Consider the following 114,087-nt stretch of genomic DNA (forward strand, 5'->3'; position numbering starts at 1 on the left):
TGCCACCTTCACATTTTTAAATTAATAAATGGGCACCACGGAGAAGCCTAGCTGAGAAAGCAGGTGCCCACGGCACAGTCAGGTCACTCCGATGGCCACAGAAGACACTGCCAATTGCTGCTTGCTGGTCACACAAGCCCGGAGTTTCTTAAATTCTTGGTATATCAATAAATTAGGAATAATTACAGCGCCTCTCTCAAAAGGAGAGAGGGTGTGGCAGGCACTTCCACGACGCTGATTAATTACGAGCGTGCTGACTCAGGCTGCTGCAGGCTGGACGGCCTCTAAAGCACGGAGACTCGTTCCTCATGCTCTGGAGACAGGGAAGGTCAAAGTGCAAGACACTAATTTTATTTTATTTTATTTTTGCGGTACTGGGGCTTGAATTCGAGGCCTGCGCCTTGAGCCACTCCATCAGCAGTCCCCGCCTTTTTTTGTTTTTTCTCAAGATAGGATCTCATGAACTGTTTCCCCAGGGCTGGCTTCAAATCACAGTCCTCCTGATCTCTGCCTCCTGAGTATCTGGGATTACAGGCGTGAGCTGCTGGCGCCAGCAAGACATTGATTTTTATATGACCTTGGCTCTTCCCCCAAAATGGACAGTTTGGGTACTAAAAGGGTCCATGAGAGGGACCAGAGGCCTGGCTCAGCACCTACGCCAGCACTCACCAGTCATTCCACTTTCCACCTCTCCCCACCCCTTGAATGGACTCAGTAAGTCATCATCCATCTGAAGTGTCTCCTGACCCAAACAACCCTCCCACCTGCCTCATGCCTCTGCAGCTGTGATTCAGTCATTGACCTGTTTGTTTTGTCTCCTTCACTGGACAGGAAACTTCCACAGACAGGGGACTTGGGATCACGGATGGCAGGAGACATAGGCCCTGCTCTCCTCTGAGCTCTTGTTTTGCTGTCCAGCACGAGGCGAGTGGTTTTCCTCTATCACTCACTCCTGCCATGATGGGCCAACACAGGCCCTGAGCAATGTGGTCCAATTATGACTGAAACCTCCAAACTGAGCCAAAGTAAACCTTTTTACTTTATAAGTTGATTATCTCAGGTGTTTGTTATAGTGACAAAAGCCAATTAACACAGATGGAGAGAGATTTTTGCCCAAGGTTGTAGGCTCATGCCTATAATCCTAGCTACTTGTGAAGCTGAGACCAGGAGGATCACGGTTCAAGGCCAACTCCGACCAAATAGTTTATAACACCTCATCTCCAAAATAACCAGAACAAAATGGACTGGAGCCTTGGCTCAAACGTCTTTGTGCCTGCTTTACAAGTGCCAAACTCTGAGTTCAAACCCCACCGAGAACAAGACAATATTGCAGAACCAAAGACTCTAGATTCAAAAGTGGGTGAGTGTGTGAACACGTGTGTGTGTGTGTGTGTGTGTGTGTGTAGTAGAATCTTTTTACATAAAGTTCTAGAACAGGAAAAACTATTACAAAGGAACAGAAAGCAGACTGCTGGTTGCATGGCACGGGGAAGGGTAGGATTGACTGCGAAGGAGTCTGAGGGAGTTTTTTGGTGATGGAAATGTTTTGTTTTTATTTTGCAGATGTTGTGTATCTTACTTGTGATGAACACATAGGTGTGAAAATTCAAAGGACTTAAAATTGGTATTTTGTTATGCCTACCTCTGCATCAACAAACACTGTGTGGGAGGCACACATAGGAGGATGGTGGTCCAGGCAAAACTTGAGAAATATTCAAAAATTAACTAAGCAAGAGGGTTGGAGGCATGGCTGAAGGGCAGAGCACCTGCATAGCAAGCATGAGGCCTGGTGTTCAAATCCCAGTATTGCAAAAAAGAAAATGATTGTGCAGGTGTCTCTCTTTAAGCAGTAGAATAGCTTTACTTGAATCAGTTTGCTGAATGCAAGAAATACATAGAAAGTACTAGTGTAGCCAAATGATTTTACAAGTGCCGAAAAACTTGTTTATGTTAAACTTAAAGTGATTTTTCAGCCAGGAGCTAGTGGCTTACGCCTGTAATCCTAGCTAGCCAAGGGCCAGAGATCAGGAGGGTCATGATTTGAAGGCAGCCTGGCTTCAAACATAGTTCATAGTTTGTGAGACCTATCTTGAAAAAAACCCATCACAAAAAAAGGGCTCAAGTGGTAGAGGGCCTCTCTAGCAAGTGTGCGGCCGGGATTGGCTTCCGACTGCAGGCATCGTGACTTTCTATTGGGGTGACGCCCTCGGCCTCCAGTCTTGCCTGTTTTGACTACAGACATGACAGCAGCTCTGTTGGCTGGTCATCTACTTTGCCCCTGCACACACGGTTCTTTTAGCCATGCTGGTTCTACATGTCCCTGTGGGTCAGTCTCCATGGGCTGTCCCTCAGCCTTGTTGATTTTGATGCCAAAGACAGCCCCTGCCTTGTCACGTTAAGCACTGCCACCTGCCCTCTGTCACACTCACTAGGGCCCCCGTCATCCCCCTCACTCACAAAGAGCCCAGCTTGTGACCGCCTGTCCACCCTCACCCTGGACGTACCGCAGAGCCCACTGAACCCCTGCTGGCTGTGCTGCACTGTAGACGCCCCCGGCCTTGCCAAGGAGCAGCGCGCTTTAGTAAGTCTTCCTGCGTCCTGCGTCCTCATCCCCTCCTCATCCCCTCCTCATCCCCTCCTCATCCCCTCCTCTGCCTTCGCCAAAAATGAAACTCGGGATTTCTGCTGTGGTTATTGGGCGTTGCTTCCTCCAGGCCACTGTCACCCCCAGCTTCCTTGAGTATTGAATCCTGTGCCCCTGGAGTGGATCCCCGAGTCGAGGAACCTCGCTCATCCAGTTTTATATCCTGGACTTCTTGATCGACAACCCTGAAGGCGCTGAGGGTGGGGCTCAAGTGGTAGAGAACGTGCCTAGAAGCTAGGCACTGGGTTCAGTTTTCAGTACCATAAAACAAACAGCCCTGAAGATTTAACCCTAGGTATGCTCCCCCGGTACCTGCTGCTAATTCTGTTTTTAAAATGTTCAGGCAGGCACTGGTGGCTCACTCCTGGAATCCCAGCTACTCAGGAGAAAGAGATCAGGAGGATCATGGTTTGAAGCCAGCCAGGGCAAGCAGTTCATAAGACCCTATTTCAAAAAATGCCCAACACAAAACAGGACTGGCAGAGTGGCTCAAGTGGTAAGAGCACCTGCCTAGCAAGTGTGAGGACCCGAGTTCAAAACTCAGCACCACAAATAAATAAATAAATAAAATGTTTAATCATGATGGTATGTATTTGTGGGGCACAGTGTGACATCAATATGTGTATACAATGCATAAGGATCAGATCAGGGTAACTGGGCCACCCATCGCCTCAGAAATTTATCAATGTTTTGTATAGGGAGCATTCAGAAGGCTCTCTACTAGCTATTTGGGACTAGCCACAGTTACTGGACTGTGCTATAGAACGGTGATTGTTCCTACCCAACTGCACCCTGTACCCTTCAACCACCCTCGCTCCCCTTCCCTGCCCCACCCCCTCCCTGGCTTTGTTACCAGTATTCTATTCTCTACTAGGTCAGCTTTTTAGCTCCCGCATGTAAGTGAAAATATATGGCATTTGGTTTTTGTATCTGACATTTCACTTAACATAATACCCATGCTAGGTAATTGGTTTTTTGAGACAGAGTCTCACTATGTAGCTCAAGCTGGCCTCAAACTTGTAATCCTTCCTCCTCTTAGGCTCCTGCATGCTGGGATTACAGGTGTGTGGTAATTTTGAAGCCCCAGGAAGCCAGGAAGGTGTACTATCTTTCTTTTTCTTTTTTTTTTTTTTTTTTTTTTTGGGCAGGACAGGAGTTTGAACTTAGGACTTCATGCTTGCAAAGCAGGCACTCTACCACTTAAGCCACAGTTCCAGCTCATTTTGCTCTGGTTATTTTGGAGATGGATTCTTGCAAACTATTTGTCTGGGCTTGCTTTGAACCATGATCCTCCCAAGTAGCCAGGATTACAGGCATGAGTGTTGGCAATAATGGCACCGATAGGTTTCAGTTCTTACTGTACCCTTAAACTTCTGTTTCCCAGGGTCACGGTCCTGCCTCAAGTCTAGCTTGAATCCTCCTTCTGCCCCAACCTCCAATCAGCATGAACCATAAGATCCTAACCAATCAGACCATGTTGAGTCCCACTGAGGGGTATTTAAGCCCCTGCCCTTCTCTCTCTCTCTCTCTCTCTCTCTCTCTCTCTCTCTCTCCCTCCCTCCCTCCCTCTCTCGACTCTCTCTGCTCTCTCCCTCCTCCCACCTGGCAATAAAGAATCTCTTGGCCAGATCACTCCTCTCCACATGGTCATTTTGGGGCCTATATTTCCTTACATTTGGTGCCATGACTCGGATGGTGGCTCCCCACTAATCCTGGTGGGACCCCCATTCCGACTCACCCCACGACCACCCTGAGGACGTGACTGGCCAGGACTCATCCTCCCAATCACCCTCACTCGCATCCAACACCGGACATTCTTTGGTGAGTCCACATACCCTTCTGGACTCCCTTTGCGGTCTCTCCCTTCAGTGTCTCTGGGTTTTAGAACACTTCCCCTGCTTTGGGCTATCTCTGGGCGGCTCAGACAGTAGAGGGATCCCCTTCTCCGCAGGGTTTGGATTTTACAGGGTCCAGGACCCTACAAAACCTAGGCCTAGGTAATCCAAGCCACCGGCCTCTGGCCTGCAAACCACCTGAACTCAGTGACGGCTGATTCTCGTGCACTTTGCATTTTCTCGGATATTTGTGCTGCGGGAGGATGCTCCACAGTACATAATATCCTCCTCTCCCATTCTGGGACCAGGTCCCTCGTAATGGGTGCCTCTACATCTTCTCTGCTGTCTGACTCCCCATTGAGATGCCGCCTCAATGATTTGGACACCTTGGGTTTGACCCCAGATACAAAACCAGAAATTTAATCCGCTTTTGCACTCAAATCTGGCCCATTTATCCTTCAGACAACCAAAGCCCCTTTTTGGGTCTTTAGATCCCAACCTTTTATGGGACATATAACTACTGTGAGTGACCAGGACGATGGGGAGAGATTCCACATATCCAAGCCTTTTCATACCTCCGTCTAAATCTGGTTCTCTGCACCACTTGCAAGCCATCTCAAACCCTCCCTCTGTACTTTCTGTTCCCCTGCTCAGATTCTATTAGCCTGTAAACCGGTTTCTAAATCAGCCAAATACTCTCCAAACCTCCTCCTTCCCCATGTAAACAGACTTCTTGCACTGCTTACCATACCTATCTCCTCCCATGTGTCCTCTGTCTCTGTCTGCCTTCCCCTCCCTGGGACCCGGCCTCCCATGAAAATCTGTAGCATGGTACCTTATGACTTAAGCTATTCCAACTAGTTTGCCAGGCCTCTCAGTCTAACGTAACTTTAAATCAGCTGCTTTACAAAAGCGCTTGCAAAAACCTGCAGCTGCCACGTTTATGCTCTAACTCTGCCCCCACAAGGGGAAGAGGGAAAGCAAACAGGCGCACCTGTGCACAGGATGCCGGCTCCTAGACACAGCAAAAACGCCTGCCATAGCTAAGAAAATCCATAGAGAGGACCCAGCACATCCTGGGCCACCAGCCACACATGGCGATGGCTGTGGCCCGCCATCACTTCCCCTAGAATAAACACGCGCAGAGTACACAGGAAGGGGGGAGGGGCGAAAGGCCGCAGGGTCAGGCCTAGGCAGTCAGGGCCATTTGTCCCAGGTGTGTGGAGGGAGTGGTGCCTTGCACAAGTCCTGCTCCTAGCCCCACCTCACACCTCAGGGCATCAGACCCTTGTAAGTCAACTGTTAGCTCAAGGTTATAGTTCCAGAAATAACTAAGTAGACATTACTGTGGTCTCTAAATTTCTCATTTAGAATTTTCTATACCTTTGGCCTCAGCATAAATTTTCCCCTCCAAATATTAACACTAATTGTCCCGTATGGCCCTGTTATTGTCCTGAAATGCCCTCTGAATGCCCTTCTCTAACTTTGCAAATGATTTCTTTGTTAAAAAGGTAGCCTTTATTAAAGAGACTGCCTGCTGTTAGCTAAAAGACAGGATCTTTAACGTTTTGTTCTTTCCAGATGGGACCTGCATCTTCCAGTCTTTGGCTGGTAGATGTTAGAAGCTTTGTACTGAGGTCGGCCTCAGTATGCCTTGGGTGACCAAGAGAAGTGGCCTTCACAGGGCTCCCTAAATTACAATAGACCTTTTCTATAAAAGTAAAAAAGTAAACTGAGGTCCCCTATACAAATTTGTCTCATTAGAGAAGCAATGGGTTCTGGCCCAGGCCACTCAGGTTGGAAATGATCATATGGCTCAAGCAGTAGAGTGCCGCTTACAATCATAAAGTCCAGAGTTCAAGCCCAGTACAGCCAAAGTAAGAAATAATAATAATATTTGGGGCTGAGGAAGTAGCTCAATGGGAGAATGTCTGCCCAGCATGTGCAAAGCCCTGGGTTCAATTCCCCAGCATTACTAAAAAAAAAAAAAAAAAAAAAAAAGGTAAAGAAGATAAGTGGCATTAATGTCACTTCAGCTCAGCCATCTCATAGAGGAAAAACATAGTTTAACCTAGACCAGATCCCTCATTCTTCAAGCGAGGAAACTGAGGCCCAGAACAGTTCAGAGACCTGCTCTCCAGAGTGTCAGGTGTCAATGTAAAATAAGAACTTTACTTTACAGCAACAACCTATCAGAAAGCATATCACGGTGGACTCAGTCACAGGTGAGAGAGGTTCTCCTCCAAGATAAATTTCTAACATTTCGTAATTTCGTAAAAACTCAGACTGTGGCTGAAGGGAGAAGTCATTGAACCAAGTAATACAGCTAGCCATGTCTGTATTTATGGCTATGTCTGTATGTCCGGGACCTTACTAACAGGAGAGAAAAAGATAAGAGACACCATGGCCTCATGCTGCTCTCAGAGAGGGCCCCACCCAACTGGGGGCCTGTATCCTGAACTTGCTACCATGGTGGACAGGAGGGGCACTTCTGCAGAGAATGCTTAAGGGGGGACATCCTGGGAGACAGCCCCGCCCCCAACCAGGACCCTGCCCTCTGCAAGGGTAACCACTGGAGGTCTAAGTGCCCCCGTCACCAGATGGAAGGCGAGGTGCCACCTCTTATGTATTGATGGGTCCCAGCCTCCTGGCCACACTCCACTTCTTGGCATCAATGTTGAGGAGCCATAATGGCAGAAAAACAAAAGTCCATTTTCCTCCTAGACAGTGGAGCCTGTTTCTCTGTTTTACCTTTTTCTCCTGGTCCCCAGTCCAATGACAAAAGTTATCGTTCGGGGCAAATCTGGCCAGCCCCTAGAGCGCTAGTTTACCTGGCCTCTGGCCTGCTCTTGAGGAGACCTCCTCTTCTGTCACTCTTTCCTCATAGTACCTAAAACTCCAGTGTCCCTGCTGGGACAGGATTTACTATCTCAATTAAAAGCTCAAATTCTCCTCCCCCCAGGCAGCTATCTCTGCTGCCCCCTCCTTCAGGAACAAAGAAGATTCCACAGTGTGGACTGATGAGATGAGTGTAGGGTGAGCCAGGACGGCCCTCCCTATTCAAATAAAACTCAAAAATCCCTCACAGTTTCCACACCTAAAACAATGTCCCCTCAAGCCTTATGCCTATTCCTAAAAACAATAAGGGCTACTAGTCAGTTGCTCCAGCCCCTACAATAAATTTAAAATTCTTATAAAAGCTAATTTTAAAATACAAGTTACAAAGTAAACAACTGGAAAGGATATAGATAGATAATAAATGTATTTTTTGAGAAGTTAAAGGAAAAAGGAATGGTTTTTTGGATGAGAAGGGATTTTGCAAAGAAGGCATTTGTCCTAAAGATTGTTTCATTTAGGAGAGATGAGGACAAACCATCAAAGAGTTTAGTATGTTGTATGAAGGTCTGAGTAAGTTTGAAAAGTGTATAATAAAAGCTTCAGTGTGTGATAAAGTTAAAGTTGAATATAATCTAAGAGTTGCCTAAAAGATTTTTAGGGTCATGTCAAACTAAAATCAAATCCTCTGTCTATGAAATAACAAGGTTATCTTAATATTGTTCTGCTCTGAGTAACAGCTACAAAAAACATTACAGAGAAAGATTTTATCAAAGAAACTCTTTGTGTTTTCTGCTGATCTTGTCAAGCTTTTAAGTACTACTAAATCAGAGTTCATTTACATATTTGCTTATGTGTCTTAAATAACCACCTTGTAACAGTGTTATACTTTATCTAAATATGGTACAAACATTTAAAAGGTTAAAAGTGTCAATTTACATAAAATAATGAGCTAAAGCTTTCTTTTACCCAAGAGTGTTACATTTAAATCCTGACAGTCCCTACCTCCCACAGGTCACCTACCTAGGTGTGGCCTTAAAGGGACAGACTCACTCCCTGAGTCATAAATGCATCAACCCAATCTTCCGTTTCCAAACCCCCATACCATAAAGCAGCTTACAGTGAAAGGAATAGGAGGTCTCAGCGGGCCCCAACCCCCTTGTTGGAGAAACCAGTACCAAACACCCCATGTAGATAAGATAAGCAATGCGGCAGGGCTCAGTTAGGGCATATAGAATGTGAGGAATGTGAGCAGGAGGTACGTGCAAGATGTGAAGTACGTGCAAGATGTGAGTTACGCGCAAGATGTGCTCTGCCTGCTTGCCCAATGTTGATAACGAAAATATGCACGCCACCGCGGTCTATATAAGATTTCCCCTAAAGAGGCTCAGGGTCGTGTTTTTCCTAACCGGTCCTGCGTGTCCGTGTGGGAGCTCGACCCTGGCTAGCCAGCCCAATAAACTCTGCTTTGTTGATTGCATTCACGCCTGGCTCTCTGTCTCTCGGGGGAATAGGATTCTGGGTCCTAACATTTGGAGGTTCCACCGAGATTTTATTTTCTCGAGAGACAGAACCTGCCTGCGAGAAAGCAGGGGCGATCTCAAGTCCTAGGTGTTGGGAGGGGATCCCAGACCCTCATTTGGAGGAACTTGAGTGTTCCATTTGGGCCGCGGCGGGGATTCGGCCAATCCCCAGGGAGATTCATTCTGGGAATCTCGCAAGGAGGACCACAGGGTCCTATTGGGAGAGGCTTTCCTCTCATTTGGGCTCGAGCATTTTAGGAACCCTGGCGCCAGGTGAAGAACTAATTGAACTAGTCGACCGACCACCCGTCAAGTGGACGCCTTTCGGCCTGATATCCCAGTTGGACGGTGAGGAGGTTGAATGGGGTGTGCACCAGTGTGAGAGAAGGACCGGTCCGAGCAAGTGCTGGAGAGTGTTTTGTGTGTGTGGAATTATTGTTGTCTTCACCCTTTTTGTTCTCTCTCTCTTGGTGTTTGATTCTCCTTCCACAATGGGACAGGGACAAACAACCCCAAAGTCTTTGATCCTTTCTCACTTTTCAGAAGTTAAAGAAAGGGCCTTAAATGCGGGTCTGGTCATCAAGAAAGGTAAGTTCGACACCTTTTGTTCTACAGAGTGGCCCACCTTTGGAGTCGGGTGGCCCATTCAAGGTTCCCTCTCCCTAGACCTGATCACTAAGGTTAAAGCAGTCATTTTTCAGCCAGACAATCGAGGCCATCCAGACCAAGTTCCTTACATTTTGGTTTGGGAGGATCTGGTGAGGAACCCTCCCCCTTGGTTAACAGTTTTTCTGACTCACCCCTCCAGTTCGGCCCTTGGGGCTAAAACCCCAGTCACACCCGCCTTGGTCATAAAGGAGGAGGAAAAACTTCCTCTTCCCACCTTGACCGGTCCTCAAATTAGGGCATCTCCTTCACCATCTCCGGTCTTACCAGAGAGTTCCCCCCTTTACCCATCCCTCGCAGGGGCAGAGGAAGATCGGCCGCCTCCATATATGACTCCCCCTAGCCAAGCCAGTGCCCCGGAGGAGGAAATTTCCTCATCCTCCTCAACAGGACTGGCAGCAGGAGGAGGAATGGGTCGAAGACTTCGCCCCCGAGGGATCCGGGAAAGGGAGGGGGAAGACGGGCCCCCCTCATCAACACAGGGGGAGGAAACTGTCCCCACATTTCCAGTCCGGATGGTGGGCCAAGGGGGACCGGGAGGAGGGCAACAGTTTCAGTACTGGCCCTTCTCCTCCAGTGATCTATATAACTGGAGGACGCAGAACCCGCCCTTTTCAGAAGACCCCAAGTGTCTCATAGATCTCCTGGAGTCCATCATGCATACACACCGTCCCACTTGGGATGACTGTCATCAGCTGCTCAATACTCTTTTTACAACAGAGGAACGAGAGCGCATCCTCAACGAAGCGAGGAAGAACGTCTTGGGGGATAATGGGAGACCCACAACTCTCCAACCGGCCATAGACGAGGCTTTTCCCCTACGCCACCCTGATTGGGATTTCGGGACCACAGAAGGTAGGGAGCGTCTTCGGATCTACCGCCAGACTCTTATGGCCGGTCTCCAAGCGGGCCGCCAGAAGGCCCACCAATTTTGCAAAAGTGAAAGCAGTCGTTCAAAGGGAAAACGAAAGCCCAGCCGGTTTCTTAGAGCGCCTCTATGAGGCATACCGTCAGTACACCCCTATTGACCCTGAGGCGGACCTCCACCGGTCTGCTGTGGTACTCTCATTCATTAATCAGGCAGCTCCAGACATTAGGAGAAAACTCAATAAACAGGAAAACTTAGGGGAGATGACTATAAGGGAAATGCTACAGGTAGCGGAAAAGGTCTTTACCGCTAGGGAAACTCCAGAAGAAAGGGAGGAAAGACGGAGAAAGGAAGATAGGGAGGCCCAGGAGAAATTGAGAAAGGAGGACCGGGAGTTCCAGGCTAAGGAAAACCGAAAGCAACAGAGAGAAATGGCCCGTATTTTCCTAGCGGGTGTCCAGGACCAACCCAGGGGAGGGGGCCACGCCAGGACCCCGGATAAGGAACACTGTTTTTACTGTAAGGAAACTGGGCATTGGAAGAGAGAATGTCCTAAGTTAAAGGGAAGAAGAGGGTTTGGAAGGAGACCGGGGGAAAACAGGGAAAGGGAACGAGCAGTAGAGCAGGCCAGAGTCCTCCTAGCCGGAGAAGAGGACTGAAGGAGATGGGGCTCGGACCCCCTCCCCGAGTCCTGGGTAACAATACATGTGGAGGGGAAGCCGATGGGGTTCATGGTGGATACCGGCGCCCAATATTCGGTTTTAAACAAGGCACATGGACCTTTGAACAAGGCACGAACAAGTGTTGTTCAGGGGGCCACCGGTACGCAGTTATGTACATGGACTACCAAAAGAAAGGTGAACTTAGGAAAACACCAGGTCACACACTCCTTCCTGGTTGTCCCTGAGAGCCCCGCTCCCCTGCTCGGACGGGACCTGCTCACCAAAGTAGGGGCCCATATCCATTTTGAACCAGATGGAATAATTGTGACTGATCGAGAAGGGAGCCCGATTCATGTCTTGTCCCTATCATTGGCTGACGAGCATCGTCTGTTTGAGAGTCAACAGGAACCAGGAGGGGACATGACTCATTGGGTAAAAAGATTTCCCACAGCCTGGGCAGAGACTGCGGGAACCGGTCTCGCCAAACACCTCCCACCCGTAGTTATACAATTGAAGGCTTCCGCTCTTCCCATTCGGGTGAAACAGTATCCTATGCCCAAAGAGGCTCGAAGAGGCATAGCCCCTCATATCCACAGGCTAATAAAGGAAGGAGTACTGCGGCCTTGTCAGTCTGCCTGGAATACTCCTCTGCTCCCCGTCCGAAAGCCGGGAAGCGGGGACTATAGGCCTGTGCAAGACCTACGAAAGGTAAACGAGCGGACGGAGGACATTCATCCCACCATTCCGAATCCCTATACCTTGCTCAGCCACCTACCCCCCTCGCAAGTATGGTATACAACCCTTGATTTGAAAGATGCTTTCTTCAGCATTCCATTGTCAGAAATCAGCCAGCCACTATTTGCTTTCGAATGGCAAGAAGATGGGGGCCAATCCGGACAGCTCACTTGGACCAGACTGCCGCAAGGATTTAAAAACTCTCCCACCCTGTTTAATGAGGCCCTGAGCCAGGACCTGGAACCTTTTCGTCGGAGCCACCCACGAGTCACTCTAGTACAGTATGTTGATGACTTACTGTTAGCGGCAGAAACCCGAGAGGAGTGCATCAAGGCTACTGAACACCTGCTAACGGAATTAGGTGAGCTGGGGTATCGGGTAAGTGCCAAGAAAACTCACATCTGTAAAAGGTCAGTGACATATTTGGGTTATCGGATTGCAGATGGGGCAAGATGGCTGACTGATGCCATGAAACAGACTATTCTGGCTATCCCATCCCCGACATCCACTAGGGGGGTGAGAGAATTCCTGGGCTCCACAGGGTTCTGTAGACTCTGGATTCCAGGATTTGCGGAAATAGCCAGACCCCTATATGAGGCCACCAAAGAAGCTCCAGATTGGAGTTGGGGAGAGAGAGAACAACAGGCCTTTGATCAGCTAAAAGACGCTCTTTTGCAGGCCCCTGCCTTAGCCTTGCCAGATCCTACAAGACCATTCACTCTGTTTGTAGATGAGAAAAAGGGGGTAGCCAAAGGAGTCTTGACCCAACAGCTAGGTCCCTGGAAGAGACCAGTGGCATACTTTTCCAAGAAATTAGACGCAGTAGCAGCAGGATGGCCCCCCTGCCTCCGCATCATAGCGGCCATTGCCGTGCTGGTGAGAGAAGCCGATAAACTAACCTTTGGACAGGCCCTCTGGGTAACGGCCCCTCACCCGGTGGAGGGAATCCTTAAACAACCCCCTGGGAAATGGATGACAAATGCCAGGCTCACCCACTACCAGGGGCTCTTGTTGGATTCCCCTCGGATCACATTCACAGATCCCGTAATCCTGAACCCTGCCACCTTGTTGCCTAACCCGGAACTGCAGACACCTGTCCATAACTGCAAAGAATTCCTCTCCGAAGTTACACAGGTACGGGCTGACCTAAAGGATACCCCCCTGTCCGGCTGCAAATTAAACTGGTACACGGATGGAAGCAGTTTTTTCCAAGATGGAGCCCGAAGGGCAGGGGCAGCTGTAGTCGACCAAGAAGGAAATACGGTATGGAGCAGCGCCCTCCCACCCGGAACATCAGCCCAAAAAGCGGAATTAATTGCCTTGGCAGAGGCCCTGGAGAGGGCAAAAGGAAAGCGAGTCAATATCTACACCAATAGCCGCTATGCTTTCGGTACCATCCATGTCCACGGGGCCATCTATCACGAAAGAGGATTCCGCACAGCAGAAGGAAAACATCTAAAGAACCTAGCCGAAGTCCAGCGTCTATTAATGGCAGTGGAAAAACCGAAGGCAGTGGCAGTGATGTATGTCCCAGGCCACCAGTCTGCCAAGACGCCGGAAGCTGTCGGTAACAACAGAGCAGATCAAGAAGCAAAGAGAGTAGCAATGGTGAGTCCTCCCATGGAGACAGGGCAACCTTCCACGGTTGCGGCGATAGACGTGCCGGTCCCAGAGCTCCCTCCGCTACCCCCCCGACCAGAATACTCCACAGAGGATTTCACTTGGATGAGAGCCCACTCCCCCTTTAGAGAAGGGGAAGACGGATGGAAAAGCGACTTGGAAGGCAAGTTAATTCTGCCTGAAAAACTCAGACGATTCCTGTTGGCTAACTTACATAAGTCCACCCATTTGGGGCGGAGAAAATTACTAGACTTGTTGACATCTGCGCAGCTCCGATTTCCGAACCAGACCATAGCAGTCCGCCAAATTGTGGAAGATTGTGCCAGCTGCACAATCATGAAACCAGGACGAAGGGAGGGGCACCATACAGGTACTCGGGAACGGGGGAGGGCTCCGGGAAGAAGTTGGGAAGTGGATTTTACTGAGGTAAAACCGGGAAAGTTTGGGTACAAATATTTGCTGGTATTCATAGATACCTTTTCAGGATGGGTGGAGGCTTTTCCTACAAAGAAGGAGACGAGTCAGGTAGTGGCAAAGGCTTTGCTAGAGGAAATCATACCCAGATATGGGGTGCCCGAGGCAATTGGGTCAGATAACGGTCCGGCTTTTGTTAGTAAAGTCCTGCAGGGACTAGCCCAGACTATGAGGGCCAATTGGAAACTACAGTGTGAATATAACCCCCAGAGCTCAGGGCAAGTAGAAAGGATGAATAGGACACTAAAGGAGACCTTAGCCAAATTGGCCCTGGAGACTGGCGGTGATTGGGTGACGCTCCTTCCCTTGGCCATCTTCCGGGTCCGGAACTCTCCATATGTCCACGGGCTAACTCCCTTTGAGATCCTGTATGGGGCTCCACCCCCCATCATTCAGAGGACCTTAAGCCCGAGACTAGGTGATCTGGCCCCAAATTATCGTGTTACTCTACAGACTTTAGCTAAAGTACAACAACAAATATGGCCCCTAATTCAAGCGTACCATACTGCAGAGAGGACCCCGAACACGGAGCATGGCATAGTCCCGGGGGATATGGTATGGGTTAAAAGACATCAGTCCAAAACCCTAGAGCCTAGATGGAAAGGACCTTATGTTGTACTGTTTACTACCCCTACCGCCCTCAAGGTCGACGGGATTGCAGCATGGGTACACCATTCCCATGTAAGACGGGCTCACCCTCCGGAGAAAAAACAGGAAAATTGGTCTGCATGGAAGCATACAACAAACCCACTCAAGCTCCAGCTGATACGGGATGCTCCGAAAAACGAGAACACTCCAGATGCTCCGCAGCCCTCCTAGAATGGGATTATCACCTGGGTCCACTACACCCACATCAGACCGGCAGATCTGGTAGCTATGAAGAAAGGCTTCCTGCCAACAAGAAGGATGTCCCACCACAAGGAAAATTTTTTCAAACTCAAACTTCATACTGGACCTCGGTAACTTTATTCCTTTTTCTAACCCTGTCCACCACTTGCTGGGGGCATACAAATCCACATCAACCTTTTAACCTGACCTGGATGATTGTAGATGTATCCACAGGAGACATTCTTAACCAGACCTCCAAGGTGACCCCTCCCAGCACCTGGTTCCCAGAATTATACTTTGACTTAAGGGCCTTATTCACTGGCAGGGGACAATGGGATTTGCGCCAAAGTTACTTCTATGTCTGCCCCGCTCCCCAACCCAACCACAGAAAAAAATGTGGAGGAATCGCAGACTATTATTGTAAGTCATGGGGTTGTGAGAGCTCAGGGGACATATGGTGGCCACCCCCCAAACAGGGGGACCTTATTCAGTTAAGTAGAGTCTCTCAATCTGGCATTACATACCACCAACCTAGACCTATAAATAAGGGATGCCCAACTCCCCCCAATTGTAATCCCATTATGATAAATTTCACTGATTTAGGAAAAAAGGCAACGAATTGGGAATTGGGTAAATCCTGGGGAGTCAGACTCTACAAAACAAATCATCCAGGAGCCCTTTTTACTTTGCGGCGTGTGCGACAACCAGTCTCTACTCTAACAATAGGCCCTAATAAGGTACTTAGGCCACCCTATGTAAAGCCACCTCCCCGACCTTCCACAGCTCATCACCTTCCCTCAACCATAGCCCGGGCTAATGTTACAACTCCAAGACCATCAGAAACCAGCCCTCCCCTGGTGAGGCCCAGTCTCATGACCGCATCTAAAGACCCCCTCTGGGAGCTAGTGGGTGCTGCCTTCCTGACGTTAAACCACACCAACCCTAACATGACTAACTCCTGTTGGTTATGTTATGATGTGAGGCCCCCATTCTATGAGGCAATAGGGCTAAACACCACTCACGATATCTCATCTGAGGAAAACCCTACTCAATGTTCCTGGGGAGACCGTAAGAGAGGTCTGACCATACAGCAGGTAAGCGGCCAAGAAACCTGCTTAGGAAAAGTGCCAAAGAACAGACGGGACTTATGTACTGTTATTAACGCCAGTTCTACCTGGGGAAATGCTATTAAATGGGTAATTCCAAAGGACAATGGGTGGTGGCTATGCTCGCGGTCTGGACTCACCCCGTGCCTATCAACTAAGGTGTTTAACAGCTCTAAAGAATTCTGTGTTATAGTGACTGTGCTGCCCCGCATCCTCTATCATTCGGAAGAGAGTCTATATTCATACTGGAATACAAAAATGGTTGAAAAAAGGAAAAAGAGAGAACCTATTTCCACAGTAACTATTGCTACCCTACTCGGCCTAGGGTTAGTGGGAGCAGAAACCGGCATAGCTTCTTTGGCCACCCAGCAGAAAGGGATGTCTTCGCTGCGCGCAGCCATAGACGAAGATATAGAGAGAATAGAAACCTCCATTAGCCACCTAGAAAAATCCCTCACTTCTCTGTCAGAGGTAGTACTTCAAAACCGACGAGGTCTGGACTTGTTGTTCCTCCAAAAAGGGGGACTATGTGTTGCTCTAGGGGAAGAATGTTGTTTTTACGCTGACCATACCGGAGTTGTTCGTGACTCCATGTCTAAACTTCGAAAGAGCCTGGAACAAAGAAAACGAGAAAAAGAGGCCGGGGAAAGCTGGTTCGAGTCTTGGTTTAACCAGTCCCCATGGTTGGCTACCCTTTTATCTGCATTGGCAGGGCCAATAATAATCATCCTATTACTTGTTACCATAGGACCCTGGATTCTAAACCGACTTATGACTTTTGTCAAAAGTCGAATTAATACTATCCAACTTCTGGTCCTCTGCCAACAATATCAGGCTCTTCATCCCCTTGAGAATGATTCCTCAATTTAGGCCGTAAGAAAAGGGGGGAATGAAAGGAATAGGAGGTCTCAGCGGGCCCCAACCCCCTTGTTGGAGAAACCAGTACCAAACACCCCATGTAGATAAGATAAGCAATGCGGCAGGGCTCAGTTAGGGCATATAGAATGTGGGGAATGTGAGCGGGGGGTACATGCAAGATGTGAAGTACGTGCAAGATGTGAGGTACGCGCAAGATGTGCTCTGCCTGCTTGCCCAATGTTGATAACGAAAATATGCACGCCACTGCGGTCTATATAAGATTTTCCCTAAAGAGGCTCAGGGTCGTGTTTTTCCTAACCGTCCTGCGTGTCCGTGTGGGAGCTCGACCCTGGCTAGCCAGCCCAATAAACTCTGCTTTGTAGATTGCATTCACGCCTGGCTCTCTGTCTCTCGGGGGAATAGGATTCTGGGTCCTAACAACAGCTTTCCTGGCAGTTATAGGATTTTGCAGAATTTAGGTTCCTAGGTATGCAGTCCCTGAACAGACACCTTTTTATGCTCCTCCTAATATTCTTATTTGGGTCTTAGCTAATGTGTGGCCACCTGTTTCTCTCTCTGTAATTGGAGGACCCTTGATTATCTAGGGAACGACATTTCACAGTGGTTCTCCTGGCCAATGCCCATCCTGATGCCTGTGTTCTTGCTCTCCTATTCTTAAGCTTCTTCCCTTGTATCATACTGCATGTCTGCTACTGCTAATCAAAAGTTTAACCAGTTGTACCTCCAGGGACACCAGCTTCTCCAAATCACGAGGATAGTTGGCTGACACCCACCATGCGGAGGTCGGAGGATTGGCTCGAGACTCTTAATGACCTATGGCTACAAGGGACCTTCCTCAACTTCAGGGAAGAGGAAATCTTCATTTTCAGAGCCTGGGTGTATGCCATCAGGAGGCTCAGCACCCCAACATTGTTTGCCACTAACCCTCCCTTCCTTACGCCACCCCTTGCCAGCTCGAAGAAGCCAAAGCGAACACAACACAACGCCTCCCTTCCTTAACAAACAAAAAAGGGAGGAATGTTGGCAATAATGGCACCGATAGGTTTCGGTTCTTACTGCATCCTTAAGCTTCTGTTTTCCAAGGTCACAGTCCTGCCTCAAGTCTACCTCCAATCAGCATGAACCATAAGATCCTAACCAATCAATCTCTCTCTCTCTCTCTCTCTCTCTCTCTCTCTCTCTCTCTCTCTCTCGCTCTCGGCTGGGCTCTCTGCTCTCTCCCTCTCCCACCCGGCAATAAGAATCTCTTGGCCAGATCACTCCTCTCCACGTGGTCATTTTGGGGCCCATATTTCCTTACAATGAGTATCTTTCCTTATTTGTCAGGCACAACATGTCCTCAGGCAAGTGTGTTGGCATTTAACCCTGGTTATCAGTCTGGCAGCCCACAGGGGAGGAGGAAACTGCTTGCGAGGGGAGACCTGCTGTCTGTCAGAGGCCCACTCTGCAGGCCTCCCTGTGCTTACACCTCCCTAACCTGAGTCTACAGAGCCAAACCTTTAGGGACATCCCCCAGGTGCCCCCTTCTTGCAGGTCAGGGTCTCAGGTCTTCTCAGGTCTTGGCATAATTATCCCGCTTTGCCTGAGCACCGAAATGTCTCTGCAGCTCAGTGACAGTCACCACAAAGCCCTGAGTTAGCTGCTTCCTGGAGGCAGCAAGAGCCTCTGTGGGAGCTATGGAAGAGCCCCTAGTGCTCCTCTTAGCTTTCAGGTTTTAACTCCTCTCTTCTTTATTCCTACACAGGGCATTAGTACAACTTGCGAGGACCAGCCAGCTCCACTGCCCTCTCAAGATCGTCTCCCTCCTGTCCTGCAAAGTCCAAGTCATCTTACCATGCCTCTGCACTGGAACATTTGCCACAGGCCACGTGGTCTTCGGCCAGAGTGTGCCAGGCATTCTCGGTGCCCCATAACCCACCTAGGCTTGCACTACTTGCTGAGTACCAGCTCTACCATGGAGCTGTACTTCCAGCCCCCAGGAGAACATACTTGTTTTCCTCCCCACCCACCCTAGCTACTATGACATGCTATCCTCAGCTCCTGCAATTGTTTGGGGTGTCTGTATCTCCATGAGATATTTCATGGAGACAGATATTTCACATTAGATTTTTGGAACCCTAGTACCTGCTACAGAGCAGGTGCTTAATAAGTATTTGCTGACCAGCTATTGGGAGATTTGCATGGTATTAAATTGCCTAGAATACTGGCATTGTACCAGAAAGCTGGGTCCCCTGGCCTCACAACCAGTTCACAAGGAGCAGGGTTTTGAGGAAAGGAAATAAGGCTTACTATTGTTAGACGAAGAGCAGGACAGGCAGAGTCAACCTCTCAAAGCTCTGTTGTCCTACTTCTGAAAGAAAATGTCCATTTTTTAAAAAAAAGTTTGGTTTTTGCAATAAAAGAAATGCAAATTAAAACCACACTAAGATTCCACCTCACCCCTATTACAATAGCCATCATCAGCAACACCACCAACAGCAGGTGTTGGCGAGGATGCGGGGGAAAAAGGAACCCTCTTACACTGCTGGTGGGAATGTAGACTAGTACAACCACTCTGGAAAAAAATTTGGAGGCTACTTAAAAAGCTGGACATCGATCTACCATACCACTCTTGGGGATATACCCACTCTTGGGGATATACCCAAAAGACTGTTACTCCAGAGGCACCTGCACATCCATGTTTATTGCGGCACTATTCACAATAGTCAAGTTATGGAAACAGCCAAGATGCCCCAGCACTGACGAATGGATTAAGAAAATGTGGTGTCTATACACAATGGAATTTTATGCAGCCATGAAGAAGAACGAAATGTTATCATTCGCTGGTAAATGGATGGAATTGGAGAACATCATTCTGAGTGAGGTTAGCCTGGCCCAAAAGACCAAAAATCATATGTTCTCCCTCATATGTGGACATTAGATCAAGGGCAAACACAACAAGGGGATTGGACTTTGATCACATGATAAAAGCGAGAGCACACAAGGGAGGGGTGAGGATAGGTAAGACACCTAAAAAATTAGTTAGCATTTGTTGCCCTTAACGCAGAGAAACTAAAGCAGATACCTTAAAAGCAACTGAGGCCAATAGGAAGAGGGGACCAGGAACTAGAGAAAAGGTTAGATCAAAAAGAATTAACCTAGAAGGTAACACCCACGCACAGGAAATCAATGTGAGTCAACTCCCTGTACAGCTATCCTTATCTCAACCAGCAATAACCCTTGTTCCTTCCTATTATTGCTTATACTCTCTCTACAACAAAATTAGAAATAAGGGCAAAATAGTTTCTGCTGGGTATCGAGGGGGTAGGGGGGGAGAGGGAGGGGGTGGAGCGGGTGGTAAGGGAGGGGGTGGGGGCAGGGGGGAGAAATGACCCCAGTGTTGTATGCACATATGAATAATAAAACAATTAAAAAAATAAAATAAATGAAAAAATTAAAAAGTTTGGTTTTTACTCCTGTTGTTTGAGTGGGACTGGGGTTTGAACTCAGGGCTTCACATTTGGAAAGCAGGCAGTCTACTGCTTGAGCCACACCTCTAGTCCAAAAATGTCCACTTTTTAAAGGGGGGTTCAGTGGCTCAGTAAAGTACATAATAAAATGCATGTCCCATAATGGATGCCAGCCTTGGTTCTTCAGGTTTGCTGGTGCCACTTCTCCAAAGCTGTACGTCTTTGCTGACAGGTTTACTGCTCTGGTGATCACAGAGAGAACAGGGCAGACGACTGCCTGGTTTAGTTGCAGAGTAAAGGGAGTTAACCCTGGGCTCTCCAGCATGTAGCACATTTCAGTCAAAACGTCAGTTTGACTGAAAAGCAGAGTGAACTGGCCAGCACACAAGTCAGCTACACCAAGAGTGTCTTCCTTTTGTAGTCCTGGTTACATTTCCCTTGCTGTCAATTTGTTCCTTCGATTTCTGTGGAAAAGGGGCATACTTGTCTAGCTGAGCTTTTATTTAGCTCACAGGCCCAAAGAAGGAGTCAGCACTCCTCAGCAAAAGCAGCTTAAGCTCCAGTTACAAATTAAGAGAGTAAAATTAAAGACTATCCAAGCCTTAGGTTTTTTCTCACATCCCATGGACATCTCTCTGGATGGCGGTGTGGCTAAAGCAGTAGAGGTGCCTGCTTTGTGTGAATCCCTGAGTTCAAACTCCAGTTCTACCACCACCACCACCAATGAAAACAATCAGCAAGCAGGGACATCCCTCACATTCCAGTGGGAAACTTTCTGGGTTCAAACTCACTGATCCTCTCTGCATGGAAGGGTCCATTCTCTCTTGTTTGGACCCCCAATTCAATTTGGAAGCTCTGGACAACAGTTGAGTGTGTTTGACTGAGAGTGCCCCTCTACCCTTTCTCCAATGGAATCATGTATGATAACTTTTTCATAGTTCGTTATTTTTCAGTCTGCTGCTATTCCTTTAAGGACACCTTGTTCTTATCTTGGCTCCATGATGAAGACTAAAAAACAGAAAGGCCTCCATAAATAACCTGGGACACACCGATACGTTTTGCCAAGAACAATGGCTTTGGAGACCGTGTCTTGGAAAACACCTACCAGCATTAGTCCTTTCTGGGCACAGCTTAGGGAAGCAGGACACAGGAAAGTGTGGTAGGAAGCTGATATTTAAGGGCTGGCATGTGAGCCAGGTGTTTTACATAAGCGACCTCATTTAATTCTCACTACAGCCCCTCGGAGACGGGTTTAAAGACCTCTCTCTCTCTCACCAAGTGATACTTCTATCTGGGTCTCAGGAGAAACAGGTATTTGATGACCCTCCTAGGAGTCATACTAGAGAAACGGAGTCTGTTAGGATTTCAGTTTTCCTCTTCTTGCAGCCACTTGGGCCCAACAGGAAAAGCAGCTTCTTTTTCTAGCCTGGTTTGCAGGCTAGTGAGTAGGATGTTGGCAGAAGAGAGAGTGGGGGCAGACAAGTTCAATGTCGGGCTTTTGTCTGCACCTATCACGTCCATTGCACAGCAGAGCCCTCTCTGCCATTTCATGAATTGGCTTAGAAAGGGATCTGGGACAAGCTGACTAGCCAAGATTCTAGATTGAGACCAACCTTAAGGTCTGTGCTGAGGTTTGGGTCAACAGTGCCCCTCCCAAGGGCACTTAAAGACCTGGTCCTCAGGGTGACGCTGTAGGGAGGTGGTGGAACCTTTAAGAGGTGGGGCCTAGTGGGAGGCCTTCAGGTTATGGGGGGGTTGTGGGACCCTGGCTGCTCCTTGTTCTCTTTTCCTGCCCAGCCATGAAGTGAATGCTTTTGCTCCACCTCGATGTGCTGCCTCACCACGGGACCAAGCAGTCATGGACTAGAACCCGCAAACTGAAGCAAATAAGCCTTTTCTCTTGGTAAGTTGATGCCTCAGCTATTTGTTACAGTGGTGAAAACTGACTGACAGTTTGAAAATGAGATTTTCTCCCCACAGCTTTAGGATGATTTAATTCACATACCACACAAAATTCGCCTATTTAAAATTTCCACGTCAATGGTCTTAGCACATGTACTGAGCTGTGGCACCCATCTCCACAATGAACCTTAGAAACTCCGACCACCCCACAAGGAAACCCTGTGCACCTCCCTCTCCATTTCCCAAACCCACAGGCCCTGGCAACTTCTAATCCTCTTTCTGTCTTGATTTGCCTATCCTGGACATTTCCCGTAAATGGAATCCCACAATGTGTGGTTTTCTAAAATTGGCCTCTTTCACTTGCATGTTTTCAAGATTCATCCGTGTTATCGTTTTATCAGTATTCCATGGCATAGATACACTACTTTTTCAATGGCTATTATGATTAAAATGATACAAATTTTTACTGTAGAAAAGTTACAAACACTTTATATATAAAATATATTAAGCTGGATGCTGGTGGCTCATGGGTCTAATCCTAGCTACTGGGGAGGCTGAGATCAGGGGAATTGCAGCGTGAGGCTAGCCTGGTCACACAGTTCAGGAGACCTGACCTTGAAAATGCCCAACACAAAACAAAACAGGGCTGGTGGAGTAGCTCAAGTAGTAGAGTGCCTGCCTAGCTGAGGCTCTGAGTTCAACTCCCAGCGCCCCTCCCACCACAATGCTGCTCTTAATAAACAAATAAGTATGTTTGTGCAGCCCTTGCTTTCAGTTCTTTGGGGCATACTGCAGATATGGAATTCTGGATCGTACTGCATCCCTGTGTGCAATTTTCTGAGAACAACCACACTGTTTCCACAGCAGCTGCACACCTTGCCCTCCAACAGCACAGGAGGCCTCCAAATTCCCCGAATCCTTGCCAACACTTGTCACTATCTGTTTTTTGTAACTCTCTGGGTGAGGCTTGCTATCTTGGTGTGATTTGCTTTTATCTCCTAGGTGACAAGGACCTTCTGCACCCTCCATGAGCTCACTGTCTATTCAGATGGGGTTTCTTGCCCATTTTTTCCACATTGAGGACTGAACTGTAGGCCTTGCTCATGCTCTGCCCTGAGCCCTGCTTAATTGTTACTACTTTATTTTGTGGTACTGGGATTTGAACTCAGGGTTTTCACCTTGAGCCACTCCACCAACCCTATTTTTGTGGAAGGTTTTTCGAGATAGGGTCTCACAAACTATTTGCCCACAGTTGGCTTTGAACTGCGATCCTCCTGATCTCTGCCTCCTGAGTAGCGAGGATTACAGGCATGAGCCACCAGTGCCCGGCCATCATTACTTTTTTTTTGATGCTTGCTAATAGGTGCAGTACCTTTTGAGCCCTGGCCCTTTTTTGTTTTAGTTACTTTTTAGGTAGGGTCTCAGACCAGGACCCTATTACTTCCTACTTCCGTCCCCAGCATAGCTGGGATCACAGAGCTGCCTCACCATGCCCAGTTCACTGATCAAGGTGGGGGTCTTACTAACTTTTTGCCTGGGCTGACCTTGATCCTCAATCTTCCTGCCTTCAACCTGAGTAACTAGGATTACAAGCATTCACCCAGCCTGTGATTTTTTTTATGGTTGATTTTTATCTAGTGCTTTTTGTTTTATGTTTGTTTCTGAGGCACTGAGACTGAACCCAGAGTCTCTGACAATACTAGGCACATGCTCTACCACTGAGCCACTTCCCCAGCCCCGTCTGGGTTGTTTTTATTTTTTTTTATGAGTTAGTATCTTTATCCAAATTTTAGGTTTTTTTTTAAGCCAACAAGATCATTTAGACAATTACATCATTTCAGTTAGGAACACACAACTGGAGAACATCTATGCTATAAATTGGGAACGTTCACATGCTCTAGTTGGAATGATGGTGTCTCCTCCAAAACTCAAGTGAAATTTCATCCCCACTTTGACAGTGGTACATGCCTGTAATCCTAGCTACTCAGGAGGCTGAGATCTGGATGATTGTGCCAGCTCAGGCAAATAGCTCTCAAGACATGGTTAGCATGTGTGAGGCCCTGGGTTCGATTCTCCTTTCCAAAATTAATTTTGTTGAGGTGTAATTTACCTATAACAAACTGCATGTATTTAAAACATGCAACTCAGCTGAGCGCTCACAACTGTAATCCTAGCTTCTTGGGAGGCTAAGATTGGGATGATTGCTACTTGAGACCAGCCTGGGCAAATAGTTCAAAAGACCCTATCTCCAAAATAACCAGAGCTCACACCTTTAATCCTAATCCTAGCTACTGAGGAGGCAGAAATCAGGAGGATTGCAATTGAAAGACAGCCTGCACAAAATAGTTTGGGAGACTCTGTCTCGAGAAAAACCCATCACAAAAAAGGGCTAGTGGAGTGCCTCAAGGTGTAGGCCCTGAATTCAAACCCCAGTACCACAAAAAAAAAAAAAAAATTCCCAGTGCAAAATTGACTGGATGTGTGGCTCAAGTGGTAGAGTGCCTGTTTTGCAAGCATGAAGCTGAGGTCAAACCCCAGTCCCACCAAAAAAAAAAAAGGTGTGGCCTGTGGAGGGGATCAGGTCTTGAGAGCTCTGCCCCATGGACGGGCTTAGCACTCATACAAAAGAGCTGAAGGTTGAGGGAGCGTTCTGCTGCCCTCTGCCCGTGAAGACAACGTGCTCACTCTCTGAGCAGAAACGAGACTCCACCTTAGAAGCCAAGGGCAGCCCTTGCCAGATGCCAACACAGGCACATCAGAACCATGAGAACTAAATCTGCTGTTTCTAAATTGCCCAGTCACAAGGAATTTTGTTGAAGCAGTACAAACGGACTAAGACTCATGTTGTCTTCACATCATGAGGGAGAAACTGAGGCACAAGATTAGGCAGGATTCCTGAGTCTGCCACCTGGTCACCATTGTCCTTGGAGAAATGGCTATGTTATTGGGAGAATCGAGTAAGCCAATGATTGTGACGCCTCTCATAAACACTCACTAACGAGCCTTACTGAAAGTAAGAACCTTGGCTTTGGCACCAAAGTAAGTGGCCTAGGACACAGCTTCAGACTCCAGACCACTGGGAGAATCACGCAGATTGCTGGGGGAAGGGCCTGAAATACTGACTTAAACAGCAGCCCTGCTGTCTGCATGAGAACTGCCTCAGAGTAAAAGCTGGTTTGCCTTGGTCTTAAAGATGCCCTGGCCAGCACAATCCTCTCAAAACTCCTGCTCCTCTCCCACTGCGACCTCCTTCAGGCTTGTTTTTTCATCCTCAGAGGAGTGCCTTTCCAGGTAGCTCAAGTCCAAGTTGAGGGGGTGAGCAAGCTCTTTTGCTACCCAGGTGCTGAACGCAGGGATGGTGGACAGGAAGAGGACTGACTGGTGGAGTGCTGGTAGGCAGCACAGGCAGGGTATGCTCACTAAGGAGGGGTCATGCTGGAGCCCTCCTGCCTCAGCATGGTGGCACCTTCACCCAAGGCACGAGCTGGCATCTTCAGCAATGCAGCCTCCTCCTCACACCCTGGCGGGCTCCCACGCCTCCCGAGATGTGGAGTGTCTGCCCCATGGTGGTGGTAGTGGCCGCTGACTGCTATGTACTAAGAGTCATTGTAAGGTCTCTGAAGTCATTCATCCTCAAAACAACTCCGCAATTACTTGTATTTTACAGAGGAGAAACCAAGGTGCAAAGAATTAAGTCAAGAAACAAACTTGCTTGAGACTACACAGCTAGCAGCCAGAATCTTGTGCAGGACACAGGCCAGATGTTCCAGGGCTGCCTGCAGCCAGCGGTGCTGCAGCCATCTCTGCTGTCCTCTGCCTGGCTGGTCCTCAGACTCAATGACATTTGTTAAATTCATACTTGAAAAGCAACAGTGGAGCTACGCACGGTGACTCACGCCTGTATCCCAAAACTCAGAAGGCTGAGGCAGGAGGACTTAGGGTCCAGGGCCCACCTGGGCTGCACAGTGAGTTTAAAAAAAGGTAAGAAAAGAAAAAAGCACCAGTGGTTTATTCCTGGAGAGCGTTACAGACGGGGACTGAAATCTCTCCCCGAGCTTCTTTCCCCATAGGATGGATTTTTATCCAGTGTCGCCTCTGCACTCGGATGCGGGCACCCAGGCCTGCAGCGTCGCTGTCGGTTTGGTCTGCGTCCCCACGAAGCTCCTGTGACTCCCCGCTCGGTCAGGTGTGGATGCACGGAGCGCCCAGGCCGCGAGGATCAACCTGATGACCCCTCGGGTCTGCCCCGCCCGCGACAGGCGCGGCACCGAAGCTGGCCCCGCTCGCGGGGTGCCGGGGAAACGCGGCTTGCAGACGTGAGTTCTCCGCTTCGGCCGAGCCCATCGCAACGCGCCGGGACCCGCGGGCTTCCTCCCCGCGCCGCCCTCTCCCGTCACCCAGCTCGCACATCCCGCAGCGGCTGCGCGCGCCGCGGCCCGCGCGGGGTGGGCGGGGCCTGCGGGGCGGGGCCAGCGAGGAGCGGGGCGGGGCTGGCGGCAGCGGCGCGGGCTGCGGCTCCGCATTCGAACCTCCCTCGCAGGCGGCCTCCGCCCCACAATGCACCGCGGCGGGCAGCCTTTGAAAAAGCGGCGCGGCTCGTTCAAGATGGCGGAGCTCGACCAGTTGCCTGACGAGAGTAAGTAGCGCCCGGGTGCCCCTGTCCCTGTCGTCCGCCGGGCCCGCGGCCGCTCTGGCCCGCACAAGCGGTCGCGTCCCTCCCTGGGGAAGGCGGGCAGGCTGCCAGGCCCCGCGGGCCGGTCCTCCCCCCCCCCGCGCTGGGGCCGCCGCCGCGTCGCCGCCTTTGTTATGGTGTCCGTGTCCGTTTCTCCGGCTGTGCGAGCGCCGGGGCCGGAAGCCGAAAGCCGAAAGCCCGGGGTCCGGCCCGTCCCGGAGAAGGCGGTCCGCGGCCCGGGCGGAGATGGGCGAGGGCGGCCCCGCGCCGTCCCCGCGTTGGGTTACGTAAGCTGCCGGCCGGGGGTTCGGCTCGGCTCGGCTCGGCTGGCGCGGCGGCCGCGGCCCCTCTTCCCGCCGGCCTGCGTCCCGTCCTGGGACAGCCGCGGTGCGGGCGCCCCGCAAGCCTTTCCGGCGCGTCGCAGGCTGGCCCCTTCCCCCGCCCCTGCCGCGGACCACAGGTGGCCGCGGACCTGGGCGGAGGCGACCCAGCCGGGATGCGTCCGGGCACACGGGCGGGCGTGACCCGCGTGACCCCCGGGTCGGGATGCCCCGGTGCGCGCTCGGCGGGACCCGGGCTCAGCCTGCGGTGCCAGCGGGGCATGGCTCGCGCGGCGGTCCTGCCGCCGTGGAGTCCGTGTGCTTGTGTCACTTGGCCAGAGTTTTCGTGTCTCGCCGACAGGCCCGTCGCTGTTAGGCGTGTCTGTGCACAAGGCCAGGAGACCCTGTTGTGATGAGAGCCGCCGACACTGCCAGTGCTGTGTTCTTGTGATGCCCTGTGTTGTTAGCATGCAGTCCAACGATCAAGGTGCCAAGCTGGTTAAAAGTTGTATGCAAAGTGTTTTAAATTTGATACGGACCAGCGCCGAGTCCCAAAAGAACTTGGCGACGTGGTGGCAATGTTTGCTTCTGTATGGCCAGCCATTATGCCCCATAGCCAAGCCACTAGCCATATGTGGCTATGGGGCACTTCGGACGGGGCTAGCTAGAATGAATGAGGAACTGAATTTTAGGTTTTATTTCTTCTTAACTTAAATTTACGTAGCTTGTGGCTACTGTTTTGGATAGGGCACAGCGTAGACCATCTGTGGGTTTTAGGGTTTGTTTAGTTGATGGTGCTAGCACAAAGTGCTTGTCACCTGAAAAAGTAGAGCCTTGGGATTCATACCGAGGTCCAAATTCCAACTGCGCCCGCGGACTGTACAAGCCAGTCATTTCTGTCACCTCTGGGACTTAGGGTTGTGCTTGTGTCACCTCTGGTTCGGAGGGTTGTGCTTGTGTAGTCTTGTCTGGCAACATGCGGCTTCGTTGAAAGCGGGGTTTGTTCCACAGTGCCACAGCTCAAGTAGATACATACCTGACTTACTTGGAATTGAGTGTAGAGGAGTAGGCACTATTAATTAGAATGGAGAGCAGGATCATGAAAAGGAAGTGATTTTAATTTGATACCAGAAATAGCAAGTATGAGTTTTGTTAAGTTTAGTCAAGGAAGTTAGCTATCGGCCACAGTAACGTGATCAGTAGTAAAAGCTGTCATGTATGAATGCTTACCATGAACCACGTGCCGCCCAAAGCATGACATATACATTTGCTCATTTAATCTTGTAAGCACTCGATTTTGTACATGAGTGAGACTATCTCTAGCTCAGATCTTTCCTTTGAGCCCATTCTTGAAGTGGCTTCACTATTTCATATCTCCTCTTAGATGCTCCAGAGGCTCTTCACACTTCACAGGTTCAACATCCACTTTGTAATTCCACCCCTTCCCACCCACACTTCCAGTGTTTCCTGTTTTAACAAATGCGTTCAGCTGGCAAAGCAGAAGCTAGAGATTACCTTTGGCACAGCCCTCTTGATACTTCTCATGTTTAAGTCTTTACTAAATCTTGGGACTTCTGTCTTCTATAAATCTCTCAATTTTACCTACTTCTTACCATCACCCAGCCCAAGTTTTCACTATCTCTACACTTCAGACTCCCATTGATCCATTCCCTACCCGCATAGCAGGCCAGGAGGACCCTTTCAAAGTATACAAGGTTGTCTTCCTGTTTAAAACCTTTTAGTAGCTATAGGTGGTCTGCTCCCCTCCTCTCCAGGTTCTTTTCTTCTGCTGCTGCTTCTTGGCAGTGCTGGGGTTTGAACTTGCTAGGTAGGCGCTCTACCACTTGAGTCACTCTGCCAGCTCTTTTCTGTGTTGGGTAATTTTGAGAACTATTTACCCAGGCTAGCTTTGAACCTTGATCTTCCTGATCTCAGCCTTCAGAGTCGCTAGGATTGCTGGTATGAGCGCTAGGCTTCCAGCTTCATTTCGTACCTCTCCTCTCATTCTGCCTCTTCATCTTTACACCACCAGGCTTCCTTTTCTTGGGGCCTTTGCACATGCTGTACTCTAACTAGGGAGCTCTCCTCTTTCCTCCCTTCAGTTAACCTCTGCCTATCCTTTAGATCGCTTTTAAGCCTTGCAAAGGGTTGTTTTTTGTCCTTCCTACTAGATTATGCAATCTTTCAGTCTTTCAGTACCACCGAGTAATGTCTTAGAGCCTCTTTCTCAGTTGGTTTTTTGTTTGTTTATGTGACTACCTGGTCCATTTCTGATTATCTCCATGCCTGACTCCCCAAGTCCATGCACAACCCCTGCTTACTTACGATGTTTTCCCTCACTACTCTCCTGTTCCACTCCACAAGCACCGTGACCTTTTTCTTGAGTATTCTAATACTTCTCAGGACTTTCTTCTGCCCATACTACATGCTGTGACCTCCTGCTTTCATGGCTAGTTGGTTTTTTAGTTTGTTTTGTTTTTGACTCAGGGTCTCACTGTATAGCCCAGGCTGGCCTAGAATTTGATTCTCCTGCCCCTCTGCCTCTCTAGTACTTGGATTACAGACATGTGCCACCATACCTGGCTTCGTGGCTTATTCTTTTCAAACATTAGGAAAAGCCTTCCCTCACTATCTTATGTAAAGTAACTCTTCCTTTATAGCAATTGCCACAAACCGTAATTATTATTTTGTGTACTTGTTTATTGTGTGTCTTTTTCTACTAGAACACAAGTTCCTGAGAGTAGAGGCTTTGCCTGGCTTGTTCATTGGGTAAACTCAGCTCCTAAAACAGTGCTCACGGCAAGTGTTCAGTGGATTCTGATTGAATGATGAGTGAACAGACGTGGTTAGAGCAGGATTCTAGCTTAATGTATTCACCTGCCTGTAAAATTCATGTTCTTAACTGTATAGGCTTTTTGATTAATCAATATAATACTAACAGTAAGCTCTGTATGAAAATTATGTATGGTGTACTTTGTTCTAAGTACTTTTATGTTAACTCATTTACTTCCCATTTTACAAATGAAGAAACAGCACAGAGAGGCTAAGTAGCTTGCAGAAGATAACATAACAAGAAATTGGCAGAGCCAGGTTCAAATACAGCCAGCCTTAATCTAGCACTTGACTGGGTGCCAGTGGCTCACACCTGTAATTCTAGCTACTTGAGAGGCTGAGATCTGGAGGATTGAGGTTTGAGGCCAGCCCGAGGAAAGTTTGCATGACCCCATCTCCAAAATAAACAGAGCAGAGTGGACTGGAGGCATGGCTCAAGTGGTAAAGAGCCTGCTTTGCAAGTGCAGAGCCCTGAGTTCAAACCCCATTCCCACCAAAAAAAATAAATACATATTCACATGTGGAAGGAAGCTGTATTGCCTCTCAACAGGAAAGAAAGGTTGAGGTCACAGTCCCCAAGATGTGGTTCATGGCACATGGAACAGGAACGGGTGCCTGTGTGGTTTATCCTCTACCTTCAGATCTCTGCTCAAATATCTCCTTCCAGAGAAGCTAATCATGAACACTCGCTCCCACAGTCATGTTCCATAGTGCTCATCCCACCTGGCTGCATTTGTGTGTGTCTCCCCAGCTCCAGGAGAACAGGGACTTTGGCTGTTTTGCTCCTGGCTCGCTGGAGCAGGAACTGGCTTGTGGTCAGCACCATTAGACTCACTGAATGAATGAATGGATGGTTATTGCATTTTCCTCAGACGGACTGCGTTTCTCTTTGACAGCTACATGAATTTGTGCACTGTTTACTTCGCTGCTTCGCAGTTGTGTTGTCTGAAGCTTTCTAGTAGATTTTAAAGCATTTTCTCCCTACCACCCTCAACCATGACTTACTGTGTTTAGGCATTAATCGTCAAAAGCCTGTTGATTCTCTTACTCTCCTCTCCCACAGAGCCTATCCTCTCTTCACTACAGAACCCGTAGCCCAGTGTTTCTCAAAGAGGGTTATTGCCACAGCTCCCCAAAGATCTTTTTTTTTTTTAATTAAATTTTATTCGTATATACATACAATGTTTGGGTCATTTCTCTCCCCTCCCCCCCCGCCCCCTCCCTTAACCACCCCACCCCTTCCCTCTCCCCCTTTACCCCCTCGCTTCCCGAAGATCTTTATTAATACAGCGATTCTGCATGCAGGGAGAGCTTCCTATTACTCTAGTATGCACTCAGGTTCCTCCATTTCTGCTCGCCCTGCTTGGCTGTGCTTCCAGCATGGATCTTCAGTGATGTGCAGACCTGTGTTCTAGACTTTCAAGGCACTTACAGGCTCAGAAGTAATTTTTGATCCTCACTTAAAGGCACTCTTGCTCACCTGTAATCCTAGCTACTCAGGAGACAGAGATCAGGAGGATCGAGGTTCAAAGCCAGGCTGGGCAAATAGCTCAAGAGACTCTTATCTCGAAAAAAACCCATCATTGGCTCAAGGTACAGACCCTGAGTTCAAACCCCAATACCACAAAAAAAAAAAAAAAAAAAAAAAAAAAATCTGTCTTTATCTCATTTTCTCTCTCTTTCTACATTTTCCTTTCTTGCATGGCTTCCAGTTCTCACAACAGTCCCAACGTCTCTGCCCAGTTCTACCTTACCCTATCTGAGGGCTGTAGTTTAAATTCCTATTATTTCTAGTTGAATATGCAACCATCATTTCAATGTTGCTCAAACTAAATGGATCATCTTTACCACTAAATCAAGGGGTTTTTTCTTCTCACTTTGATTATGAAGTAATTATTGATTTGTTTTATTTTTCATTACAGGCTCCTCAGCAAAAGCCCTTGTCAGCTTAAAAGGTAAGAATTGTACCATTTTTTTGTTGTTGTTGTTGTTTTGGGGGATACTGGGGTTTGAACTCAGGGTCCACACCTTGAACTACTCCACCAGCTCCTTTTTTGTGATGGGTTTTTTCCAGATAGGGTCTCAGGAACTATTTGGGATTTGCCTTGAACCTCGATCCTCTTGATCTCTGCCTCCTGAGTAGCTAGGATTACAGGTGTTAACCAACCACTAGCCTGGAAGAATTACTCCATTTTTAGGTATATCATAAGCTAGAAATTTAATTCATTAAAAAAATTTGGATATCTTGTTTCTCTTTTCCTTTTAAGTTATGACTCATGGCTTTTAAGTATTTATTTTCATTGATAATTTTAAATTCTTATATTTTTAAAGGAGAATTGATCTGCAGTTGTTAGAAATTAAGGACATTTTTTTCTAGTTTGGTATCATGGTGCATACTGACAATCCCAGCACTCAGGAGACTAAGGCAGGAGGATATTGAGTTTGAGACTAGCTTGGGTTGCACAGCAAGAGCCTGTCTTGAAAAGAAAAGCACAGCAAGATCCTAAGCTGGACGCTCACCAGTGCTCACACCTGTAATCCTAGCTACTTTGGAGACAGAGATCAGGAGAATGGCATTTCAAAGCCAGCCCTGGGCAGATGGTTTGAGAGACCCTGTCTTCAAAATACCCAACACAAAGTGCCTTAAGTGGTAGAGTGTCTGCCTACCAAGCATGGGGCCCTGAGTTCAAACCCCAGTACCCTTCCCTCCCAAAAGAATTCCTAAAAGTACTGATTAAAGAGTTTTAATAATTTAAGTATGTTTTTGTGGTACTGGCATTTGAACTCAGAACCTTGCACTTGCCAGGCAGGTGCTCTACCAATCCTCATAGTTACGCCTCTTATGGCTAGAATTATAGGTATGAGTCACCACATCTAGCTTTTGATTGGTTAAGATGGAGTCTTGTGAACTTTGTTGCCCAAACTGGCTTCCAACCTCTATCCTCCTAGTCTCTGCCTCCTTACTAGCTGGGATTATAGTGCCCTGCTAAAGAATTTAACAGAACATTCAGGAAAGATCTCATTTAAAGTATTTGTTAAAGCTTTGCTGAGCTATATTTTTGCATAGTTATTTATTTTTAAGGATTTCGTCTTCTAAGAAATAATGCGAGTTGCCTAAAATAAAATAATAGTGCTTTTCTAGGAAAAAAACCTAAATATGTTCCTTGGTGTTTTTTTATAAGTACATTAGAATAACCCTTTTAAGATAGTTTATTTTATTTCTTTTGTTATTTACTTTTTGGTGGGACTGGGGTTTGAACTCAAGACTTTACACTTGCAAAGCAGGTACTGTTGCCATTGAGCCACACCTCCAACCCCTTTGCTCTGGTTATTTTGGAGATGGGTTTTTGCGAACTGTTTGCTTGGGCTGGCCTCAAATCTCAATCCTCCAGATCTCAGCCTCTCAGGTAGCTAGGATTACAAGTGTGAGCCACTGGCACCCCACTAAATTTTATTTCTTAAGATTCTACTGAGTAGAACTCAGGGTTTTGCACTTGCTAGGCAGGTTGTCACTTGAGCCATTCTACCAACCCCTTCTTTTTAAAAATTTATTTTGTGTGTGTGTGTGTGTTAGTTATGCTAGAGATCAAACCCAGGGCCTTAGGTGTGCTAGGTAAGCATGCTACCATTACGCTATACCCATCAGCCCCGTTTCTCTCTTTTAGAAACAGTTATATACTTCGTATAATTTTGTCATAGGAAAAATTAGAGAATGTTGCTAAGCAGCTAGGACAGAATAAAAGCAATCACCCTGTGTCTGTCTGTTCCAGTCTTCTGTATCTCTCTCTGTAGTAACATGCCTTTTTACAAAAATGAAACCATGTCCAATCAATCAATTAATTGATTGGGCTTTTCCTGACTGAGTACAACTCTAAACGCATTCTTTGAATTAAGGAAAACTGAAACACTACACTAGTTTCATTTACATGTATCAAGAGTTTCACATCTGGAAACAAAAACATTAGAGCTGTGCTGCAAATTCAAAATTAGAAGGGACCTTTCCATTTTCCAATGTCCTGCTTTCAGTCAGAATTGTATGAGAAGCTATGAGATCTTTGCAGTTGTAGCGGAAGAATTAGTAAAAGCCAAAAAGAAAGAAAGAAAAAAGCTCTGTGTTTTAGTGTAGAAATTTAATACTTTTAAGTTGCTTTGATTTGTTATGGGATCTGGACATAAAAATATAGGTGAGGTTTTTTCATTTGTAATGAACTGAAATTATGATCTGTATATTCTTTCTAACTTGGTACATAATCCAGATGTGTTGTTATTAAAGAGGTAGTGTCTGTAATGTGAAGTCCCTTGAATTAAACATCATCAGTGTTAACTGTCCATTGCAGAGGGGAGCCTATCTAATACGTGGAATGAGAAATTCAGTGCTTTACAGAAAACTCCCGTGTGGAAAGGCCGGAGTGCAGGCCCTGCCGTAGAAATGGTAAGGACTAAGTTTACACTTAGATAATTGTTGCCGACTTGAATAATTGTTGTGTGTAAATTCTTATAGCATGATACAAGTTTTCCAAAGTACTTTTATTAGATATACAAAAGGTTTTATGTGACTCTGGTCTCTGCAAAAAACATAAATAAGTGACAAGGTATTAACATCTTACAGATCAAGGATAAGTGCATTTAGAAGTAGGAAGTCAAGATGAGCATGTAATTGCTTGACTAACAATTAGAGGACCTCTCTCTCCCCTCTCAGCCAGGTAGTCAGGAGGTTTTAGGGTCAATCATGAAACAGGCCCGGAGCTGCCATGGACAATGAACAGCCTGTACCGCTGGCTGAATGAAGGACTTAGGCTCTCTGTTGGCTCTGTCACTATTAGTCCCTTGCTCTTCTCTACCCAAATCGGGGAAGGGAACAGAAGGCACTTAATTGTCAGTGCTGTGCAGAATCTAGTCTTGACCCACTTGCATGCTGCGCATATATTGATAGTCCCTGTGCACCTGTCTCCTTTCCAAATAGGCATGAAAGATCTGTCTTGAGTGGTGGGAGGACCTTTGGAAAAAGATGTGAGTTTTACTTGGGTTGTTTTTCTCTATTCATGAAACCTCTGAATCTAAGATGGACTACAGACATTTTTTTTCATATTACAGATCCTTCAGTGTATTCTGTGTTTCTAAGTGCTAAAGATAGTTACCAAGTATCTATCATACCTATCTTGTATTTTTACTTACAAATGGAAATTTGGTTAACAATTTCCGACAGCAGATTCTGCTGTAATATTGTATATATTTAGGCTTACTCTTCTAGAGTGATCTAATGTCCTTGCCCAGCCCAGCCCAGCCCTCTGCAGCAGTCATCATGAAACACACCCAAGTGATATTAGCAACACACTTTGAACTAGAATTTCCAGAACGTGCTCTCCTGTCTTGACTGTCCATGGCTGCCGTTGTGCTACAGACATGTTGAGTTCTGGTTTAGTTTAATCATCAGTTAGGTGTTTCATTTGTAAACAAATTGCAGAAGTGTGTATTTTAATGCCTTCTGAATATAAGATTATTTATATTTCGCTTTGTGTGCTTTGTACTGCTTATACTTAGTTCTTCCATACTGCTGAGAATCTGAGTAGCTGCATTTTCCAAATACAGAATTGTATTTTGGAACAAAAATGAGAAGTTTTCATTCAATTAAAAATTTCTATCATAGCCTTTCAGAAATTCAAAGCGAAGTCGACTCTTTTCTGATGAAGATGATAGACAAATAAATACAAAGTCTCCCAAAAGAAACCAGAGGGTTGCAATGGTTCCACAGGTACGTGTGCTAAAATTTGGTTTCACGTGAAAGGAATAAGCAGTCCCTCAACATGATAAAATGTATTTTATTCTGTTACATTTTGAGTAACAAATTTTTTTCTCTAAGTCAGTGTGCTGCTCAGCTCCTACTTTACTTCGAGGATGCCCTGGTTTGTGGGTCGACTTTAAAGCAGAGTCAAAGCCAGTCATGGTTGCGCAAGTGTGAGTGAAGCCTGTGGGCATTAAGCAAATGGGCTTGGAGCTCTGCAGAATAAGAGAGGCGTCTGCCTTGGCCACTAGGGAGCTGTGCTGAGGCTCTCATCCAGCAGAGGAACACAGACGTCAGACTTCCACCTTATGTGCTTGTTTGGGGAGGGGAGGTGCCGTGGATTAAGCCCAGCTTGTTGCACATGCTTGGCAAGAACTCTGCTACCAAGCTGCAGCCCTACCCACCTTTTTGGTTTTTGGCATTTGAAAAAAAATTGTAGTGGACATGTAAGAATCAAAAGAAATGAAGATTGAATAAGAGATCTCAACTTTGATGAGGACCTGAGTTCAAATCCCAGTGCTGCCAAAACAATTAAGAATGATTGGACTGAAGGTGTGGCTTAAGCTGTAGAGTTCCTGTAGAGTTCAAACCCCAGAACTACCAAAAAAACAATTTTTGTCCTATCAGATTTATAACTTCTAATATAATTATTCCCATTTTCCATTCATTATTTTTCCAAAAGTGTTTATGAAAGATTTTTCAATACAGTAAGTCACAACAGAGGTGATTTTTCTCATCAAATAAAGACATGACCAGCTATATGCCCTACTGGAAAAACTGTTAGATACCTTTATGGTCATTTTCTTTTTTTAAATTTTATTTTATAATTTATATTAAATTATTTATAAATAATAAGTTAATTTTTATATGGCCAGATGATAGGGAAGTTCTATTTTTTTTTAGGACCTTCCATACTGATTTCCTTAGTGGCTACACTAATTTACATTCTCACCAGTAGTGAATAAGGCTTTCTCTTTTCCCCATGTCCATGCCAGTGTCTGTGGTTTGTTTTTTGGTTGTTTGCTTTTTGCGGTACTGGGGTTTGAACTTGGGGTTCAAACACCTTGAGCCACTCCACCAGCCCTCTTTTGTTTGTGTTGATGGGTTTTTTTCGAGATGAGGTCTCATGAACAATTTGCCCAGGCTGTCTTTGAACTGTGATCCTCCTGATCTCTGCCTCCTGAATAGCTAGGATTACAGGCGTGAGCCACTGGCATTGGCCTTTATGGTAATTTTAAACAAGAAAATGTGTTTGCGTTCTGTAGAATGAACAAAATGCTTCGTGAACTTTTTTTTTAAATGTCAAGGATATATGTACATAAATACCTGGCATGCAGTTTAAAAATTTTGATCTCATCTGGTATGATAGGTATAAGATACAAAGTCAATCAATATGGGTCATTGTTAGACTTTGGAAAAGCCATGTACTAAAATAGTCTGGATGACTCAGAAATATACAGAGAACTTTGGTCTTTATGACTGTGAAATTGTCCTGTCCCAACTTTATCCACTGCCCTCCTTCCCAGGGACATCACTCTTTTGCCGAGTCCTTTCTGCTTCTGGGCAATATGGAACAAATATAACATAAGCAAATAAAATAATGAGACTTCTTCAGATAGGTGAAGTTTTCCTGAGTTTTTTCTTTACTAGTCTTAATCTCCTTTCATCGTTCATTTGTCGTAATGAGGCTTCTTCTCTTACCCTTGTGGTCATATCCTATTGCACTTTGTCTGTGTGGGTTTTTTGTTGTTGTTGAGGTGGTGGTGTTAGTGGTGGTTTTTGTTTTGGTGATGCTAGGAACTGAATCCAGGGCCCTGCATATGCTAGGCAAGTGTCCTACCAACTGAGCTACGTTCTCAGATTGTTTGTATGTTTATTTAAAGAATACCATCTGGCCTGGTGCCTGTGGCTCATACCTGTAATCCTAGTTACTCAAGAGGCAAAGATCAGGAGGCTCGTGGTTTGAAGTCAGCCTGGGCAAACAGTTCATGAGATCCTATCTCAAAAAAACCTATCACAAAAAAAGGCTGGCAGAGTGGCTCAAGTGGTAGAGCACCTGCCTAGCAAGCATGAGGCCTTGAGTTCAAACTCCAGTACAAGCAAAAAAAAAAGAATACCATTCACAACTGAAAAATTATAAAAAAAAAAAAAAAAAAAACCAAACCAACCAAACTGTATTGAGTACTTACTTTGAGCCAGGTCTTGTTCTAAGCATTTCATATATTTGATTTAATTGTCAATAACTGCCCTGGTATATCATATTACTATGATATTACTTCCTGGTTTGTAGATGAAATAAACAGATAATGGAGAAGTTAAATGTCTTGTTCAAGGTGACATAACTAGGAAGTGAAGGCTGATACTAAAATGGTAGGCAGCTTGTCTCCAGCATCTTGTGTTTTATTTTTTATAGCCTTATTGAAGTATAATTCACATATCATATAAGTCATCTATTTAAAGTCTCCACTTTAATGGTTGGTGCTTGTTCATTCATCACCAGAATTTTAGAACATTTTTATTACCCCCCAAAAGAGACCTTGATACTAGTAGCGCTCCCCATTTTTCATTCTTTGAGTAAACCTTTAGAAGTGTAATCACTACAGCAAGGGTACTTAGATTTAAAATTTAGAAGATGCTATCAAATAGTCTGAAAGATTTATAATTTACATATTATGTAACTTGTATTCCCACTGTCAGTTTGAATATATTTCCTCACACCCAGCTCCAACTCCTTATAGAGTTTGTGTGTCTATGTGTGTAATTACACGGTCCAATGAGCTGCCAATATTGTACTTAAAATATGTGTCACTAACTTCATAGAGAGAAACATAGTATTTTTTGTGATAAGAATATTTTATGATAACTTGATTGTTACCTATGCTAAATTTATATTAAAATCTTAACTTTGTAACCAGATCTGGTTGCTTATGCCTGTTATCCTAGCTACTTAGAAGACAGAGATCAGGATGATCATAGTTTGAAGCCACCTTGGGTAAATAGATTGTGAGACCCTATCTTGAAAATACCTAATGTAAAATAGGGCTGACAGAGTGGCTCAAGTGGTAGAGTGCCTGCCTAGTAAGTATGAGGCCCTGAGTTTAAACCCCAGTACTGCCAAAATATATATATATATTTATTCAGGATAATATAATACATATATATTATCCTGAATAAATTCTGGCACAGAAAAAGGAAAATAGTGAAAAAAACTGGTGAAATTCAATGAAGACTTTAGCTTAATAGTGTTGTACCAGTTTTGACAAATACATCTTGGTTAATGTAAGATACTAGCCTTAGGGAAGGTTGGGTGAAGGGCATATGGGAACTGTGTTCTATCTTTATAATTTTCTGTAAGTATACAGGTTTTCCAAAATAAAAAGTTTATAATAAGAAATGCAACTCTATTTTGACTTGAATTCACTATTCTCTCATCTTCTACTTTCTTCAGCCAGTGGTAGCTACTGTAATTAATTTGACTATTCTCTTGAGACCCTTTAAATAGTTTTAAAACTTTGTACATGTATTCACAGGAAACACATAATAGTATTTAACATACATAGGTTTTTTCCTTTTTAAAAAAATACATATATATGGGTTCTGTTTTCTTTTTGGTTAGTACTGTTTTGTTTCTTTGGGGCCTTTGTGGATAGTACTGGGGTTTGAACTCAGGGCCTCACACTTTTAGGCAGGCACTTTACCACTTGAGCCATTCCTCCAGCCCTAGTACCAGGGTTTGAACTTAGGACCTTGCCCTTGCCAGTCAGACGCTCTGCCACTTTAGCCACATCTCTTTGGTTATTTTTCTCTTTGGTTATTTTTGAGATAGGGTCTTGCATTTATGCTCCGACAGGCATAGATTGTGATTCTCCTATTTATGCTTCTCGTGTAGCTGGGTACATGCCACCATGTCCGGCTTCTTGGCATCACTGGGGCTTGAACTCAGGAATTTATGCTTGCTAAGCAGGCACTCTTGCCACTTGAACCACTCTGCCAGCCCCATGTCCAGCTTCTTAATGGTTGAGATGGGGTCTTGTGAACTTTTTTGCCCAAGCTGGTCTCAAACCAGTATCCTCCGATCTCTGCCTCCTAAGTAGCTAGGATTACAGGTGTGCATCACTGCACCTGACCCTAAAGGTATATATTTTAAAAATTACACATTAGTATCATTTTGTGATATTGTACCATGTATGCATCATTCTGTTTTTGGTTTTCACTCAAAAATATTTTTTTCAACATCTGATTTTGTTGATTGATTAATAGGCAACCAGAATTCAGTGTTTCATTTCTTTTGGGGGGCGGGGCAGGGTCGGCGACTAGGGTTTGAACTCAGGGCTTTGAGCTTGCAAAGCAGGTGCTCTGTCACTTGAGCCACACCTCTAGCCCATTTTGTTCTGGGTTTTTTGTTTTTTTGTGTGTGTGGTACTGGAGTTTGAACTCAAGGCCTACACCTTGAGCCACTCCACCAGCCCTTTTCTGTAAAGGATTTTTTTGAGATAGGGTCTTGTGAACTATTTGCCTGAGTTGGCTTTAAACTGAGCTCTTCCTGATCTCTGCATCCTGAGTAGCTAGAATTACAGGCGTGAGCCACTAACGCCCAGCTTGCTCTGGTTATTTTGGAGCTAGCACCTCTCGAACTATTTGTTTAGGTTGGCCTTGAACCCAGATCCTCCTGATCTAAGCCTCCCAAGTAGCTAGGGTTACAGGCATGAGCCACTGGTGCCTGGCTCCTTTGTTTCTATATTTTTCCACAGGCAGGATTTTTTTTTTTTTCATTTTTCTTTTATTACTCATATGTGCATACAAGGCTTGGTTTATTTCTCCCCCCTGCCCCCACCCCCTCCCTTACCACCCACTCCACCCCCTCCCGCTCCCCCCCTCAATACCCAGCAGAAACTATTTTGCCCTTATCTCTAATTTTGTTGTAGAGAGAGTATAAGCAATAATAGGAAGGAACAAGGGGTTTTTTTTTTTTAAGGGTTAAATAAACTTTCTTTGCTTTTGTAACTTAGTGTTTTAGTGTTGAGCGTAGTACTAGTTTTTTGTTTTGCTTTATTTTTGTTTTGTGGTTCTAGTGATCCAACCCAGGGTGTCTTCCATGCTCAGCAAGTGCAGTACCACGGCGCTACATCCCCAGCCCAGGAAGAGTTTCTGGGTTGGATTTTATCAGTTTGCTACAGCAGATTGCTAACAATTGGTTCACAAAGAAAAGAGGTGTGTTGTGGCTCATGGTTGGAGGTCTGAGAGCATGAGCTTGATGCCAGCATCTGCCCACCATCTGGAGAGGGCCTTCAGCTGGGTCAGGGCATGGCAGACGTCCTGTATCCAGAAAAAGGGCAAAGGTGCCTAAGGGAACTGGCCTTGATAACCCATTCATTCATTCATGAGGGATGGCCCTATCACCTCTTCAAGGCCCACCTCTCAAAATACCATTACCATGTGGGATTTACTTTAATCATCCAGTAATTTCTTTTCTTTTGTGGTACTGGGGTTTGAACTCAGGGCCTACACCTTGAGTCACTCCATCAGTCCTTTTTTGTGAAGGGTTCTTTCAAGATAGGGTCTTATGAACTGTTTGCCCAGGCTGGCTTCAAATCATGATCCTCTTGATCTCTGCCTCCTGAGTAGCTAGGATTACAGGTGTGAGCAGCCAGTACCGGCTTCTTTTTTTTTTTTGTTGATTCTGGGTTTGAACTCAGGTTCTTATGCTTGCTAAGGAGGCGCGCTATCATTTGAGTCACTCTGGCTGCCACCATTTTACTTATTTCTGCTGAAATCTTAACTTCCATCCTTCAGCTTGCTTTGAGTTTCCTTTCGTTTTTCTAGTTTCTTAAGGTGGGAGGGTAGTTCTAGGGTTTGGATTGGTTTGAGTGTCCCCCAAAGGGTTCATATGTTAAAAGTTAAGCCCTAGTGAAGATACCTTGAGAGTGGCAGCTTAATCTGGCTGTTGCGTTAGATGTGGAGTCTCTGGGATGGGTTAGGTTTAGATAGAATCATTGGGGTACAGTCCCATAATTGAATCCTGGTGGCTTTATAAGAAGAGGGAGAAAGACTGAGCTGATGCTCAGACACACACTCAAGTGCTCCCTGTCTGTGGCCACCTCATACCCTGTGTTGTCTCAGGACTCTCTCACAAGTATGCCATCACCCAGTGTGCCCCTTGACCTCCAGAGCTGTGAGCCCAAATAAACTTATTTTCTTTATAACACACACTCTCTGGTATTGTACTGGCAAGAGAAAAGGGACTAAGTAGTTACTTAGTTAACATCTTTCTTCTATTGTAATGTAGATTAGACTAAAATGAAAGTATAGGGCCAGTGGCGTGGCTTAAGTGGTAGAGCAACCACCTAGCAAGCAAAAGGTCCTGAGTTCAATCCCCAGTATCACAAAGGCAAAAAAAGAAAAAGAAGAAAGAAAAGTCTGTAAGTTAAAATTTCCTGTAAGCACTACATTAGCTCTTACCGTTTCTTTGATTTTTTTGTTTATTTGTTTCAGTCATCTCATCTGTTTTTAGTAAGAGGGTTTTTTTTGTTTTGTTTTGTTTTCCGTACTGGGGATTTTACCCAGGACCTTGCGAATACCAGCCAAGTGCTCTATCACTTGAACTAGGCCCCCAGCATTGAGGTTTTGGTTTTGGTTTTTGTGTTTTGCAGTACTGGGGTTTGAACTCAGGGCCTCACTCTTGCTAGGCAGGCGCTCTTACTGCTTGAGCCACTCCGCCTGCTCAGCCTTGAGTTTTTTTAATAAACATTGTTCACATGTCTTTAGCATTAGTGGAAGTAATCGTGTAACTTTTTTGCTTTGATTTATTAATAGTGGCAAATTATATTAAGTTTCCTACTGCTGGACTATCCTTACATTTTAGCTAGGAATGCCACCATATTGTGTTGTATTCTTCAGATGTTGTAGTTCTAGTGTTGATTCTTTTTTTTTTTGGATGGTGCTTGGGTTTGAACTCAGGGTATCACATTTGCTAGGCAGGTGTTAGCACTTGAACTATTCCCTCAGCCCTTTTGTTTTTGAGATAGGGTCTCACTAACTTTGTCTGGGCTGGCCTGGAACTCGCAGTCCTCCTGTTTTCTCCCAAGTAGCTGTGTTTACAGTTGTGTGCTACCACACCAGCATTTGAAATTTTCTTTTACTCTGGTTTAGTAGGTTTTGTTATGTACTGGGGTTTGAACTCAGGGTCTTGCACTTGTAAGGCAGGTGCTTTACTACTTCAGCCACGTTCTCAGAAGTCCTTTTTTATTTTTAATTATTTTTCGAGTAGGATCTTGCATTTATCTCTGGGGCCAGCCTCAGATTATGATCCTCCTACCTATGACCTCCCATATAACTGGAATCACAGGCACCCATCACCATACCTGGCTTATTGGTTGAGATAGGTTCTCAACTTTTTGCCCAGGCTGGCCTCGAACTGTGATCCTCCTGATCTCTACCTCCCAAGTAGATGGTATTACAGGAGTGGGCCATGTTGCTCAGGAAGCTTTTTTTCCTCCAATGATCTAAAACATTTGGATAACATTAGAGTTCTTGGTTTGGCATAGAATTTACTTCTGGGTCTATTCACTTGTACACACATTCTCTTTCTCAGTCTCCTCAGCAGAGTTCTTTTCCTGACATCCCCCACACTATTGCTGGGCATTGAACTCAGGCAGACACTGTACCACAGAGCTCCACCCTTGCCAAGCAGAGTCTCGCTTGTCTTTTCTGACCCACAGAGCCTAAGAGTGTTAAGAAAAAATTCCATGTTGAATATTATTGAATCTTTTTTGAGTACTTACATATAGCTTACATGTTTACAAATGTATTCAAGGTCATTAATGTTCATTTTTACCTAATGAAGCTGTATAATTAATCTATTTTTTTTAATCTTGCAGAAATTTACAGCAACAATGTCAACACCAGATAAGAAAGCTTCACAGAAGATTGGTTTTCGATTACGGAACCTGTTGAAGCTTCCCAAAGCACATAAATGGTGCATATATGAGTGGTTCTATTCCAACATAGACAAGTACGTACTGTGGCTCACATGGAATAGCACTTCCATTGAAAATTTGAGTTTGTCAAATGTTGTAAGCTACCATTTTCTATAGGCTTTTAAAAATTTTTTGGCAGTTCTGGCGACTGAACTCAGGTCCTTGAGCTTGCTATACTCCTTGAACCATAACCTTAACTCTTTCTCTGTAGGTCTATTTTCATCTTATTTTTTCTTGGGTTTTTTTTTTTTGTTGTTGTTTTGTTTTTTGTTTGTTTTTTTTTTGAGATGGGTTCTTGCTATGTTGCCAAGCTGGTCTTCAACTTCTGGCCTCCTTTTTTTGGGGGGTGGTGGGGGGCAGGGAGGCAGTAAGTACTGGGGCTTGAACTCAGGGCCTCTCACTTGCTAGGCAGGTGCTCTACCACTTGAACCGCTCCACCAGCCCTCTTCTGGCCTCACTTGGGTCAGCATCTCAATGGGAGACCAGTCAGCTAGGACTGCAAGTGTGTACCGCTGTGGCCAGTATGAAATCCATTTTTCTGTTCTTCATTATAGTTAAATTCATTTTGCTTTTTCATAGTTTTCTACCTCCAACCCCTTGGGGAAGAAGTTATACATTTTTATGAAGTATAATTTCTGCATTTTAATTAACAAGGGCTATAAAGTAGAGATACCCTTAAAGACACCATTATTTGTGATGAATGGGATTTGTTTTATAAATCTTGAGATTTTAAGTGCTAGTGTAATGAAAAGGAAACTGTTACTAAGGGTAAAAATGACTCAGAAATTTTAGGCAAGTCATCTTTATATTTGGGAGGATGGTACTTTAAATGTTTTAATACACAGAAATGTGAAGGTAGAACAGAGACTTGACTGAAATCCAGTCTTAGCCAGTAGAATTATTGAGGAAAATCCTGATTTCTTAGAGCCAGCAAAGTTGACTGCTATTTATCTGTGACCCCCTTCTGTTTTCCAAACTAATTGTCAACTCTGAAGCTTATGATCTCCTGGGCATCCATATTTGAGCCCAAGGCATTTATGTGTCACTGTAAGCACTGGGCTCCTGATTTTGTAGACTCAGGCATAGACTCTTATTTTTCTCCACAGTTTCCATAGGCTTGAAAGAGCTTTCATGGTATCCTAGTGTGATCCGAGTTCTGGGATTCCCAAAACCTGATCTCAACCCCTGGAGTCCTCCCATGCTGTTAAGACTGGCTCAGTCCCAAAGTGGACTCCTTGGTGATGGCCTTACTCTTGGGACAAAGACAGCTTGTAGCTAATAGTATTTGTTTTCATCAGGGCTAGGATGGCCTCCTGGAGGACAGACTCAGGTAGGAGTTTGAGCAAAAATCAGTGACTCTGGGAATTCTATACATTAGGTATTTCACTTATGCTAAGGATTCAGCTTTAGCACTTTGACTTTGTGCCTCTTTGCCTGTATATGGGGTAGAAGAAACAGCTTGGTGTTTGTGATTATTACTGTGATAATGGAAATTGTAATACATGTTTTGGATTTTATGTCTTAAGAAAGTAACACAGTCTATATTAACAACAAAATTCCATTTCTGTTTTACAGACCACTTTTCGAAGGTGATAATGACTTCTGTGTATGTCTAAAGGAGTCTTTTCCTAATTTGAAAACAAGAAAGTTGACAAGAGTAGAATGGGGAAAAATTAGGCGGCTAATGGGAAAACCACGGAGGTAAAAACAATGTTTTTTAAAATTGGTAAATGGTAGTATTATTGCTTCTTTGATTTTTTTTTTAACTTCAAAAGGACTAATACCAAAGCATTACTTTTTCAGAATACTTGAGTATATGATAAATAGACCCTGTTAACCAACTTTAATATAGGTGATTTTATACTTTTTAAAAAAATTCTTATTTGTTTTTTTTCCTTCCTTATTACTGTCTTTTTATACTTATTATATTTAAATATACAATTTCATTTTTGTGTAGACCACAGATTTTAAACATAATTTTGCAGTTTTAAATTACCTGTGTCCCTCTCTGTTTAAAAAAAAAAAAGAATGTCCTAACAAGTATCAAAGGAAGCTATAAGGCTGTTTGTATGTCATTATTGTCTTTTGTGAAACCCTTGATCACCCAAGAGCCTTTCCTCAAGTGTCTGTCTTTCTTTATAGGAAAATAGAAAGTAAGTTGGTCTATTCTGTGTTACTTTTTGAGAATTACTTTTCATGTGAATGACTCTTTCCTTTCCAGTGTTATCTGGGAAATGGCTTACTACTTTTGAATTAGAATTTGAAATAATGTTGAAGAAGAATTAGATCATCATTTCTCACATGACGTCTGTCTGTCTGTCTAGTAAAAGCATATGCAAGACATTTTCATTTTAAATGGTGGGAAAGTTCCAGAAGGGCTGGAAACATAAAGCGACTTGAACAAGTAGGAGCAGAAGTTGTTTTAATAATCTGTAGAGGGTGATAAAATGAAATGCCAGGAGAACTTTTAATTGAACTGCTAAGGTTTTATTCTATCCTCTATTGAAAGATGGTCTTGATGACATGTTTTATATTTCTCCATTTATATAAACAAATTAACATTTTGTTTATTACTCACGTATGTGAGTAATGAGGCCTTGAACTCAAGGCCTCATTCTTGCCAGGCAAGCGCTCTGCCTCTTGAGCCACTTAGCCAGCCCATCTTTTGTTCTCTTACCATAATGTAACTTAATCTCCATAGTCAGTTAACTTTGATTAATCAAAGATATTTGAAGTCTTCTTATTTAGGGGGCAGTACTAGGGGTTAAACTGAGGGCCTCACATTTGCTAAACAAGTACTCTACCACTTGAGCCACACCCCTTTGTCATTTTGCTTTTAGTTTGTTTTTCAGATAGTGTCTTAAGCTTTTGTCTAGGGCTGGCCTCGGAAGTTGATCTTCCTACCTCTCCACCTCTCTCCCAAGTAGCTGGGATTACATGCATGAACCATTATACCTGACTTTTTTTTTTTTTTTTTTTTTTTCTTTTTTTGGTAATAGGGTTTGAACCCTGCCTCATCCTTGCGAGGCAGGCACTCTACTATTTGAACCACTTTGCCAGCCCTCCTGGCTTGTTTTTGAGATAGGGTCTGACTAACTTTTTGCCCAGGCTGGCCTTGAATCCAGTCTTTCTGTCTCTGCCTCCTGAGGACACTTGAAGTTCAATAAAAGTTTGAAAAAAAAAAAAAAAAACAAAGTTTTTCTTTCTCTGAAGAAGTCGAGGTATAGGGCTAGGGACAGCTCAAGTGGTAGAGCGCCTATTCAGCAAGCAAGAGGCCCTGAGTTCAAACTATAGTACTGCCAAAAAGAGGGAGGGAGGGAGGAAGAGAGAGAAGGAAGAAAAGAAAGAGTTAGTTGTATTAAGAAAATAAAGAAGTCAAGGCATAGTGCAAATTACTAATAAAATAAACTTCAAAAATACCTTAATTTTAAAAATCAATTGATGATACCATATCCAGTTTCAAGATAAAAAAGGAAGAAGCCAAAAAAAATAGTTAAACTACCAGAAGGAACTTAACAGTAAATATCCAAGATCCATATGAAGACATGGGATGGCATACAGGATCTTGGGAAGAACATTCAGCACCCTCACTAATCTGTAAATTAAAATCAGTCCCATGTCCTGCTGCTACAGATCAAATGCAGGGCCTCCACAGCTAGCCTGCATGCCCTGCTCTGTTTTTTAACTAAATGAGTTAAGTCTAAAGTTCTTTTTTTTTTTTTTTTCTGTGCTGTACTAGAGCTTGAACTTGGGGCCTACACCTTGAGTCACTCTACCAGCCCTTTTTTTGTGGTGGGCTTTTTCAAGATAGGGTCTCAAGAACTATTTGTCCAGGCTGGCTTAGAACTGCAATCCTCCTGATCTCTGTCTCCTGAGTAGCTAGGATTATAGCCGTGAGCCACCACTGCCCAGCTTAAAATTCACTTTTGAGATGGGGGAAATCAAGCAGGGAAACTCTGAAAAAGCAAAGTAGTGAAGAGAGCTAATATCAGGTGTTAGCTGAAGTATTGAAATAATCATTAGGAGAAGGATTGAAAGTACAAGTGACCGTAATTAGGACCGTATGGTAGTGGTGCAGTGAATGGACAGAGGAATGAAAAAGACCAGACACAATCACAAGTGTCTCTGAGATTTGGTGTATCGTTGCGTTGCCTGATGGATTAAGGTGTAAGCCACCAGCGCCCAGCTCTAGTCAAATTATTATTTCTTTTTTTTTTTTTCTAATGTAAGATATGAGACCAACTGGTTTTTGTCTCTAGATTGTTACATGATGTTTAATGGAGATTGAAACCACCATGTAACAATCTAGAGACAAAAACCAAGTAGGTCTCATATCTTACATTAGAAAAAAAAATAAAAATCCGACTAGAGCTGGGTGCTGGTGGCTCACACCTTAATCCTAGCTACTCAGGAGGCAGCGAATCAGGAGGACCGTGCTTCCAGGTCAGCGGGCAAATAGTTCACGAGAGCCTATCTCAAAAGTAACCAACCCCAAAAAGGGCTGGCAGAGTGTATCAAACGGTGGAGTGCCTGCCCAGTAGGTGTGAGGCCCTGAGTTCAAACTCCAGTACTGCCAAAAAAAAAAAAAAAGAAACTACTGAAGAAAAATATAAGTTTTGTATAACTGAATTGAATGCTTTCTAGTAGGCTCCAAAGCTACAAGCCATAAAAGAAAATATGAATCAAGCTGGGAGTAGTGGCACATGCCTGTGGTCTCAGCACTTGGGAGGCAGAGGCAGGTTATCAATAAATTTGACTCCAAAAAAACAAAAAGAAAATTTTGCATGATCAAAAGACAAAAAAAAAGTTAAAAGACAATGACAGATAATGAAAGTATTTTCAGAGGGTTAACTCCCTAATATGTAAAGAACTGTATAAATCAGTATAAGATAAGCCAAGGATTGGGAGTGTGTCTCAAGTAGTAGAGGCCCTGAGTTCAAATCTCAGTACCGTACACACAAAAGGAAAACATCAAATAACCCACAGTGAAACCCATTTCCTTCAGAGGAAGGAAAGAGATTGCTCTTCTAACTTCAGAGATCAGACTGGATCTGGCATATTAGAGGTGGTAATGTAGACAAAATTGTTCTACTAAACATGAGGAGTTCAGTTTTACCCAGTGACTGGTTTTTTAACTCTGAGGTTGACCATGTTCACAAAGCTTTAATGGCAATGATTTGATGAAATTGTCACTCTTTTACATATTGTGGGTGAGAGAGAAATTTTACACTGTCTCTGTGGAGACAATTTGGTAATAACAGATTTATGAATCTATACTCCTTTTTTGTATGTGCATTGTTGGGGGGTTGCTGAAGATTAAACTCAAGGCCGGGTGCTTGCTAGGCAGGCGCTCTTCCACTTGAGCCCCTCCACCAGCCCAGTACTCTTTGAACTAGCACATGTAACAGTTTATGTCACAAAAGCACTTGCACAAAGGGAAAAGGGCCTGTGTAGAGGCTGCAGTGTTATTTGTAGTAGCAGAAGATTGGCAACAGCCTAAATGTTCATAAATACAGGAATAATTAAAGAATGATATGTAGAATAAAAGGCTCCAGAGCTACCTACCATAAAACAAGAACCTGTGCAGGGCCCTAGGTTCAATCCTTGGCACAAAAAGGAAAGAAAAAAAAAAAAAAGCAACTCTTCATGTATTGATAATATAAATGATTGGTAAGATAACAAGAAAACAAAGTAGGTAATTGTGCATACTGTAGCATTTGAGAAAATAGGATGGAAACAAGCATTTTTGTTTGTGTTTGCCCATGCATGAAGTACGCACTAATAATCATCTGGGAGTCAAGTAGATGAATGAGGGAATACAGGTATCAGAGGTTTTGGGTTCTTTTAACTTTTTAAATCAGAAGCCATATGAATGTACTAACTACTCAAAAAAACCTAAGTAAAATTTGACTGGTGGAGAATGCAGGAAGAACTCTTTAAAATTCAGCAAGAGGAGTCAAAATAGACCAGTTAATAGAAAGGCAAAGGATTTTAATAGACGCTTCACAGTAGGTACAAGAATATCAGATAAGCTCACAGAAAGACATGAAACATCATTAGTCCTTAAGGAAATGCAAATTAAATCACAGTGTCCAAAGCTAACAAGACTGAGCATACCAGATGTTGGTGAGGATGTGGGACAATTGAATCCCACACTGATGGTGGGATTGTAGAATGGTATTGCCATTTTGGAAAACAATTTGACACTCCTAGGTGGAGTGGAATAAAAGAAATGTTTGTTAAAAAAAAAAAAAAAACCTGATACACTAATGTTCATAGAAACTTTGTAATAGCCCAAACTGGATGCAGCCTAATTTTCCAAGAGATGAAAGACTAAACAAATTGTGTTTACCGATAGAGAATAAACCAGCCAGACACCAGTGGCTCACTTCTGTAATCCTATCTACTCAGGAGGTAGAGATCAGGAGGATTGCGGTTCACAGCCAGCCCTGGCAAATAGTTTGCGAGACCCTATCTCAAAAAAACATCACAAAATTAGGACTGGTGGAGTAGCTCAAGGTGAAGGCCCTGAGTTCAAGCACCAGTATGCACATAAATAAATAAACAAACCATTGATGCCTATAACAGCATGGGTAAAACTCAGAATACTACACTGAGTGAAAAAGCCTCACAACAGAATATACATTAGATGATTCCATTTATTTAAAATTTTAGAAGATAGAAAAAAACTAACGCATATTGATAGGAAGCATTAGTGATTGCTCAAAAGTGAGGATATGAGAATGGAGCAATGCAAAGGAGGGATGATAGGCACAAGGAGACTTGAGGGTGTGTTCGTTATCGTGACTGATGAGTTTTAATACATTACATATAAAATGTCAAAATGTATCTACATGTACGTTTTAAACATTTTGATTTACTATGTTAATCTAACTCAATAAAGCATTAGTAATTAAATAAAAATTTTATTGGAAAAGTGGATACAAGAGAGGAGAGGGGAATTACATACAAAGAAGAAAACAATTCTTTAGAGGGATAGTGAGTCCCAGGAAGATGTCTAAATGGTGTCGTACAGAGCAGAAGAAAGTCTTTTTATGCTACTTAACTTACTCATGACCCAGCATCCTTTGCTTGGTCTCACATTCTTCCCGTGTACGTGCTGTGAATAAATAGTCAAGAACTTCAGAAATGGTAGTGTGTAAGAAGGCATTGTCGACTGGGTTTTCTGTGTATTTCTCTAGTTCTTATTTGCTATTGTTCATAGTGATCCACTTTGAAAAGTATGCTGATCTCCATTTCCTTATTTTGCTCATTGTTTTTATTCAATTTTTGAGACTATTTAATGAAAATAAGCTCATTATACAGGTGGTAGCCATACATGAAATAAAAGTTATGTTTAAATACCTTGATTGATCCTAGAATTTGAAAATGGAAACAAGACAGGCCCTAGAGAAAAGAGCAAATTCATACTTCAAGGCAGGAAGTATGATTGAAAGTTTTCACAGTGGCAACTCTTACCTTTATGCTGATATTTGTGTGTGTACTGGATCACAGAGAAAACAACATATTCTCCTAAGTAGCTTTGAACCTAAGAGGAGATCTGGACTCCAGACACAGTTTAATCAAAGGAAAGTGAACAGATTTCTACTTTGTAGTAAGGAGTAACCTAGACCTGCTTATTTATCTTTGTCTTGCAAGGTCCTGTCTTTTTACAAAAGATGGAAGAATATTTAGAGATGATCCCATTTTTAATATAATACTGAAAAGAACAAAAAGAAATAAGGGATCAGTGAGGTAGATGGTCAGAGTTTAAGTTTCTGTATAGAATAGTTATCAGTTTATGTGATTTTTGTAATTTATTCTAGATGTTCTTCTGCATTTTTTGAGGAAGAGAGATCAGCATTAAAACAGAAACGGCAGAAAATAAGGCTCTTACAACAAAGGAAAGTTGCAGATGTTTCACAGTTCAAAGATCTCCCAGATGAGATTCCTCTGCCCCTGGTTATTGGAACCAAAGTGACAGGTAAGTAAAGACAAGCTTATTTCTCTTTGTGACTTATAATTTTTAGCCAAGATAGTGCCTATTAAAGACTTAGAAAGTTTTATTATAGTTCTATAGTAATTTATTATAGTTGTTACTCTGTTCCTATATGAAACATTTTTTTGAGTAATTAGAAAAAACCATACTGGTTTGAAGTAACATCTATAATATAAACTGAAGCAGACTGCTACGAAAAAGCAAACTGCTGTGAAGTTTAAAATACATTGCAGTAAGTATAGTTAAGTATGTTTTTTTAGGGGGGTGGGACTGCAGTTTGAACTCAGGGCTTTGCCAGGCGCTCTGCTGCTTGAGCCACACCCCCATTCCATTTGCTTTGGTAATTTTGGAGATGAGATCTCGAAAACTGTTTGCCCAGGCTTGCCTCCAACTGTGATCCTCCTGATCTCAGCCTCCCAAGTAGCTATGATTACAAGCCACTTGTATCCAGCTAGCTCTGTGTTGTTAAATTAAACTTTTAATTCTGTCTTCTACATCGTTTGTTTTTTGGCAGCACTGGTTTGAAGTCAGCCTCACATTTGCTAGATAGATGCTCTTACCACTTGAACCACTCCACTAACCCTGTTTCGTGTTGGGTATTTTTGAGATAGGGTCTCAAGGACCATTAGCTTGGGCTGGCTTCGAGCCGTGATCCTCCTGAGTAGCTAGGCCGCTGGCACCTGACCATCATTTGTTTTCCGTTTTTTTTGTTTTGTTTTTTTTGTTAGTAACAGTAAACTATTAGGAGAGGAATAGTTGGGAGAAAGAGAAAGAAGCATTTCCTATTTCCCATACAGGAAATGGGAGCAAAGACTCCTGTTTCCCTTTCTTAGCCAGCATTGTCTAGCTGGTTCACAAACATCACTGTTCTTAGTGCATTAATGATTGAGTAAAACTAAATTCTTTATTAGGTAACTTGCTCAAAATTTTCTAAGGTTAACCTGGGCACAATGGCATACACCTATAGTCCCAGATACTTGGGAGATAGGAAGGTTACAAGTTCATTGCCTCCCTGGGCTGTAAAAGAAGACCTTGTCTCAAAAAAATGGTTTTTGTAAGGTATAAAATCTATTTTCTTTATAGATATGATTCTGTACACCCCTTCAGTTATAACGAAGAGGGAATGTGCAACCAAAGCCTCAAGTTTAAGCTGATTCTCAGTGGGTGGAGTAAGGTTACAATTTATGTCCGACAAATCACAGCAGGGCTTTTTTTGTTTTGTTTTATTGGTTGTTGGGGGTTTGAACCCAGGGCTTTACACTTGTAAAACAGCTGTTCTATCACTTAAGCCAAAACCCTAGCCCATTTTGCTCTGGTTATTTTGGAGAGCTGACCTTGAACCATGATCCTCCCAATCTTAGCCTCCCAAGTAGCTAAGATTGCAGGCGTAAGCCACCAGCACCCAGCTCATAACAAGGTTTTCAATGTTTTAAGATTAATAATTGGTGCTGGAGATGTGGTAGGGTATGTGCCTAGCAAGTACAAGGTCCCAAACTCAAACCCCAGTACCACCAAAAAAAATTTAAAAAGTTAAAAGGATTAGTAATTGTACTGATAAGTTTTTTTAAATGGCTGGATAAATTGGAATGTTTTCTGGAGGAAAGGAGATCTGGATTTACATATTTATATCATTTTTTTCTTGGCTATACAAATTTATTGTTATTTTTTAAATTAGAGCTGTCACAGACCCGGTGGTATGCGACAGTAGTCCCAGCTACTCTGAGACTGAGGTGGGGAATCAATAGATGTCATGACAAGTAGTAATGTCAGAGGAGGATACTTCATAAAGATAATAAAACCAGTTCATCAAAAAGGCGTAACTGTCCTAATATGTATGCACCACTATGTACCTGATAACAGAGCTTCAAAATTTGTGAAAGCAGCAATTGACCCACTAAGGAAAGAAGAAATGCACAAAACCACAGTCACAACTTCACAACTGTAGATTTTAACACCTCTTTTGTAGTAATTGACATGACAAGAAGAAGACAAAAAAAAAAAAAATCAGTACTAGTGTAACGGGAGATCTGATTAGTAGTCTCAGTCATCTTGGCCAAGTTGATACTTTTAGAACACTGAACCCAACAGTGTAGAATGCACACTTTACATATGTTCATTGCATGTTTATCCAGAAAGGCCATACATTGGCCCATTAACAAATGTCAATAAATTTTGAAAAGTTGAAATCATGCAGAGAATTTCTGTAAGTGTCTCTGACCACAGCAGAATTTAATTACAAATTGAAAGAATAGAATCTCTGAAAATGCACTGATGTTCAGGAGTCGCCATGGTAAGTCAAAGAAGAAATCTCAAGGGAAATTTTTAAATATTTCCAATTGAAAAATAAAATTTGTGGGTTGCAGCTAAAGTAGTGCTTAGAAGAAAATTAACAGTTTTAAATGCTAACTTTAAAAAAAAAAAAGATTAAAATCCCACCTTAAGAAGTTAGAGAAAGATCAAAGTAGGTAGAAAGAAGAATTAAAGAGCAGTAGTCAGTGGTGTGGAAAATAAAACTGACAATGGCAAATTCAGATCTTTGAGATGATAGTTACCACACGGATAAATGCCTAGAAAGCAACACAGTGAAAAAGATTCTGAGGCATTAAAAATTAATAAAGCAGCATCATGAACAACTTTATGTCAAATTTAGCAGCTTAGATGGCAGGAGCAAGTTTCTTGAAAACGGCATTTTTCCAAAACTAACACAAGAAACTGAAAATCAGAATAGTTCTGTATTAAAAAAATTTAATCATTATCACAAATCTTCCCGTGAAGAAAACGCCATGTCCACATGGTAACATTAGTGAGATCTAGCTTAGCATGAAGTTACAATACCAGTTCTGTGTGACTCCTTTGGGAAAGTAGAGAAGGACAGAGCACATTCCAGGTGGCTTGAGGTCCCATAACCTTGGTGCCAGAGTCTGCAAGAAAGTATTACAGACCTACATCCCTCAGGATGGATAGGTACTAAGCTCCTCAGCAGAGCACTACAAAATTGGGCTCAGCAATATAAAAAAAAGGATAAGACATCTTGACTATGGGAGTTTATTATAGGAGAACAAGATTGGATTAACTCAAAAATAAATAAAATCAATGTCGAGTATCATAAAACAAGTTACAGATTGTCCAAAATATACAAAGTATTCTTCAAACTCAACAAGAAAACAGTCCAGTTACACAGTCAGCCAACAGGCTGGCCATGGTGATCACGTCTGTGGTGATCACTGGGAAGCATAGGAAGCAGAATTGCAGTCCGAGACTGGCTCTCAAAAATGTTGAGACCCTCCCTATCCAATAAATAAAGCAAAAAGGGTTGAGCATGGCTCAGGTGCCTGCAAAGTGTGAGGCCCTGAGTTCAAACCCCAGTACCACCAAAAAATTTTTAAAATGAGCCAGTAGACACTACCAGGAAGATACACAGATGGCAAATAAACAGTTGAAAAGATCCACAGTGTCCTGTGTCATTAAGTAAATGCAGCTTAACAATGAAGCACCAATACATGTTTAGTAGAAGGACAAAAATCTGAAACACTGACGTACAACAGTGCTGAAGAAGTGGAACCACAAGAACCCTTAATCATTGCTTGTGGGAATGCAAAGTAGGACAGCCACTTTGGAAGACATTTGGCAGTTTCATACAAAACACTGCTGGGCCTTGTGGTGCATGCCTATAATCCTGGTGCTGGGGAGGCTGAGGCGGGAAATTACCTGTTTGGGCTGCATAGTGAATTCAAGACCAGCCCCAACCCACCACCAGTCAAAAACAAAAGCAAAAACCTACGCATGCTCTTCCCATTCAGTCCAGCAGTGGGGCACCTTGGTGTTTTCCTAAAGAAATTGAAAGCTACATACACAGAACTGTTTATGGCAGTTTCATTCATAATTGCCCAAACCTGGAAGCAACTGTCTACTGTCTGCTGTCTTTCAGTAGCTAGAGCGGGTAGAATACTATGGCACGTCCAGACAATGGGATATTATTCAGTACTTAAAAAAAGGAGCTATCAAGCCATGAGAAGGTATCAGGAAACTTAAATGCATGTTAGGAAATAAATCAAAATAAAAAGGTAAAACTGTGGGAATAGGGAGGAGAAAGGGATGAAAAGCTGTAGGGTAGTGAAGCTACTATGGTGGTGTAATGATAGAGTCGGGTCATACATTTGTGAAAGCCCACAGACGGAGTGCTCAGTGCTCAACAGGTGAGCTAGCTAAACTAAACTGCTTAATGATGTATCTGTGAAGGAGCGCTGACTGTAAGAAATGTACCCAACTTGGGACGTTGCTAGGGAGAGACTGGCAGGACAGAGGGCATAGCGTGGGGGAGGTGGGATTACATGGGATTGCTGTACTTTCCACTTAGTTTTGCTTTGAAACCAACTGCACTAAAATATATCCACAGATACGTGTGTGTGTGTGTGTGTGTGTGTGTGTGTGTAAATTTTTGTGAGACTGGGGTTTGAACTCAGGGCTTTGCGCTTGCAAAACAGGCGCTCTCCACTAGAATCACACCTCCAGCACTAAATCATATATTTTAGAAATCTATAAGGTAGCCAGTGCGGTGACTCACACCTATAGTCTTAGCTACTGGGGAGGCTGAGATCAGGAGAATTGAGGTTTGAAGCCAACCAATTCATGAGACCCTATCTTGAAAAACCCATCACAAAAAAGGGCTGGTGAAGGGGCTTGAGTGGCAGAGCACCTGCCTAATAACCATGAAGCCCTGAGTTAAAAAAAAAAAAAACCTGGTACTGGGGGGAAAAAAAATCAGTAAGAGGCTGGGAAAATTTGTTATCTACATAGAAAACTGAAACTAGATTGTGATCGCTCACCCTGTACAAAAGTCAATTCAAAATTGGATCAAAAATCTTAATATAAGACCTGAAACTTTGAAACTACTACAGGAAATACAAAGAAAACACTGAAAGATGTAGGTGTCGACAGTTATTTTCTGAATAGGATTCCAGTTGCCCAGAAGTAAGAGCAAGAATAAACAAATAGGATTACATCAAATCAAAAAACTTCTGCACATCAGAGGAAACAATTACCTGAACCAAAAGACACCCAACAGAATGGGAGAAAATCTCTGCCAACTATCCAGCAGATAAAAGGTTAATATACAGAATATACAAAGCTCAAAAACATAAAAAGAACAAATAATCCAATTAATGAGCAAAGGAGTAACAACAAAGACAGTTCTCAGAAGTAAAAATGGCCAATGAATACTTGAAGAAATGTCCAGTTCCTTAGCCATAAAGGAAATGCAAATGAAAACTACACTGGGAGTCCATCTCACCCCAGTCAGAATGGCAAACATTGGGAAAACCAACAACAGTGCTGGCAAGGATTCAGGGAGGACCCCAATACACTGCTGAAGGGATGTGAACTAGTGCGACCGCTATGGATGGTATGGAGGTGCATCACAAAACTAAAAACAGGCCTACCTCATAACCCTGCTATGGCACTCTTGGGCCTGTGTCCTAAGGAGTGTAAGCCAATAAACAAGAGAGAGACCTGCACAGCCATGCTTCCAGCAGCTCTTCACTGTAGCCAAGCTGTGGAATCAGCCAAGGTGCCCAACAACTGACAGAGATGTATAGAGAATATATGGTACATATACACGATGGAGTATTATTCATCCACAACGAATGAAATTATGTCATGTGCAGAAAAATGGATGGAGCTGATGATTATTTAGTAGAGATAAGCAGTACTCACAAAGTCAAATGTTACATGCTTTTGCTTATACAAGGAATCTAGCCCTAAAATGATGACAATGACAATGATAATAATGGGATTTTAGTGTAAAAAGGGGACTATCGGTGGGGGGAGATCAGTGGGAGGAGGAGGGGCACTGGGAGGTGAAGAAGATCCAAGTACTTTACATATGTATATGAAGATAGCTACACACTGTAAAAGGGGGAGGGAACTAGGGAAATACAATAGAGGGAGCTTTATCATAATGAAACCCCCTTTTAATCATAATAAAACCCCCTTTTACTAATGTATGCTTTACATATTTAACAACATAAAGAAAAGGTCACATGGTCCCATCAATAGATACAAAAAAATCAGTTGACACTCATTTATGATAAAACTCTTCACAGACTAGAAAAAGAGCTTCCTACCAGCACCGGTGGCTCATGCCTGTAACCCTAGCTACTCAGGAGGCAGAGATTTTGAAGCCAGCCTGGACAAATGGTTAGTGAAACCCTATCTCGAAAAACCCTTCACAGAGATGGGGCTAGTGGAGTGGCTCAAGGTGAAGGCCCTAGTTTAAGCCCCAGTACCGCAAAAAAAAAAAAAAAAGAAAAAGTTTGCTTGCTAGGCAAATGCTGTTCCCCTTTAAGCCAGTCCACCAGCCTAGTGGTGAAAGTTTTAATGTTCTGCAGTAAGACTGGGAATGCTGCTACGATTCCTGTTCAGCATTCTGGTGGGATGCAATAAGGCAAGGTTAAGGTTCAGCAGTTGGCTTCATAGCAGCAGCAGAGCATTTCGGTGGAAAGGGAGGGCTTTTCCACAAGTAATGCTGGAAGAACTGGGGATGCATACGGAAGTAAATCTCAGTCCTCTTCATGTAGTAGGAACAGTTCATCTAAGACGAACCCAAGGACTAGACATAAAAGCTAAAACTGAAGATTCTAGAAACTTGTTGTCTGCACCGAGGTAAAGATATCTTGCAGTGGGCAAAGAAAATATTGGTCAAAAAAAGCAAAAGTTCTCTTAGTTCAATCTCCACTACTGTAAACAAAAAAAAAAAAAAAAAAAAAAAAAGATTATTTTAGTTTTTTCACTTAAAAACTTCTGTGTATTAAAAAGCTGGTGCCTACTTATTTTCCACAAGTGAGCAACCCACAGACTGGGAAAAAAATACCTCCAAAGTCTAAAAAAAGGGACTGATACCTAGAAAATATGAAGAACTTTACAAATTAGTAATAAAAAAAATCCAAAAACATAGACAAAACGCTTGAATAGACATTTAATATTTACCAAAAGAAGGTCTTTACTGGCACATGAAAAAGTCCTCCATATCATTTAGTCATTAAGCTGACATTGGAACTCCTGGTTCCACTACTGGTGGGACTGTAAAATGGTACACCACCCAGCAAATGTGGCAGAGTTTTGTTTTGTTTTTATAAAATTAAGCATACGCCTGTTCTATGATCAGCAGTTCTGCTCCAAGGTATTTACCTAGGAGAATGAAATAAAGTGTTCATGTAATAAAGTGTACAAGAAAGTTCATTGCATCTGTGTTTATAGTTTTATGACCAAAATCTGAAATCACCCATTAATAGGAGACCAAATATACAGAATATTTTCTTGGAATATAACTTAACAATAAGAAAAAAGATTTACTGGCATTCATCTGAGCAAAAGTGAATACTAAGAAATGCCTGTTGCGGCTCTGTTGTGTGATGTTAGAAATAGGCAAAACAGTTGTGGTGAACGAAGTAACCAGCAGAGTGCATGTTCCTCAAGAGAGACTGGACCTCTCTCCTGGGATGAGCACCATCTGTGACATGGCAGTGTATATTTTTCATGGATGTTTTCATTTGTCCAAACTTACAGAATTTAACACATTTTCATTTCACCATATATAAATTCTACTTAGAAAAAAAATGTTACAAAGAAACAATTCCACATTCTTTCCTAGGGACTTTTTTTTTTTTTGAGTTACTGGAGCTTGAACTCAGGGCCTTCACCTTGAGCCACTCCACTAGCCCTTTTTTGTGATAGGTTTTTTTCGAGATAGGGTCTCACAAACTATTTGCCCAGGCTGGCTTCGAACCGAGATCCTCCTGATTTCTGCCTCCTGGGTACCTAGGACTACTAACCACCAGCACCTGGTTGGAAATTTAAAAAAATAAAAATAAACTAAGAAGTATAGTAGACTGATTCTCCCTCAAAACAACAAAAATAACATAAAAGGCAACTCTATTAGAGAATTTGCAGTAGGGTCACAGGCAGATAAAAAGTGAACAGATTATAAATGACTTCTATACAGAGTTAAAAGCACAAGAATGTCAAGATTCTCAAAGTGCTGGGAAATTTGTATAGTGGAGAAGTTCTGGAGCTGTTCTGGGACTCCAAAGTGGGAGAGCCAGGGGTGAGAAGAAATAGTAAGGATCTGAACTTCCCTAAAATGTAAAAGTATCAGTGGTCCCAAATTTACTTAGGTGATCCAAGTCAAAGGGTAAGTGGAAAGAAAGTAATTGCAGTGATGTGAAAGGTGTGTTACAGGCATAAATGTAGAGTCAAGAGTTGACAAGACAGGAGTGGTGGTGCATGTAGTTGAGAGGCTAAGCAAGAGAATCAAAGATTTCAAGGCCAGCCTAAGCTACATAGCGAGACCTCATCTTTTTATAAAAGAAAAATTAACTGAGCTGGGTGCCAGTGGCTCATACCTGTAATCCTAGCTACTCAAGAGGCAGAGATCAGGAGGATCATGGTTTGAAGCCAGCCCAGGCAAGTAGATTGTGAGTCCCTGTCTTGAAATACCCATCACAAAAAAGGGCTGGTGGAGAGGTTCAAGGTATAGGCCCTGAGTTTAAGCCCCAGTACTGAAAATAATTAATTAATTAATTAATTAATTAATAGAAACTGGTGGCTCACGCCTGTAATCCTAGCTACTTTGAAGGCTGAGATCGGTTGGATGGCAGTTTTAGGCCAGACCAGGCAAATACTTCAAGAGACCCTCTCAATAAAAATAATCAGAGTAAAATGGACTGGAGGTGTGGCTGAAGTGCTAGAATGCCTGCTTTGTAAGTGTGAAGCCCTGAGTTCAAACCCCAATCTCACCAAAAAAAAAAAGCAACTAGCAAGTGGTTAGCTTAAACTCAACTGATAGCCAAAGGCTATCTACTAATAATCTTCAAAGCAGTCCCAGTTTACAATGGAGGTCACTAAATTGCTCTCTAGAATGGAGCCCTCAGCAGTTCATCTGTTGTGCATGAAGTGTGCCCTTTTTTTGCACTGCGTGATTGACTTTACAAGACATTTAGAGGAGGGTTAACCATGTAATTTAATGTTGGAACAGCATTCTTCTGAGAGTAAACAGGGATGATGTCAATCATTGATGACAGTTGCAGGTGTGAATGGGCTTTGTCCTCGCTGATCAGTATATATGGTCAGCCTATGTACTGGATGTTAATAAAATAATCTCAGATAACCACAATACTAAGAATTCAATATAGAAGTGGCTAATTAGAAGGCTATGTTAGAGACAAAGAAGTTTAAGCTAAAACATTTTTAGCTTCTGGATTGGCAAAGAAAAATTTCATTATCACTTGAAAAATAGATATTCCATATTGATAAGGGAACCTGACCCGTACTTCAGATATGTATGTGGAAGAGAAATAGATGTCATCCACAGGGAATGTGGAATTTCTTTTCTTGATTTGTAAAAATGATTAACATCCCCCCCCCAAAAAAAATGTGTGTATCTTTCCTTCACTGATGTGGAGAAAGCATTCCCTAAAGTTTGTATTTTAGCATAGTTTGGTACATCTTATGCACAGCATGTATCAGAATACAAAATGAGCCATCCCCCTAAGTTTGCCCTCAGAAATATGTTGAGTTGCTTTTTGTTCAAAGTCTTACCTTCATGCTGCAGTTATTTTCTCAATTAGTCTATCTTGCACAACCAAGAACTGTTTGGTGAAGATGCACTGATTTCTAATTTTGTTATGGTTGGAAAATGTACTTTGTACATCCAAACCAGAGTGGATCCGTAAGTTAATTTTTTTTATCAAGTATGGGATATTTTCTTTTATATGAGGCGGGGCATCACTGGGGAATGAACTCAGGGCCTCCTACTTGCTAAGCAGGAGCTCTACCACTTGAGCCACTTTGCCAGCTAAATATGGGATATTTTCAGCCATTATTTCTTCAGATACTTTTTTCTGCTCTTTTCTTTCCTTCCTTTTGGGAATCTAAGTATATTGGTATACTTAATGTATTCCAGCAAGTCTCAGAGATTCTGTTCATTTTTTTTCATCTTTTTTTTTTTTTTTTTTTTTTGTCCTTGTTCTGGGAGTTGAACTCAGGGCCTCATGCTTGCTAGGCAGGTGCTCTACCACTTGAGCCATGCCCCTAGCTCAGTCTTTTGCCTCTCTGTCCTTTCAATTTCTGCTTGTCTGTTGGTAATATAGCAGAATACAAGCTTGCCCCGCTCCAAAGCAAAAGTAGACAAATGAGATTGCATCAAACTAGCATAGCAAAGGATTGATCAGCAGAGTGAATGGATGATCTATAGAATGAGAGAAAATATTTGCAAACCATAATCTGATTAACAGCTAATATCTAAAATACACAGATAACTCAAACAGTTTACATCAAGAACTCAAATAGCCTGAGTAAAAAATGGGCAAAGAATCTGAAGAGACATTTTTCAAAAGAAGAAATATAAATGACTAATATATATATATATGAAAAAATGCTCAGCATCACTAAACATTAGGAAATGCAAATTAAAACTAAAATGAGACATCACTTCATACATTTTAGAATGGCTGTTGTAAAAGAGACTAAAGTGTTGGCAAGGATGTAAAGAAAAGGCAGCCCTTGCACACTGTTGTTAGAAATGTAAGTTAGCCATTATGAAAAACAGTATGGAGGTTCCTCAAGAAAATAATAGAGCTGCCATGTGATCCAGCCATGCCACTGCTGGGTATGTGTCCAAAGGAAACAATGTCAGTATGTCACAGAGACATCCGCACTCCCATATCCGTTGCAGTTTTATTCCCCAGTGCTAGATATGGAATCAATCTCAATTCTGTAGTGGGTGAACGGATAAGAAACATGGTGCACATGCAAATGGAATACCACTCGGCCTTAAGAAAGAGGAAATCCTGTCATTTGCAGTGGCCCAGATGAACAAGGAGGATGTAAGTGAAATAAGCTAATGTGACATTAGGAAATAAGTATTTGGCCTTTATCCTTTTCTTTGCATTAAACTCCAGAAATTCTTGGAATCTCTGAAGTACGCTAATGTGTGACTGAGGGCTGACAGCCCCTGGTATTCGAATACAGGACAGGTGCTGGTCACCCAGAAGACCTAGGCAGGATTAGAGGGCTGGGTCTCTTGTCCCCACCCAAACCTCTGGGGAGGGGAGATGGGTGAAAAATGAAGTTGACCACTGACAGCAAGTGATTTAATCAATCATGCCTATGCAGTGAAGCCCCCATAAAACCCAGAAGGACAGGACTTCCAGATAGGTGAGCACACAGAGGTTCCTGGAGACTGGAGTGCCTGGAGCAGGTGTGAGAGCTGTACATACCTCCCACAGGTGTCACCCTGTGCATCTCTTCATCTGTGTTCTTTGTAAGGTCCTTTACAACAAACCAGGAAACTTAAGGAAGCATTTCCAAGAGTTCCACAAGCTGCTCTGGCAAATTAGTGGAAACCAAGAAGGGGATTATGTGAACCCCGATTTAGAAGCTCAGATAAACAACCTGGGTTGGTTTGTGACTGCATCCGAGGTAGGGGGTGGTCTTGTGGGCCCCAGCCTTGGCTTGTGGGATTCAACACTATTTGCAAGTGAACAGCGTTGAAACTAAATTGCACTTGAGGACACTCAGTGCCCACTGCTACAGGCATTGCTTGCTCAGGTGTGGAAAAAACCATGCACACCTATAATCCCAGCACTCAGGAGGCTGATCCAGGACCATTAAGAGTTCAAGGACAAGTTGAGTTACATAGCAAGTTTCCGGCTACCGTGGGCTATAGAGAGAGACAGGATGAAAGAAGTGATCTGTGCTTTGTGAGTGTAGGAGGAGAGACTGAGTCACAGTTTGATTGTCCTCTGTATTGACATGAGGCACAGAAAGACAAATATACCATCACACCCATGCTGGTGTTGTAGAATAGAGAGGAGAATGGTGGTTACCAGTGGCTGGATCCTTGGTCGGGAGGGAGGCTAGAGAGTTGTTGGTTGAAGGACACAAAATTTCAACCAGAAGAGATAAGTTCAGGGGATCTATTGAATAATGCAGTGACTGCGGTTAATCAGAAATGCTAAAGTGTATATAAAGTGCTCACCACAAAAATGATAATTTTAAGGTAATACAGGTACTAATTAGCTAGATTTAGTCATTCTGTAATGTTTGTTTTCAAAGCATGTGTAGGGTAAATACAATTTCATCTGTGGTTTTTTTTTTTTTTTTTAAGAAAGGAGTATTGATTTGCTACAGTATGTCATCTGAAATCCTCACTGTTTCCTCTTCTGGCTCAACCCTGTTTATGAGCCCCTCTAGTCAGTTTTCCATTTCTGACAATATACTCTCTAACTCTAGATTCCCTTGGTTCTTCTGTATAGTTTCTCTACTGAGATTTCCTATCACATCATTGTCATCACTTTTCCTTTAATTCTCTTTATAACGACTGCTTTTTAAAGTCTTCGCAAAAGTTATCATCTCTGTGAATTTGTCCTTACTATACTTTTCTCCTGAAGAGTCAAGTTTTCTTATGCATGTACAGAAATATCACAGTGAAATTCCTTTGTACAATTAATATATGCTAATAAAAACGAGAGGGAGGGATAACAAAAAGAACCAAGTTTTCCTGTTTATATATCAAGAACTTTTGGATGAAAACTTGATAATGCAACAACTCTGTATTATAACTGTTTTGGAGTTGTTGGATTTGCTTTAGAAACTTACCTGTGCAACCACTGAGATATCTTCATTTTTTGTGTTGGTTTTTAAGCCTGCCTTCTAGAGGTGGCCTCTGTGTTTGTGCAACTCGGTGGTCAGCCGGTGATTTAGGCAGAGGTTATGTCCAGAGGTTATGAGCCTGAAAAGCGTCAGATTGATCTGAGGAATGCATACCAAGTCACTGCCAACTTCAGTGGTCCTTAGCATCTACTTTCTGGTCTTTCCTGCTCATGTACGTAGGTTTCTAATTAGCCACAGCTCAGTGGAGAACTCACTTCAGCCTTTTTGTGGCTCTCTGCTTTCCAGTTGGCCCTGTCACATTTCTGATAAGCCATGACCACACTGTGGACTCAAAGCTGTAGGGATTTTCCTGTTCTTTTCTGATCCAGACTCAGGTTTTTACCCACTGGTTCACATCATATTGATAGTAATAGTGAGGGTGTGAATTAACCTCATGCAAAAATGCTACTGACCCCTGTCATAAGCTAAAGCCCTAGAAGTTGTTTCAACAAAATACTTCTTTTGTTTGTTGAGATAGCATCTCTCTATGTAGCTTGAGGCGGCCTGGAACTTGCTCTGACCCAGTCTGGCCTCAAACTCAAAATCTTCCTTCCTCGGCCTCTCAAGTGTTGGGATTATAGAAGTGCACCACCATGCCTGGCTTGCTTCCAGAAAACATTTGTTTTTCCAGAAAACATTTGTTTTCTGCATGTGGTTCATTTCCAGGGTCCTGGAATGATTGTTTTTGCCAGAGGGGACAGGATCATTTGGGGTTTTTGTTTTTGTTTTGGGGGAGATGGTTGGTGGCACTGGAGTTTGAACTCAGGGCCTCTGCTTGCTAGGCTGGCACTCTACCATTTGAGCCACTCTACCAGCCCTATTTTATGCTGGGTATTTTTTTAAGATAGGGTCTCCTGAACTATTTGCCTGGGCTTGCTTCCAACCATGATCCTCCTGATCTCTTATCTCCTGCATAGTTAGGATTACAGGGGTGAGCACCTGGTTTGTTTTGCTTTTTGTTTAAAAAAAAAAAACTTGTTTCTCCAATAAGTCTCAAATACAGGGTGTGCTTGTTTTAAAATTAGTAGACAACAGGGTATTTTTTATGGTTTAAATTACATGCTTAGAATGGTTTTACATTTGACAGTTCTTTGTATCTCCCAAACATAGTAATGCCTTTGTTTCTTTTCTTAGCACGATTGCGTGGTGTTCATGATGGTCTGTTCACGGGACAGATAGATGCTGTGGATACTCTTAATGCTACTTACAGAGTAACCTTTGATAGGACAGGGCTTGGGACTCATACTATCCCTGACTATGAAGTTCTTGTAAGTACGATTTTATAATACACTTGTGTTTTGTGCATGTTAACTATGTTGTGTGGAGTTTTCTTAGAAATTATATTTTATGATAGAGTAAAGACTTGCATTCAAAGAGGAAGACATCCTTAGGGGTTCCCACCCTGTCTGCCTAACCCCTGCAGCAGAACTGTCCTTAAATCTTTACTTTCCAGAAGCTGAGAACCCCCTATTGTACTTAACCCACGCAGTACTTCAGTGTAACAGAAGTGGTCACTCCCATCTGGTATAGTATCAGGAAGAAACTTACCACTTTTCCATCCCAGCTCTTTGATTAAGATACAGTCCTTTTATAAAGTCTGAAAAACCTCTTTCACTTGAAGTTTTGTTCTCCTGTTATACCCTCCCAGCTATACAGGGCTGCTATTAATATCTTCACTTCTGCAGCATGAGATTAAGAATGAGTACATTAGTTAATTTATTCAGTGCTCTAGAGCTGGTTTCCTGTTATGCTGAGAGCAGAATCCAGATAATTGAGTCTCTGGTGTACTCCACTAAACTACTGGACCATTATCTTGTGGTCATTTGTAATTTAGCAATGTCAAGGAAATCCACACCTTTTTCTGCATGTGGTGCTGGACTTGAACCCAGGGCTTCGCGCTTGCAAAGCAGGTTCTCTGCCTCTTAAGAAACACCTTCAATCTGTTTTGCTCTGCTTATTTTGGAGATTGGGGTCTCCTGCTCACTTTGCCCAGGCTGGCCTTGAACCTGTATCCTCCAATCTCAGCCTCCTAAGTAGCTAGCGTGGCAGGTGTGAGCCACTGGCACGCTGGCAGCAGTTGACTTTGATGATAGTAGCATTTATTCAGATGGTCAAATGCAAATAAAGGTGGCCATAGAACACTTTAATGTTGATGTCTAGTTCTTTGAACTTTCGGCACTCTTTGATGTTTTCCTTCTCTTAAGTCTTCTTTTTAGGGGGTTCAACCTTTTGACAGCAAAAGTAGTGTTTCCATTTTCTTTTCTTCTGTTTTGTTTCTGTTTGTTTTGCTTTTGGCATTTGAGATGGTTGGGCACAGGGCCTGCCACTTGCTAAGTGAGTGCTCTTAGCAGCTCAGTAAGTCTTCAAGCCAGGGCCTCATTCCTGGCCAGAGCCCCACCTCCAGTGCTGCAGAGCGATCCACCTCACAAGCAGACCTGAATGTGCTCTATGAGCTGTCATAGCTCACACACTGATTATATGTATCTCAAGTTGACATATTTAAAAGCTCAAGTGATCGGTAAATTTACCTAAGCTTTGTGTGTGATTCTCTTTCCTCAAAGAGTAATGAGCCTCATGAGACGATGCCGATTGCTGCCTTTGGACAAAAACAGCGTCCTTCTCGGTTTTTTATGACCCCCCCGCGGTTACATTATGCTCCTCCTCTCCAATCACCAATTACGGTAAGTAGTTGTATAGAAAGCCACCTGCAGTTTAGTTGCTCTTACGCCTGTGAACCATGTTCTTATGGAAATATGCATCTATTGCAAGAGCTTTTCATGTTATTTTGAGTTGCTTTGCCAGGCACCAGTGGCTCATGCCTGTAATCCTAGCTACTCAGGAGGCAGAGATCAGGAAGATAGTAGTTCAAAGCTAGCCCAGGCAAATAGTTCACAAGACCCTATCTCGAAAAACCATTCACAAAGATAGGGCTGGTGGAGTGGCTCAATATGAATGTCCTGAGTTCAAACCCCAGTACCGCAAAAAAAAAAAAGTCATTTCAACTCTGGAGATACTTTCCTTCTTATTGGGTTTTAATATAATGTAATACAATTTTCATTTTATCTAAAAGTAAGATAGTTTGTTTTGAGCAGTCACTAATGAGATGATTCCCTTCTATTCCTGTAGGATAATGACCCTTTGTTAGGACAGTCACCTTGGAGAAGTAAAATTTCTGGCTCTGATACTGAAACATTAGGAGGTTTTCCGGTGGAATTCCTTATCCAAGTGGTAAGACTTACTCTGAATCTTTTGTGCTCTACCTTTTCATCATTTCCCCCTACCCTTTGAAACCATTGGTCTTTTTACTTGCTCCCTATTCTCACCTCTTCCAAAACGTCATGTAGTTGTGATCATGAGGTATATTTCCTTTTCAGATTGGCTTCTTTCTTGTACTGATATGCATTTGAATTCCCCATGTCTTTTCATAGCCGTTTAGCACTGAATAATTCTACTGTGTGTCCAGCCATTTCTGGGTCCATTCACCTACCAGAAGATGTCTTGATTATTTCCAAGTTTGCGCAGTTATGAAGGGCTCTCCCATAAACATTTTGTGCAGGTTTTTGGGTAGAACTCAGTCTTCATCTTTTGTATCTTATGCAAACCGGTAATGATATATAGAAGTTTGGTTCGATTTAGGTCCCTCCCCCCTTTGATTGTTTTATTGCTTTTAGGTGAATGATTAACTTTTATAGGTGGTTTTGTGTTCTGACCGTGATATTTTATCTTTTTAAATGTTGGCATTTCTTCCTGGCTTATGGCTGAAACAGTTCTATAAAGGAAAACCTAATCTATTACTTGGTAACCTAATCGTATAGTCTGTATTGGAGAGATGGAATAAATATTTGATGCCTTCTCTTTGCTTCCCAGTTTACAAAATAATGAGTTTGATCACTAGCATTCTCTAACACAGGTGAACTTTTTAAAGTATCACTGTGATTTTATGGATTTTAACATTTGCATTCAGTTCTTTCCAGTTACTGTTCTTTTGGTTAACGGATTATCCTGTCTTGAACTAGAAAGCTTGTTCAGGTTGATGTGTTAGTCCTTTCAGCATACTCTACTTACAGTGGATTTTAAAGTATTTTCACGTCAGTTATCAAATACAAAAACAAAAGGCTTTGTTCTATTTACATTGAAATACTAAAATGTGTTGCTGCTAAAACATCTATAAAAAATTGAAAGCCCAAAAAAAAAATTTGAAAGGCCAGATATGGTGGCTTACACCTATAATCCCAGGCCTTAGGATGTTCAAGCCAGCTTGGGCTACATTAAGTGAGACCTGTCTCAGAAAAGAAAAAAAAAAAGGAAATTTGATATTTCACTGAGATGCCTAAATTCTCTATGTATTCTAAAAACATTTTTTCTTTGTCTATAGACCAGATTATCAAAAATTCTCATGATTAAAAAGGAACATATCAAGAAACTAAGGGAAATGAACACAGAAGCAGAAAAACTGGTAAGGATTTCTCTTTTTCCCTTTGCTTGTCTAATTTTAAGATGGTGAGCCTTCTATGTCTAATGATTTTCAAAATCTTACAGAAGAAAATATTGCTGTAATTTTTTTTTTTTTTTTTTTTTTTGGCAGTACTAGGGCTTGGATTCAATGGCCTCATAATTGCTAGGCAGGCACTTTTTTTTTTGGTACTGGGGTTTGAACTCAGCGCCTATACCTTGAGCCGCTCCACCAGCCCTATTTTTGTGAGGGGTTTTTCGAGATAGGGTCTCACAAACTATTTTCCTGGGCTGGCTTTGAACCGCAATCCTCCTGATATCTGCCTCCTGAGTAGCTAGGGTTACAGGCGTGATCCACCGGCGCCCGGCTAGGCAGGCCCTTTTCCCACTTGAGCCATTCTTTCAGTAATCGTGCGATAAATGTTATTTTAAAATCATCATTTGTAGTCACGCTGTCTTGTTATATTGAACACATGCTAATAAATCAGTAGTGCAGTGCACCCCTGACAAGTGAACAGGATTACTGGATGCATTTGGTTCCTTGGCGGTTTACGTGATACACGACTGGTGTGTCTGACTAAGGATAAGCAGAGGTTGTAAAAGTGCTTCAGGCCATACATGGTTGCACGTGTGTGTGCGTCCCTGGGATTTGAACTCAGGGCAGGCGCTTGGTTGCATACATCTTTAATCCCAGGGAGACTGAGCTACATAGGAAGGCCCTGGCTCCAAAAAATAAAACAAAGTACTTCAGAATAAGTAAATCAGAAAGTATGTAAGTTATCATTTCAAGTCATCTTGATTGACAAAGTTTATAGTCTATTTCATTAATCTGTAAGTCCAAAATATGGAGTCAGAGCCAAGCGCCAAAGACTTATGTCTGTAATCCTAGCTATTTGGGAGGCAGAAATCAGGAGGATCAAGGTCCAAGGCCAGCCCAGGCAAATAGTTCACAAGACCCTCGTCTCCAAAAATAACCAGAGCAAAATAGACCAGAGGTGTGACTCAAGCAGTAGGTAGAGGTCCTGCTTTGTAAACATGAAGCCAAGTTTGAATTCTAATCCCTCCCCAAAAAAAATTGAGTTAGTTTTATTCATAAGAGAATTATCAGAGGTGTTTTTTTACCTATTTATATAGAAAATATTAATGTTTTTGAGTTGGACTGGGATGGAGCTCAGTGGTAGAATGCTTACCTAGTATGTAAAGGCCCTGGATTCCATCCCCAGCACCATAATAAAAGAGCCTTTGAATTGTAATGAAATTCACAACTATTTAAGGATTTGTAGGATAGCTCATAGGTTTCACCTCAAGTTCTGTCTCTGATTGATTGGAAATATCTGAGGGAGATGTGGAAATAAGGAGGTTCGGTGACAGCTGAGGGAGCCAAGTGCTGTCATGAGTGCAGATGTGGGGAACAGAGTGTGTCACATATCTGGGGCTGAAGGTTGTAAGGGATAGATGGTGGACAAGCAGCTGCACGGGTGGCTCCAACCCAGTGAAGACCAGTGCTCCTAGGAATCTGAAAATGACCAAATTATCTGACTTGACCTCCTCATTTTGTGGAAGTAGAAACTGAAGACTGAGAGATATCAAGTGATTCTGTCCATGATCCACTTCTGCTGGGTAGTACAGATGCTGAACTGAGACTTGGCCCAGTTTAACTCATTGACGCGCAGTGAAATCAGTGCTCTCCCCATTTCTGTTTCCTCTAGTCACTTAATCATCTCTTCCATCTTGAAATAATTATTTCCCTTTAATATGACTATCTCGACTTCTTCCTGCACCTGAGTTCCAGGTCTTAAAGTAATGAACTTGCCTTTGCCCAGTGAGTCTTACCTACCTTCACGTAAGACCTGTTGCTGGCTTGGCTTGTTGGTATGTGAGAACTCTGTAGAACAGGTCTGGTTTCTTTGATAGCTTTTATTACTAGTTTTATTTTATTATGATTAAAATAATTCCTATATAAAAATTCAAACATGAAACTAGTGAGGAAAACCGTGGCTCTTTATAATTCCTCCTCCATAAAGAAAATACTGTTCATGATTTGGGAGTTTCTAGTAAGAGTTTTTGAAAATCTCATCAAACTCAATAAGTTTTCTTCAAAACCATTTGGAATTATTCCTAATAAAATGATGGAATATATACAAAAATTCAGTTTATATGTATGTTTATATGTTTACCATATGGATTTTTTTTTCCTTGCACATACTACCATATGTAGTTCAAAGAGCAAGTGCGGACATGAGCTGGTGACTCACGTCTATAATCCCTGCTACTCAGGAGGCAGAGATGAGGAGGAATTCGGCTCAAAGCCAGCCCTGGCAAATAGGTCTTGATACCCTATCTCAAAAAAACCATCACAAAACTCGGCTGGTGGAGTGGCTCAAGCAGTAAGAGCACTTGCCTAGCCAGTGTGAGGCCCTGAGCCTCAAACCCCAGTGCCGCAAAAAAAAAAAAAAAAAAAAAAAAAGAGCAAGTACAATGAATACTTGTGCCAATTGTGCTGATTTTTAAATAGGTCCTTACTTCTAGTAGTGTTAAGGGTTTGTTGAGGTTTGATTTGATACCTGTATTTAATAAAAACAAGTGTAGAGCAGGATGGCTTTCTGTTCAGCATAGCTCCTTTGTAGTAGAGCTTGGTAACATTTATAGCTTACCCAGATCATATGGCTAAGTTTAACTGGGACCATCAAAAAGAAAACAGATGTATGATATGTGACTTTAAGACTAGTCTTAAAATGCAAGAGTGGAAACTATTCTCAGAGACTACCATTTCTGCTTTGATTTAGTATGTACACAGTACCTTACAGAGGCACTAAAAATTAAATAAGTTCATTCACATTCATAGCTTTAAGACACCTTTTTTGTAACACCTAAACTTATTTTGATATAATTACATGCTGATTTCAAAGTAATTATATAAAATGCCTATTACTTATGTATTCACTTGTGAGTTGGAATTTTGCAGAGTATAACAGTGACAAATACAAATTATCCAATTAGTGTAAAGAACCCCAAATGTCATAATAGGAGATTTTATTTTCAGTATCCCCAGGGCTTTTACTTAAGGAGACCTTAAGGGATATAGAAATTTACCCAGAATTATGGATTGATTATATTGGTACACTTCCTACTTTTTAGCATCTTTATTCTTTCCTTTTCTATGATGTTTCAGGTTAAAAGCACAGAACTAATTGAACATCAACACTTTTAACCTCAACTGTTTTAGTATAACTAGGAGTGCTTTCATCTACCCTGTCCCCACCTAGCCTCTATCCTAAAAAATAATTCGTTATTTTATTACATTTAATATTTAAGTTGGAAGCTAATTTTGTTTTACCAAAATGAACTGAATAGTCCACCATTTTTCACCTCAAAGGTTTGGACATCTTACTTTGTTTAAAGTATACTTGCTCTAGATTTTATAAAGAAAGAAGAAAATCAGTCTGGTAAATCTGTTTGCCCAGATTTGGCTCCAACCGCAATCCTCCCCATCTTATCTTCTCAAATAGCTAGGATTACAGCTGTGAGCCACCAGGGTCCAGCTGAGTTGCCTTGTTTTTTTTTTGTTTGTTTGTCTGTTTTCATTATCTATTTAAATTAGTGGACAGTAGAGTGCCTGTCTAGCAAACATAAGGTCCTGAATTCAAACCCCAGTACCACCAAAAAAAATAATTAAAAAAAAATGAAAATTAGTGGACAGGTTGGAGGTATATCTCTGTGGTACAGTGCTTGCCTAGTATGGGTAAGGCCCTAGGTTTCATCCCCAGTGCTGCAAAAAAGTGCACATTCATTGATTTTTAGTTTACATTTCAGTTCACAGAGGTGTATACAGCATCTCCACAATCTGAGATTCTCATTACCAAAAATACCCCGTACCTTTTAGCAGCCAGTCTGATTTCTCCTGAACTCACTCCTCCACCTCTAGGCAAGCACTGTCTACTTTCTGTCCCTATGGACTTGTCTCTTCTGGACATAAAATGCAAATGGAATCACACTGTTTGGTGTTTTGTGACTGGGCTCTTTGACACAGCATCATGTTTTGAAAATCTACCCGTGATGTAGCCTGTAGCAGTGCTGCTGTTCTTGTCACTGTCGAATGACATTCAGCTGTGTGCATGTACATTTTACTCTCCGTTCACAGTTGATAGACATTCAGGTTGCTTCCACTTTCGTTATTGCTGCGATGACCATCTGTGCCCAAGTTTTCGTGTAGATAGGTGCCATCATTCCTCTTGGGTAGACACCTAGGGGTAGAACTGCTGGTTCAGGTGATAACTGTTATTTCTTGAAGAGTGCCACACAGTTTTACAAAAGGAAGATGGGGCTGGTGGAGTGGCTCAAGTGGTAGAGCGCCTGCCTGCCACTTAGCAAGTGTGAGGCCCTGAGTTCAAACCCCAGTGCTGCCAAAAAAAAGTCCCATCAAAAGGAAGACAGTTGTGAAGCAGTTTTTCTTGATCTGTTGTAAAGTGGTGTGGCTGTAATAGCATATTTACTGACCTTTGTACTAACTACAGAATTGTTAAGAGACTGGCAAATGAGACTTGATGATAGTCACATTTGTAGTTTTGAAAATGTAATCCATCACATTAAGAGAGTAAAGGAAACCCACAGGATCATCTTGATTGTAGAAAAATCATCTCGTAAAGTTAAACATTGTTTCAGGATGGAAAAGCAAATACTCTTACCAAACTAGGAACAGAAAGGAAATTCCTTAATCTGGTAGAGAGTATTTACCAAAAACATTATTACACATCATACTTATTAGTGACATGTTTAAAAGCTTTTTGTTGAGTGGCAGTGTGGCTCAACTGGCAGAGCATCTCCCTAGCACGCATGAGGCCCTGAGTTCAAGCCTCAGCGCTGCCAAAAAACATCTTTTTCCTTAATGTTGAGAATGAGGTAGGGATGCTATCTATCACAGTTTCTGTTCAGCAGGATTCTGGCGGTTTTAGTCAGTGTAATAAAGCCAGAAAAAGTAGTAAGAGCCCCAAAAATTGGAAAGGAAGAAATAAATGGCTTTTTTCTGAGACAGGGTCTCTATGTGGCCCAGACTGGCCTGGAGCGCCACGGCTCAAGCAGCCCTTCTGTGTTGGCCTCCAAGTACTTAGGACTACAGGCATGTACCACCATGTGGCTAGACAGTTTTGTGGTTGTGTACTTAGAAAATCTAAATTATTAGAATTAGCAAGTTTACAAGGTTGCTAGATTCAAGGCCAGCTAAGCAAAAGCCTATTGTGTTTCTCTACATTATCAACAAGCAGTTAGAAAGTGAAATTTCAAAAAAATACCATTTGAAATGACCATTTCTAGGTATAAATACATGTAAGAGTTTGGTGTAAGGACTAGAAGGTGTGCTTAATGGTAGAGACTACTTGGCAGACAAAAAATTTTTGATATAGAAAGCTAAGATGTTCTTGAGAGAAATTAAAGAAGACCTAAATGAACCATCATACTCATTAATTCAAATTCACAATATTCCAAATGTGTCTGTAGACTGAATGTGTTCTCAGTCAGATCCCACCAGGTTATGCATGTCCATAGGCTTGAAGTACATGCAACTAACAGGCTGGTTCTGAAATTAGTGTAGTTAGGGCTGGTGGAGGGACTCAGGCAGTACAGCACCTGCCTAGCAAGCGTGAGGCCCTGAGTTCAAACCCCAGTGCCACCAAAAAAAAAATCTTGTAGATGAAGAATGAGCCAAGACTCTCCATGATGTTCTTGAAGAACAAGGTATGGGGCAGTTTGCTCTTCTGGACACCATGACTTACAGCAAAGCTGGAGTAACTAAAGACCTCAGTACTGACCTGGATAGACAGGCTGTGGAACACAGTCGAGCCCAGAAACAGACCTGCATAGGCTCATAGATCTGGGTTTATGCCAAACAAAGTTTTGCAGAGCAGTGAGGGAGAGAACCTTCTTTGAAAATTAGTGCTGAGTCAACTGGATGTGAGAACAGAGGTGGGCTTCACCTTGCTTCCCACCTAGACAACATGGCTGCTGCCTTTTGGCTACAGGGGATTATATTGGTGACCTTAGAGTAAGAGCCTTTCAGACTAAATAGAATGTAGATGGCAATAACCATAAAGTAAACGACTGATAATTAAACTACATTAAAGTTAAGAACCTTTGTTCATCAAAAGACATAGCTGGAGAGAATAAAAGACAAGCCACAGAATGGCATAAAATATTTATGCCACTACAATGAACAAAAAGCTTGCATCCAGACAATATAAAGAACTTTAAATCAATAAGAGAAAGATATGCAGCCCAATGAAAATTGGACAAGCATTTTTACAAAGGAGGGTATTCAAATTTACCAAAAAAAAAAATGTTTTGAAAGATACTCAACTTTATAACCATGTATGGTGGTGCACACCTATAATCCCTGCCCTGGAGAGACTAAGGCAGAAAGATCACGAATTCAAGGCCAGCTTGGGCTACATAGCTTGACCCTGTCTCAAACAAAATAAACACCAGCCTCAACTTGGTTAGTGATGAAAGTAAACTAATAATACACAAAGAGATAACACCTCCACACTTTGGCATGGGTGATAGTAAAAGACTTAGAATGCCAAAGATTTGAAACCTGGTTTTTTTCCCTACAACTTTTTAGTGTGCTAAAACTAAATGCATTCCTTAGTACAGAATGTTCATAGCAGCAAAAACTAAAAGCAACAAGTAGAAAATAGCCAATGGCTGGCTATATCATTGTATTCCTACAAAGGAATACTGGTCAGTAATTAATGGACTAACACACATTTGCAGTGTTAAGTGGAAGAAGCCAGGAACAAAAGCATACATACTGTCCAGTTGCATTTTCTGCAACTACAAGAACAGGAGTATAGCCAGTGCCAATGGTTCACGCCTATAATTCCAGCTACTACAGAGGTAGTCAAGAGGGTTGTGGTCCAAAGCCAACCCCGGGCAAATAGTTCTGAGCCCCTATCTTGGAAATACCCAACACTGGTGGAGTGGGCTGGTGGAGTGGCTCAAGTGGTAGAGCACCTGCCTAGCAAGCTTGAAGCCTTAAGTTCAAACCCCAGTACTGCCAAAAAGAAAAAAAAAAAAAAACTTTTATGAACTGTTAGGTTTGTTATAGAGGTGTTTACTGTGTGGCAGTTCATTGAATTGTATATTAATATTTTGTGCTCTTTTCTCCATGTGTTAGTCTTTTCCATTAGAACAAAAACGTGGCCGGGCACAATGGCTTACACTGTGATGTAGCTACTCCTGAGGCAGAGATCAGGAGGATCGTGGTTTGAGGTCAGTCTAGGCAAATAGTTCAAGAGACCCCATCTCAAACAATGGTCAGCATGGTGGTGGTTACCTGTCATCCCAGCTACGTGGGGAAGCACAAGTAGGATCATGGTCCAGGCTGGTCCGGGCATAAAGTGAGATTTTACCTCAAAAATCCATTAGTCGATTAACCCAGAGCACAAAGGACTGGCACAGGGGCTCACGCAGGAGGGCAAGCACAGTGCTGTGAGTTCAAACCCCAGTACCACCAAAAAATAAATAGCAACAACCCACTAACCTTTCTAGCATGATGCTGTACCTACAAGAGAGCTCTCATTAGGAGTCCCAGCCTGACGGATACCTCCTCCCCATCACTGTAAAGCAACCTGGCAACATCATCTTACCCCTGAGAGGGCCGCGCTGCAAGACACCTCGAGATGCCTGGACCCTCTATGTACTGTGTTGTCCTTTGCACACACACTATAATATCTTATGTCTAAAATGGCACAGTAACAGATCAACTCAAGCACTAATAATAAAATACAATAACTGTAGCAGCATACTAAAGTAAAATGTATGTGAATGTGGCATCTCCTCTCAAAATGCCCCATACTAAACTCCCCCTTCTAGTGCCATGTGGGGAGGTGGAGTGAGGTGACTGGCGCGGGCTCTTGATGTAGTCAGGCTGCTGTGTAGTCGTCACAACATCGTCAGCGCTGAGCAGTCAGTCTGGTGACTGACCTCACGGATATTCTGGACAGTACAGAGTGGGGTGATGAGAGTCCATCAAGTTACTGACAGTGCACAGCTTAAAACTTAACTATTTCTGTGATACTCCACTTAATATTTTCAAACAGTGATTGGCGGCAGGTAACTGAAATCTCAGAAAGTGAAAATATAGATAAGGGGACTACCGAGCACACAGTTATGTTTGCCTCTCGCAGAACCCCAGAGGAAGAAAAACCAGAGAACCAAGAAGCTTTCCACTTTTTTTTTTCCTGGCCATACTGGGATTTGAACTCAGGGCCTTGAGCATTCTAGACAAGCACTATACCCTTTAAGCCACACCGCAGCCCTTTTTTTCAGACAGGATCACATTTTGCCTGGGGTTAGCCTCAGACTGTGGTCTTCCTACATATGCCTCCCACTAGCTGGGACCACAGGCATCCACCACCAGTTATACCTTAATAAAGCTGGGGAATCAAAAAAAAGATTTAAAGTAAATGGACAGGCACAGTGGTGTGGTGCATGCCTGTGAACCCAGCACTCAGGAGGCTGAAGCAGGAGGGTCTCACGTTCTAAGGCCAACGTGGGCTGTGTAGTTTGACCCTTCTCCCAACTCCCCCCTCACCAAAAAACAAAAGAAAAGTAAAGGCAGACAAGGCAGACATGGCATTCCTTCCGAAGAACAAGACAAGCCTCTCAGTGACAGCACCAGCCATCCCGTCACACACGAGAGCTGTGACGTGGAGGATAGGCGAGGCTGACAACCTTTATTTTTCCAGATACATGCCTCTTGTAGGTCACCAAAATTACGTAGCTAGAAAAAAATGTGATTGTGTTTCTTCTCAGAAGTCGTACTCCATACCCATCAACATTGACTTTCAGCGGAGGTATGCCACGATTGTGCTGGAGCTGGAGCAGCTGAACAAGGACCTGAACAAGGTTTTGCACAAGGTTCAGCAATACTGCTACGAGGTGGGTGAGCCACGAAAACTTCCCTCCAACCTTCACTTCACAAAGTCGAGAGTAGGTCCTTAGGCAGACCCATAGTTTGTACATATTTTCATTCTTCAAGTACTGCTTTGGTTTCTGGGGGTTTTTTGTTGTTATCATTGTTTTTGTTTTTTTGCTTTGAGAGACAGTCTTCCTGGGTAGCCCAGGCTGGCCTTGAACTCAAGATCCTTCTGCCTTAGCCTCCCAAATACTGGAATTATAGATCTATATCCCACACCTGGCAAAATAATTACTCTCAATTTCACTACCCCCAAAAGCATATTTTTGTTTATTTCCCCTGACCTTTTATATAAATACATTCACAGACATGTAACAGTGTATGCTTTTTCTCAAAAAATCATGGTCATTTTGTGCTTACGGTTTTGTTTTCTTCTCCATTGATCTGTGGATTTCAGTCACATAGGTCAAGGGGTTATTTCTGACTCACTGCTCACATATGATTGTATTTTTAAGGGTACTTCAACAGTTTCACCTAAAATTTGAGTTTTTCCTACAGAATAAGAAGTAAATTATTGTGCTGCTTTTAGATCCTTCTGTTTTTGCAATGTTTCAGGTGTGGTATAAACCACCTCTACTTGGGACATAAGATTCTTAAATACTTGACTTTTATTATCATTATTGTTGTTGTTGTTATTATTATTATTATTATTACCTCACAGGTAAGTCCCAAAAGTCTGCCATAGGTCATGCTTTCTGTCCATGTGGCCTGAACTGAGGGAAGGAGCTATATCACTCAGCACTGCACTAAGTCTGTCTTCTCCCTCCCTTTGCCATCGTCACCATTTACGTTTGCTTTCCTGATAGTCGCCTGTTACCCACCTGCCCATATGTGTTGTTCTAGTAAACAGGTTTCCTTCCCGAGTCTAGTGACTGCCCGTGAGGTGTAGACTACACAGCTCAGAATGACACGTGCAGCCAGCTGCCGCTCAGTGGCTTGTGGGAGTACCCAGGCCACTAGGGACAGGCTTCTCTCCCAGTGGAGCAAAACAGCTTCATTTTCACACAGCTCTGGTGGAATACACTACTGGCTTTAAAATAAGCACAGATGAGAGAGCATAATGAGACTGTCCTACCATGTATTTATAAGAAGACTAGAATGATCAAACGTCACTGTTCATTTTCATCCCAAGTGAGAAACTATGCAGGCATTCACCAATACTGGAATGGATTGATAAATGGTGGTGTTACTCTGGAGTGCTACCCAGCAGTGACAATGAAGGAGCCTGACTTCGGCGGCTCTGGATATCTCACAAATATCCTACAGCCAGGTGCCGAAGTGCAAATTGCATATGGTCCCACCTCTAACACATACTGACCCACGACACTGCCCATGGTGGTAGCTGCCCATGTCAAGGCAGACCCAGAGGATGGCATTAGGGGGCCTTGGCACTGACCCGCTGCTGTATGATTTGTGTACTTGTGTGTATTTATGCATGCTTCAGTTAAAACTTTTTTAAATATTAGGACAGATTTACTGCTTGCAGCATTATTGGTAATTGTAAAACATTAGAGAAAGGAGGAAAAAATTGGCTAAACAATTTATGGTACACAGTAGTCCTTCTATGCTGCTATAGGAAAGGACAGGAAGTCCTTCCTGATGTGGAGTGGTTCCAGGATAAATTCAGCCGGGCCTGGTAGTGAGTCCCAGTTGGTGGAGGCAAAGGCAGCCTGGGTAACACAACCAGACCCCATCCCACACACACAAGAAAGGCAAGATACAAATATGTGTAGGCAAGTTTTATATAATTATACAAATAATTATGAAATAATACCATCTATTACATACTATAATATACAGTAGATTATCATATGTAATACATAGTGAGCACAGCATATCTTTTATATACATATTTACATACATGTATAGTTTGTTACCATTGGAATAGGAAATAAGTAGAACTAACCATATCTGTATCTGCTTACTATCTCAAAAAGAGACACAGGAAGGATAAACCCAATACTGATTCATTTGGGCATGGATGGGATTGGTGTGCACAGAGGAACAGCTGTTCCTGGAGTGATTGTTTCCCCAAATAAAGTCAAGTAAACTCTGATAGAGCACTCACCTAGCATGTACAACATCCTGGAACTGAGCCCATGTACAAAACAAAACCAAAAGCCAAATAAACTAAAATTGAATACAAAACTGAATAAACCCAACTGTATTTCAGAGGTGTGCACAAACCCTGAAGACGACAAAAACAGTTCCACACAGCTTGAGCACAGTGTTTTGATGTGATCCCTTAGTCAAAATCAAACTATAAATAAATACTGAACTCGGTAGGGTTTTCCTCACAGTGGTGTGGATTAGCAATTTGGGAACCTTTCTGTGTATTTAGGGCTGAGTAAATGAGCAACTAAGTATAGTGAGTATAACAGGAATTGAGTTTCTCACCATTGGAGAAGGGAACTATGAAAGGGGGGCTCAATTAAAATAGGACTCAGTATGAATTCATGATTATTTTACTTAATAAGTAGGTATAAGTAAGTGTGTGTCTACTGAGAGAACCAAGGGACAGGGATACCCTAATAGCCAGGAATACACCTAGCACCCCAACCTTGGTCTAAACACCACCCTCCAATAAAAGGAAGCATAGAACTCTTTGAGAAAAATGGACTCTGGGACTGGGCATGGTGGTTACATCTATAATCCCAGCCATTCAGGAGGTAGAGAGATAGGAGGGTTGCAGTTTCAGCCCAGCCCTGGCAAAAAGTTAGCAAGACCCCACCTCAAATAAGTAAGTCAGGCATGGTAGTGTGCGTTTGTAATCCCAGCTGCACTGGAATCAAAGCTAGCAGAATTGGGCTCCAAGGCTGGCTCCAGGCAAAAGCAAGAGACTATCTGAAAAATAATTAAAGCCAAAAAGGTCTGGGGGTGTGGCTCAAATGGTAGAGCACCTGCCTAGCAATGAAAGCCCAGAGTTCAAACCCCAGTACCACCAAAAAAGAAAGAACGGACCTACTCCAGATGGGGGGGCGGGCAGAGAGGACAGAGTGTGAACTAGGGCCAAGGAAGTAAAATGTGTCACCCAACCCATGCAGACCCATGAAAAGGAGCTGGCTTGACAGTTCCTGCTGGCCACAGCTGAGACAGCTTCAGCAGCTTCAGAATAAATAGATACACTTAAGAATCTACAGTGTAGAACTCATCAGAGTCCATGACTCCACACTGAGCGAGTGTGGAGTTTAAAGTGACTGAGTCATTTTAAAGCAAAGTTCTTTGTTGAAAAATGCCAACTAAGCCAGGCAACCAGTGCTCACGCCTGTAATCCTAGTTACTCAGGAGGCAGAGATCAGGAGGATCAGTTTGAAGCCAACCCAGGCAAATAGTTCATGAGACCCTTCATGAACTATTGGTGGAGTGGCTCAAGGTGTAGACCCTGAGTTCAAACCCCAATATTGCCCAAAAAAAGAGGGAGGGAGGAAAAATGCCAACTAATGAAGGAGGAATGGCATTAGGGAGAAGAGCCTCAGGCAAAGACGGGAGTGGCCAGCAGATGCTCAGCCTGGCATGGAAGGGTCTGTTGAAGGATAGAGCTCTACCTGGCCTCGGGTGTCACCACAAACACTTATTAAATAATTGCAGAGGGGAATTTGCAGACACTAACTTCTTAACAAAGTGACAGACTCACCACCAGTAAGGGGCAGAGAGCACTGGTACCCTCCAGTAAGACACACAGGAAAGGGCTCCGCCGTGCTGTACAGTCCTGCAAAAAATGTGACCATGAGGACACAACCTACATCCAGGGATGGCACACAAAGTAATTGACTGATACACCCCCGAATTAACAGCGTTGTGAACTCCCGAGGCCTTCTCCAGAATGAAGGGATCTAAAGGCACACATGGAAATCAGCACCAGAAGAACAGTGTGTAGGATGTGACTGCACCGAGATGGCGTTGTATCACTGTCAAATCTCCTAGTGTGACGACTGCTGTGGCGAGTAAGGAGTGTCTCTGCACTTGGAAAATACAAAGTGGAGTGCTGGGTACTTACCCAGACGATTAAAGGGAAATTATAGGTACACGAACAGTGAAAGGTCAGCTAGCGTAGCAAAAGGTCTGAACAATTAGTGAATCTAAGCAAAGGGTTAGCAAGAGTTCTTTGTTCTTATACTAATGTTTTTAGAACTTTGAAATTGTGTCAAAATTAAAAATAAAAAATACAGAACACATCAGAGAAAAGATACTGGGAAAAATTGTAAGAGCATCATCTTACATATAAATTCTACATATAAATTGTTTTGTGGACATCTGCATCTGAAAGGCAGACACAAGTGCACAGAGAAATAACCATGTCCTCATCAGTTTCCATCTCACATTTCAATCTGTGTTCAGCTTGCACCAGACCAGGGGCTGCAGCCTCCCGACCAGCCGACAGACATGAGGCGCCGGTGTGAGGAGGAGGCCCAGGAAATAGTTCGGCAGGCAAACTCCTCATCAGGACAGCCCTGTGTGGAGAATCAGAACCTGACGGACCTCATCTCCAGGCTCACAGCCATTCTGTTACAAATCAAGGTGAGCAGATGGCAACACTGTGCAAGCTATATTAAAGTATTGCTAAGAAATCCTGGTCCATAAGTTCTTTTGGGTATTTTGTGTCTGGGTTTGGGTTATAATTAAATTTTAAATTGTTTTTTCCCTTTAGTGTCTAGCAGAAGGAGGAGACCTGAATTCTTTTGAATTCAAATCACTTACAGATTCATTAAATGATATCAAGAGTACAATAGATGCTTCAAATATCAGGTAATTCATGAGGTATATTCCAACAATTTATGTTAAATTCATAGTGATTTTTCAGTGTAAGTTCTATGAATTTTGCATATTTTTGAAGTAGCCATATATTTTTATCCTTTAAAATACTTTAAAAGGGCTTTTCAGTATATCATGCAGGTGGGTTTTTGCATGACGGGATCAGGATATGTGACATGTAGCTTTTGGTTTATGGAAGGAGTTCAGCTTACAGCAGCAGAGTTTTCCCGTAGTGGAGGCTCTCCTCTCCCCATGCCCTGGCTCCCTGCTGCTGTAAAGCAAGCTTTCCCAGCACCACTAAGGCAAAATCGGCCTGTTGCAGTCAGTCGACTACTGCAGAAGAGGAGATACTGATCCCTCCCCAAGGTTGCTGTCTCAACTAATTCCAGACTGAAGTTTACCTCTTCCTTTTTTTAAATACTGTTTTTCATTTTGTGAAACAATAGCCAACCACGTTTCTTCTCCTTAGCTGCTTTCAGAATAACGTGGAGATCCACGTGGCACACATTCAGAGTGGCCTGAGCCAAATGGGAAACTTGCACGCTTTCGCAGCCAACAACACCAACAGAGACTGAGCAGGAGATCCAGCAGCACGGGACCCAGGAGAAGTTCTTCTCCAGCACCGAACGACTGAACTGCTGGGAGCCAGGGAGGTGCACGGCCCCAGATAAGGCGTTCACACACCATTCTGCTGCTTAAACCAGCATTGCGGATTTAGTACCCGGATGTAGTGATACTGCTTATGTTACCATGTTTACTAGCAAGTGTTTTAAATGGAAAATGTCTGACATTCTACTTCATGGAAGAATATGTCCACCACTTTTTTAAGTGCATGAACTCAGCCCAGCAGATGCTGATAGCTACTGCGGAGGAGAAATGAAACAGTGGTGTGTGCGGAGCCCATCAGAAACCACCACTGCCGTGGGTTAGCTGATCTTCACCTCAGTCTCCAAAGGTGACAACCTGAGGTGTGGGAAGGCCGGACACCAGGAAGCCACTGGGATACAGGCTGGACAGGTGGACTTGACAAGTGTATGTGATACATACTTGCAGTGTGTCGTGCTTCTACAGATCAATTTATAATAAATATTTTAATTTATCATAATTTATAAAAGAAACCTTTGTTATTTGTTGGAAGAAAATGAAGGTGCAGTACTCAGTGTTGGCAGGTGGGTCTGGCACACCTTCCTTGTGTCCAGGCAAATGTGCACGGAGGCTTCTTAGGTTTATTTTTAGAAAGACTGATAACACACTATTTTCATACTTTTTGTTTATTTGCACAACTTTTAAACCAGATTACTGGTTAAAATCCAACAGTACACAATTTATAAAGAAAAAATATTTTGTAAGGAAAATAATGGGAATAGCCAGTGTTGTGAACTCCAAAGGAAAGGTTTGGTTTTGGTGGTTTTTTTTGATTTTCTTTTTTAAGAAAACCCTGCTTAAAATGTTAATCTTGTTTTAAAAAAAAAAAAAAAGTATATATTTCGAATTTTCTTTGTTTTAATATAGAACATTATAAAGCCAAAATATAACAAATTGTTTTCAGACTTGGAATTTAAGGTGTAGCTGTAGAGGTGGTTTTGATTCTTTTAGATGTCTCATAAAATGAGACTTTTTATATGTTAATGTATAATAAAACTGAAATAAGATTATTTTCCATTTTAAATTTTTGTATAGTTTAAAAGCTTCTGTGTTCTTTGTTGGTTTTGTGCCACTGTAAAACTTTAGTGCAGAGTTTATATTTAGCTAAACTGTTATGTTAATTAAGAAATGTATAAATCTTCTATTCTTAATATTTGTAATTCTAAATAAATTGATCTATGAAAGTTAATATTATCTACATTTTAAATACATTCTTATTTAATTGATGCAAGTTGATGGGTGTTCCTTCTATTTTAAAACTTTTGAAGAATTTCCACTAAATTTTTAGGGGAAATAATACAGATTCATTATCAAGTCTTTTCCTTGGGTTTTCTGATGGTGGTTTTTTGGTTGTTGGTTGTGTTGCCTAGGCTTGACTGATCCTGCTTCAGCCTCCTGAGTAGCTAGGACTAAAGGCACCACCTCTGTGCCCTCTCTGCCAAGTCATTTTGACTTGCATTACCATCCTCTGTTGTTTTAGTGAGACTTTTTTTCCATCTGGTTATAAATCATCACTGTTGAAACACTAAACAAGTGAATTCTTAACCTAGCTAGTATAGACCTAGGAAAAGGTAGGGTTTTTTGTTTGTTTTGCAGTACTGGGGTTTGAGCCACTCCACCAGCCCTTTTTTGTGATTGGGTTTTTCGAGATTGGGTCTCACTAAATATTTGCCCAGATTGGCTTCAAACCACAATCCTCCTATCTCTGCCTCCTGAGTAGCTAGGATTGATTATGGGCGTGAGCCACCAGCACCTGGCTAGTTTTAATATCTTCTGTCTAGAATTGGGTAAACTTTTTTTCATTTTCTTTTTTTTCTTTTTTTGGATGGTACCGGTGGTTGTTTGAACTCAGGGTCTCTCGCTTGCTAGGCAGGTGCTCTACTGCTTGAGCCACATACAGCTGCTTCCATATTGCTTAAGGCTGGCTTGTCACCCTTAAGTGACAGCTGCTAAACACAGGCTGCTTGTGCTCGCTGCTGTCATGTTCTGCCGGGACCACGTCTGACAATACGGTTGACTCGTTACTGTTGAGGGAAGGAGGGATGTATGTGATTCAGCCATGGGTCCCAGTCAGCTGCTCGTGGATTTGAATGGTACTGTCTGCTTAGCACGTTTTTGAAGCTCTAAAGGAAGTGGTCAGAACCGTATCGCACAAAGGAACAAGCCAGACCTGGCTTTTACTTACATAGGTTGGTTCTGAGTCACCTTAGGCAAGCTCCAAAACACATTCACCTATTGGCATTGAAAATCTACAAAAGATTTGCCTACTGAATCTTCTCTGATCTTCACCACCACTCAGCCCACCACTGCTAGGCTATGTGAACACTTCAGTCATCTTCCCACTCATCACCAGCTGCTGCAGGGGGTTGTTCAAAAGCAGAGTTAAGTCTGTGGCCTTCAGGACAAATTCAGAACTCTGGTAAGATCCACATGGTCAGCATCCCTGACTTGTTTCTCATCCTGCTCCTTTCGCCACAGGGCCTTTGCACATGCAGTACCTCTGCCCTCTGCCCCCAGATCTTACCTTCAGCATCACTTTCTCAAGGAAGCGCTCCTTGACATAGTGCATCCATCATTGTCTCCAGATCACAGGCCTCTCTTTCAGGCACGAGTCATATTTGCAATTTTATGTTTCTTAAGAGTGATCTTTTGTCCCATGCTGGCTTCTGCTCCATAAGGGAAAGAACAGCTTCTGGTTTTGCTCACCATTTCATTTCCGGATCCTGATAAAGTACCTGCTTGCAGGCACCAAACCAAATACTTGTGTGATGAGTTAACAAATGAGAGTGTCAGAATTGCTCCAAGCAACAGTGCTATCACTGGGATTAGAACATGGTCTTCCAGGATTGCTTTGAAAGCCAGTATTCACTTGCGTGGAGGTTGCTTTTAAAACTATCACACTGCCTGTATTGCACTGCAATGTAGGAGGCACATGGCAGAGGTCAGGCGGGTGGGCAGAAGCAGTCCTGTTTGAGTCTGGGCCATTACTAGTTACAAGCTCTGTGATTGTGAACCACTGCTTAGATTGAGTTTCTTGATCCTTACAATGAGTAGAACAGCTGGGCGTGGTGGTGCACGCTTGTAATCCCAGTATTCAGGAGTCTGAGGCTAATGGGTCAGGAGCTTGAGGCCAGCTCAGGCTACATGGCAAGACCCTGTCTGGGGGCAGGGGGGCCAGAGAACGATCCCATCTTACACAGAAGGGACAAGCACTGAAGTGTAGCACCTGTGACACATTGAGCGAGTAGGGTCTTAGAGTTTTAAGGGATGTGCAGGCTACTTCTCAGAAGATACACAGTTCTTAAATCTTCAGACTGACAACAGCAGTTAAGTATTTGTTTTTTTAATTGCTCACTTGAGAAAACAGAACGTAAGACATAGAAAGGCAGTAATACAATTAAACTTAAGATTTATTTTGAATTTGATTCTTAGTGAACCAGAGAGTGTCATGAGATCATCCTTCCATTGTGTGACTGTTGTCATCTCAGCCACATCTCAAGTTTAAGTGTAAATTTCTGTGATGCTGAGACATCCTGGCACAAGATGGCCGGCCCCAAGCACAGAAGCACAGTGCCTGGCACCTGGCAAGCACTTGAAGCCCTGGGGAATGTCTGCCACCTCATTTTTTGTGTCAGTTTTCAGAGGGTTCAGAAGTTGCCACTAAAGCCTGAGCTGTGTTCCTTGACTGCTTTCTGTGGTGCATTTGCTGCTCTGCAGAGCACAGACAGGGCTGTCAGGGCTGGAGTAGCTCAGGTGGTAGAACACCTGCCCAGCAAGACGCCCAGTCCCCAGTGCTGAGGGAGAAGCCCCTGAGCATCCCCGTAGAAGCCACCATCAACGGCTTAGTGCAGGCTCACCACTGAGGCACGGTTCTAGCCTTCACCCTGGGATCCCATGAGCCCCTCACCTGCAGTCCCCTCACGCTGCCTCCTTTGTCCCAAAGGACCTCTGATACCTTAACTGACCTTAAGCTAACTTAGAACTAGTCATTTACAAGCGCTAAGACTTACAAACTGGGGAAGGAATCTCCTGAAGCCAAATACGACTGTTGCTAAACTTGAACAAGCAAAGGTACGCCTTCAACCAAGTGAGATTTCTCAACACAGTGGCCTGCGGATACCATGTCAATTACCGGCTACAAATTACTTTTGCAGGAACTTCAAAGGAGCGAAGACTCTTCCTCAGGACGACATGTCCCTGTCGTGGAAGTCACACGTGGCCACACTGAAACACTTGGGAACAGCATTTAATAATCCACTGCAATCGCACAAGAAGTACAATAACAGGTGCTGAGGGTGAGCTGGGGCCATCGGAGGAAGTCTCCGGTGTCAGAAAGGTGAAGCTGGGGGGTGGGAAGTGGAACGACAGGAACGAGCTTGAGACTGCAACTGTGGCCTGAAGGTTCGCACGGGCTGAAGGTGATGTGGGTAAACTGAGAGCTAGAGGCACCGGGTATAAAGAAAGACAACCGGCGGATGAGAAAGAGTAGGTAGGGGCTGGGGAGCTGCCGGTCAGAGGGTGCAGAGCCTCGTGACATCTGGTACCTAACGCTTGAGTGGCTCTGAGGTGTCACTTCAAAAGATGGTGAGAAGAGGGCGTGATCTGGGGCTCGGTCAGTCACTCCACGTTGCATGACGTAAGTACATACGGTTAAAACAAAAGTACTCAGTAATAAGGAAGTAATAATCTTGGTGAAAGGACAAGGGCAGAGGAGACGGTTAGAATGACTTTAAGGTTACAGGCCTAGCAGGGACGACAGCCACGGTCAAGAGCAAGGGGAGCTGGGCGCCCGTGGCTCACGCCTGTCATCCTGGCTACTCAGGAGGCAGAGAGCAGGAGGATCACAGTTCAAGACCAGCCTGGGCAAACAGTCCACGAGACCCTATCTCAAAAAACCCATCACAAAAAAGGGCTGGTAGAGTGGCTCAAGGTATAGGACCTGAGCTCAAACCCCAGTACCACAAAAAAAAAAAAAAAAAGAGGAAACTGAGTCAAGTGAGGGGGTTCTTGGGTCTTGTGAAGAAAATGAGCTCTGAACAACCAGTCCAAACCGTAACAGTTCTGGCAAGAAGACCATGGATGCGGTCAACTCCAGTGTGCAGACTTCAGACCCACAGGCCCCTGGTGGGAAGGTGGTGGCCGGTCACGGAAAGAGCAGGCCATGAGTGAGGCTCACTGCCAAAGAGGGGCCGCTTCAAAGATAGGTGACTCAAAGCATCACTGAGGTTAACGGTGACGTGTCCTTATCCTGGAAGTCACACAGGATGACATTCTGGTGTGTGTCACCAGGCTAAGGACCTATGAGCCGCTCCAAAGTTCTCCCAGCATCCTCAAAAGCTACCGAAGGCAGAAAAGATGTGCTCCTCCCAGGAGTCCAGCCTTGCCCCAGTGTCTTCAGAGAGAGGACAAAAGGTTTCAAAAGTGTGGCCTTGGGAGCTGGCATCAGAGATGCTGGCGCCAGCCGTGCTGGGGTCGGGCAGGCAGTTCACAGCTCCCTCCGGAGGCAGCTGGGGCTTCAGACACTTGGCCTCCATCCCAGGAGCTGCACGGTGGAGGAAAGGCTCTGGGCTCCCCGAGTTCTGGAAGGACTTGCCACTCTGACGCCTGGACTTGGCGCGCCTGTTCTGGAACCACACCTGAAAGGGGAGCAAACACCAAAAACCTGCTTGGGCTGCAGTTTTGTGTACACTGTGTTCATCCTCCAGAATACTTCCAGTCCCCAGGGCACCCCAGCTCTTTCCCGTGGATGCCAAACGCGTCCTGCCTAGGAAGCTGACAGCTGTACCACCATACGGGTCCAGAGAAAGTCCCCCGCTCCAGGGTAGAATGAGGCTCCTCATTACAGCTGGCAACTCCAGGGCCCCAGCTCCCGGGTCCTGACTGAGCCGCCTGCAGGCAAGAACGCCCTTTGCACCAGGTTTTTCAAGGTGTCACTAAAGTGCCACACGTCCCCGCTTAGCCCAAGATGCTACATCCTTTCCAAGCCAAATTCAGAACTAATGCCTGCTTAAGAAGGTGGTCTAGGAGCGGGGTGCAGCGGTGTATGCTTGTAATACCAGCACTTGAGGAAGCAGGAGGATCACAAGTGTGAGGCATAGCAAGACCCTGTCAGAGAGGGGCGGGGAGAGGGGAGAGAGAGAGAGAGAGAGAGAGGTTGGGAGGGAAGGAAGGGAGTACAGGGAAAGAAAAGAGAGAGGCTCACTCACGCCTGTAATCCTAGCTACTCAGGAGGCAGAGATCAGAGGGATCACGGTTCAAAGGTCCAAAGTCCGCCTGGGCAAACAGTTCCTGAGACCCCATCTGGAAAAACCCTTCACAAACATGGGGCTGGTGGGGTGGCTCCAGGTGAAGGCCTGAGTTCAAGCCCAAGATGGGGGGGAAGAGGGGAGAAGGAAAGAGAGAGAAGGAGAGAGGGATGGAGGGGGGAAAGGGGGGAGAAGGAAAGAGAGGGATGGAGGGGGAGAGAGAGAGAGAGAGAGAGGGATGGAGGGGAAGAGAGAGAGAGAGAGAGAGGGAGAGAGGGAGAGAGGGGGAAGAGAGGGATGGAGGGAAAGAAGAGAGAGAGAGAGAAAGAGAGAGGGAGGGGGGAAGAGAGGGATGGAGGGGAAGAGAGAGAGAGAGAGGGAGGGAGGGAAGGAGAGGAGAGAGACCGGGGCTGGTGGGGGTGGCCGAGGCGCCGTGCCCTCCCCCGGCGGCGGCCTCACCTGGATCCTGGCCTCGGGGAGCAGGGTGAGCGCGGCCATGCGCTCGCGCAGGTGGATGTCGGGGTAGCGCGTGTGGCGGAACACGAGCTCCAGGAGCTGCAGCTGCTCGGGGCTGAAGGACGTGCGCTTGCGGCGCTGCGGCGCCGACGGGGCGGCCGCGCGTGCGGGGGGCGCGGGGGGCGCGGGGCGCGCGGGGCCCGGGAAGCCCGCGGCGGGGCCGGGGAGGGCCGGGGGCACCGGGGCGCCCGCGGGGAGCGCGCGGAGCCCGAGCTGCGGGGGCGGGGACGGCGCGGCGGCCATGGCTCCCGGGCCCCGGGCGGGACCCCGCTTATACCCGCGGCCGGGGCGGGCATCAAAGCCGCCGCGGGGGGCGCCGCTTCCGCCGGCGGGCGGGGCGCGAACTCGGCCTCGCCGCAATCCACATCCCGGGCCGCCCGGGTCCCCGGGGAAGGTCGCCCCACGTCACCGAGCCGCCATGGACACGGGCGGGCGCGGGGGTCGGAGCGGGAGGAAGCGCTCGGGCCCGGCTCTGTCCCCGGGGACGCGTCCCCCGGCCCCCGGGCAGCTCCGGAGGCCTCCAGGGAAGGCGGCCCTCCCGCCCCTCGTTTACTCTCAGACCCCAGGACCCGAATGGGCGGCGAGACTTCGCTCCTCTCCATGCGCCGTCGTTCTTTCTTTTTTTGGCGGACTGGGACTTGAACTCAGGGCCTTCACTTTGAGCCACTCCACCAGCCCTTTTTGGTGATGGATTTCTTCGAGATAGGGTCTCACAGACTATTTGCCCGGGCTGGCTTCGAACCACGATCCTTCTGATCTCTGCCTCCTGAGTAGCTAGGACTATAGACGTGAGCCACCGCACCTGGCTCCTTCATTCTTCAATTCATTACTTCAAACAAAAGTGATAAAGCGTCACTGTTAGGCGGTGCTTCTCGGGCATTTCTGAGTCAATTGCACAGGTCAGGAAATGACCACGGTCCACACTGATTCCCGCTGGGAAGCCAGCGTGCCAAGCTGACCTCGACCCAGGACTCCCTAGGGAGGAGAGGGAGGCCCAGCCTCTCTCCAGGCTTCAGTTCCTGTGTCCCAGGCTCAGGGCTCCTCAGAATCCTGGTCCCAGCCCCTGGTGTGGCTTCAGGGAGGGACCTGGGAAAGCAGGTGACATTTCATCTAGAATACCAAACTCAACCGCAGGCAGAGGGCCCTGGGTTTGGTCCCTGGCACAAAAAAAAAAAAAGAAAAGAAAAAATAAAGCCAAAACTGGAGTGAGGAATGCAATGAGATGTGGCTGGAGATGCCAGCTCATGGTGGGGACTGGGGACAGGTTTCCCAGTTCACCTGTGATCTTCCTGCACTAGGGCTGGGAGACAGAAGTTGCAGGAAGGTCTCTGCAAATGCTGGCAGTGCGCAGTCACTGGAAATTAAAGAGATCCATTTGCCTTTGGTTCAGTAGTTTTCCTGAGATCCAAGTTCTAGGTTCCTTACCCAACTATTTGCTGCAAACGTGCAATGAATATTTGGTACCTCTTCAAACCCATTCCCCACCTGAAAAATGGAAAGGGCCCCCTTCTTGGATATATCTTTAAAAATGTTTTTTGTATAAGTTATTTTCCCAAAGTAGATAAACTGTAAAATTTAAGGCACCGTAAAGGACTTGTTCTACAACAGCAGGTCGGTTTCCTAGTGTCCAAAGAGCAAACTGAAATTCAAGGCTTGCTGCAGACAGCCATCAGGAGGTTAGGGTCTGGTTCTGCCACACGGGGGCCAGCTCCCCACTGCTGTGCTGAGCGCTGCCGGCCTGGGATTTAGTCTGAAAGATGCTCAGCAGACCCAGGCGAGGCTAAGGCAAAATGTCTGCAGCAGCCCAGGATGGGGCCCTGGGCCACTGTCCCTTGTGCATCCCCCACATTTCCCGCCACGGTTCCTGTGCCCCGACACCCAAATATCACAGAGGCCTGTCTTTCCTCCCCAAGTGCTAAGTGCTCTCTTCCCAGGCTCTCTTTGTTGTTCAGGCCGGGCCATCTCCACCCTGCCCAAGACCTGGTGGAGGAGCCCAGGAGCCCGGGTGTATATTAAAGGGGAAACCAGGAAAAGGCAGCCGAGGGGAGTCCATGGCTCTACTTCCTGCTTGAGATCCGCAGGGATGTCAGCCCCTTTGATCCGGCCTCCTTTGATTTCTCTCCTCTGCTGCGTCCTGGAGTTTATCTTAGAGCCAGCGGTTTTGAGATACTGACAGACAGCTCCCTCCCAAAGGCAGTACTGTGCCAGGGAGGTGACGATGTTAGAAGCCTTTTTTTCTTTTTCAATGCTGTGGGTTAAGCCAGGGTCTTCCCCATAACAGGCCAGGGCTCTGCCATGCACTACACCCCAAAACCCATTATCTGAGTTTTTTAATTTTTATTTCATTTTAATTGATTTAGATTTAAATCTTCTGTGGCTCTTGCCTCCCATATGCACAGCACGGATTTGTGCCCTTTTCTGATGAGTTTATGCAGATGCACAGGCTTCGTTTGAATCCTAGAGTCCCTTTTTACCGTTTTAACAGAACACTGGGTCATAGACTTAATCACCCCATTTTACACCAGTCTCCTGTAGCATTGGCTGAGTGGTGTGTTAGATATCACTGTAGTGTCCTTCAACACTGGTGGTTTGGGATCACTGTCTGGTTGAAGGTTTTTGGTACTGCAGGGTATCATTTTTAACATTGTCATCTAACTTTTTTTTTTAGCAGTACTGGGATTTGAACTCAAGGCTTCACGCTCCCTAGGCAGGCTGTCTACCACTTGGGCCCCACCACCAGCCCTGTCATTCAACTTAAATCTCATCTTGTTTTTGCTTTTGCTTGTAGCACTGGGATGAACCCGGGGCCTCAGGCATGCAAGCGCTCTCACTTAGGAACGACCACTCTGTTCTCTTCGAGCCACGCGGGGGACTCGCGGCAGTTCCCGGACTGCACCACTGCACGGGGCGCGTGATGCGTGTTGGATTAGGGTGTAGTGTATACCCTGCGTGAAGACACTCTGCTAAGGACATGTTAGACAGAGGCTCGGGGGAACCCGAGCCCTGCCATGACCTGTCCTGTCTGCTCGCAGGTGTGTCAGCATGACCTAAGGTCAGCCTGGACTCTGTCCCCACCTGCATGTATTGGGCGTGTACTTCCACACATCCATAATTTGGTAGACTGTATTATAGCAGGGAGACCTCTGTGCAGGCAAGATACCACCCCAAGGTGATCTCATCAAACCTCAGACTCTGGTTTTTTTTGGTGGGGGGGAATGGGGTTTGATCTCAGGGCTTCCCACTTACAAAGCAGTCTATCTACTGCTTGAGCCATTTTGCTCATTATTTTGGAGATGGGGTCTTGAGAACTATTTGCCCAGGCTGGCCTTTATCCTCCCCATCTCAGCCTCCCACATAGCTAGGATTACAGGAGACAGCCACTGCTGCCTGGCCAAACAAGGACTCTTAATAATCTAGGATATGGGACACTTTCAAGTAGATTCTAATCCTTTTTTTGTTTGGGTTTGGGTTTGGGTGCTGGAGATGGAACCCTGGCTCGTGAGTGCTAGGCATGAGGCTTGCACTCCACCACTGAGCTACACCTCAGGCCCTAAGGAATTGCTCACTGGAGCCCACAGGCCCATGTGCGCTAGACGAGCCGCACCCCAGCCCTTCACCCCCTTCAGTGGGCACTGGGAAGGGGAAGGGGTGGCTTTCAATTGACAGTTCCACTCTCTCAGGCAACTTTGGCTCCCCTTGTCTCTGATTGACCTCCTGCGCTCTGCTCACTGGCTCCAGGGCAGGCAGGACCTGGGCTGCAGCTCGGGGACAGTTCTCACAGCCTGGCTTGAGCGGGTGGCCTTCCCACCATGAGGAAGCCCGCCCAGCTCAGCAGACTTAGGCCCCTCGGGGGTCTCCGTTAGCCCACTCCTGTATGGTGCCTGTAATACACTTCCACTCTGCTTTGTAACTTCCATGGACAGTGCCCACGGGAGCCCCGGTTTTAACGTGGCTTTTATTCTAGGGTCAGTTAACTCATTACCACTGAGACTTGGTCTCTGCTACATTTCCCGCTAAGAAGGAGAGCACGCCTTTCCTCAAGTAGCCCATTCGAGGCTTGGGTCAGCAACCACTCAAGCCTGGAATATTTAGGCGTGGCTGAAATTGAGAAAACGCTAGGAAGCTACTGAAGAGGCTCCCACGCCAGACACGGGACATCGCGAGCATTTGGTACCAATAGCAAGGGCTGAGGTGGAGCTCATGGGTAGAGTTCCATCCCAGCAATGCAAAATAATAATAATAAATGTAAGAAAAGAAGAAGAAGCAGGGGGAATGGAAAGAAGGAAGGAGAGAGAGAAAGGAAGGAATTAAAAATAATAACATAAGAAAAGGGAAGGAAGGAAGGAAAGCAGGATCTGTGAGAGAAGCTGACCTGGCTGGAGAACCAAGATGCCCTCTGGGCAGACAAGGTCCTCAGTCTGGGCTGGCCAGGGGCAGGAGGAGGACGCAGTAAGTGACCACAATTGGAAGTGGGTTTTGCCTCTGTGACTTGGCCATAGCCAGGCGGCCACCAAGCCTGAATTTTCTGCATCAGAGGGCAGTTTCTGCAGGACATGAGAGGTGCAGGGCAGGGCAGGGCAGGGCAGGCTTGGCCTCCAGGACAAAGGTGAGGCTGAGGCTCTAGGAAGGCGAGTTTGGGTGGGTTGTGAGTAGCTGCAGCAAAGATGTGAACCAAGGCCTGTGCAACCCCCCTGGCGAGGTGGCTGTGCCCTGCTCAGGGACAAAGACCAAGGATGCAGAGAGGAAGAGGACACAGCTCACACAGAGCACAGCTCCTGAAGCTCTTCTACCCCAGCATCTTCCACCTGGGTCTTGCTCCTCCTCTGTGGTCCTGTGCACATCCCTGAGAGCTCTGGGTGTACTTCTGGGGTTCTCTAGAAATTTCCCCAAAATGCAGAGGTGCCAGACTCACGTCAGCCCAGGTGACAAGAAGGCCCAAGGCAGAGGCTCAGCTTAGAGTGTTCATTTGGGTTATTGGGGGTGGGGGGCTTTCTGATGGCAGGACCTTCTAAATGAAGGTCATATTGGGTGAGTTGTGAAGACGAAGCCAGCCTGGAGAAGGCAGAACTTAACTTACAGCAAGGTAAAGAGGGTGGAGGGCCGTCAGGGTGGCTCCGCCTAGTAGGTGCAAGGCCCTGAGTTCAAACCCCAATGCCATCAAAAACAAATAATAATAAATAAAAGATGGAAACCGCAAGTCTCAGAGTTCCCAGCACCTGGGCCAAACATGGAGAGGCCACTGCAAATGCATTGTACAGAAGCCCTGTTGGAATCCCCACAGATATGTAGAACGCATTCCAAGAACTGCACAGAAACCATCTGAACAGAAAACTTCAACCAAAGATTCAGACAGAAAACACTCCAGAAAAGACCTACTGAAGAATGAAAGTAACAAGCATGAGGTCCTGAATTCAAACCCCAGAGCCACCAAGAGAGAGAGGAAGGGAGGGAGGAAGAGAGGAGGGAAGGAAGGGAGGGAGGGAGGAAGAAAGGAAGGGAGGGAGGAAAGAAGGAAAGAAGGGAGGGAGGAAGGGAGAGAGGGAAGAAGAAAAGGGAAGGAAAGAAGGGAGGGAGGGAGGGAGGAAAGGGAGGGAGAAGGGAGAGAGAGAGAAGAAGAAAAGGGAAGGGAGGGAGGAGGGAGGAGGGAGGGAGGAGGGAGGAGGGAGGGAGGGAGGGAGGAGCTTCCTCAATGTGGTGGGCCAGAGATGGGGTCCCATGTTTACTTCACAGCAGGGAAACCTGTCACACATTCTCCATGTTGCCTCCTCAGGCCCAACAGGACTCACCAGGCAGTGCCCAGCTGAGGGCCCCTTGGAGGCACGGACTTGAACAGGCCTTCCCTTGTGACTCCCTTCTCTTGTGAGTACTTTCTGCCCCACTGTCCATGTGGTGAAGGCGACTCAGGAGGAGGGATAGGCCCAGGAGCCACAGGTGGTTGGATTTGGGGCCAGGCCTGCCAACTGCTCCCCCTTTGGGCCATCCCTCCTTGCCCATCAGATCCTACCAGTCAGTCAGCTCCTTCTGCTCGTGAGAAAGCCTACTCACCCCACAAGGCCAGCTTCCATCCTGCGTCCTCCGGAAGCTGCCCACCTCACAGCTCCTTGGTCAGTTATAGGCTGCTAGCCAGGCGCAGTGGCTCAGGCCTGTAATCCTAGCTACTTAGGAGGCTGAGATCAGGAGGATCACGGCTCCAGGCCAGCCTGGGCAAATAGTTCATGAGACCCCATCACCAAAATAACCAGAGCAAAATAAACTGGAGGTGTGGCTCAAGCAAAGAGCACCTGTTTTGTGAGCACAAAGCCCTGAGTTCAAACCCAGTCCCATAAAAAAAAAATAGTTACAGGTGGTTCTCTGGGCATTGCAGGCAAGCCCTATGTTTTATGAAGTTCTCTCTCATAGAATTGCTGTATTTTGTGCTTATAAATAATTATATATAATTTTGTAAGTATAAATCACTGAAAAAGAAAGAAAGTACATCTACCTGCAGGAAGTCACAATCAGTCACGTAAAGCTTTTTCTGTGCGTTCATATTTTTATGTATGGTTTGTTTTTGTTTTTCTGGTGATGGGGATTTGAATTCAGGGGCTTGCACCAGGGCCACACCTCAGCTCTTCCTGCTTTAGGTATTTTTGAGGAGGGTCTCTGGCTTCTGCCTGGTGGGCTGAGCACCTCCTATTTATGCTTCCCAGGTAGCCGGGATGACACACGTGCCACCACGCCAGGCTTTTTATTGGCTGCAGTGGGAGTCTTGCTATCTGTCACAAGGCCCAGTTCTGCTTTGCCTTGGGATGGGAAAAGAGCAAGGTGAGCACTCCAAGGAGAGTTGTCGGGGCAGGGACCTTTGGGACAGGGGATGTTTAGAGAGGCCTTGGAAGCTGTCAGGTGAGGAGAGGCTCAGGCCTTGAGCAGCTGCAGCCACTGGCGCCTTGGGGCTCCAAGAGGCGCCTGGCTCCAAGGGCTGAGGGTGGGTCAGCCAGCTGGTGAGGAAGGGCTGGCTAAGGCGTTTGGGGGCGTCCTCTGCAGACTAAACTGCCTTTCTCTGCAGACTAAACTCACTTTCTCTGGTGTCTGACCTTCCCCAGTCCGGAGCCAGCCCCATCCCAGTGACTCCACTCCCTCCCCACAGTCATCAAAGTTCCTGACCTGAGTGAGGTGGGCAGCTTGGGGCTCTGTCCCATATGGAAGTGAGCTGTGTGGCCAGGCATGGTGGTGCATGCCTAGAATCCCAACACTCGGGAAGCCGAGGCAGGAGGCTGGTGAGTTTGAGGGCAGCCTGGGCTACATAGTGAGACCAGTTGAAAGAAAGGGAAGGGAAGGGAGAGGAAGGAAGGGGAGGGGAGGGGAGGGGAGGGGGGGGAGGGGAGGATGTGCAGTGTGAACACCCAAAAGGGGCCCTTTCCCCAAGACCAGGTCATGGCTTTCTTTGGGCATTTCCACCTCTTGGCCTTGCTGGACTGGAATCCCTTGTGGGACTCTGGTCTTCCTGAGGAGACCGCTAGAAGTTGAGCCTGACCTGTTTCCCACACATCAACACCAGCCCAGAATCTGGTACCTGATAAAGGCTGGGTGTCCACTGCAGGAGCGCAGGGAGGTCAGCACCTTGCAGGCCTGCCAGTGACCTCCTGCAGCCCCTGCCCTCTGTAGGTCAGGACTCCACCTGTGATGGTCCTCACTCACAAGCTTTGGTTTTATCCTCTGCAAAATGTGCTGGAGAGGGGCTTACGGCAGGGGAGGGGGGTTGGGGGGCTTTTTTAACTATGTAACTCCCCCAGGTGCAAGCCATTGCTGATACCTGCACGGCCACCAACGTGTTACACAATCCCTCCCGGCCCTTCAGCTGTCACTGCCGGTGCTGAGGCTGCAGATGGAGGGGGACAGGGTGGGGGTGCGCACATATGGCTTTGGCTCTGCCCACTGCCCCTCCTGCTGCCCCTCACCTCCACCTGGCTGGCCCCTGGCCGCACCCAGCAGGGCCCGCCCGTCTGGCACATCTCGGGATAGCAGTCAGTGTTTTCTCAGGTGTGCTGTGCTGGCCGTGGCTGCCATCTGCTCTGAGAGCCCCTGGGGGGCGGGGGCTCCCGGTTCTGGCGAACGCTGGGGCTGTCCATGGTGGACGCTGGAGGCTCTGGGGCCCAGCTCTGAGGGCGCAGAGGCAGAGCACACCCTCCTGGGGACCGAAGCACCGGAGGGAGCCAGAGCCAGCAGGGCGTTCTGGCTCACTTTCTTTCTGGAAGGCTCGGCAGGTTTCTGTGACCGAGTTTATCTGGAAAGGAGCTGGAGGACTTGACTGAGGGTTTGCAGCCTGGGACTCCCAGAGCCTCGGTTTTGCCAGCCGGGAAATGGAGAGGTTACCTGGCGTCTTCTTCCTGGATTCTTTGGTAGTTGAGACTTTCACGCACTTTAAAAGGCTGAGATGAAAGGCGGGGAGGGATGAAAGGCTCTTGGGGCCACATTAAGTGTTTGAAGTTTGGTGGCGCAAGGAGGAAGTGGTCAGCTGACAGGTACTTGTGAAGCCACCTAGAGAGTGAGGCCAGCCGGTGGGAATTAGCAGTCGGTCAGCTACACCTAGGACTGAGGGGGGCAGGAGGGGAGCCCTGGTTAGGATGAAACCTGTCATTTCTCTGAGGATGAGGGGAGGACAGAAAGGTGGCCTTGGGCGAAGCCCTTGCTCTCTCTGAGCGGCAGTTCCCAGGTGTGTGACAGGAAAGACAGTGCAGCAGTTCCCACACACGGCTGCCCATCAAACTCTCCCCAGGATTGTTTTTGTTTCTTGTTGTTTTGTTTGTTGGTTGGTGCAAGGGATCGAACCCAAAACTTTGAACATGCTAAGCATCCACTCTACCACGGAGCTATGCCCTCAGCCCCCTTCTGAGTCACCCCAGGAAGCACCCCAAATGGAATGTATCTGAGTCCGGGAGGCAGGAGCCCCACATCAGGTGTTTTTGAAGTTCCCAGGTTGTAGCTCACCTTGGAAAGCTGGGATCGGGAGGATGGTGGTTCCAGGCCAATCCAGGCAAAAAAGTCTTCAAGACCGCATCTCACGGGAGAAGAGCTGGGCCGGTGATGAGGGCCTGCCATCCCAGTTACTGTGGGAAGCACAGAATAGGATTGGGGTCGAGGCTGACCTCGGCAGAAAGCAAGGCCCTATCTCCAAAAGAACCAGAGCGGAAAAGAACTGGGGGCATGACTCAAGCAGTAGAGCGCCTGCCTAGCAAACGTGAAGCCATGAGTTCAAATCGCACTACTGCAAAAAAATAAATTAAAATGAAGAGACGTTCCTGGGTTGATTTCAAAGCACAGCCTGGCTTGAGGCTGGAACGGGATTTCTAGAGTTCTGTGATTCCGTAACCATGACCCATTTTCCCACCTCAGGAGGCTCTGGGGGATTCAGAGGGGGCTTTGGAAATTCAGCTTGTGTCTGAGGCTTTGGGACATCCTGTGTACACAGAGCTCCATCTTGTGCACTTGTGCACATGCGTGTGTGTTCATGTGTGCGTGTGCACACATGCTGGGGATGAACCCAGAGTCTCACACGTGCTGGGCAAGCGATCTCCCTCTAAGCCACACCTCAGCCCCAGAACTCAATTATTAATTTATTTCCAAGCATTTCTCATTGTACATTAGAAGGAAAAATATGACAGAACTGAAATTCACTTGTTATTTTTCCACTATTTTTAGTTAGGCCTTATATTTTTTACTATTATTTTTTTTAAAAAAAGAGCTGTTCCAACACAGTGGCATGTGCCTGTAGTTCCAGCTACTCTAAGGCTGAGGTGGGGGGATGGATTGGGCTCAGGGGTTCCAGGCCAGCCTGGGCAACACAATGACACCTGGTCTTAAAAAATAAAGAAAAAGAGCTGGGCACCAGTGACTCACGCCTGTAATCCTAGCTACTTGGGAGGCTGAGATCAGGAGGATTGCAGTTCAAGGCCAGCCCAGGCAAATAGTTCTTGAGACCCTACCTCCAAAAATAACAGAGCAAATGAACTGGAGGTGGCTCGATCAGTAGAGCACCTGCTTTGCAAGTGTGAAGCCGTGAGTTCAAACCCCAGTCTCACCAAAAATAAATAAGTAAATAAAAGTAAAATAAACAAAAGCATTGCAAGGGGACAGTCCCAGTCCCATCACATTATTTTGAGTTTCCAACCTCTTTTCTTTCCTCTTGGCTCTTTTTGGTGGAAGCTTTAAGGAACAGGGAAGGAGGAGAATCTCTAGAGCCCGAGGTCTGGCCTCTCTCCTTCCTCTGAGGGAGACGAGGTCTGTCCCTACCTCCGCCTCCAAGTCTAAGTCACCCCTCCTGCTCTCTGTCCAGAGGAGACAGGGTCCTGGGGTCAAGACCACAAGGCACTCTCACCAACTCGGAGTCTGGGTGCAGAGGGACCCTCAAGGCCTGAAGGTCAAGGACGCAGGCGACTTTGGAAGGAGACGAGCTTGGGTCACAGCACGTGCTGTGCACGGTGCCAGGCCCCCACTCAGAGGCAGAAGAGCACTGGACACGTGTCCCAGATAGCTAAGGGAGGTTCTGTGTTTAGAGTTGCAAGGACACCGAAGACAACAGAGATGACCAAACTCCTGGTGGGTTTTTCATTTGTACCAAGTTCTTTGGCCCCTGGCCCCTCCTGCTGTTAGGATGGATGCTTGCCCCCTGATGTTCTAGAATGTCCCCCACCCCAAACATGTGGGGCTCTGGAGAGAGTCCTGAGTTACGCCCTGGCTCTGCATCACATCATACAGGACAGGGAGTAGCCTTCGGCTGCCGGGCGCCCCTCATCCCCACCTCTCTGGCCGTCGGTAAACACCCTCAGGACAGAAGGCATCGTTTGTTGCAAGCTGTGCTCATGGACTCCGACAGCTAACTGACTTCGTGTGGACCCAGTCACAAACCTCCCTGTGAGCGGAGGCCCTCAGGCACACCCACTCAGACAACCAGCGACTGACTCGGGGAGCCTGGGATACGACACCCACCTTGGGGGGGGCAGTGCAGCCCCCCTCACCCCAACACGCACTCTTCCTGGACCCTCTCTTCCCCTTGGCACCTCTGAGAATGTGGGTGACCAGTCCAATCTCCCACACCTCCAAACTCCACTCAGTGCCCACGAGCACCCCAGGGACCAGGGGAAGCCAGAGCCCCTCCGCCTCAGAGCTTCCTCCTTCCTGTGTTACTGAGGGGCACAGAGCAATCAAGCCATGTCCTCTCTGGTGCCCAAAGCAGTTGAGATGGCCACCGATCCGGGACAAGCAGATGTTCCCTGGCTCTGCTGGGGCCTGGCACGTAGGTGGAAAGCCCTTCTTGCTGCCCTCTCTCAGCACCCCTGAGGGACACCCTGGTCACCACTGAGATTTAGTGCAGTCACAATGATATGCAACCATGACCTCCATCCAGGTGCCTCATGCTCCAAAGGAGCCCCCAAAGGAGGCTCCATAAGGGGGCTACTCTCCAGCCCCCTCAGCCCTTGGCACCCACGACTGGTGGTTCTGTCTCTGCGGATTTGCCTCTTCTGGATACTCCATAATAGTGTGATCAACACACAGTGTGGCCTTTTATGCCTGGCTTCCTTCACCTCGTGTATGTTTGAAAATTCAGCCAATGTTGTGCCATATATCAGCACTTCGTTCCTTGTTATGACTGAATAATGTTCTGCTGTGTGGATGTCATCATTCATTTTACAGGCAATGAAACCAAATAACTTTTCAAAAACCTGGTTGTCCACGCTGCTTAGTGGCCAAGGCTGGACTTGAACCCAAGTCTGCCTGACACTATAATCTCCAACAATCCTCCAATGCTCCATCTCTTGAGCCAGTCACATTTATACTCTCCTGCACAGAGGCCACAATCTCCACCTGGGTGCTGTGTATGTGAATCGCTGGATTCCCGAAGGCAGGTCCTTCTTCTCCCCTCAGCTCTGGACACAGATGAGGGTCACAGGAAATGCAAGTTAGTTGGTAACTTGACCTCTCTGCATCGTATTTGATTCTAAACCAGTACCAAGAGGACAGGCTGTGTGAATTACAGTGTAGCCACCCAATAGAACGCTATGCACCCATCAAAAACAGTGCTCCCAGTTGGGCGTGGGTGGCTAACACCTGTAATCCTAGCTACGCAAGAGACGAAGATCAGGAGGATCGGGGTTCAAAGTCAGCCCAGGCAAATAGTTCTGTGAGACCCTATCTCAAAAATACCCAACATAAAAAAAGGGCTGGTGGAGTGGCTCAAGGTGTAGGCCCTGAGTTCAAACCCCAGTACCACCCACACACACACACACACACACAAAAAGCCAGATCAATTCACCGCACAGCGGAAGTGTTCAAAGCAAGGCCTCTCAGAGCTCCATCCCCTCAGCGCCGTGGTGACAAAGCTCTTCCCTGTGGGCTCAGCTCCTTGGTGCCTCCCGTCGCCAGGACTCCAGTGATGTGTCTAGGAAAGAGAGTCGTTCCTCTGGTGGAAAGGCCGGTGGGACACAGCCAGGTGGGCCATGAAGCAGGGGAAGGGAGTGATACCCTGAGCAGATCTGGGAGTCACCTGGGTGGCGGGAGTTTGGGTCAAGTTTGGGCTCCTCCATCAGCAGGTGGCGACTTGGCCACCCTCAGGTTTCTCCGTGTGCCGTGGCACTGGCTTCCTGGTCCCACAGTGGCTAACAAAGGTTCTTTGCTTGGCCAGACCTCGCCCAGGCTCCCGAGCTTCCTGCTAAGCCCACCTGTGCTCTTTCTTGTAAAATCCACTGCCACAAAGTTAGCAAGGGTCTCTCACCCTTGATGTCTGGACACCCTCAGTATGTGCTATGGTTTGGATCTGGATTGTCTCCCAAAAGCCATGTGTTGAAGGCGTGGACCCCAATGCAGTCACGTTCCGAGGTGGGGCACTGGGGAAGTGACTGCATCATGAGGGTGGGTGAGTTAACCCACCAGTGGGGGGGACTTAGGAGGTGGGGCCTAGCTAAAGAAAGTGGGTCTTTTGAGATTATGTCCTGTCCCTGGGGTCTCTCTCTCTCTCTCTCTCTCTCACCCTCCCTCTGGCTCAGAAATAACAGAGCCAAGGCCAAGTGAGTGCAGACTGAAACTGTTTTTTGTGGGGGGGCACTGGAGTTTGAACTCAGGGCCTCACGTTTGCTAGACAAGCACTTGACCACTCGAACCTCTCTGCTGACCCTTGTTTGTGTTGGGCATTTTCGGGACAGGGTCTTGAGAACTATTGGCCCAGGTTGGCCTCAAACTGTTATCCTCCTGATCTCAGCCTCCCAAGTAGCTAGGATTATAGGCATCAACCACTGGCCTGAAGTTGTGAGTCAGAATAAACCTTCCCTCCTTTAAGTCCACGCTGTGAGGTGTTGGTCATCCTCACCCAGGCGGCGTCTGATCACCCTGGCTGTCTAGCCGGTTTAGTCAGAGCCCCTCCCTCCATCCACAGACCCACCTGCTCCATGGCTACAAACGTCGCCTAGCCTGACGCATCTGGAGTTGTGCCCTATCTGCCCCGTGGTAAGACTCCATTGCTGTGCCCTTTGCCTATCTTGATGGTCGTGAATAAAGACTTCCTGACTATCGTGCTTTGAGAGCCCTGAGGGGCCGGGCTCGGCTCAAATGGTAGAGCACCGCAGGAAAGGCCCTGAGTTCAAACCCCAGTGCTGCCAAAAACAAGTATCACTGAATATTTTATTACTGTGCAGCACAAACACCTTCCACAACATGACCCACCGCCCTCCCCCAGGCGAGTCTAAGAGTCCCGCACAGGGGGTCCCCATGCTGCTTGCTGTGACCCCTGAGGTGCAGAGGTGCTGAGCCCCTGCTGAGCCCCTGGCCTGAACTGGTTCAAAAGACATTCAGAACCACCAACAAGAACTCGTGGGATTTTTTTTTGTTTTTTGACTGCACCGGGTTTTGAACTTGGGATTGTGTATTTGCAAAGCTAGCGCTCCACCGCTTGAGCTGCACCTCCAGTCCATTTTGCTGGGTATTTTTGAGATGGGACCTTGAGAACTATTTGCCCAGGCTGGCCTCCAACTTTTATCCTCCCTATCTCAGCCTCCCAAGCAGCTAGGATTACAGACATGAGACACCAGCACCAGGCTGAATTAATGGCTTTAAATGTGCTACCATGGAAGAAGTTCCCCAAGACACTGTGAAAACAAAAAGCCAGCTGGGCAGCTGGGTAATCCTAGCTACTCAGGAGGATCGTGGTTCGAAGCCAGCTTGGGCTACATAGTGAGACCCTGATCACCCCCTCAAAAATTTTAAAAATAAATAAAATTAGTTAAAAATAAATAAAAAGAATTTATACTGTCTATACACATTTATATTTACATAAACATAGCAAAAATTCAAAGAAAGATACATAAAAAACATCTCTGGGAAGGGAGTCTGGAGTCACAACGGGAATGGAACTTCATTTTACACCTTTTTACCCTTCCTTTGGTGCTGTGTGAATTTTTGCCACAAATAGGAGTTGTTTTGTGATTATTTAAGAAGTAAATATATGACTGGTGGAGTGGCTCAAGCAGTAGAGCTCCTGCCTAGCATGAGACCCCAAATTCAAATACCAATACTGCCAAAATAAAAGAGTAAATACATTAGAAAGAGGTAATAAAAATAAAATCTCTCCCTTTATTCATGATGAATACGATAAGATGATATTAATTATTCTATTATTCTATGAAGTATGTTTGCATTTTAATTTTCAGTTAATTATAATTATAATTAATATTAGGGATTCATAAATAAAACCCAAGGTCTGACTAGCAAGCAAGCAAGCAGGAGGCCCTTAGATCAAACCTCAGTACAGTAAAAAAAAAAAAAAAAAAAAGCTTACATCAATAAAGCTCAAAAGGGATAAAAAATAATGAGAATCCAAGCCTGCCTGGTCCACAGTCAGCCAGCCCCTTACCCTGGGTTATTTTTGGCTCTCTCCTCTTCTCATTCTCACACAATAGCTGCCATCACTCCTGCCATTGCCCCACTTCCCAGACAACTTTAGAACTGCTGCTTTTTGCAGCCAAGTATGGTATGGCCTGGGCTGGTAGGCCCAGCAACTCGAGGTGAGGATGGGAGGGCTTCTTGAGCCCCGGGAGTTGGAGGCCAGCCTGGACAATGTAGTGAGACTCTGTTTTATTAAAAATACAAAAAGACAAAAAAAAAAACCCTTTTTTCAAAAAGGAATAGATACCACTGGCACACAGTCCTGTGTGCTGGGGCAGGCAAGGTGGCCTGCCCTCTTGGTCCTCACTAGAAAGTCTATTTGATTAGCACCTCCCTGTGGACCTCAGCTGGAATCCTGCTGTCTGACACCTGGGAGGCCCACACCCTGGGGCTCGAACACCACATTTTCCTGGGTGTTGGACTTCCTGCTGTTGGAGATATGCAGTGAGACCCAGCCTCTGACTTCAGTCCCAGCCTCCTCCAGGCAGGAGTGTCTGCTTCCCTCAGCCCTGGGGATGACAGATGTCCTGTTAGCGCCATCCGACACCCCAGGACGGTCACGAAGACAAAAGCACTGTGCAGGGATGGAGTAAAGGGACGGTTCGTGCGTGGTGCTAACATCACTGATACTCCAGGAACAGATAAAGTCACATTGCTCAAGTGTTGCGTCACGTCACCAGGCGGGGGTACAGCTCAGCGGTAGAGCACTGGCCTAGCATGGGCGCTCCACCCCCGGCACCACAGACCCAAACCAAACCCCAAAAACAAGAATCACGTCACCCCACATCTCTCCCCGCTGTCCATCGGCTTCTGTAGTGGATGTTCTCTGTGGTTTCCTCTGGGGGTCACACATGTGACCTCCTCATTACTGTCGCGGGGTCACTCACAGGGGTCCGTCACTCCCCCGTGTTGCTTCTTTATCTGATGACTACCCACTGGGTAGACTTGTTGTTGGAGCATGAATTCCCTTCAGAGAATGAAAAGCGTATTAAGATGACATGTTTGATGCAGAGGCTTTGGGTCTGGAAGGGCTGAGATCCATGACACCTGGACCTCAAGGTACACTGAGCAGGGGCCACGCCACCATTCTGGCACCTGGAACAGGTAGAGGTGTTCAAATGGTTATTGAATGAGTAGTGTCATCTTTGGGGAAAGTTTAACACCAGCCTCTTGCTCTGTCCTGGGCATATAGCCAGTGACCTATATAGATTTTTTGGCAGTACTGGGGTTTGAACTCAGGGCTCCAAGCTTGCTAGGCAGGTGCTCTATCACTTGAGTCACGCCTCCAGCCCCCAAATATTTCTGTTTTTTTTTTTATTGTTGTGTGGGGAATATTTCTTAAATGAACCTGGGAAGGGGAGGGAGACTGCAGAGGTCTTGATGAGGACAACTTTGTCTTAGAGCTGCTCTGTGGGAATTGGGCCTCCGAGGGGCGGGCACAGGAAACCCAATTCAGAAAGGGTTTTTTGAAGGGAAGTGAAGCAGGAAAGAGTGCCCCTGACCTGCACGCCGCATTTGTTCATCTGTTGAACAACGACTCTTCAGAATCTGCTCCACATCAGGCACCAGAAGTCCCCAGGAGCCACTGGCTTTGTAAAAGGGAGATTAAAAAGGCAGGAATGACCGGACGCTGGTGGCCCACACCTGTAATCCTAGCTACTTGGGAAGCTGAAATTGCGGGTATCAAGGTTCGAGGCCAGCCTGGGCAAATAATTGGAGAGACCCCCATCTCCAAAATAACCATGGCAAAATGGACTGGAGGTGCGGCTCAAGCAGTAGAGTGCCTGCCCAGCAAGCACAGGGCCCTGAGTTCAAACCCCAATACCGCCAAAACCCAGTGACGGTAGAGTAACGTGCACAAGAGAAAGATTTAAAACCTGGCCGGGGTCTTCCTTCGGCCCTCGGAGGCTTTTCAGAGCCTGCAGGCGGAGTTACCCATGGGCAGGAATGCGTTCCCAGCCCCCCGCGGCTGCCTGAGATCGCACGGGGCTGGGCAGGCTGCTTCGGACAAAGCTGAATGCATGGATTAGGACCGTGCGAGGGTAACGCCAAGCAGCGGTAAGAACAGTTGTGACGCCGTGCCTGAATAAGCGATATGCGCGCGGCCCCTCTCCCCCAGTCTCGCTGTGGTGGATTCCCCCTTCTTGTGACTTGAGGTGACTCGGGGCCCATGTGACAAGGTGGAGGCGTGAGCAACCAGGGCCTCATGGCGTAGCATCAGGCCAAGAAAGTGCTACGTGAACACAGCCGAGCTGTACCATGGCAGTCTGATGGCGAGACAGCCACCAAGTGACTGGCAGACAGTGACGAACGTCCCAGGCCGGTGGAGCTGGTAGCCAGGACTTCATCGTGCTACTCAGATGCCATGCAACTTAAAACACGAATGGTTTATCTTTGGAATTTACCACTCAACGTTTCTGGACTGCTGTTGACCAGCAGTAACGGAAACACAGAAAGTGAAACCGTGCACATGTTTTCCGCCATATTTTCCCTCCCCCACCCTGACCTTACAGTCATACTCACGAGACCTGCAGAAACTGCTCCAGGAACGGCGGCAGGGAGATCAAGAATGATGGAGGGCCCAGTTCAGCTACGGTAGACGTACTGCAGCGTACGGACGGGGGTACTAGTGTGTAAGATTAGAAGCCAGCCCGTAGTGGTGGTGCCAGTAATCACCCAGACAGCAAGGGTGACGCAGGAGGGTGGCGAGTTCGAGGCCTGCCTGGGCTACACTTTTGGGGTGGTAGAATGGCTCAAGTGGTACAGCACCTGCCTTGCAAGCATGTGGAGGAACCTGAGTTCAAACCCCATTACTCCCCTATACCTCCAAAAAAGAAAAGGAAGATTAGAAAACAAACATCTGGTATGGTGGCTGATGCAGGAGGGTGGCGAGTTCGAGGCCTGCCTGGGCTGAATAGTGAGACTCTATCTCATGGAACCAAGAGCTCCAAATCAAAAAGGGCTGGCGAGTGGCTCAGCAGTGGGGACTTGCTTCACAGAGCCAGGACCCTGGGTTCCAGCCCCGCCACCACTGCGAAGAAAAACTCAAGCAGTACAGAAAAGTAGAGGAAAGAATAAACCTCCCTTGTCTACCCCATATATTCCTGTATTTTAAAACCTGCCGAACTGTTTTGACCGAAAGAACTATGTGAGAAATACGGCTTTACGACCTGCTTTTGTAACATGCCAGTGAGTTCTGAGATCTTTCTGTGTCCTTATTAAGAGCTGCTAGGACTCCACTGAGCGGCCGTACCTTCACATATGTCATTTGTCCCTTACCGATGGGCTCTCACCAATGACTGTATTTTGTGCGTAGGTCTTGGCACTTTTGGGAGCCGGCTGCCCTCCTCCCAAGAGACTGGATTTCATCGCCCCTGGCAGAGAGGGCTTGGCTGGGCTCTCCAACAGCGCCCTCTGCTGGCCCGGGCCGGGAAAGCGCCATTAGAGAGAAGGACTGAGCCTCAGTGTGCCAGCTCTCGCATGGCAGGCAGGGTTCTACGAGACTTTTTTATATTTTTCTGTTTATTATTATTACTATTTTTTTGCAGTACACATGTACTTTTACAGTAAAAAGTTATGACATAGATGAAACCTAAAACTTGGGGTTCCTCCCGTGACTTTACGTACTGCAGCCTCAATATGGGGTGGGAGCTGGGGTTTCTGTTTGGGGGTTTGGTGGTGGGATCTTTCTTACTCCATAATGACTCAGGACTGTGGGAGGATTCTATAACAACGGAAATGATAAAACGTCTGCCGTTTACCGAGAACTCATCGTGCCAGGGGCTTCAAAGTGGCCACTTAGCTAGCTATTGCCAGTCCTGGTAGCAACATTCAGACTAGGCACCACTGTCAGTGTTCCATCTTGCAGACGCAGAAAACGAGGCAGGGAGTAGTCACGTATCTCGCCCCCATACAGGCTAGGATGGCGGCGGGACTGTCTGCAAATGTGCCAGCAACCTGCAAACTGTACCTGCCTGCTAAGGGCTGCTGGGTCAGTGTGGACCTCCCTGATCCTGTTTCCTTTTCCATAGGATGAGATGAGGCTGAGACACCTGCTTCACATGGATGTGAAGTGCGGGGGACACAGTGTGTGTAAAGCATCTCAGCTGATGATGTTGAGACCATGGGAGGCCCCGCTGTCCAGGGTGGGGGCTCCACACATGCACCGTCCATGGGCCCTGGTCCTGCCAGGACACAGCCTCTGGGTGGCTCTTGCTCTGCTCTGCAGAGGGTGGTTCAGGCCCCACAACAGCCCTGCTCAGAGTCCTGAGACACTGGGCATGTGGCGTCCTCACCCACCGGCCATCTGCGACTCAGGCTCCCTGTCCCAGCAGGGCCCCTCAAGGGAGCCATTGGGCATCTTCTATGTACAAAATGTCAGGGCCAGAAAGTGAGTTAGACCTGGGGGTGTGGGCTGCAGGACAGAGAATTGCAGGCCTCAGCACCTCCTGTCCTGGCCTGGAGGCAGAACTGGCCTCTACCCAGTCTTCCAGGGGCTCTGGGCAAGGGTGTCACCCTGTAGTGTTGCTCAATCACTGTGACCTGATTTCCTCATTTTTATCCATTATTTATTTATTATTTTTGCAGTGCTGAAGATGGAACCCAGGGCCTCACACATGCGAGGCAACCACTCTACCCCTGAGCCCTAGTTTCTGGCTTTTTTTGGTTGTTTTCAGTGCTAGGGTTCATCTTCATTTTTAAGAGGAGATGGTGAGCCAGGCACAGTGGCTCACGCTTGTAATCCTAGCTACACAGGAGGCAGAGGATTGCAGTTCAAAGCCAGCCCAGAAATAGTTCATGAGACCATTATCTCGAAAAAACCCTTCACAAAATAGGGCTGGCAGACTGGCTCAGAGTGTAGGCTCTGAGTTCAAACCTCAGTACTGCAAAAAAATTTAATTAACTAAAAAAAATTTTAAAAGACTTGAAAATGTGCCTCCTCCTGGAAGCCTTCCCAAGCTGCACCGAGCAAGCATATCACTCCAGTCTGCTCGTTCTGCTGGCACACGGCATCTAGTTCCCACTCTTCCTATTCATTTGTATTTGCTAATTTTTCTGATGTGTTCCGAGTTTTCTGGAGATGGACTCGAGGGTCCAGCACTCCAGAGCCTCAGCCTGGTTCACTTGGGTCCATTTTCAGTTTGGCCACCAGGGGCTCAAGTGCATATTCAGGTACGGGGTGGGGGGAGGGGGAGGCTGGTTCTGTGTCACAGGACCAGGGATTTAGGGAGCCCAGAACCGTCTCCTGGCTTTGAGTCTGTGCTCGTTCAAGATGCACGTAGACATCAGGGGGCCAAAAGCTTATACAAACAAGAGGGCTGGGGCAGAGGAACGGACTTTAAGAAAAAGAATTGAAAATGAGGAAGAAAAGTAAATGTTTCTCTAAAACAGAGAAAACACAACAAGTTGCAATTGTTTAAAAGCTAATATCCAAAATCAACTATCACAGGAAAATGACTCCTGTTATTACCAGTCACCATTGCTATTTGACTTCCTGACACAGCTCTGAGCTTCTTTTTCTGTCCACATTTTTTGGCTGCGTACTCCTTGCTCTCTATGTGATAACAGCCTCATATTTCTATAGCGAGCAGAAACGAAATTAGATTTTCCTTTAGCATAGATGACCAAATTTCTTTTTTGGGGGGGAGGAGGTTGAGACAGGGTCTAGGTAGGAAGCCCAGGCTGCCGTTGAACTCGCAATCCTCCTGCCTCCCACTTGTTCCACCAGCTAACTTCTCCTGTTGACCTGCTTCCCATCTCTCCTCACACCTGGGAGGGGACCCCAGGTCTGGAAGGGGAGTGGGTCTGGCAGCCCCAACCACAGTGCTTCTGCCTCTGGCCAGCAGGTGGCGCTGAGAGCCCTGAATCTTAAGCATCCATGAACCTTGGACAATTTTTAGAACCAATTCCGGGAGGGAAACTGGGCCTTCTCCAACCTTTTACTCCTTTTTACTGCACCTGGAAGATGCTATTTAATGACATTCCCACACGGTCGAAGTTGTTTATATCACAGGAATGAGATTCTCGGAGTCTTCCATTCTTCATACAAGTTTTCTATAAATATTGGAGGTTTTTAACAGATCACTTTTTACTTTTGAATATGAAAAAAATGCACACACTTTCATAATGATTGTAGGCCTTAAGAATGTCTTGAGTCAGGCCCAGTGTTGTGTACCTGTAGCCCCAGGTCTGGGCTGAGGTGAGTCACATGAGCCCAGGAGTTCAAGGCCAGCCTGAGCAACCCCATCTCAAGGAAGAAAAAGAATGTTTTGGATGCACAGGCCAAAAAGGAATGGTGACAGTCCCTTTAAGGATCACATCTTATCTAGCTGTCATATTTCAGACTTTCCAGAGCACTTTTGTAGCGATGACTTTTTTTAGGCCTTTCAGCATGGTGGGGTGGCACCAGGGCAGAAACAGCTCTGCTTCTTCCAGATAAAGACACTGTCCCATGCCTCTGTCCTCGCCTTCTCTGGCTGGCTCTGTCGCTTGTGGCAAATCTCCTTGGAATCCACCTCTTTCCTGTCATCACTCTGCTCTGCTCCTCTTAGGGCCTCGAGGTCTTTGTCTACACAGGAATTGCAGCCTCCATTCTGAGCTCTGGACTGCAACCTCCCCTTGGTGATGGAGCAGACTCCTCAGTGGCTCCCCTCCAGGCCTCTGGCCTCCCTTTCCAGGACCTGCCCCCATCTGTCTGCCTCCTCAGGCTCATCTGCCCTCCCAAAACCCATGTGTTGAAGCCTAAGCCCTACTGTGCTGGCACTAGGAGGGGCTTTGAGATGTGGTTTGGCCAGAAGGCAGAGCCCTCGTGAATGGAATAATCATCCTTATAAGAGAAGCTTGGAAAGCTCCTGTGTGCCCTCCGCCATGAGCCAATGCAGCAAAGAATTAGCCAAGTATGAGCCAGGAAGAGGGTCCTCGCCGGCCATCGGGTCAGCCAGTGCCTTGACCTTGGATGTCCCAAAACTGAGAACAAATTCTATTATTTATACACCGTCAAGTCTAGGGAATTCTGTTACAGTGCAAAAGCAAGGTAAGAGAAGTGACTGGGCAGGTAACAAAACCTAGCCACACAGACTCCATTCAGGTAGCATGGACAGTGTCCACCACCACGGGCCAGTGACTGCTGTGACCCTGAGCGGGCCCGTCTCTTCTGCCAAAGCATCCACTGCATCACCTGCATGGTGCCAGCTCCTGTTGTCAAACACCAACACTAGGCCACTGTCACCAGATTTCTTAGTTTTTTAAGGTAAATCAGAAACCTGAATCATTCCAGATTTTAAAATGCTCCCAACTGGTTCAACCTTAACATGAAGGCCAATTCTTGCAAGTCAAGTCAAGACATTGGTGGGCAGGCTTTCTCCTTTGAGCACCCAGTGTGCAACCTCTTGTACGTTTCAATGGAATGTTCACTTAATAGTGATCAAATTTTATTAAAAGCTCACTCTGTGCAGGCAGGACCTTTTCCAAGTGCCTTACATATTGTGATAGTTTGGGTCTTGAATGGTTCCCAAAGGCCCAGTGTTAAAGGCTTGGTCCCCAGCTGGGCACTACGGGGAGACAGTAGAAGAGGTAATCCTAGAGGCAGGTCTTCATGTTCTTGGCGGTGGGCCATTGAAGGGGATTTTGTGGTACTGGGTTTGAACTCAGGGCCTTGTGCTTGCTTTACCACTTGAACCACCCCCTCCCTCATTTGAAGGGGATTTTTTGTTTGTTTGTTTCTTTGTTTTTTGAGACAGGGTCTCACTATGTAACCCAGGCTGGTCTCAAACTCACAGACCTCCTGCCTCTGCCTCCCAGATGTTGGGAGTATGTCATCATGCCAGGTCCACGAAGGGGATATTTTCTAGGATGTCAATCCTACTCTGTTTTTTTGTCACCTGGTTATGAGGTGGTTTTCCTTTGTCACACACTGCAGCCCAAGCAATAGAACCAATGTGTCATGCACTGAAACCTCCAAATCTGTGAGGCAAACTTAACCTTCTCTCTTTATTGGTTGACTTACCTCAGAAACTTGTTACAGTAATGGAAGGAGACAACACACTGTTCATGAATCCAGTCTTCTCAACAGACTGAGATGTGCACAGTGTTATTATTCCCACTTACAAAGGAGGAAACAGAAGTTAAGTCACCTGGTCAGGATCATTGAGTGACCCATGGTCTTCCCTGCTGGGCTGTGACACCCCAGCCATGCTGTTGTATTTTCACCTTTGAATTTCCTATACCACCTCACCTGTAAGACACGCTTACCGTGTGTGTTGAGCTGAATTGATATAACATGTAATGGATGTAAGTACTTTCATTCTGTCATTCACTAATGAACCATTCCTGGGCTGGGGATGCAGATCAGTGGTAGAGTGGTTGTCTGGTGTGCCAGGCCCTGGGTTCCATTCTCAGCACTGCAGAAAAGAAAAGAAAAAAAAAAGTAAAAGAAAATGGATGGAAGGAAGGAAGGGAAAAAGGGAGAGAGGAGAGACCAAGGAAAAGCAAGCAATATGAGATCAGGTCTCCCTGCTCACCTGCTGAGCTAGACTCAGTCTAACAAGACCCTCAGGTGACTCTCACATATATTAACGTGTGACCTCTTCCAATAGTGAGTCCCTAGAATGCATCTCTCAAGATGACTTGTTAAAGGGAAGTTGCAGCTGGCGTTGGTAACCCATGCCTGTGATCCCAGCACTTGGGAAGTGGGGACAAGACAATCATGAGTTCAAGGCCAATGTGGGTTACCTGGGGAGTTCCAGGCCAGTCTGGGCTGTGAGATTAAAAAAAAAGAAAAAAAAAAAGGAAGTTGTGTTGCCTGATCTTTTTTGGTCATTAAGAGTGGTTAGTTGTAGGAAGTGTTAGCTATTAGGTCTAGAGGATGTTTAGATTTTTCAGGGATATTCAGTATGCTAAATTCCAAAACATCAAAAATGTTAACGATGAGTAAATACCTATCATATTTTACCTATCTTTCTAAGTGTGTTCTTCAAGTTTTAATATTTATACTTTTTAATCATTTTTTTCCTGATTACAAAAGAAATGCTTAGTGGATAACAGCCTGTATTCCATGAAGTAATTATATTTACACACCTCAGTGTCACCTTCAAGAGGTACCAAATACTAAAGGTCAGACACTGAGATAGACACCACAGTCATGACTTTTTGGAGGTTAGGCCCTGCAGTGTGCATGTTTTTTAGACTATTTAAAGCTAGATCTAAAGGTCTAAACTAAGTGGAGAGAACCCAGGGCTTGGAGTTAGCAGGATTAGTCTCGAGTCCTCTAAGTTTCAAGTTGG

General features: G+C 45.3%; 2 protein-coding genes and 1 long non-coding RNA gene across 3 annotated transcripts; 2 read left to right on the top strand and 1 right to left on the bottom strand.

The window, feature by feature from the left end:
* The first annotated feature begins 21,181 nt into the window (after positions 1-21,181).
* On the top strand, positions 21,182-26,413 carry LOC141413996 (uncharacterized). The gene is made up of 3 exons (XR_012439120.1): positions 21,182-21,435; positions 21,922-22,027; positions 25,694-26,413. It is a non-coding gene; the product is annotated as an uncharacterized lncRNA (long non-coding RNA).
* Positions 26,414-26,548: 135 nt separating this feature from the next.
* Positions 26,549-84,287, top strand: Lin9 (lin-9 DREAM MuvB core complex component). The gene is made up of 15 exons (XM_020171522.2): positions 26,549-26,662; positions 31,773-31,805; positions 34,188-34,282; positions 35,498-35,602; positions 43,510-43,643; positions 45,184-45,309; positions 51,435-51,592; positions 65,450-65,583; positions 66,877-66,996; positions 67,442-67,543; positions 68,691-68,771; positions 77,576-77,701; positions 82,077-82,256; positions 82,387-82,484; positions 82,960-84,287. Exons 1-15 carry the CDS (start codon positions 26,584-26,586, stop codon positions 83,063-83,065), a joined length of 1,677 nt encoding a protein of 558 aa, XP_020027111.1. The 5' UTR covers positions 26,549-26,583; the 3' UTR covers positions 83,066-84,287.
* A 4,178-nt stretch (positions 84,288-88,465) lies between these two features.
* Positions 88,466-90,498, bottom strand: Mixl1 (Mix paired-like homeobox). The gene is made up of 3 exons (XM_020171517.2): positions 90,163-90,498; positions 89,840-90,109; positions 88,466-88,771 (listed from the first exon to the last, which is right to left on the bottom strand). The coding sequence occupies exons 1-3, from the start codon at positions 90,496-90,498 to the stop codon at positions 88,466-88,468; spliced, it is 912 nt and encodes a 303-aa protein (XP_020027106.2).
* Positions 90,499-114,087: the final 23,589 nt, after the last annotated feature.

Source organism: Castor canadensis, chromosome 11 (assembly GCF_047511655.1).
Source record: "Castor canadensis chromosome 11, mCasCan1.hap1v2, whole genome shotgun sequence".
NCBI lineage: Eukaryota > Metazoa > Chordata > Mammalia > Rodentia > Castoridae > Castor > Castor canadensis.

What these genes read in the sequence shown, in the direction of transcription:
- Lin9 (XM_020171522.2), top strand. Translation starts at nt 26,584, where the DNA reads ATGCACCGCGGCGGGCAGCCTTTGAAAAAGCGGCGCGGCTCGTTCAAG. An exon ending in TTCAGCAATACTGCTACGAG is followed by an intron (nt 77,702 to 82,076) that starts GTGGGTGAGCCA and finishes ATCTGTGTTCAG; the next exon opens with CTTGCACCAGACCAGGGGCT. An exon ending in ATAGATGCTTCAAATATCAG is followed by an intron (nt 82,485 to 82,959) that starts GTAATTCATGAG and finishes TCTTCTCCTTAG; the next exon opens with CTGCTTTCAGAATAACGTGG.
- Mixl1 (XM_020171517.2), bottom strand. Translation starts at nt 90,498, where the DNA reads ATGGAGAGGAGCGAAGTCTCGCCGCCCATTCGGGTCCTGGGGTCTGAG. An exon ending in CGGCCGCGGGTATAAGCGGG is followed by an intron (nt 90,110 to 90,162) that starts GTCCCGCCCGGG and finishes CCGCCCCCGCAG; the next exon opens with CTCGGGCTCCGCGCGCTCCC. An exon ending in TCCCCGAGGCCAGGATCCAG is followed by an intron (nt 88,772 to 89,839) that starts GTGAGGCCGCCG and finishes CTCCCCTTTCAG; the next exon opens with GTGTGGTTCCAGAACAGGCG.